This window comes from Hyposmocoma kahamanoa, unplaced genomic scaffold, assembly GCF_003589595.1.
Source record: "Hyposmocoma kahamanoa isolate Upper Pololo Valley unplaced genomic scaffold, ASM358959v1 202, whole genome shotgun sequence".
Taxonomy (NCBI): domain Eukaryota; kingdom Metazoa; phylum Arthropoda; class Insecta; order Lepidoptera; family Cosmopterigidae; genus Hyposmocoma; species Hyposmocoma kahamanoa.
In genome coordinates, this window is record NW_020653726.1 from 11,184,475 (window position 1) to 11,301,988 (window position 117,514).

The window sequence follows — 117,514 nt, forward strand, 5'->3', positions numbered from 1 at the left end:
GTGCGTGCGTGCGTGCGTGCGTGCGTGCGTGCGTGCGTGCGTGCGTGTGTGTGTAAGAATATTTTGAATAAACGGTTTTTTAAGTGGTGAGGTATGCGCGGTGCAACTGGTAATAGGTACGCGGGAAATTTTAAGGCAACCCGGTGGGAAACGAGTTACATGAACGCATCTTCTAAGCAGTCTTATACGAGCTTGGTGACCCAGCAGTTAGCATTTCGAGAGCTAGATGAGGAGGACCTAAGGCATAGTTGCCGGTAGGACCAATTTGGGACCAGAACTTTTTGAAATGGTTTCTGGTCTGGTTGCTCTGGGTGGGAAACCATAGTTCTATTCATTGCTCAGGCACTCATTAAATACAGGGAATTCCTAGTTCGGGACCAATTAAAATCTATAGCTACTGTTCAATATCATGACTATTTCAGTGGATGCTAGTTAATAAGCTCTTATTTTCCAGGTGGTGGACACGATTCCTCTCCAGCTATCAGGATCCTCGTCGACGATACAAGAGGCGGTTCTCGAACCGCCAGTCAAGCCGAGCAGGTCCACAGCCCGTCATTTCGCCGAACCCCTCGATGATCTCAATCCACGCTTGCGACTCAAACTCTGCCTTCAACCTAACCAGGATATCTGCAGTAACTACACAGAGGCTGATAGTAAGTTTTTATGTAATTCGAAGTTTACCCACCTAATACTTTAAATATGTGTGCACTGTCCTTTGAGGCATGAATACGGAGCAAAGGATTAACTATGTTCAAATTAACATATAAATTAACTGCAGAAATGTAATCATAAAATACATTCTGTTATCCCTTTGTGCAGGTTCACGAGTACTGGTCGTAATAAAGCTCGATTTCCTGTGAAATAAATTGAAATATACGGAGTTGTCCGGCTGGAATCCCACTGTGACAGTAGACTGTTAGAAAGTTTGTGACGAGAACAGTTAATTTATACCTGACAAGCTTAAAACTTTTTACATATTAATGAGTTGGCCGAAAACTCTAAAGAAAAAAATAACTTTTTTCTCTTAAAATGTTATATTGTCTGTGGTAATTTTTAAAGTATTATTTTAGCGAGCATTTTAAGAATAGACGAGAAAGTTTAATGTTTATAATTTTTGAAAAACGCCCTGAACTGGTAAATCGCAAATGTGTCGTATTTCATTATGACAATACCAAATCACATACACGCAAAATAGGCGCCTCGACGTCGAGTTGCGGAAACTAGCCCGTTGCACCAATACCAGTACCAAATCACATATACACAAGAGCTATCAAAAGCTATTGCGTTTAGGTAGAGATGTGTTACCTCATCTACCGTATTCGCCCCACATAGCCCCCTATAGGTTTTCTTTTTTTTTTTTTATAATACCAAATGACGGAACGAGCAAGTCGTCCATAACAGTTGCAGTGCCACTCAGACCTTCAAATCGTTAGTTGACAAGTCTAGAAGACAAATTGCCTGTAATTTCACTAGCACCCATAAACCCTTCAAAACCGGAGCGCAATAATGGTCACATTACTGCTTCGCGGTAGAAATAAGTAAGGTGGCAGTACTTCCCTGCATGAACTTTTTCACAAGGAGCTCTACTGCTTCCAAAATTTGTATCGGTCTTTGCAAAATTCTATGTACAGGCACGACCTTAGTAACGAAAACACCATCAAACTACATTAAGGGTCGTATTCTAGAACTCTACTCAATGCTCAAGTCAGGATTTGAGTATAATTTAAGGCAAAGAAAATCATACTCAAGTCTGCTCAAGTCCTGACTTGAGCATTAAGTAGAGTTCCGGAATACGACTCTTAGAGATGTTCATTTGTTTGCTGTGCATTTATTTATTGAGTAATAAACGTAAATAAATGGACGACGGGTCTAATACAAAAACCACGAAAAAAATGTCCCAAGTTAACCTATTCGAAATTTAAATTGTAATGTCATCGCAGTATCGCGCTTTCAGTCGAACAAATGAAGACTAAAGTGGAGTTTGGCGCTCTGTATACGATTTTAGCGCCTTACAAGTGCGGACACTTTTTAGCGCGGACCCGACTTCCATATAATTGTAAGTCAATGGTAATAAAGGGACTTTTGTGAAAGGGGAATTCAAAATTTACTCGAAAGTTGGCAAAAGAACGACGTTTTGCTATCTACAAAGATCAACATGAAAAATATATATCTTTTGGCCTACCTTATGCATTGGTGAAAGATATATATAATATACGCGTATAAGACAATAAACATGATTGTTTTGCAACTCAATAATTTAACATTTCTGATCGTTTCTGACCCACGCAAAATGTTATAAATATTAATCCAGTTTTTTTAGAGGAAATCTATTTTAAGTATTTGCTCTAAGAGTATAAGATTAGTTCTCTACGTCGTCGCGTAAATATTAATGCCTATAGCTGAAGCTGGGTGCTGCAACTAATGTAATGAATTCTTTACAGTTGGTACCTCGTACACGAAGGACGCCGCTGCTTTGACGACGGCTACTTTGATCGCGATCGTGGTTTCCTGTCTTGTGTTCTTGTTGTTCCTGAGCCTTTTGTTCATCTTCTGTCGATGCAAACGGAACGAGAATACGAAGGAAACATCTAAAGATTACGAGATGGACTCTATGCGACCTCCAATATCACCACAGAATCAGGCACCACCACCTTATTATCCCAGTACAGGGATGGAGAATAAGGCCCTAGAGCACTCAATGGATCTAGCACTTGAAGACTCGAAGAATGCCGTGTATGCGACGCAAGGAGGCTATGGGTACCATGTTGCGCCACACGCGCAAGGCCATCCCGCACAAAACATGCCTAATTCAGAATGTAAGTTGCACATTAAACCTTATTATATCTACAAATTTCAATATTACTAAGTAGTACTACTACACGTCAAAGTACAACGCCTTTGAAAGAAATCATTCGTACTTTTTTCTTCTTTTATCGTCAATTTGAGATAAAAGCGTACGACGAAGCGGGTGACGAGGGTTTTACTTCAAATAATTGCAGAACGCTTTCGTTAAAAAGTAAAAAATTTACCAGAGTGTTTCATTTATTTTTCATTGCGCAATCAGGATTGCTGGTTACAGCGGATGTATCAGGTAATTACTGGTTATTAGACACCCTGCATGTCCTTGTTTTGTCGACCCGAAAGAAATGATATACTTGTGTGTACTAGGGTTGTTGCAAATATCAGCATCCGCATCTATGGATAATCTGCATTCATCGATGCTGATTTTCATTACGGAGGTTCGAGTCGTGATATGACATAAAAGGCACGCTGAAATAATTTACAAACCTTCCAGAAACAGACTGTAAGCCGAAAAAGCATCAAGCATGTCGTTTTTAGAATATAATTTGAATAAAATTTCAGAACGATTAAGCTTTGCAAAACGATTGATTGTTTTCATGAAAATTGATTCTTTTGTTAATAAATGTTAGGAAATCATTGAAATAATATTTACAGTAATATTTACACCATTTAACAATGTACATCCTTACTGGATGTACATTATATTGTTAAATGGTGGCGGTTTATTCAATACTTAAAATTAACATCCGTTAATGTGTAGAAAACCTACATCAGCAATAACACTGGTGTGTACCTAGTCATACAGCAATGAAACACCGGGCAACAATTTTGAATATGTGCATCTTCGGTTTCATCAGAAATTTTAAATTGTGTAAAATGCACTACTACTCACCCGCTTACGTCTTGCACGATGTTTGTCACATACAAGAATCGTGTTATGTAATCCTAAAAAAAATCGTTAAATACCCACACTTTTTTTTGAAGAACTACAAAATTGGCTTGCACACTGTCGAGTTAATTATTTGTGGAAACATTCTTGTTCCTTTACAATTAGATATTCATATTTACATCTTCATATTTGTTGTTCGCAGGGGTAAACATGGGATATATAGAAAACAGCTATACGAATAGTAACAACGGGGGAAGCGTCAACTCACAGGATTCGTTGTGGCAAATGAAAATGGCTGCGGCAAATAATGCAGCGGGCATACCGGCTCACCAGATCATGGATCGTCAGAGTAATTATGGTTACGACCCTATTACGCACGGCGGTTATGGTACCATAGACGACTACGCACCGTACCCGCATTTGGCACACGCCGGGCAGCCTCCCGCGTCTGCCGATTATAATATGCGCGGCAGCCAAAACCCCTCCAGGCAAGAATACTGCTCCGACCCCTACGCCTCCGTCCACAAGCCCAAGAAACGCATGGATCAACACATTGGTGAGTTTCTCGTTTCACATTCAATCACAATTTCGAAGTCTCGAGATCAATAGGAACGGGGTTTCAGAACTTTTTACCCTTATCTCTTTCCGACATCTCTAAATTAGTTGTAAAGTATGCATCTGCTTTTATGTTTTGTTCTTTCATTTTCTGTTGAGTCAATAGTCGACATTTTGACTCTGATAACATAGTCCAAAACTCCGCTACCCAGTAAATTGCATTTGGAGAAATTTTATTTTAGACAGTTGAGTTGTTCACGCGCAAAGTTGAAAGTGGCTTTTCACATCATAACTTAAAAAGTTCCCTCGGGAGCCACTGTAAATGAGCTGTATTCAAATACATTCAACGTTATTTGCAAATATTTGCTAAAGAGGAAATTTCGGTGCCTATTTAAATGTAGAGCGCCTGGAGATTTGATACCTTTTTGATATCGTTATTTATGAGAAGCTGCAAACAGACAGAGGTTATTTATTTGCACTAATTCATAACTTGAATTGCTGATGAATGACTATAATCTTACAATTGCGATATCGGGACTATTCAGCAGGATAATAAGAAAATTGATAGTCAATGGTTATTTGATTTCCTCTCACTGCCAAGTTTTTGTTTTAAGTAGCGTAATCTAGACCGGATAACGTTGATTAACGAGCTCTTTTTAATGCAGAATAATAAACATTTCCTTAGCTTCTTAAATATTCATAAATATAGACTGCCTCCGTGGCCGAACGGTTACCATGCCGGACTGCCACGCAGAGGTCCCAGGTTCGATTCCCGGGCCGGGAGAAATATTTATATGGCCTACATTTATTTCTCTCGTGAGTTTGGGTGTAATTTGTGGTTGTCTATGTGTGTGTCCATAGCACCCGCGACACAAGGTTTCCCTAGTGCGGGGCTATGTGTGTGTGCGTTATTATTATTGTTATTATTATTATTATTATGTTTATTATAAACTCTCGCCTCTCCCAAGGCCTACAAGACTAATTTTGAATTTTTAAATGGGAGAGGCGGTATTTCCCGGCTATGGCACAATCGGCGAACAATACGTGCCGTATCGAGCAGGACCGCCTTCTGCATTTGTGCTGGAAGCGACACGCCACAGAAATCCAACCGCCTCAAGCTGTTAGAAAGGCTGACTGGAATTAACCCATTTGCGGACAAAACAATTGGGATTATTTCAGTGGAGGCCACATTCCACATGTCGGTGATCTCGTGCGCCAGGTCGAGATACTTCCGGCGTTTCTCGGAGACCCTCGTCATGCGGGATGGTCACGTCCACAAGAAATACCCTCGACTGCGATCGGTCCAATATCACAATATCACAATTCAATATTTATTTTTATTATTATTATTATTATTACATATTTTACACTCCCGGACACATAATTCGAGCCACCTCGCATTTTCAGTATTGAATGCTCTAAACATAAACAATGTTTGATTGATCAAAAACTATTAAGCAATTTTGAAACCAGTACACTAAACGTCTTTTCCACGAATCCTTGTTGCAAATTTGGATTTGCAAAACCGGGGGAAAACTTCTTCTTCGACGATAACACTACTTTTGTATTCTAGCCCTTTAAGACAAAAATGCGAGGTGGCTCGAATTATGTGTACGGAAGTATATAACTAGAGCAGTTCATTTAATTTATGAAAATCGTAATGGTCATCAATCTGTGACAACTGAAAAATTGTATATTTTCATGCTTTTATCGGACGACAGTTTTGTTTTTGCATCAATTATTCATACACGATACACTTAAATTATTAAGGCCGACACGTTCGATGTGTTTCTGTTAGTGAACTTTTGGTCAAACCTACGCACTTACAATAATACAGTTTTAGTCAGTACTGACGATAATTACTTGTTGAAATATACATTTTGTTCTTTGTGAAACAAAAAAAGTGTACCCTTCGTTTTATATGCAATATTTTTTTTACAATTTGCTTTGCTTTAGTACCGTGTGATAATATTTATTATTTAATTTTATTCTAAACAAACAGACAATTAGATTGATTGTCTGACGTGTTATTTTCTCTGATGATCAATAAAGTATAAAGGAAAGTGTTTAAACCTACAAAAACATGACAAAGGTTTTTACAGTTTAGTAGAAATTAAACAAAAGGGAAAGAAAATATTGATTTTAAATAGGATTCTGTACAGGCGTGTTTCACGAGTGAATTTTGATAGAAATGTTATTTGTCCAGAATCACCATACCATGAAGTGAGCGGGCTTCCGGAGGCGTACGGAGGAGGCAGTGAGGAAGTGGGCGGGGAGGAGAAGCCTCCGCATCTTTCCCTGAGTTACGACGAATCTCTCGAGTCGGGTTATTCCACTCCTAACTCCCGCGCACGTCGTGTTATCAGAGAAATCATCGTGTAAGAAGAACATCGTAAGTCATACGGCGGCGCCGCAGTACTTTCCAAAGTAAGTTTTTTATATAGAAACGAATATTTGTCGAACATTTTAAATTTGACTGCTGAGAGAAGCGCTCGCATTAAAATTATTTTAATGCTACATATGATATGTACTTTACCGACAAAATTTTATCAAAAGTAATTATACACGCAGAACAGACAGAGGTTAGCCAAACAAAACATGAAACATTCTAAACGTCAAGCACTGAAACGTCGAATACGCGATAGTGTTTTTAATTGCTTTTTTCTAACTAAGCAGACGTGTAAAGGACAGTGAATTAAGACAATACATATTTGCTAAAGTCATTACACTTATTTAATAACATATAAACACCAGGGAAGTGTGAATCGACGGCCTTAGACCGACGGAGTAGCAGTACTGTCTCTTAACACTAAAAATTGCGGTTTCGTATCCAAATCCAGCATTTATTTTGTGTGAGAAAAATCACATACAGGCTAAAAATTACCAAATAAAATTATAGGGAATTTTAACTTTATAATAAATCGATCGAACAAATAGATGTCTATTTGCCAAGTTTTATTGAAACCAGTTATCGGAAAGTGCACAAAACGGGAGTCATCCCCTAGTTTGCCACCCTAAGAGGAGGAATATGTTCTTCAAATTTAAATGGGACCAAAATACTGAGGTACCCTCTTTCCAACAAAAAAAAGAATCATCAAAATCGGTTCACAAATCGTAACCGTAATCGCGAGTGATAACCGTAACGAGTAATCGCGTAACATACACAAAAAAAATACAATTGAATTGAGAACCTACTCTTTATTTGAAGTTGGTTAATAGCTATAAAAGAAAAAACTATAAATACATTTCTTTTTTGTTCAACAAAAATTGTTGGAATACTAGTTAATGGTTCTTGTTATGTATGACTGTTATAAAAAATAATTTACGAATAAGATCAAGAGTAGGGTGTATTTACCTACTGAACATTTTCCTTTTTGATTTATGGCAATTTGTGCGTTTGTTGTTCTGCTTATTAGACGATAAAGGCGTATTTGACGTTTTGCAAAAGCTTTCCGAGAAGCATCCTCATAATGCGTGTTTTGATATTTTGCGTTTATGACTGTCTGTGTATCCTTTAAATGTACATTTAATTTAATATACTTGAAAATGGATCCAATGAATGAAATTTTGTATCAGAAATGTAAATTGCGTTGTTATAATTGTGGATTCAGAAAATATTAATATTGTAAATTAAATATCTTTACTTTGGAAGCACCAACAATCATCAGATTCTTATGTGAATTACAAAGCGACATCTCGCTGCTTCGTGTCGAAGGAATTTGTAATCTATCGTTGTGAATTCCCAGTTTTTACGTTTCAAGAAACTTTACAAAGATTATAAAACTTTTTTACTCTGCGATTTAACGAGATATCATTTTAAGCAATTATGATACTTGAGTTTCAGATTTTAAATTATTACTTGGTACAGAACAAATATGTGTTTTATTCTTGTTTGTTTATTGAGTCGAATTTAAATGAATTTAAAAACACATCAATTTAAGATAAAAAGCGACCGACAATTCGCATTAAACAAATATTAAGGCATACGTTTAAAGCGGTCGTCTTTGTTTTTATAACTTCGGAAGATAGAAAATGTGTCAGAGCGGCGACAAAATCGTAATGAAAGATTACGCAAAGTTGTGGTTCCGGTAATGGTTAAAAGAAGGGATAGTGTTTTCTGATACCCAAAACATCCACAACTTTTCCGGAGTTGTGACAATGATAATGACCAAATATACAGGTGCATAACACGAGGTGCGAGGGTTGTAATGTTGTTGATGACTTTGTGATTGTTATGTCAATTGTGATAGTAGGATGTGCTTTGTGGACGGAAAATAGAAGAAACGCGCGGCACATGAAACCGGGGAAATGATGTGGTGCAAAAGAACCTTACCGCCGTAATTAAGTAAAATTTAAATTGGAAAAAGTAAAATTGGAAACAGCATTTATACGACTGAGAATAAAATTACAATTATGGATAAGTATAAGTAGCAAAACATAAGATGGTTCGATACATTTACTTGACCGTCTATTCGTCCTTTAAATCGTATTATTTGAAAGGAAATGGCATTCACCGATTATCCTCATCAATCACACCTCCGTGATGGGTAAATCCCTCGCATTCCGCGCTCCCTAACCCCATGAGTCGCGTGTTCAGTACGTACTTGTTGTACTCGTTAAATATTAATGAAAAGTTGATCACAATTCGAAAATGTTATTCATATAATATTAGCTATATTTTAAATGTCTCTATTAAGACATCACATTCTATGACAGGTAGTTGGAGGTTGTATTGAGGTATTCTTTTTTACCTCCCTTTATCTGTTAGTTGTAAGTTGTAAATCTATTATACCCCCTGTTGTTCTTCTCTTTTTGGAAGAAACATGACAGGAACTCTGACTAAATTCTTTAAGTGTTAAATGTTATTTAGTGTAAGTTGAGCTAGTTTTCTATGCGTTTGGTACACGCTAGTGAACTAGCTCGATGGCATCTCAATACAAATTAAATTGTAAAATAATTAATTATTATTTAGGATGTTACGAGGACCGCACTGAGCATACTTTTTATATTACAACATTCTTTCATCGATTTTCCACCGGTTGTACAATATCACGCACAATGAGCCGTTTACGGAACTTCATTTCCCTCTTAACGATTTTAATTTCGCTCTTAATGACATTAAGACGGAAATTAGTCTGTAATTAAAATTAATTATTCGATATGACGGATAGTCCAATTGCCTAATTTGGGAACAAATTAGGAATGCCATAATGGAACGGGGTTCCGTAAATGTAGCGTTTTGAATAGGAGTAACTATTGGAAAACACTCAGTGTGGGCTCTCTAATATTACAGAGCTTACGATTGAAATCGAAGGAGCATGTTACGTATATAGGAAGACTGCCGTAGATATAATTACATTAACAGTAACTTGTCGCCTTTTTGCTTATTTTTTAGTTGAATTAATCTGTATAATTCCTCTCAAACGCTGATGAATTTTAAACAATGAATGTCTGGTTTCGCTGCTCTCGACTTGGAGATATTATTTCAGTGTTTGATCCGGATTATTCCTTTCGGTAGAATCACTTTGTGTTTTTATTATATTTTACTATACATATACCACGATAATAAGAAAATAAGATCATAGCTCTTCTGATTTTATGTAACCGCATTTAAATCTTGGACAATTTACTCATGAGAATAATGAATCTTTAGGTTATGTTATAATATTTTTGATACCTACTTATAATGCTTGTTCGATATGCGAATTTAATATTTTACGAAATGAGGCCACTTCCAAGGCAAATGCCACCGATGTAAGGGCAGATCTCTTGTTAAGCTTTTGGGACTAGTTACTTTCAGTTAGACAAATGACTGATGAATTTTATATGAACATGTGTTTTATTACGTGTATTTGATTAATTTGAGTGCACTGAACGACGAACTTGGCACACAAGAAACTCTGTATATTATAATGGTACAATATGTCAATTATAATTATTTTATGTACGTTCAGTTATGTCACAATCACATTAATTTCGTCATTTATGAATACAGCTTCATAAAAGGCTTGCTAAGAAAGTTGTGTCGTAGAAAAAAATGATTATCATAAAGAAATTATTATACGGTACAAAAGAGGTTTTAGGTAGACTTAAGGACTTTAGGAGATGATGACCGTCGCATGACCTAGTTATGCACGTACAGCTCTACATAAGGTAGTATGAACACACAACGAATATTATGTAATGATATTTAGTACACACGTAAGTAAACTGCTTACAAAAAACGAGTGCCATCAGGACAAGAGCACCTTGCAAATGTATGAGTTTGTATGAAAAACGTTGAATGGAATAAATGTAAATAAAAATTGATATTATAGGAACTTACCGAAAAATGGAGTAAGATTACTATTTTCATTCATCCATAAACGTGATGAATGGTTATTGCGTTATATTTTATTCATCGCTTGTTTCATAATAAATGTAATTTATCTACGTTTTATAGGGGGAAATTAGTTTATCATGATCTCTCTCAAAATTTTGACTTATCGTTTTTACTTATTTCATACAGATGATAAAATGTTAATAACAATTACGCAATTTATGGAGAATAATACAAAATTTGTTGGCTGTTTTGTCGATAAATGAACAGAGTAGTCGTCTACTGTTGCATTTTAGGCAAAGCGAAAATTTCATGAGTTCTCGTGCATACATTTTCTTGTCATGACCTTATTCAATTAATGGCTCTAACGATGAACAATTGGAAAATCAGATTACCTGTTTAACAATACAAAGTTAACTTATATTACGCTTTTAAACCATTTAGTTCACCGGATAAACCTACTTAAATATTTTCAAGACTTGCTTGATCTTTAATTACTACTTACCTACATTAAATATTTCATATAATTAAGTGTTGCAACACGGAAAATATGAAAACATTATGTCGAGTTTCATACTGCAATATTACGAGTGCACAATATAGAATATCACTATATATGTAACTTGATAAAACAATGGAAATTCGTAGCTCAGTATCCTTTATAACCTGTATAGGTATTTGTATTTTTCTATATATGCACTGACATGTTTATGCTTTTACTTTTGTTTTAACTATTATACATGAAATGCCGAATGGATTTTAAGGTTAGATAAAAAATTTTTTTACAATCTTGACCTTAAGCTCATATGCACTCACTAAAGTTTATTCTTAGTACATTTTCCCAAAGCTTTGACTGGGGATGAAACAGTATTTACGCAACACTTACGTACTCATTATACGTCTGTTTATTCACGTACGAAACATTAAGTCTTGCATTATTCCGTACAATAAATATACTTGTTGTTATGAAATATTTACATAAGTATCCCCCTATTTATGTCGTTTGCGACATACTTAAATAACGCACATACATCCACACACGGCTACACTACACTATAACTAAAACTACTACACTTTATAAACGATTTGGTGTGAAAACTCCTACGTTACGCCATACATTAGTAAACAGCCCACGGAATCGTTTATATGACACCCATATATGTATGTGTGATTATTTGTTTCCACGGAACTCCACTCAACTATAGCGTGGCCAAAAAATTATTAAATGTTTCAGTTTTATGTTATTTGCATTGCATTAACTACTTCCGTGTTCTTTTTCTTGATTACTTTGTGAGAGATATTATGTATATATCTCTCGGTGATAAACACACACATAAATCCTGCGAAAATCCGTGCACCTCTTTTAAAAAACTATTTAAAGTGCCAAATTATAGAGCCATGGCGCTCTTAATCATACTCTATTATGCTCATTAATAATATTTCGGATTAAAAGTTGTCATATTTCAATCACACGATTTGAAGGTACACGTCAACAACTTTGATTTCCTTTAAATATTTTAATAAGCATGACAATTTCCCTCTCTACGCCTACTTCTGTTAGTGAATTTTCATACCACCTTCTAAATTACTTTTATTAGCTACGCTTAACTTGTCTTTTACATTCCTTTATTACCATTAGGGTAAAGCGGACTCTTGATAGTTCCTCTAAAAGATTCGTGCCTCTTTAAATCTTCTAGCTTTTCATTACGTAGCATTATGAAATAAGAAATGGGCCCACCTTTATTATGTAATTGAATTGAGTATTTTTCAATAAAATCCAACGTAGGCTAAGTTTAAACGACTTTGGAAATATGAAACGTATGGGATATTATTATGGGAATGAATCTCAAAATGTATACAAAAATATGGACAAGAGTTAACATTTGTATGAAAATTTTTCCTTGAATTAGAAAATTGACTTTCAAATTAAGTTTTAAAATTTAACCGTGAAGTCTGGTATTATTAGTCGTTGTTTTACGAATAGACAAAGAGAATTATTAATAGCTTTAGCTACACTTTTTATATAAGTCACTTTGCCTTTTATTGTGGGTAAATGTACATTACTTTAGTTAGGCCAACTGTACCTCGGCCTTGGTGCCACCGCTAAGTAATTATTAGCTCGTAATTTGCGGTAAGACCGATTCCTGCCGTAGTCGATATGTTGTTGAATTCGGGATGTTCATTCCCCCGCGGTGGAATCTTGACCGATGCACTTAAATAATGAAAAATGCCCGAGACATATGACTACAAGTTGTAGCATTAACGCAAACGTTACACGAAATATCGAACTTCGGTAAATTGCCCAGCAGCATTGCGTCTATATTACTCAGCAGTTTCATCTAACTGCTGGACTACCATTTGTCATCATGTGTGTGGGGCCTGATTCTAATAAAAAATATTGTTGTGATCGCGCCGAAGTACTGAGTTTCGGAACATTTTTTCTGTGGTCTAAATTACATGTTTGCAAAAAATTGCTTTCCTTTTTACTTCGACGTATTCACAACGAATCTCTACTTAGTACTCAGTGTAGCTACTCATTACTATATTTTTTAGTTAGTTGACAGTTCATATTTTGTATATTTTTTTACACACAAATAGTAATAATTCTATGGTACTTAATCATAGTTCGTAAGAAATGAATAAGCCATATTTTAGATCGTAAGTTATCTATAGAGATGAGGTTTGTTAAAACAACTTAATTATATTTGTGGAAACAATTGTAAATAGTAAATGTATGACGATCGTAAAATAAATTGACTTTACTGTAATTTTCGTTTTATTTTCCTTCCAAACAGTACCCTTGAGAAATGAAACTATTTTTCCGGATTTAAATCGCGTATATTTGTTTTTTCAAACAAACCGACGTTTCGGGCCCTTTACAGGTCACAGGGTCACGGTTGACTGCACAGTCAACCGTTTGAAAAAACAAATATACGCGATTTAAATCCGGAAAAATAGTTTCATTTCCTATGTGTAACAATCGCGAAAACCTAAGAACTCGATAAGTACCCTTGAGATTGAAATTTGATGGAACCTTGTTAAGATGTACCCTTCACTCATGTTACTAGTGTTGTCGCGCCTTTGCAGTGTATCGCCTAGCATAGGCGACTAAACAGGTTGATCATAAATAGGTATATAGGTATAGTTAACTTGGAATTGAACAGTGCGCTGAAGAAATAGGCACACTACCTCACCTATTCTCATTAACAGACATAGGTCTTTGATAAATATACCTAATCTCAGTACAGAGTACTAAAAAACGGACCTCAAAAGTTATTCATCGTAGTTTGCCACCCCTAGAAGTGGAATATTTCCTTCAAATTTAATTGGGACCACTTCTGAGATATCCTCTTGCCAACAAAAAATAATCGTCAAAATCGGTTCACAAATGAGTTATCGCGTAACATACGTACAAAAAAACAATCGAATTGAGAACCTCCTCCTTTTTTGTAGTCGGTTAAAAAAAAGTTTAAATCATCTTTTTCGTTCTGTGTGGCGCGGGTGGATGGCTTCCATGCCATAATGCGGAAGCGCTGCGCTTCAAGCTGTTCCGTGTGCGTGCCAGCCCTGACACCATTCTGAACACGGTCGCCCACATGTGGGACAGCCCATTGGTTAAGCCAACATTAACATTAAATTAAGATGTATTACTAACACTAGTTATATAAGAGCGGTTACACACGGCAACTTTTACGAATAACTAATCATCTACCCTTACACACATACACGAGATTTTAAGCAGCGATGCAAACGCGCGACTGCATCGATACAAACGCGCGTTGGCATTGCTACACTTGTGATTTATAAATCGATTGCATCGATGTAATCACGCGTTTTACGAACGCGCATTTGCATCGCCTCTAGTCGTCGCGTGTAACCACTCTAACAATTATGATTATACTCTAACTAAATATGCATTATTTTTGATTTGAAATTTATTATTATTATTTTATTCAATACGTATAGTAGGCAGAAACGCTACAATTTAATATCTCCTGGATTTACAGCTTACGTCATCCACGGACCGAACTCGGGTATTAAATGTTCTGTACGTTTGTATTAAACGTACTATATTAGTTCCTTACGTCAGTAGAAAGAGCCACGATTCGACAAAGGGAAGGTTTTGATAAAGATACAAATTGCGGAGGGCAGTGGCAAACAGCGAGCGAGCAGATATTGCATGTTTCATTATACACAGTATAATGGACACGCGAAAATCTAATTTCCCCTTTCATTAAGTAGTTCTTGCTTTAAAAATTAAAATAATGACCTAAATGTTGAAAACGTAGTGGAATTTTTACTATATATGATTTCGCATGCAGGTACGATACTTATAATTTTTCCTTTTGCATAAACAGCCTTATTACTTCGTTATCATTATAAAAAAACGGTTAATTAAATTAGTTTCTTCGGTATGGAGTACAAACATACTATAAGAATTTTTCACGTGTCTTATTCCATTGTCACCACAATCGAATACTGTATTTAAAACGTAAGTAGTAAGGCTACTATTGAAACAAGAGTGTTTTGTTGTCCACGCTGAGATAACATTATTCCGGTGTCATCATCCTTAAATTTCTAGGACCACATTGATTGACACAGGACAAGATTGGACATGATTGTGCTCGAAAAAATCTAAATCTTTGTCTAAAGGATACAACGGTCTCAAACTAAAGAATTTCCTGATTTAAGAAGTACCAGAGCAACAGAGTTCACTCTGGGGCAATTTCCACTACACACTAACCAGAACTAATTTAAAAAAGTTCGTTTTCCAAATTCGTCGAGCGCCCACAGGGCAAACCTTTAAGCCACCGAGGTCTCCGATTAAATAGAGTTGGTATATACTGTTATATACCAACGATTGTTATAGACAGGAAATAAAATATTTTTTTCGGATTTAAATCGCGTATAATTGTTTTTCAAACAAATCTAGTGAATGAGTCTCAAGGTCACGGCTGTCGGCTGAATTCATCTGTAAAGGGTCCGAAACATTAGTTTGTTTCAAAAAAACGTATATATGCGATTTAGATCCGAAAAAATACTCTCATTTGATAGAGTTGGTATTTTTTCCAAAGATTTGCAAGGTCGTAACATTTTGAACAATCTCACAGTAAACACGTTCTAGCGGAGACTTTCCTTGGCCACAAATCCACCATTATGTATAATGACTTTTTGCTTAACTGTATCTATCAGTAAATAACTTGGATCTCCGAATGTATCTTTTGAAATTAGCGATTACGTAATTCTAGAATTTTGCGAATAGAAGCGACTAAATCACTTTTTAGGAGAAGCCAGATCGAAGCTAGATGCTGTGGACCTTAAGATTGAATTAGAAGGAAATTTTATGGTAGGTAAGTCTAATAATTTTTTATAATAATATCAAGTGATGGGACGAACAAGTCGTGCGCCTGCTGGTAAGCTACACGCCATAACAATTGCAGTGCCACTCAAAGCTTTAAATCGCAAAAATTTGAGGGGCACTGCTACTGCGCCCGTCACCCTGATATGAGTCCCATGTGCCTGTAATTTCACCAGCACCCTTGCCATCCAAAATCAGAACAGTAATTACTGCTTAGCGGCAGAAATAGATAAGGTGGCAGTACTACCCTGGACGAACTCTTCACAAGAAGCTCCTACTGCTACTAAATGATCACTGAGTGATTGAATTATTAAAGGCATTTTACATATCTTGTAATTTAGATCTAGACATACCTACACTTCGTCCTGTTGCGTCATTTCTTCTAAACACCAAAACTTTGGGAATAAGTACAAAAACGTTGTAAGTAGTTTGAAAAAGGGCTGGACGACGCTTGATTAAAAAAGTTTGTACACGAGCATGACCGGCATCTTAATTTTTAGCATTACTGTTAAACCATCGTAAAACTTGCTTCTGTTTTAGTTGCATCCAATAAAAATAAAAGTAAACACTAAACCAATTATCATAAAACCGCACAGAACTCACAGAAGGAGTAATAAAAATATAGAATACCTGCGAAGATCTTATTGAACCTTGTCAGAGCGAATGTAAGCGAAAAAGTTGTGTCTTGTGCTAAGCGACATGACAGTCCCTAGCAGTTGGAATGCTACTCAAAGCTTTACGTCGCAAAGGCTAAGGGACACGCCATTGCGCCTTTTGATAAAGATAAAAATTGAGACTTGTGATTTTCCTGTTCCAAAAACCACGAAGTGTGGCGATTTGAGGCCTTCACAAATTTGTACTAAAATTTTGCAGAAAAAGCTTACATATAAAAAAATATCACATTCTATTGGAACAAGAATTGTCAAAAATCATTTGAATCGCTGAAATACACCCTACATTACAATATTCAAAATTATCGATTACGAATCAGTTTATTTTAAAAACGCGTCAGCTTACGCTCTAGGAACCGATCTCAATAACAAAGACGGGCGGCCAGTACCTAGCCTTTGCCAACGACAGCTTAAATAAAAGCCGAGAAAAATATTATAATAAAGAAAAAATCACTAGCGATTGTCTCGACAGCGCAGCATCTAATATGCTTTCATATTATTTATATGAAAACTATAACTTAAAAAAAAATCATCTCAAACACTGCAGTCTCCTCAACAATAGTTGAAATGCATATGGAAGTCCTCGTCAAAATGAATCATTTTAGCACTAACAAAAGGTAGCTGCTGTACACTGTTGAGAAATTCCTCTCATATGTTTGCCATTTCCAACACCAGATCAGCTCCAGATATAGGAATTATATCTATTTGCCAAGTTGTATAGAAATCTGTTAACGAAAAGCAAGTGGAATCCAATAAATCGGATTCGTTCCCTAATTTGAGGTGGAATATTTTATTTTACTTGAATAGGACGACTAACTGAGGACTACCTATCCAACAAAAAAAGAATAATCAAAATTGATTCACAAAATCGCACTCCTCGTGCAAGAAGTGGAGTTACGTCAAAAATGTTTATTGTTCCATTAGATACAGAAAAATATAAACCACTTATGTCACTTATGTCATTCTTCACACACACTTCTTCACAGTGCAATTGGGAAATATTATATGGGAGCAATTTAAAGTACCTAATTTTTTTATGACAAAATCTAATGATAAAAATAATTTAAAAAAAAAAACAAATTTTATTTCTTATATGGAAAAGCTGAAACTTTCTAGTTTTCCATGTAACAAATAAAATTAGAGTAATGTTTTTTTTCTTTAAAAATTACTTTTAATCGCTTTCATGTAATATTTACCAAATGCATGTTAGATGTTTTACTTTTCCAGAGTCGTAATGAAATGCTAACTGATATTGAATCTTATTTGTAAGAGACCTATACTTGTTAGAGGCATAAAAATGCCAGTATTAGGGGTCCCCAGGATTCCGCGGAATGTAATGTTTAACCCAGTCCAAACTCAATTATTTACAAAAGTAGATACCATATTTCAAGGGAAAAATGGATTAAAATTCTTAGTATTTGATTTCGATGAACTATTTTTACGGTTTAGTAAAATAATTTAGATATTATAGTTTTTAGTAAGGGACAATGAAAATAAGAAAACTCTAACATAACATTATCATCGTTACAAAAGTTACGACCACAATCCAGCTAGTGTTCGTACATATATAATAACAAAATAACTTTAGTAAAAATAGTTTTGAATTTGCGGAAAATATTGGTTGGTCACTAAACTCACATAGGATAATGTGCACGGTCATGAAAGTCTGCGAACATGTCATGGATAAACCTAAGCATTCAAATAAATTCAGCAAACCCAAAAAAACAGAAGCAACAGAAAAAAGCAAAACCCTCGCAAAAGAAGTCCGTTGTCTACCCAGGATGTCGCAAGAGACCATTGAAATTAAAAAACATCCTAATTTCCAAAGGGAAGATGGGGAAGATGGTTTCTCCGTACCTACCACCATTTTGGGATCTAGTATTTCCTCTGATGAAAAATCCCAAGCAGACTTAAGACTGCAGTATTAATTTATTTTAATTTGCATTATTACATTAATAATGAAATTAATTAAATAAAACATTCATATTGTTAAAAATTAATAAAATCATTTGTAAAACATCAACTAGCGTAGATTGGAATTTTTTATTGAAATTAATAACTTTTGTAACTACGGTGAAAGATACTTTGCATTAATAGACGTATTAGACATAACTGGATAATGACTTACCATCTCAATCAGCCGTGACCATGGGACCTGTAAGAAGGGGCCCTAAACGTTGGTTTGTTTGAAAAAACAAATGTATAATACGCGATTTTGAACCGAAAAAATAGTTTCACTTCCTAAAATTATATTTTTCTCAGATTCAATGAAAATGCAAAGTTGAATTGACTTAGGCAAGGTAAAATAAGCAAGAACAAGGAACAATTCGATATAGGTAACATAATAATCCGAATGACAACACAATAAACATATAAAATATCAAATTCAATATTGTATAATTTATGAAAAGGTATTGAATGTGGTATTTATTTCAAGACGTAATTTTAAATTATTTCTAATGTTACTATTACAAATAATTTAAAATTATCAACGAGAGATTTCTCGTTCGACCATTTTTTTTGCGCTCTATTGATTGAAATCTTAGCGACCGGGCTAAGCCGGCCGGGCTAATATGTCGGCTACACAAACTGTTTCTGCCTGCATATAAAAAAGATCAAGTAAGGTAAGATGAACAAACTAAGTAAACTGAATAAGCGCGGTGTACCATAGGAATCTGTCCTCGCGCTGCTACTTTGTTCTTGCTTCACTCCAATGACCTGCTAATCCCAATGCCCGGTGTTTTTGGGTATATACAGACGACAGTGCAGTGGTGGAGAGTTATGCTCGTTATGCTCGTCGTCAGGTTTCTGTGTGTAACAACACACAGAAACCTGAGTTTCAAACATCTTCCCATTGCGAAGATGCGAACAAGGTCAGGTTGAATACCGCCAAAATACATGTGCCTTCACCTCACTCCGACTTTCTAAGATCCCGTGCCGACTGGTGACCACTTTGAGCTAATTGGATTGGAGTTATCATACTAGTATATAAAGTTGAGGAACTTTGATCGCTACATCGAGTTCAAAAAATTGGACATCCTTTTCAGGGTCAGGCGGTACCGCTACTAACTATTCAGACCTGAATAGTTTTTAAATCTTTATCAAGCATAAGTTAGGTTGTGTGTGGAGTATTGCTGTCACTTCTGGGACGGCTCTGCCCGATACCAGTTGGTTGCCTTGGACTCGGTGGAGCGAAAGGCAAGGAGACTAATTGGCAACGACACTCTTGTGGAGTCGAAGCCTCTAAATGTCGATTCTCGCAGAAAAGTGGCCTGCTTTTCAGTTTTTTTGTTGAATACATTTCGGATAGTGCACAGGAACTTCATAATTTAGTTTCTCCTCCAACTTTCCGCCTTCGGACTACTAGAAAATCAGGAACACGCCATAATTATGTCTTACCACCCATTCGCAAGAAGCGCTTTGCATTTGTCCAGCATGGCAACCGATCGGCCACAGAGGCAGTCAAAAGTTAAGTGTAAATAATCGTGTATGTGTAGCAATAATTCAGAAATCAAAACCTGGCATTTTGATTTCTGAGTCATCGCTTACCATATGTCATATATGTGTATGATAGTTGAAACAGCTAAGCAAGTATTTATTTTAAAGTAATAAAAAAGATGGCCTCATCGGCACTCATCACAATATGACCAGTTGTGAGCATAAACTTAAATAATGCATTTATTGTCTTGAATTGTTACTTCATTCACAGTTTTCTCTTTCCTGAAATCCTTTCCTACGGAAGGATATATTTTAGACAATTGGATGAAATTGGATAAAAGGCCGAGATTTTAACCTGCCAGTTTATTTCAGATTACAAATAGCCATTACTAAGATTTTTTTTTTTTTTTTTTTTTATGACATTAAGTAACGGGACGAACAAATCGTGTGCCTGATGGTAAGCTACACGCCTGCCCATAACAGTTACATACTAAGATAATAACTAAAGATCATAAGTCAGGTAGCATCTGGTAAAATATGGTCTGCGGAACAATCAAAATTATTCGTTACCACGAATGGATGATATAATCCACCAAATGTATGTTATATGCATTAAAATGAACACGCTTAACATTGACTTATTAAGAGCTTCTCCTTTTGCATGTAGTATGTAAGCATGCAAACACATTAGTTTAGAAAATATAATAAATCAAGAAAATACAATTAAGGCAAAATCATTATTTTTTTAAATTAGTTTCAGTTTCTCTTAATTATTTATTAAGACTTTTAGTTGAAAAGCTTATTGCCATTAACCTTCAAAGTAGTTTAATTTTAATATTAACATACTGATTTTAACTTTTCTAGTCAAGTAAAAGAAGTCCTTCGACCTTTCAAACTCCAAACAGAATTCGCTTAAAATATATGAAAATTAAACCCTCGCTCTCCACTCCTACCCAACGATCTTAAAACAAGATCATTGGTCCTATTAGTTTTTGTAACGCTTCGGCAAAATGTGTTGTTCATCTAATTAATATTTAATATAAATAATTAATATTACTAATATGTATTAGTAATATTGGCGACTCCACTAGTTTTCGTTCTGTATACATTTTTTGTTGTTTACTGTAATTATGTACGGACAGCGGCACATCAGACTACACATTTTTGTTCGAAAATCGCCTCCAGTGCAACGGAACAAGATATGTCAATCTGTAGCTTGATGTGCTTGCGTGTGTACGTAATGTGTTTAGTATAATTTCGATATGATTTAGTTTTATACGCGTAATGGTTTTTTTCAACTTTCAAATATATTTATTATAATTTACCAGTAGACATAAAACTTGTTATAAAAATTTAAATACTTGAAGAAAGTTTATTATGCGGAAAATTTCCTCGAGAGCTACATCCCGGGGGCATCGTGTCAAGAAGCAGGCAACAATAGTTACGGTTTTAATCTAATTATTACATACTATTCACACACATCCAAATGTCAAGTTATATAATGTAATAATATAATAATAATAACGCACACACTCAACATAGCCCTGCACAAGGGAAACCCTGTGTCGCGTGTGTCACACACATAAATTACACCCAAACTCACGAGAGAAATAAATGTAGACCATACAAATATTTCTCCCGACCCGGAAATCGAACCTGGGACCTCTGCGTGGCAGTCCGGCCACTGAGGCAGTAATGTTGTGAGCATGTAGGTATTTTTTAGAGTTGCAACGAATACTCGGTTTTCGCCTTATTGTGCTTATTTTTTGCTTTTTAACCGATATTCGGCGAAATACCGCCGAATATTGATTCAATATTCATAAAATTCTTCAAATTTAAATAGGACCAATACTGAGGTACCCTCTTTCCAACAAAAAAGATTCATCAAAATCGGTTCACAAGTTTTTTTGTGAACATTAGAGTTATCGCGTAACAGACATACAAAACAAAAACAGTCGAATTGAGAACCTCCTTCTCTTTTGGAAGTCGGTTAATAACAGTTGCAGTGCCACTTAGTGCTTTAAATCTCAAAAATCTGCCACTACGCCCATCATCCTGTGACATAAGTTGATAAGTTCCATGTACCTATAATTTCACCAGCATCCTTACCTTTTCAAATCGGAACGCAGTAACGCTCATACTGCTTGGCGGCAAAAATAGGTAAAGTGGCAATACTTACTTCCCTGGACGAACTCTTTCACGAGGAGCTCTACTGCTACACTTCTTCATTGGTTTTTCTAATTAATTCCCTCCATCCTCCTTCAGCACTACATCTGAAACTACACGCGATTAAGGTCCGAAAAAATTGTTTTATTTCCTATTTTAATAGATGTCTTATATTAATAAAAGCTTTTTTAGTTATTGAGATTCTTGAAACTATGCCCGAATCTGGTAAATCTGGAATCATTGGTTATCAAACTGCCTTAAGGGCAGGGTTAGACATAAGTAAAAGAAATACATTTGCTGTTGTATTATTATGCTTAGTAACTGTAGAGCTCCTTGTGAAAGAGTTCGTCCAGGGAAGTACTGCCACCTTACCTCTTAAAGTTAGCCAGATGATGTTTCTAATTATAATTAAGACCTAGTCATATCTTAAGTAATGTCATCGGAAATAAATCCAGAAGATGGAAAGCGACATTTCCCTATTTTTATTAGGTTTCACTTATATTGACACCTGCATAATGTGACACATATATTTTTTAATAATACCAAGTGACGGGACGAACAAGTTGTGCACCTGAAGGTACACGCTTTAAACTTTATATATATTATATATATATATATATATATATATATATATATATAAAGTTTAAAGCTATATATATATATATATACATGCTGCTTTTAAGAAATTCCTAAAAACGGGAAGAACAAAAAAAGGAAAAACACAGTAAATTATCGAATAACTAACATTAATGCTGAACATACATTGTTCGTTAGAGAAAGCACAGTTCTTCGCTTACATGTCTAAAAGTTCAAACGAAATGTAACATTAACAATCAAGAAAAAGGTAACAATCTAATGGAAGTATCTACTATGTGTAATTTTTTTATATAAGTGCGCTTTTGACTTCCATCTCACCTGATGGAAAGTGACGATGAGGTCGACGATGGAGCATGCACACCTAAATAATGCCTATTCACTATCGCCTTTAAAATACCCAAGTTATAACGTTCAGGGAACAAGTCTGCAGGAGGGGAATTTCATTCCATAGCCGTTCGCCATATAAATGTAGAAGCGTAACGTAAAGCGAGTCTGTCATTAGCATACGCAAAGGTACCTGGAATTAACATATCATTGATAAGCAGCAGAAAGAGAGTTGCAGACAGTACGGAACCCTGAGGAACTCCGGCTCTATCGCGATATATTCGGAAGAGTAGCCTTCTAAGACCACTCGAATCGAACGTTCGCTCAAGAAATCCGAGATCAAATTGTTTGCAATTGGATCTCGGATTTCTTGGTCAGTGGGAAGTCCATAGCACGGAAACTTACTTAAAAGGCTTCCATGCCAGACCCTGTCAAAGGCTTTAGGAATATCCGAAGACACTGCAAGTGCTTCACCTTGCTTTTCTATAGCCTCGTTCCATGTGACAGGCATACACAAAAAGATCGCCCTCGTCGGAATTCGTACTGGCGATCAATGAGGAGGTCGTTGTCTTCAAGGTACGATAGGAGACACGTACACGTTGTTGAGTCCTTTTTACGACACAGGTTTAATATTTGCAAGCTTCCACGACCTGGGAACTACACCAGTCTCAAGTGAGAGGCGGTACAGGTGTATGAGAACAGGATACAACTAAGGCGCACAGTTACGCTGGACTATTACTGGAATTCCATCTGGCCCGCTAGCTTTATCCACGTCTAGATTTCGCAGAATTCTAAGTACCTTTTTTTGGCGTATGCGAACTGGCGCCATAGTGCAGCCAGCCTGAGGTAAAGTAGGTGGTAGGTTCCCTGCGGCATCTAGACGCGAACTCTCTGACTCAACGAGTGACCGCTTTGGCCAGGGACCAAAAGGATTTGCTGCCTGCTGGATATGAGGCAAGCTTGACCCCTATGCGGCGCACATGGCCGAACTTGGCCCTACGTAACACGTCTTTGCACTTCTTGGTGGCCTTATTAAAAGCTTTCTTCAAATTCCGAGTGCTCGGAGCTTTGCGTAGTTGAGCATCTGCCCAAGCTTGGTACGCGGACTGTTTAAGTGCTTCAGCACAACGACAATCAGCGTTAAACCATGGACTTGCTGACATGGATGGAGCTTGGGGTCCATTGGGTATATCAGAGTATGGTATGTAATACTCTATACCCAAACGCAAGACCTCGACTACAGCATCAGCACAGTTCGATGAGTTTCCTGAAATAAAGTGCGCCTGGCAGTGATATGACGCAAAGAAAAGGCGCAAAGAAAGAAATACCCAGTGGGGCCTAATCAGTTGTTAACAGAAGGTCCAAGCAATCAGCCGTATGAGACTCAACATCTGGGATCCTGGCCTTGGTGGCGCTACTGACGAGCTGGGAAAGGCCTAGCGTTAACACAAGTTTACGCGTCTCTCTGCCAGCGTGATCGGTCATCTGGTATGGGAACAACCATTCTTGATAACGAGCATTAAAGTCCCCCAGAATGACTAGTTGCGCCGCTGGGTACCTGAGCTGAGCCTCATCTAACGTCTCACTCAGACGTTGGCACAACTTGGTCGCCTCCTGATCTCCACTTTGCGAAGTTTAGACATGAATAAATAAACGCTAACAAAATCAACCTAAAGTACTTAATATGTGTAACAAAAAAAATTATAAAAGTTAATCAAACTAAAGTGAAACAAACAACTGTTTTCTTTATAGATTTTAAGACTTTCGTGGTTATTCACTAAATGATTATCACTAATATCAGGTTTCTTACCACGGTATGACTTCTTTTTATTTTCCCGATATTTCGGAACGGTTGCACGCTCCATGGTCACGGGTTGACTCAAAATAAAAAGAAGTCATACCGTGGTAAGAAACCTGGTATTAGTGATAATCATTTAACTGCTTTCTTCATTAAAATATTACCCTAAAGTACCTACATGTTTTGACCACAATTTGTTAATCATTGTTTTTCTGAATTCAATTCAATTAATTTTCATAACAGTGCCGGATTTAGGTACCTATTGTGTGGGGTGTGTAGTGCACACGGGCACAGGTCTTAAGGCGGCGTTCCACGTCTCGTTTTTCCATGGGCCGCGACGCGCGAGATCACTCCAACACGCCATGGGAATGGGCGGCCCAAGCGCGCGCGTTGCGGCTCGTGGTCGTCTGTTTTTGGCCCCGCCGTGGGTCGGTAACTGCAAAGGGTCGAACTCGCGCCACTCGCAGTGGGAAGAGGACCGCCAGAGCGTGCCCGTGGTCGCCCGTGGCGGTCTTTTTGAATTCACCGAGTGTCGGTAAATTCAAGGCCGCGGTGCGAGAGTATTACGAATTTGTTCCAGAGAGACAAACTGTTAATAAAAAATTGAAATTTAACGATTAACTTACTTTTTTGTTTGTAATGAACAATTCCCTTAATTCCCGTACTTTTTACACAGAATGCACGTAAGTAACGACTTACTTTAAGATATTCTCATAGACGAAGGAAAAACTATTGTATAATTCTGGCAATCAGACCTACCTCCCGCTTTTTAGTTCTTGATTTACATGTTTTTCAGTGACAATGATGTGGAACAATGCGCCAAGATGATTTCTGAGAAATATGAATTCCGGAGCCGTACACATGTGACCCACTACCTAAGAAAAATTTATTATGCATCATATACAAAACAAAAAGCTAAATGGAGCTGAAATTATTGTAAGCTTTTAATAGTTTGTTAATGCTCCAAAAAAAATTTTTAGGTAAAAACTCAAACCAAAGTAGTTAGAACGAACGAATAGAAACGAATAGATGTTGTTTCATTATTATATGGAGCCTCGGGCATGTCGAGGTATATATAAAATGGACACATTTATATTCAAACGACGCGGAATTGGCCGACCGGCTAGCAATGTTAAATTTGTTTTTAATAAATATTTTTTATTATTCTTTTTAACTACATACAAAAGGAGTTCGAAAAAAGTGTAACAAAACTTTAGTGTTGTTATCCAAATTTTCGAAATTTAGAAAAAACAAACTTGGCCTATTTTCTAAAAACTTTGTATCTTTGTAATACATAATATATTTAAAACTTTTGACTTATTTGATGTTGCTAGCAAGTCAATAAGCCAATCCTGCTTAAAAGTCAGATTCCAATAATTTGAACTACAATTTCTGAAGGTGTATTAGCAGGATGGTGTTCATGAAACTGCTCGGGAACTCTAATTACTCGTGAATAAGCTGAGAAGTCAATCTGTTGACGAAGGTGGTGCATAATAGATATACAAAGTTCCATACAAACTTTATGAGTTCGTAGTTTAGGGTTTACTGGTGTGTTTAATTTTTAATTGCTGTACTTGACTAATGACTTGACTTGACGTTTGTTATATTCAATATTTTATTTTTATACTTCTTATATCCATCTCAAAAGGTAAACTTGTAATTTTCAAAATTCGCTTATATAAAGAATAATAATAATTTATAATTCATTAATTTATTATATATATGTATTTCTTATACATGCTGACATGTGTACATACAAAATAACTATAGTTTCACTGTGTCCAGCCGAACATTGGGTATACAAATATTGAATATATATTATTATACATTCACTCACATACACTTCGACAGACCAAACGTGTAATATGTTTTTTTAACATGTTAGGATACGGACGGAAGGAAAACTAAAAAGGAAAGGAAATATGGAATAATAAGGACTATTATCATTTAAAATATGTACGTAATAAACACAATAACAAATTTTTTACATCAATAATAATAATAAATGAAAATGATAAATTATAATAGAGACTAGGATATTAAGGAGGCATGACACACGGGTAAGTAAAGGAACATGTGAAGATAGGAATTGTTGGAGAAAGAAGGAACGATCAAATCGGGAACAAGAGAAAAAGATGTGATCTAAGGGGACCACATCATCACCACACTCGCATCAATCGCTGTGTTTTTTTTTTTTTTTTTTTTTTTTTTTTTTTTGTATGTTTCGCTAGGGAACCTCTACCATTAGCAGAGACCTTTTTTGGCGAAATATTTATTAACAATTTTTTATTATTTTTACAGAATCGATCGAGAACCGATACAATGTTGTATGGCTCTTTCGTCAATTCAGGGAGGATTTTGCATGGAGTTGGGTTGCAATTTATTTCTTTACTATAACATCGCTTACACACTAATTACTTTATATATATACATTACTTTTTTATCTTACATTCGTTCCTATTTATTACATTTCTCTTATACAATACTACAGTTCTGTTTTATCTTATTTTACTATTTTATAATTTTTACATTACAACGTTTCCTAGGGGTATATTCTTCATATAGATTTAGCATTTCTTTACAATTTTTACATTTACTTTTGTTTCTTAAAATTCTAGTTTTACATTATCTTGCGTACTATTTATTTTCTATTTGTATCCTTATTTATATTATTGTATCTGATTTATTTTGTACTTGGCTTCCTGCTTTATATATTAAAATATAAGGAGGAGGAGCCTGATGATACCTATTTATTTTTATTTACTACCTTTCTAATTATATCTTTGGAAAACTTTAGAAATTTGTCTCTACTGTCTGTGTTCATCATTATTGTATGTATTGTGCTTTCTGTAATGCTCTCTCCTATCGTCATTTCGGCGTCGAACCTATTCCTCGCATATCTCGGGCAGCACGTGATACGTGCATCACGCTTTCCTCTACTTCCTCGTTACATTCACACGATGGGCTCTCCTTACACTTAAACCGATATAAGTATGAGGAGAACCCACCGTGTCCCGTCATCAGTTGGACTAGCAGCGGATCGAGCTCCACCTTTCTAAGTAGACCATATGCTGAGATGGCATCCGGAAAGAATATTTTTGTGGTGGATGCAGTTGTTCCCTCTACGTAGCGCCTGTTCCACTCGTCAAGCGAGTCCAATCGGATTTGTCGCTTGATGAATGAGACAGGACATCTATCGTAGTCGGCCCTGGTCTTTTTGTTGAGAGCTGCATCCTTAGCTAGTTTGTCGGCTCTCTCATTCCCCTCCAACCCCGCGTGAGCTTTAATCCAAAAGAGATTAACTACATTTTTATTTTTCCTAATTTCCGTTACGTTGGCTCTGATCTTAACTGCGAGGGGGTGGAGGGAAGTTCCATCAGCAATGGTCTCTAGCGCGGATCTTGAGTCACTGTAAATGTTGCAGTGCGGCGCCTTGTGTTTTAAGGCGTAACTCGTCGCCTCGGTCAAAGCCAGCAGCTCGGCCTGGTAGACGGTGCAGCTCCGGTCCAACTTCAATTTCTTAGTACTTATCTCTGCTGCATCATCCCATATGGATAATGCAGCACCGACTTTCCCCTCGATTTTGCTTCCGTCTGTGTAGATTTTCCGACCATGGTTGTCATGCTGTTCCAGAGCTGCGCCGTCCCCCAGGCATAAGAAGTCAATACCTATTTGTTCAGCGGGGTGAGGTTGCTCGATATAAGGTATTGGTCTTTCTAGCTCCCGATCACCTATTGCTCTCCGGGAATGGCCTTTCTTCACTTCATAAAGAGAGGCTGCTTCCCGGATCCTAATATCCAGTGGAAGCAGACCGGAGAGCAACAACGCCGAGTGCAGTGACACCGTCCTATATGACTTTACAATTTTTTGTGCAAAACCTCTTTGGACCGTATCGAGCTGCTTCCTGATTCCAAGCCTGTTCGTTGTCGTGGCCCACGCACTCGCTGCGTACCCTATCGTAGACTCAACCACTGCGTTGTATATTGTCCTGATTATCTCGGAATGCAGCCCCCAATTTATTTTCGCGGCTCTGGAGAGTTGTTTATAAAGGTTTAAGGCCTTCCGGCAGACGTTTGTCACGTGGGTGTTAAATGTGAGTTTGCTGTCCACCGTAAGGCCAAGGATTTTGATCTCGCGAGACAGTTCAACGCCCACCCCGCCCATGGTCAGATGTGGGGAGTCGTACTTAATTTTGTTTGTAATAACCATCGCCTGGGTCTTGTGTGGCGCGAATTTCAACTTGTTTACGACTCCCCACCTCCGCACACGCTCGAAGGATCAATCGCTGTTTATAATATGGAGTCTAGCTAGGTGAAGAGGAGTACATGTGTGTCCAAGACGCATACTAGTAATTACAGAAGTAGAACGTTTGGCTAACGTTAATTTAAAAAAACTTTGGCTTTATAGGAATGTGAGGTTGCATAATACAGTAAAATCTATCTTTTTTTCGAGCACTCTCCTCCCAAAGCTCATTCTAGGAGTCCTAAAAATAAAATCTGGGCAGAGCAACCAAGTCATGGCAATAGTTATTGTAATGGAACATATCTCAACTGGTGGAAGCGGCTTTAGCTAACTGATCGGGCTTCTAAATACGTGGGGCGTACTATAAGTTTCCGGAATCAATGCCAAAAAAATACCTACTATAAATGGTCAGAAATGAATTTATAGTTTCTCAAAATATTCTCCGTTAGCGTTAATGCACTTTTTCACACGAATGAACCAGTTTTGAAAACATTTATATCACTCCTCCGTGACAATTTCTAAAACATATTTTTCATACCCTTCGACAGCCTCTTCAGGTGACGAAAATCGTTGATCGCGTAACTGGTTCTTAATTTTTGGAAATAAAAATAAAGTCACAATGTGCCAGGTCGGGACTGTACGCGGGATGGCTCATAAGGTCAACGTTGTTCACCTTCAAAAATTCGTTTGTCTGTCTGGCCGTGTGAGAACTGGCATTATCGTGGTGCAAGATGATACGGCGTTTACGGTCATTTTTACGGAGTTTGTCAATAACTTCCGGCAAACAAATGGTCGTGTGCCAATCACTATTCACAGTACAACGATTCTCCGGAGCAACAATAGCCACGTGTCCAGTTTTATTAAAAAAAGAAGCAATCCTTCGCTTATAGGCACTTTGTACGCACGCCACTTTGGTTGGTTTCGGCTCATCTCGAAAGACCCATACGCTCGATTGCTGCTTTGTTTTGGGATCGTAACTATAAATCCATGTTTCGTCACCTGTTACTATGTCCCACACCAAATTTGACGCCTCTTCGTTGAATCTTGTAAGATGGCATTGCACCAAGTGACGCGATACGTTTTTTGAGCCTCATTCAAATTGTGTGAGATCCACCGAGAGCACAGCTTTTTCACATCCAAATGTTTGTGTAGTATTGATTATATTTGACTCATGCCTATGCCTAAAGATGCCCGAATCGTATGGTATGTCACATGCCTGTCTGTTTTGATCATACGGCGCACAGCATCGATGTTTTTGTTGTTCACAGCAGTCGACGTGCGACTATCATGAAATTCGTCACTGAGATTCACACGACCGCGTTTGAATTCTACAAACCAGTTCTAAATAGTCGTCTTGCATGGTGCTTCTTCGCCAAAAGCAGTTTGAAGCCGATCGAAGCTCCGCTGAGCTGTTATATTACACTTAAAGTCGTACAAAATCATACTATGAAAATTTTCACGAGTTAAATCCATGGTAACGTTATAACTTGGACCTTTTCAAGGCGAGAGTGAATAGGCATTATTTGGGTGCATGCATTGCATGCTCCATTGTCGACCTCATCGTCACTTTCCATCAGGTGAGATGGAGGTCAAATGCGCACCTACATTTTATTTAAAAAAAAATCCTCATTTTCACGAAGAAAAATAAATAAAACAAACGAGAAATGATTTTCTATATACACACGCCAGCACATCAAATTACTCATTGACGTATTTTGTTCCGTTAAACTGGAGGCGATTTTCGTACAAAAATATGTAGTCTGGTGTGCCGTTGTCCGTACTGTTAAATAAAAAAATAAACAAAACATTGAAGAGATTTATGTAAATAAATAAGTTCAACTTAACTTTTAATCATTATAAATGAATATTTAGACAATAAATTCTAAAATAATATTATTTCCACTGCGTCTAAGGAACTATTTTAAGATTGTTAAATTTGACATAAGAACAATATTACTTTCATGTTAAAGTCGCGTCATAGTACGAACTGAAACTGAGTGAATGAATAGTCACAAAGCTGCAAATAAAACCACAGTTTTAACATTACAATAAGCTTAGTTTAAGCGTCATGGTACGAAAAGTCAAAGTAAGTTTAATATTATTTTAAGAGGTTGTGCTAGGCCCCCAGATCGGCCCTGCTGTCGTTTTAATTCCGTCCGACCATCTCGTTAGTGATCTGCCCACATTTCGTTTTCTTAAGCGAAGTCTTCAGAACACAACTCTCCGGCTCCAGCGGTCGTCATCTCTACGACACACGTGTCCAGCTCATTACTATTATGGACAACTACTGAAATTATTCAGACATATTGCTATATAGTTATTCAACTACTTGTTTTTTTTTACAAATCGAAACATAACCTAGTACTGAAGTTAACCGAAAACTGCCATGACACGAGGTGAAAGACAATGGAAATTTATAATAATGTCCATAATAATTAATAACAAAGGCTAAAAATAATATCAAAAAGATACACCGATATGAGTGACTAACACTAACAAAGCGCAATCGATAGCAAATAAAAATAATAACAGATGAAACTTTTATTCATTTTTCTTTTGCTTTGGATATATTTTGTAACATATTTTATTTGGTTTCCAATTGCTTTACCAACTAAGAACTATGTTTAGGCCAGTCTAGATAGTCAGATATAGCTTTAAAAAAACGTTTGTAGTGACTACAGATTTTTCAGACAATCTATGGAATTCTGCTAAGGAATTCTACGTATTTTCAACATCATTCTACAGATTTTTAAAAATTGTATCTGGCAACATTGGCCTGAGCATGCCACAGAAAAAAAGGATTTCTACTAATAAGAAAGAGCAATTTCTCAAAATATTTGCTAATTCTGAAAAAATATTTATTAAAAGTAATAAAATATTGTCACTACAAAAATACTGCTTATCTTTTTCTAATACAATTTTACTCTTAACTTTATTCTAACTTTGAGACAAATACGTTCACTTCAAGATTTTATTTCATTTCTAATCAATTAATTGGACATTACTTATATCAAGAAATTTTTACCTCTTACATCAAATTTAAATAATCTTAAGTGAATTTAAAATTTCTTGGGTGTATTTTAAGAAAATATATTCTTAAACAAAAAAAGAAGTAGTTTTCTATTCAGATTAATATTCTAAATTCTAGAGTATATTCTTAAAGCAACATTTCGTTGCGTTTTCATAGTCAATCTTGTCGTGACATGTCGCCGAAGGCGCACGCGGTAACGATTACTTTTACTTGTGCTTGTAATCATAAAAATCATAAACAGTCATTTATCCAAAGAAACAATACGTAGTATCTCTAGTTTGTTAGGGTGTTCTTTATAGTCATAATTTAAGAAATTTGGTTACAGCATGAAATCAAACTACACTTGTAACAAGTATAACATGCAATTAGTTCCATCACGCCACTGCTAGATGGCATTAGATGTATTCTGAAACGCGCTATCGTTTTGTTAACTTCAATAGTATAAAGTCATCTCATATATTTAGGATTGTTAGTGCTTTCTGCCGCTGTAGCATTTATACGGCACTGGATGGTCCTCAAGTATTTGAGAAGATTCCATATTTCCATCCTATTTCTGCTACTTTAGGGTTTGGCACTGTTGGGTCCATAACCCTGTAAATTTATCCTTTTTGATATTAGAAAACATAAATCTTCAGTCAAATAATTAAGTACCTCTCAATTTTTCATTCTTTTTTTTTTCAAATCAAAATCGGACATTTCTAATAACAAATAAATATTTTGTTGAATCTAGAGTGGCTTTGTGACTTGAAGTAAATTAATTTGCTCTTGGATTAAATATTTCTGTCTTGTAACGAAAATACACTTTTGAGACGTTTTTTTACTATTATCATGGACCAATAACTCAAGAGGACTGCTAATCGTCATACAAGATAGCGTAGCCGGGTATTTAGTACCTATTGGTACACTAGATGTCGCGACGATTACCAAATAGCTATTTTGTAACGTTATTTTACATTGACACATTGATTCTATCAAATCTGCTTCTAGTGATAACAAACACGTCAACTAGATGGCGCTATATTTTACCTCAAAATGGATATGCACCTGGAGTCGTATACAAATACATTGTAAAAAAAACAATCGCAACTCACAACGTTTCCATCCTCTAAATAATAACTAGAACACTACTTTGTCTATTCTAATGCCATTTAGACATATTGATTTGAGTTTAGCTTAAAATTATTCATATTTCAATGTTACTGGGTGTAAGAAGCGAGAAAAAACAATGGCTACGGTGATTTTAGGCTGAGAACACCGAACGTGCGAAATAATATTTTTTAATTTTATTTGTAATTCCAAGAAGTATGATATCGCAGAGATTGCATTGGTCCCAAAGGGTCATATCGGAACGCCACACAGTGGGCCCAAATTGATAATTCTTGGACATAGGAATAACTTGTGGAGTATCGAGCAAATTTTTTTTATGTGATATATAATAACATTCCTAACAACTTTTATTCTTGTATGATTTCTTGAAAAGTTGATAGATTCAGAGAAAAAAAAATTTTTGTATGGACAAATATACATTTTATTTTTTATCTCAAAATATACGAAAATCTAATGTGCGTGGGTTACTTACAGTATAGTTCCCATCATTTTCTATGTAGAAAAAAATAATCCGTCTGCATGTACTTGCGGCTTTGTAAATAAAGGTGCGGCAAAATTGCTAACTCTTCTATGTACTTTTTTAACAAACAAAGTTTAAGACAAATATACATTTTATTTTTTATCTCAAAATATACGAAAATCTAATGTGCGTGGGTTACTCACAGTATAGTTCCCATCATTTTCTATGTAGAAAAAAATAATCCGTCTGCATGTACTTGCGGCTTTGTAAATAAAGGTGCGGCAAAATTGTACATAAAAACTCTTTTATGTACTTTTTTAACAAAATACATAAGCTTCGTGTAATCTGTGTGTAATATGTCATCCATTACAAACAGTGCATAAAGTCCAACAACCCAGTATATATTAATAATTAATAATAGGTAATTAAAAATAACGGAAATAAAAAGTATAAATTTTAGGCTAAATAATTATTTAATCATGATACAATTTTAGGAATACAGAGCTGATTTTTTTCACATGATACATAATAACATTCCTGATAACTTTTATTGTTATGTAATTTCTTGGAAAGCTGATTGTTTCAGAAAAAAAAATTTAGTTTTTTTTTGTTTGGAGAAATAAACATTTTATTTTTTTATCTCAAATTGTAGAAAAATGTAATGTGTGCTTTATTTACAGTATAAGTCCAATAATTCTCTATCAAGAAAAAAACAATCCATCAGCAGGTACTTGCGGCTTTACGAGTAAAAAGATGTCAAAATGTTAGATTTGTTATTTATTAAAAAATAAAACACAATATACTAGTTTCTACTTAACTTTCGTGTTATTGTTATAACGCTCTGTGTAATTTAGCACTAAAATTAAATTTTCTTTAGTCGAAGCTCATGTATTTTGTTAAAAAAGTACATAAAAGAGTTAGCAATTTTGCCGCACCTCTACTTACAAAGCCGCAAGTACATGCAGACGGATTATTTTTTTCTACATAGAAAATTATTGGAACTATACTGTAAGTTACCCACGCACACTACATTTTCGTATATTTTGAGATAAAGAACAAAATGTATATTTCTCCACAAAAAAAAATTATATTTTTTTTCTCTGAAACTATCAATTTTTCAAGAAATCATACAAGAATAAAAGTTGTTAGGAGTGTTATTGTCTATCAAATAAAAAAATTAGCTCGATACTCCACAAGTTATTCCTATGTCCAAGAATTATCAATTTGGGCCCACTGTGCGCCACCGCAAACGGATGACAATTTAGACTTCCTTTAGGTTATACTATATTGCTCAGATTTTTATAGATACTTCCAAGTATTCTTTTATTTTGTTTAGGATTTGCGCCATCTAACTATATTCGCAAGCGTTACGTTATTAATTAGTTAACAACGAACAATGCCATCTATTGATACGCATAAATATCGAAGTTCAGAGAATAATTTTAGTTTATTACTAAATATTTGAAAAACATTACAAGAAAAATAGAATATCTACTATATTTCCTATAAAAGAGGAGTTAATCGATATCCATGGCCATTTACGTAAATATAAACTAATTCCAGGCTATCGATCAGCGCCATCTAGAAATAAGACGGAATTTTGACCTTTTTCAGAGCTACGATTTTTAATATGGAGATTAGCAGTCCTCTTGGGTTATTGGTCCATGCTATTATCAAGTAATTATTCTCTAGCGTCTATAGGGAGAAGATCGTTTTGTTGGATTTAATAAATTTGTCTTCATAAAAAGAATTTTGTCTTTTTCTAAGTAATCTGTTTTTACCGTGTGGAAGTAAAACAATCTTCTACATATTATGATTTTGAATGGGGCTTAATGTAGTAATACAATAAAAAGAAGGAGCAAAATTGGCCCCTTTGTGTCTACTTCTCGGTGTTTTCCTTGGATAATAAAAAATAATTGAAACAATTTTCCCTGGAAAATATGTTTCCATACGAGAAACCCCGAAATTGATGTCGGGAATAATTTCACACTTCACGTGTGTATACAAAAATAATACGGAAATGAGAACTCTCGACCTGCGCAAGTCGCTTGACATAATTTCTTCAACGTAATAAACATATACAGGGTATAACAAAAGGTATGGATGGACCATATTTTGTCTAGTGATCGTATTATAATAACAATCAACTTTAAAAAATAGACGCCTCGTACTTACAAAAGTTGAGTATTTGAAGGCGCAGTTGTTCCATATACATGCGCGAATATATCCCGGCAAGTTAAGTCCCTTTGCATTTCTAAAATTCTTCAATCTGGTCATCTCGTATATTTTTCCATTTATGCTTTGGAGCCTATACGTATTTTACAAGAATCAGTTTTAAGCCGTATCTTGATACGGTACTTAGAGCATGTACTTGTACATACATTTTTTATCGTACGTACTTACCACGTACACACCACGTGCAATTATTTTCATGATTTGCCTCTTTCTATCTCTATATCCCAGAAAAAAAACGGAGGTGTAGATTATAAGGGTTCTCATAGAAGTCCAAAAAAATGGTCACAACGCCATACGGCTTACATTATAAAATAGGCACCTCCAAAATAAATTTTGTGCGTATAAATGATTTACCGTATTTATGTGTACGGAACTACCCTTGCACGTGTATATAGTAAATACTGAGAGACGATTTAGAACTTATAGTTGAAGAATGTACTACACTTTGCTAATACTATTTATAAATAAAATTGGAAATACATTTTGCTATCACTCTTTTTATTTTTCCGACATTTTTTTGACAAGCTTTACTTAAACATGTCATTTAAACCCTAAGTATAATATATAATAATTCCCTAAGTACTGCTGCAGCAGGATCGAGAGGAGTGTGTGTTTACATACTGCCCTACCACTCACTTCGCTTTCAAGTTTCGGCAATGGCAGACGTCGAAATAATTACAGCGGCCGCGCTGTCTCTTTTTGCGATACATAATTATGTTCGATATTTAAAAAGATATCGAATACAAAAAAGAATGTTCGTCGTAGACGATGGTGGATGATATCTATCCATCGAAATAGAACTTTGTAAGTACCTAATTATCAACCTACCTACTTAACTAATTTTTTAATGCATATACTAATTCTAATCTCATTAAAATAATCTCATTGCTCCATTCGGACGGCATTTTCGATGATCTAAAGTATGATGATGATGATAAGTATGATCTAAACGAACGTCTTTCTCCTCCAGGCGCTTGGCGAGTACTGAGCGTCAGAGATGGGAAAAACTGCTTATTTTTTTAAACGTTTAAACGTTAAGCTTTTTTAAAAAAAAGCGTGCTTTTTTAAACGCTTTTTCACTTAAACGCTTTTCAGTTTGAAGCGAACAAAATCGTTTAAAAAACGTTTAAGCGCACAGACTTTTACGTTAAAAAAAGCTTGCAACGTTGTGTTTATAGCGAAAAGCAAAAGTAGACCATTAAAGGTTTTAAGATAAGTAAGTTTTTTGTAAAAAACGAGTTATATTTTTATTTATGACAACTATTTAAAAATATTAATATATATATAAAAAACTGGAAAATACTGCTTAAGTTTTTAACGTTAAAACGTACGTTTAAAAAGCGTGCGTGAAAAGCAGGAAAGAAGACAAAAAGGAAAACGTTTAAGCGCACAGATCAACGCTTACACTTAAAATCAAAAGCGTGCTTATGTGCTTATTTAAAAAAGCAGACTTTTTAAGTGCTTTTCGTTTAAACGCCCACTTCTACTGAGCGTCGGAGCAGAATGTAAACACGCACTGCCGCTCGCGCTGCCGGTCCTTTGACTTCCGCACAAAAAACCGCCATTTTGGGGAGCGCCGGGCAGCACGAGTGGCAATGGCAGTGGCATGAGAAGTATCGCGTTTACACACTCGAAGTGGGCAGGAGCCCACTTCCCTGCCCACTTCCCTGCTCACTACGGCTGAATGTAAATGAGGTATTACATCTTCTCTCAATGAATACCCAATCGACAGACTAATTCTTGTAGCCTGGGTCTCGGTAGAGCTTTGGTAAAAATATCCGCCAGTTGTCCTTCACTTGACACCTTCTTTACTGTAATCTCTCTCTTAGTTACCAGCTCTCTGATGAAAAAATGACGTATTCGGATTAGACATGAGCGCCGATAATAGATCAACCGGCAGCGGCGCGCCGACAAAAAAGTGTACGCGGCGGCGGCGTTTCGGCGGCGCGAGTGCGACTCTAAAACGATTTTGTATATCGGTGTTTGTTTTTACAAAAACCGTTGTACAAATAGTTTTTCAAAGGAAAAAATTAAATAACGTATTTTCTATAGTAATAAAATTTTTATCATGTTCGATCAGGTGCTCCGATCGTAAGCACGCGCACGCTTCCATATTGTGTATTATCGTAGTGAATTATTTAAAAAAATAATAATTTCTTTTTTAAACAAAATATCTTTAAATATAAATAAAAAATAAAATGCTCACGAGACAGACGCCCCGGACACATGCAAAACCGAGGCAGACAAACATGTCCGTCTCTGCAGCTAACCACAAACCCCAGCGAGTCCATACCGAAGTCCGGGTCCGCCAGAGAGGCCCGCAAAGGCGTATCACTGGCGGAGGGCTTGGCCCGGACGCCCGCTGTACCCTGGTCTTGCCGTCGAGACCGTAGTCTCTCCGGGAAACCCTGTCTCTCGGATCGGCAGACAGGAATATCTCGGGACGGTAGATAGGGATATCTCGGGTCGGTAGATAGGGACAGTTGCTTCAGCTGTACTAAGCACAAGTCCGGTCGTGCATGGAGTAATGTTGCCACCTTTAGGATGGCCCTGTTACATACCAACTGGCCACCTTTGTTTCAATAGACAACCGTGCCAAGAACCTTATAGGTGGCTCGGAATTAGTGGAGGCGAAGCTGCAGAGCCTTGAACACCGCCGTAAAGTTGCCAACGTATCGGTATTTTACAGGATATATCATGGAGAGTGTGTGATGGAATTACAGATTAATTTATTTATTACATTTATTTAATTCCGCTTTCCCCTTTCCATCACCGGGGGACTAGGCGTAGACTTGGGTTCCACCTCTATGTTGTGGATATTCCAAAGATTCGCCCGAAGCGTTCCGCTTCCTCATTTATATGGCGAACGGCTATGGGGTGGAATTCCCTGCCTGCACACTTGTTCCCTGAACGTTATAACTTGGGCCTTTTCATGGCAACAGTGAATAGGCATTCATGTATCGTCGATCTCATCGTCACTTTCCATTAGGTGAGATGGAGGTCAAATGCAAACTTACATTTTATTAACAAAAATAGGTTTTATCTTAAAAAAGTCATTTTCTGGTGTTGCCATTTTCAAATACACAATACGGTAGCGTGCGCGTGCGTATGATCGGAGCGCCTGATCGAACTGAACGGCGCGCCGTATGCATTTGCGGCGGCGGCGGCACGAGGAAAAATGCGGCGGCGGCGGCGGGCCGGCGCGGCGCTCATGTCTAATTCGGATATGCTTTGTACGCCGATGAAATTCTGGGTTTTCCGCTAGCCTTATTGCTGCCTCGTTATCAATTTGCAAAGTTGGTTTAGCTTTAACTCCAATTAGACTTGCTATAACCCGAGCTAACCAGACACACTCCCTTGCACCTTTGCTAGCAGCGACAATCTCCGCCTCTGTAGTCGAAATGGCTACACTTTGTTGTCTCTTGCTCATCCACGTAATAGCTCTCCCGGCATACATGCATAGCACTCCTGAGGTTGAGCGCCCGTATGGACGTCTCCGCCATGATCTGCATCACTGAAGCATTCCAGAACACTCTTATTTCTACCATAATAGATTCTGAAATTTGGAGTATACTGCATATATCACACAATCCGCTTCACCCTGACACAGTCATCATCAGCAGGACTATCGAGGCTTCTTGACACCACACTAACAGCATACGCTGTGTCTGGCCTTGTCCCGACCATCAAATAGGCTAGTGCTCCAACAATCTGCCTATATCTCTGTTTGATATCTGAATCGTCTCTTTGTTTAGCGTGTATTTGATCATCATTTAAACTGCCTCCGTGGCCGAACGGTTACCATGCCGGACTGCCACGCAGTGGTCCCAGGTTCGATTCCCGGGCCGGGAGAAATAGTTGTATGGCCTACAATTATTTCTCTCGTGAGTTTGGGTGTAATTTGTGGTTGCCTATGTGCGTGTCCATGGCACCCGCGACACAGGGTTACCCTAGTGCGGGGCTATGTTGAGTGTGTGCGTTATTATTATTATTTATTTATTTTATCATTCACAATAGGTGTTTGCCGGTTTGCACTGCTCCATAGAAAACCTCTTTATCAACTTCTTTGTGTAGGAAGCCTGATGTGTATCTTTAAACCGTCTTCTCTGTGTTCTATCTCTATGTCAAAAAAAGTAATTCACAGGTTTTGTTGTGATTCTAAAACCTTCACTCAATTGCTGCAACAATTCTTGCACTAACTTCTCATTTCAGCCTGCTACCAGCCCATCATCCACGTACAGTGCGACAATAAGTTTTTTTAGAATTTCTAATAAGTAAGCATGGATCCGCTTCACTTACTTTAAATCCGATTTCCTTGAAGAAATTCATTATGCGCTTATTCCAGCAGCGCGGAGCTTGCTTTAAGCCATAAAGACTTCTATTTAAAAGAAACACGCGTCCAGTACCATCATCATATCCTTCGGGTTGCTTCATGTAAATCTTTTCATCAAGATCCCCATATAAAACGCAGTTGTTACATCAAACTGTCTAATAGCCATATTTTCACTAGCAACTACGCTAAGTACCGCTCTCACTGTTCCTAGTTTAGCAACATGGCTAAAAGTTTGATCATATTTAATTCTCTTTTTTTTGTGAATAGCCTTTGACAACCAAACGCGCCTTGAACTTGTCTACTGTACCATCTGGGTTGTGCTTTACTCGATAAACCCACACATGGTATACATTTCCTTTTCTCCGGTAGGTCCACAAATATCCAAGTCTTGTTTTCTTGTAACGAATTTATTTCGCTGTCCATAGCTTTACGCCATTCATTAGTATTTCAAGATTTTATTGCTCCTTTGTAAGTTACAAAGGAGCAATAAACCTGGTTCAGAATCAGTGCCATGTTCCGTATTCACGATATAATATTTAAATTTTTCAGGTTGTTTCAAAGTTGTGCGATTCCGTAACACCATACGATGAGTTTCTTGAATTTCGTTTGAATTCATATTTTCTATCACTTCATTTCTTTCCTCCCCAAATTCATTAAATTCATTAGACGTTTCAGCATCATTAAAAACATCGTAATCATGATCATCCGAGTCTATTGGAAACATCTAATTTCTAGTACCTTTAGCACTCTTATTGTTTTCTCTGACTTCACCGTCACTGACACTACCATCTTCTTCTCTAACTTGAACGTCGTTCTCTGCATTATGTTGCATAACATTCGGGTCCTTTAGAGGTTGAAGGTCTGTTCCATTCATAAGGAATCTCGTCAATATCCTGATCACTCTCTAGATATGTGTGCCTCTGTCCTTCGAGTGGTCTTTCATTGAAAGACACGCCTCAAATTCAAATTCAAATTCAAAATAATCTTTAATTCATAAGTAAGCATTATTACACTTGAAATCGTCACAATGGTTAAACTCTACCGCTCATTCGTAAGGCAGATTCTCGTGAGGAGAATGAGCAAGAAACTCTAAAGGTTGCTCTTTGTAAATAACATTTGTGTTATGTACACATTCAACATTTACAATATATATATTTTTTAATTTGAAACATCAGAGATCGAGACTACCTCCATAAGCTAAATGGGTTACTACCACGGATTTTTGTCATCCAAGTACGTAGAAGTTGTATAATAAACTTTAGTATAAAGTGCTATATATATACACTATAGTTTTAAACCTCGTGAAAAGCAAATTTTGTATTCAGTGTCAACCGGAATCTTGTTATAGAAGCGTATACATTGCCCCTTAAATGATTTTTTGACTTTGTGAAGATGACTATCAAGAAATGTCTGTCACTATTTTTCATAAAGAAAATTACTATTCCTTTTAACATAAATTACATTTTCATAAATGTACTGTGTGGCTAGTATAAGAATGTTAATTTTCTTAAGCGTATCCTCAAAGATACTTTATCTCATCTCAGACATCTCAGGATAATTCTCAGCGGAAATAACAAAAACCGAGGTTAGAGTCGTGCTAGCATACCCACAGTTCGTACATCCTCAGGTTTTGTCATTCCAGACTTCTTCATAGGACAATGCAATTTTAAATACCCTTTTTCCTTACATATAAAGCAGCGTCTGCTCTCCTCTTTCGAAGTTTCCGAATTTTGTCTCAGTACTTTCTGAAATATTTTCTGTTTATTCATCTTCACAGTAAAAGCTTCAACTCCAGACTCTCCGTCGTTACAGTTCAACAATGCCTTCTCGTGAACACATAACTGACTTGTTAAACTTTCTTCTTTGACATTAGCATCCAACTCGCTTTAAATGAGAAATATATATCCAGCAAACTATTCAAAATCTTACAGATTACCAGAAACTCCGGTAAATTTGATTTGACTAACTCCTGCTTCAAAATGTGTCACAAATGTTACAATTTCGAAATACCAGTCACCATGTCATCTGATGGATATTTTTTCGCTTTAAAAAATGCCAAACAAGCTTCATACAAACGGTCCTCGTTCATGTTGTCGTACAGCCGATGTAACTCATCCTATACATCCTTAGGGTGACAGAATCTCATCACTTTGTCCAGGATTTCATCCGAGATGTTGTTCGTGATCAAAAGCAACGCAGTGCTTAAAGATCTCTTGTATTCTCCTAGCATCCGATTGTACTCCCCAAGAACAGAAGTGTCTCCATCACCGGCAATAGCTACTGGTTGCTCAAGTTCTCGTACTTTGCCCTCCACGATATCCATTAATCCGTCGATGCCGTTGAGCATTGGACCCAGTTATATAGTTATATAGATAGTTGAAGAATTTACTACACTTTGCTAATACTATTTATAAATGAAATTGTAAATACATTTTGCTATCACTCTTATTATTTTTCCGACATTTTTTTGACAAGCTATATTTAAACATATTTCCTCTTTTTGACTATTGAGTTTCATTGAAGATCATGCTCAAACTCTAACAAGACGAACACGTGTCTTTTATGAGTAATTTGAAAAGTATATTGTCCATTTTAGTTTATTCTTCGTAAGGCCATGATTACATTAAAATGTACATAATATGCGAAGTGATTCTGACCCAGCCAATATTATTTCTATGATCACGCAAACGCGTTTATAATAACTAGCATATTGTCTATTTTAGTTTATTCTTAAATTCGTAAGGCCACGATTACATTAAAATGTACATAATATGCGAAGTGATTCTGACCCAGACAATATTATTTCTACCTATAAAAATAGGTTTTTATACAAAAGTGAGGGCATAGTTGCTTGAGTCTAAAGCAAATAATTGTACTTACTACATTTTAACACAGAAATGTATGTATATTGCTCGTTTAGTGCTTTTCTCGTTGTAGTTTGCTAGGTCTTAGGATGTTAAGCCGTTATTCGGAATTAAATTAAAGTATTAATACGTACAACAAATAAAACAGAAAATAAGTTTAAATATGTATACAAAAAAAATAATTAAATGTCATAATATTTAGTTTTGTAAGACCCAATGTAAATGCCAAGCTACGTATTGTTCATTTTAGAATTAATTTTGAATGACGAACACCGAGTTGAAATTTTGTAGCGTAATTGATGTCATGTTCGTTTTACGAATATTGACTGAAATAACCACTGACTTGTAACGTCAAATCAAAAAGTGTTTATTGAAGTACAATAGGCATAACAAAACAGATGTTGAGATCATCCCCTTAATAATTGAATACTTGTGCTAGGAGGTTCTTTATGTAAAACATACGTTAATACAAACTTTAAATAATAAAACAAAAAAGTGTGTGTGTGTGTATGTGTGTGGTATGTTCGTGTGTGTGTGTGTGTGTGGGGGGGTGTGTGTGTTCGTGTGTGTGTGTGTGTGTGTGTGTGTGTGTGTGTGCGTGCGTGCGTGTGTGTGTGTGTGTGTGTGTGTGGTGTGTGTGTGTGTGTGTGTGTGTGTGTGTGTGTGTGTGTGTGTGTGTGTGTGTGTGTGTGTGTGTGTGTGTGTGTGTGTGTGAGAGAGAGAGAGAGAGAGAGAGAGAGAGAGAGAGAGAGAGTGGGAGAGTGCGTGCGTGTCATGAAAGAGTTCGTCCAGGAAAGTGCTGCCACCTTACCTATTTCTGCCGCCAAGCAGTGAACATTACTGCGTCCCGGTTTCGAAGGTAAGAGTGCTAGCAAAATCACAAGCAACATAGGTCTCAGGGTGACGGGCGCAGTAGCAGTGCCCTTCAGATCGTTTTGATTTAAAGTTTTGAGTGGCACTGCAACTGTTAGGGACAGGCGTGTCACTTACCACTAGGCACACAACTTATTCGTCGAGTCACTTAGTGTTATTTTAAAAAAATTATCATTTACTAGTTATGGATAAGTACAATATTTAGAGATCTCCAAAAAATACTTTTTGTTTACGTATAATATTATGATTTCATGACTGTACTTCATCTGTACTTAAATTACAACAGCTCGCCTGTCATGCCCAAACTTTTTTAATCAACACCAGCCCTCTCCAAAACTACCTACACACAATTTTACTTCTAAGCACACAAACTTTGATATTACAAAACGACGTCACTTCTCAGAACTTGTAGAACAGTGATCCACTGCTGAATTTCGATCGTAAAAAGGATTTGCGACAATAAACTTGCTCACTTAGAAAAACCGCTGCTGCTGTCCTTCTAAGTTGGTCATCGCCTTATTGTCAAAGTCAAAGTCAAAGTCAAAGATTATTTATTCCATAGGTAAAATAAATTTACACTTGAAATCGTCACATTTAAGCTACTGCTCGTTCACTACGCTGACCTCCCTGAGAAGAACGAGCAAGAAACTCTAGGGATTGCTCTTTTAAATAAACTTAAATGCTATGGAATACACTTTGAATCAAATTTGTGTGGATTCTGGGGCCATGTCGTCTTTCCATACATCTATATCTAACGCATTCAGAACAAAAGATGCATTTTACGATTATGATTATTATTAATATTCGATACTCCTCCTATTGCCATATCTTTCTGTGAATATCTTGATCTTATAATCTACTTGCTTATTTCTAATAATTACAATATTAATTAAATTTTTATTGAATTGATATTCAATTATTTTTTGTGAAATTACTCCACTAGTTTGTTATAATTATTAATACAAAGATCGAACACTCAGAAAAAATTCCTTCGATCCGGTTGGATTCGAACCGACGTCCTCTTGCATACCGTGCCAGACGCTATACCAACTAAGCCACGGAACGAACCAACGGACCTCACGAATTTTTGTATGTGCTTGCGTCGTGTCTTTGTATTTAGTTTTTCAACGACTTCGTAGTGCCATCTATGAGAAATCTGTGACAGATTTATTTTACAGATTTTATTAATTACAATATTTTCTCATACGAAAATGGTTGAAATTATGACCAAAATATCTATTCCTGAAAGATTGCCACCATTTATTTTAACCCGTCACGCATTCTAGAGACACATGGTGTCCCTAACGATATATAGTTACGGGTACCCACCTTATTATTGATTGATACCTCAACTTAATCTACAGCACCATTGTAAGTCAATGTACAGCACCAAATTTCTGTGACGATGATTCACTGAGTTCCGGCATTGCTACAGAATACTTAATTTACAGCAAATTCAAGCCCCTATGCTTGAAAAAAACCACAGAACCTACAAAATGAAACTTTTCTCAGTGCTAGTCAAATTGAATCCTTTCCGAATACCAAAATCGGTATTGTAATAAAAACCACACCCCAGATACTCCATACAACGGTCGAAACTTATTTACCTATACTACTACTACATACAGCAAGGCGCTATCAGCACACCTGCAAATGTGTGCGTGAAGTGGCAGGGTTACCCATCACTTTCTCGTACTATTACGTTACGTGGTCAGAGCGGCAACATAACGAAAATTCTAACACGAATCTGTAATATATATTTGTATTAATAGAATCCTAATTAAATCCTAATAATTACACATGTTATTTAGGTATTTACATCTGTATAATATTATTATTTTTAATTAATTCACTAACTAGAATAATACTGAAGATTTATTTAAAAAATATATTAATGAGTCCTTTGGCTCTGTGGTGAATCCCAAAAAGTCTTAAGAATATGCATGGCACATTGGATCTAAATTCTGTTATTCTCACTCCTTCACTGTTCATGCGGTCAGACTTTGGAACGTACTTCCTATTTCTGTTCACGAAAATACATCATTTGAACATGTGACAACAAACAACAAACAACAAATGAATTTGAATGACACAATTCAAAAAACACTATTTTTGAGATAAGCTCAGAATCGTCTTCTACAACACGTATTTTATGTCATACAATAAAGACCCAAGTCAAAAGGAGAAGAACAACCCATAGATGGCTCCCGTGCCACTACTGCCTAAAATAGTCAACGTGCCACAATTCAACATGTACCTATTCAAGAAAATTTAAAAGAAAATATCCTCAATCGGGTGTTCCGCAACAGTAAGTTCGTTTTTACTAATATTAGGCACGATATGTCTTTTGTGTTTAATATTTTTTTATTCTAAAATCTCGTAATTTAGTTAGTTATTATTATAGTTCATTATTAGATACCTACTTAACTAAATATAAACAATTCTGACATGTCTATTTAATGAAATATACATTTATAAAATGATTTTTACTTACCTTCAAATATAAAATACAAATACCTAGCGTCATATGAAATTGCATGCCTCTTTTGATAGTTATTGATTTGTAAAGTGTGTTTCATTATAAAAAGATATATCAAGATTGTTTACATTTATTTAAGCACCTAAACAAATAATAGTACATTTACATTGCTTACTTTGATTTCGTTATTTTCAATAATGAATATTTGCTCTAATTTCAATCTACAGCGTAGCTATATAATAGATCTTATGCCAAATGTGCTTAATTTTTTAGATACACAGAACCGAAAAATCAAAGAGAAGAAGGACCGTATGGATTTTCACTAAGAAAATCGAATTCCCCCGTAAATAAATTAAATTATTCTGAAAATCCGTCACAATGCATAGAAAACTTGGAGTCCCCAGGCAGAACAACATTTTTATACAATGACAATCTAAATAATGACCGCATCATTATAAATCTGATTACTCCATTAACTCAGAAACCAGCTGAAAAGGCTAATTGATTAAAAACTAAAGTCATGACACCTGAAAATAAAAGTCCTCCTCAACTGGTACAACAGAACAACTTAAAGATAAAACTCCACCTTCTCAATTGATCACAATTGAACACAACGAAGAAAATGAAGTTTCATGTGGCTTTTGCAGCATCGGAAGTCCATCAATATTGTCCCTTGGTTTATCGGAATTTCCTATGGGAGAGCAGAATATGAGACTTAATGACGATGATAATTTGACTGTGAGACCCCTATCAAGGAACTATATGCAATAGAGCGATCTCCATTAAAACCGATAGTGCCTTCTAATACCTCGCTCACACTCCGATTCATACGTTCAGTAACGTGCAGCTGTAGAAGGCTCACACAGTGTCAATTGTTATTTCGCAAAGAAAATACCAAGATCGATGTCTCTAGTAAGGTTTAAGTCTACATCTCATTGCCATTAGGTCTTATGAAAATCTGAAACATTGACTTTATTTTATGTAGGTTTTAAAACAAAATTGCTGAAGCCTAAATTGCTTACTATTGTTTGGTCCATAGCTTCTGTCGAAATTTATATTTTGTCTGATTTCTGTTTCAGTCTTTGTGAACGTTTTGTTAAGTGTATAAGCGTAAAACAAGAACAATTCTTCTTTTTCAAGTGTCTATTTGAGAGAAGAGTATATTATTATAAAAATTTGTTTGTCTTAGAATTGTGTTTTCCGAATCGAAAAGGGGCAATAAAAAATAGAACTCGAACTCTATGGACGAAAACAAAACTTCACCCAAGTTGAACTACTATGGCAATACAAAGGGCAACACCATCAATGCTCATTCTTAATAACACTACCTAACCATCTTCCCAAAAACTAACTACCCTTACTACCTATTTTCTGTCACGCTCTGCATAGTCGGCAGGAATCTGGCCACCGGCTGCGGCTTGTTGGTTGTCTCCTCCACAATCCCGGCGATGGCTAGCTACTGGCAAGCAACTGCTCTTAACTTTTAGCAGAATATCAAATGTACAAAATATTTCCTTTGACACTATCGACACACAACTGAGATTATTTAAAATTAGCAGACTTGAGGCACACAAAGAACAAACGAAAAGCGAGTACTGGGTTTCAGAGATCTTGCTCTCGCAATGCTTCGTGTAAGCCTATACTCGCCAATCCTTATCCTGCAGGTATTACGAATGAATTTATCGGCAAATTTTCCTCGATTTTCTAAACTTAGTCGCCATTTCATACTAGGCGTAATTTGTCTTATACCTTATATTTAATAGCTATATATAAAATTCAAATTCAAATTTTCAAATTTAGAATTATGTGCCAGTTAGGTACCTATACCTATACTCTAGCTAAATTCGATGTAGAATAAATGTCAACAAACAAAAACATATGACTTTTAGGGTTTTCATCAAAGAGTCTTCTTTTACAGTTACCACAATTCCCACGAAATTCAACTAGATTATTGATAATACTACATCTTAAAGTCATGTTTATAATGAATATTATTCAATAGAAATGTCAAATCACATAACAATGACATAAAAATGAGCAATAATTAATTATTTGTAAAATTGTGTCATCCCTAGTGACTTTTTGATTTGAAGGAAGATATTGCAAACATTCGAGTTCTGGTGGTAATTCAAGTTCAGAATCGGAAATAAATGCTGGATGATATAATATTATGTGGTAAATTAATATCAAATAAAATCTTACAATTTTGTTTTTTTTTTCATCTGCCATTACCATACAATCTAGCAGTAAATATTAATAAGATGCAAACACTTATTTTTATTCCTAAATCATATGTATCAATTGGTATTTTGTAAACTTTATAATAATTCGCTTGGTAAGTATTACTATACATACATATATATATATTATCTACATAACCCAATTACCTACCTATCTATTTAAATTTCAATTAAGGGAGCAGCCTGTGGGCAGAGCAAGCCTTAATAATGAGCATTGAAAAAATGTTCTTTTCCTATGCTATCATTGGTTACCTAGCAACGTTTTGTTATTAAACATACTACATGAAATTTGGCTAGAGTTATAGTAGTAAGTATCTTCCCCAAAAAAGCATAAATAAAACAAGAAATTTACGATTTCACATTTGTATTAAAAATTCTATCCTTCGTTGGATTAATACCAAAGGCGATGACAACAATAGTTCTTTGTTATGCAAGGCTGTAAAGTTGTTGTTTGACGCGGTGCTGTATTGAAACCTGAGAAAGCGAAGAAAGCTAAGATTTATTTTTTAGAAGACCTTCTTTTTTTGAAACTCATTATAGTTCTGTGTACAGTACTATAATAGGTACTCAATAAAGTTCTGTGTATAGAACTTAAATGCAATTTTTCAGCTCCGTGGCGAGCACCATAGACAATAAAAATTTTGATTTAGAACTAAAACGGGCACCTCTAAGATAATATCATATTATGGTTTATGAAATTATAATTGACAGATTATTTTATTTACCTCGACGTTTCGGACGTATAGCAACATCCATGGCCTCGAAAGGACCCATTAAGTTTTTAGGCATACACGATTAAGTCCCGAATTTAAAATCAAATAAGTAATGTGTGAAGATCGTGAAAGTTTAAATCAGTGTAGTGAAAAACAGAATTTTGTAGGAAAAACGCATTTCATGTTTTCGTCAAAATACGTGATAAATTGTTGGATTCTTGTCACGAGTTTTTCATAATCATTATAATCAAACGACTATTTTATTTTAGTTGTAGAAGGTATACCTACATATATTTCGTAATAAAAGAAATTAAAATAGTCGTGTAACGGCTCTGTTGTATATAGTAAATGAAGACACCCATACGGATGAGGTCAGGGCTGGTCCGCACGAAAAGCCAGATGCTTGCCGTGTTCACTCCGCCTGACCGTATACCTGGTAACTGCGTAGGATTTATCAAAACAGCATTGCATTTTATTATTACCTCTAGTACCCGACCTGTGCAAGTGGCAATCTTGCCAGTGACTAAAAGTCATTTGTACCTACCATTATACAAATTATGAAAAGTTAAATCTAAAGACTTTTGATCGAATATCGCCTCCAATGTAACGGAACAAGATCCGTCTATATGTAGCTTGATGTGCTGCCGTCTGTACTATCGCTATTGGCATGGCGCCGCCCCGCCGTGGCAAATTTTCATTCGGACGTATTGCTTTAGTTTACTAAAAAATAGAAAAAAAATATTTTAAAAAATAGTACATGCACATTATCTAGCCGAGTCCTTCGTAAATTACAAGTGTCTACACGCCACACATGTTTAAATTTCACATCGGAATCTGTGTAGTGTCGTATGTGAGTGGTACCTAAAATATGATAATTTTACATGAACAAACATCAAGTTTCACATATCATACCTCAATTAGTTGTTTCATAAATATAGTAAATATATTATTCTACTATATAAATAAAGTTTCTTTCGCAAAATAAACGAGCACATAACTTTTTTTTGCAGTACAATTAACTCTCGGCAATCTGCGTGTTCCGTTTTTCATCGGATTTCTATCAGTTGCCCTTTGCATTTGGTACAGACTGGACGCATTCAATCGACTTGGAAGTAGGTATATGGAGTAACTACTACTCTTTATTTTGGTAATATGTCTTTGAATGTCAAATAATAATGTACTGAAAATTAGTATTATGGAGAAAGTGATTACACATCGATAGTGAACACAGCTCTATGAAGTTCACATGGAAATCAAAACAAAAAAACGATAAAGTACGGAGTCCTGAATTGAAATTATTCTAGATAATTAATTAATAAATAGTCATCATAATCTAATAGACCCGTTTGGACAACTCTCATCGTAGTGTAACTGAGATACCTGTATATCGTTAACCTAATTATCTGCCCAGCGCGATTCAAAAGTTTACGATGTTGTTATCGTTTACATTATTTTTAGGTTTATTGATATTAAGTTCTAAATAGAAGAATTAACGTTTATTTAACACATTATAACGTTTAATAAAATACTAAGTATTAAGGTCAATATGATAGCAAACAAAAACAATTCAAAAGCAAAGCCTAGTCACAAAAAAGAGACACCACTGAAGTACATACAAACAGGAAGTCAACTTCCAAGATGGAAAAAGACTACGAGCGTATCGATGCGTCCTTAGGCCGAAATTAATGTAGCTAATTCTAACAATTACAAAAGAAGAAGCCTGACTTTACGGCTCTAGGTACCTATTGAGCACTTTTAATTTTCTCTATATTATTTATGTGAGCTAGTACTTTTACGTGGAATCAAATTGAGCCGGTGCAATTCAGCGATTAATTGCTATAAACACTATTTAAACAAAATTGATTGAGGATGTTTTTCAGACATTTCGTAGTAGGTAATTGCATTTAATTTCGGAATTCATGTGAAAGTAATACTTGTGTTGTATACAATATGTATAATGTGGCAATAAAATTAATATCTTTTTGAAACATAATAATTATTTGTTTATCGTTTTCTTGATTTCTTCCCACGGCTCGTGATTTCAAGTGCCACGCCCCGCGCCGCGCGACGATTTGTAGGGGCGAGCTCGCGCTACAGGCGACTCTAGGCAGCCTCGTGCCGATGCACGTGGTGGTGCGTACTCGGAAATGTGCCGAGTTCTAGGAGGTTCTAGTTTGGATTGAGCTGTCATTTCCATTCGAAAATGTCATGTGAAGAACGCAAAGCTATTTCTGCAGCCTTTTTTATATTGTACAGTGGATACAACTTATTTATAGCAATATTACGCGTAATACAGTGTGATGGTATTGCCGCCTAATTTGGAATGTTACAGAGGATAGAAGGATGTTTGTGTTAGTGTTAGTAATTATTTAATAACTTATCAGATACTGTAAAAGAATAAAATTGTGGACAATTTAAAATGAAATTGCCTAATTTATTACTCAATGCGACTACAATATTTTTATTTATTACTTGGTAATTTAGAATGTAAAATTTAACTAATGTGATGTGCCAGATGGTTCTTAATATTTCGTAACTTTTGTTTGACCCTCTCGAGTAATATGTAAGTAACTCTTGTTAATGCGATTGATTAAATCGAAGATGCGGACGCTGCACGTATTGAGAATGATTTTTCAAGTATTTGTTGATTATAAGAAGCCGTGAAATATTAATATATAGTAAAATAATACCGGAATAAGATAATTAAGTAATGTAGCGCTGGTTAGCGAAGGGGGTACGTAGAACGACGAATTAGACGCAGACGGGAAGACTTGGGACTGATACTTCGGGATATCGCTATTGTACAGGGAGAATAGGAGGGGCGAGAGGACAGCCTTGCGGGACTCCAGCACTTACGGGGTGAGGGGAGGAGAGAGCGCTTTCGACTCGGTAGCGGAAAGAGCGATTCGATAAGGAGTCTCGAATGATGTGCTCGTGCACGAGCACATGACGGTCGGGCACGCCGAGATTGTACAGCTTGTAAAGTAAGCCGTTGTGCCAGACTTTGTCGAAGGCTTTTGCCACATCGAAGAAGAGGGCGCCGGTGGGCATCAAGCGGGGGCGATCGAAACCTTAGGAAATATGCTCCACTATTCGGTGCACTTGCTGGACGCATGAGTGCCCAGTTCTAAAGCCAAACTGTTCGTCGGGCCTCCGAGAGCGTAATTGCTCTCATCAGTCTTGAGGACATAGGCCTTCGATTCGTTGGCTTGTCTCAGAATTGGAGCAGTTGTCAGCAATCTTTTCAATTCACAATATGTTACATCTTGTTCATTGCTCCATGACCATAAACTAGGATATTGGCAAGATGATTGATGACTTGCTTCAGTGTCTTACTATGTATAGCAGTAACCCCCATTTCATCATAAGTATTTTAGAGACAAATTAACCTCGTTAGTGGACGTGGAGTACGAAGACGTAAATCTGGATTTGAAGGATAGAGGCACAGAAATAGAAACAAAAGTGAAAGAATTTGCGGTCAGAAAAAGATATGCGCGGAGTCAACCATTAATGTAAGACAGAAAGTTACGTGAAAAATACGACAAAGGTGAACAAACTGTCCACGGCCTTTAAAACGAACTTAATTAATAAGAACTGGAATCACGAAGAAGTTGTAGTTGGTATAGCAACGGCCAACAATACAATCACGTAAAAAGATTGTACTACTAAAACGAGTCGAAGGAAAATGGGAAATCTGAACAGATGAGGAAAATAAGGAAGCTTTTGATACCGCTAAGAGCAACAACAACTCAAAGCATAATAAATTGTTAACGATGTAAGATATTACATGACTACTACTAAAAAGAAATTACTTGTTTTGCTTTAAAATTTATAAGTATTGTGATTACCTTAAGTTTTGATTTGTTTGTATATCAAACGCTTCGCCTAACCGCGAAGCGACCAACACTGGATTTCATTAATACTGTACTCAACCGACCTGTCGAATCAATAAGATTTTGTTCGTCCCGTTCTAGCTGGTGGATCAATAACTTTGTATTTGTCGCAAAAACTGCTCTGAAAATGCAAATTAATGAATTTCATTTTGAGCATAAAGTATTCCATTTTAAGGGTAACAATTCCATCAGAAAACTGAATAAATTATATACTGTGTGTTTTTTACCAATTTATAATTACTTATTAATTATTATTATTATTACATTTATGTTAGAATAATTTTAATTTTATTTTATTGTATTTTAAAAAATTGGCCATAAGTGCTGGTCAAATTAAATAAAACTTCATAACCATCGGGACTTCAATAATTATTGCTTCATTAAAAGTTGAAAATGGCTGTCAATTGCTGTATACACATGCGTGCACGTTCACGTGCAGAGCACGGAACTGCTCTAGTAGCTTTGACAAATATATGTAGCAACTGTTTTTTTTTTTAATAAAGAATTTGCACACCACACGATCCAATATAAATGTAAGTATTGTGTCGGTATGTACGTTGATTTCAATTTACATTATAATATAATAATTGAATGCTATTGTATGAAAAAGTTTTTATTATATTTGACAAACTCTCCTATCTAAATCTTTTTTTTATTCGATACATTGACATAATAATAACTTGAAACCGTGTTAATTTATATTTTTATTAACTTTATTCATGTTTATGGTAAACACATTTGACTGAAATAAACCATTATTAAAGAGAGTTATTCATAAAAAAGACCCAATTATACAAACATCAGGCTCTTTGTATGTTAGGTATAGTGTCAATTTCTCCGTATAGTCCCAGTAAAAAAAACGCACTGTTCACTTATCAATTACTCACTCTAGTTTCAACATAGTGAACCGAGTGAGCCATACAATTAGAGAGCTTTACCTTTCTCGTGTTTTAGACTTAGTTCTTGCATGTGACGACGTCACTGAGTTAGTATTTTATTTATAATGCTAATGTAAATTATGAAGTTAAATTTAAATTTCTGAATTTAAAACCGGAAAAATAGTTACATTTCCTATGTGTAACAGTTGCGGAAATCTAACAACTCGATATAAATGACGTTTGTTTATCATATGAGTGCTATATAACGAGTAGGCAATGTACAATTCACAAAGGTAGCCTATTTAGACTAATATGGAAAAAATATTTCTTTTGTTTTTTATGTGTTTGTGATTATGTATTGGTATTGGTATTGGTGCAACGGGCTAATTTCCGCAACTCGACGTCAAGGCGCCTATTTTGTGATTATGTATAAAAATATGAAAGAAGTCCAGTGGGCTACACTTAAAGATATTTACTATGTAAAGACACTGAACTATGTAATGGTCAATATTTAGTAAAAAAATAGTGACTTATATACGTATACTTAAATTTACAAAAAAAAAGTTTGGAGGTTTCAAAAGTGACATTTTTGGATAGTATATATTATACTGGCGAGCAGTGTACCTACTTAAATTAATAATAGGGGTTAAAGTATGAAATTGCCGATTTGTACTGAAAATCTAAATTGTTTATTTTTTAAATTTTTAACAAATTTATTTAATCAAAATAGTTGCCATTATTATCTATACATTGCTGCCATCTAATGGGAAGGTTATTAATGCCTTTGCGATAGAACTCCGACGATCTAGACTGCACAAACTGTGTGAAAGCATTTTGTACTGCCTCCTGGGAAGAAAACTTCTTGTCACGTAGATAATTGTCCAAATCACGAAAAAAATGGTAGTCCGTTGGAGCAAGGTCTGGTGAATACGGAGGATGACGAATGGTTTCTAACTGCAGTTCCTGAAGGGTCAAAATGGTTTCTCGTGCTGTGTGAGGTCTCGCGTTGTCGTGGAGCAATAATGGTGAAGATCGATTCATGAGTCGGGGCTGTTTTACTGCTAGTTTTGTCAACATGGTTCGGAGTTCGGCACAATAGACATCTGCCGTTATTGCTTGACCAGATCGGAGAAAACTATAGTGAATAACACCATGCTGAGACCACCAAACAGTTACCATTACCTTTTTATTGGTAAGTTTTGCTTTAGGACACTGTTGTGGCATTTGACCTGGGGTCAGCCATTGCATTTTTCTTTTCCGGTTATCATAAAGAATCCACTTTTCATCACATGTTACAATTCGATCCAATATTCCTTCATTTCTGTACCGGTTCAACAAGGCAACACAAGTTTCAACACGCGTTTCTTTCTGCAGATCAGTAAAATCATGAGGCACCCATTTTTCGTATTTTTTTATTTTATTGATTTGACGCAAGTGAGTCAATATTGTGGGTAAGGTAACGTTAAACCATGCCGCTAATTCCTGGGTAGTTTGACTAGGATCGGCTTCCACTATCTCTCTTAATTCATCGTTATTCACCTGTGTGGGCGGTCTTCCTCGTGGCTCGTTCTTTAAGTCGAAATTTCCATCACGAAAGCGTTTAAACCAAAATCGCACGGTGCGTTCATTAGTAGACCCCTCTCCAAACGCAGCATTGATATTGCGGGCTGTTTCTGCCGCGTTAGTTCCGCGTCGGAACTCGTATTCAAAAATCACTCGAATTTTCGCAGTATCCATCTTTCTTGTCTAAATTGAATAACAAAAGCAATTGAAAGTCGATATTCAAATGTTTCAAATTTAAAAAAAAAAATCACAGAAACCATTTGAAAAAAGTTTCATTCGAAAACCTCAAACCATGAAGATTCTATGAAAATTCAAAGAACCTATTGCAATAAAACGGCAATTTCATACTTGTTTTTCTAAGTTACAGGATTCAAAATTTATTTTGACGTGTACGTATTTTATTTATACATACTTTAAGCACTTACTTATCTACATCTAAAAAAAAGGTTTTAGGAAACTAGTGATTAATAAAGTTTTAATTTTAAGATCCAAAGTTATGGGCCTATAATATCTACTGTTTAACTGCCTCTGTGGCCTAACGGTTACCATGCCGGACTGCCACGCAGAGGTCCCAGGTTCGATTCCCGGGCCGGGAGAAATAGTTGTATGGCCTACAATTATTTCTCTCGTGAGTTTGGGTGTAATTTGTGGTTGTCTATGTGTGTGTCCATGGCACCCGCGACACAGGGTTTCCCTAGTGCGGGGCTATGTTGAGTGTGTGCGTTATTTATTTATTTATTTATTATTTACTGTACCATTAAATATTAGGCCAATATTTTAAAAGCAACAATTAAATTGTTTATGTCAAATACGTACCTAATCATTGGATGGCTCAGAAAGTGCTAATTAGATTTATGCTAATCATAATATTATTGTTTTATAGTTTACATGCGGTCAATATCAAGTTCACTTTACGTAATCAGTTGTAATTGTAAGCACGTTGCTTTAATTTGTTCTACAGTACAAGACCTAGGTTACAAAATGAAAAATATATTAGACCGTAAGTGCTAAATTTATGTATTAAGAACTTATTGAGATCATTGTAATCAATTTATTTAACCTTTTAATACCCTAGGCTTAGCAGTGGCGGTTAAGTAACTGTTCATCTACTTCTATAATTTTCCCCGGTTGCGTACCCACAGGTAGCTATGCGTAATCAACTGTTACTACATAAAATTTACAACTTTTTTATTATTATAAAAAACCGACCTCAAAAGTTCGTGGAATTACATCTAGGTACTTGTCAAGTTTTATTGAGATCAGTTACCGGAAAGTGCGCAAAACCAGATTCATCCCCTAGTTCACCACCCTTGAAGGTGGAATATTACCTTCAAATTTAAATGGGGCCAATACTGAGGTACCCTCTTTCCAACAAAAAAGAATCATCAAAATCGGTTCACAAATTCAAAAAAGGAAGAGTTATCGCGTGATATACGTACTTACAAAACAGAACCCCTTTTTTTTAAGTCGGTTAAAAGTGGAAAGACTCTAAGTTCACAGTCTAGGTGTGTTAGCGCTGAATGAGTTAAGTTAAAATATGACTGTGATCAGAGTCTATGTAAACATTTATTTACAAAATACGGGGACACACTCGTCGCCATTAAATTTAATATGAAATGAAGTTTGTATTTTGGTTTACTGATTGAAATCTTAACATACTATGTTTATAATTGTCCAGTCTCTCGTGAAACGAATATAGATGGATAATTTTAAATAAAAATGTGAAATTAAGTGAACATACCTACACTTCATAATTTCTTTTATTTAATTGACTTAATTTCGAATAATTTACTATTTTAGAGTTTTTATGGGTTACATCTATATTTATTTAAAATAGATAATTTTTTTTAAATTGATCACACTTTCATAAATTTAAGTTTAGAAAATTCCTCCACGCAGCATTCCACCAACGAATGGTGTAAGTAACTCCATCTGTCGGAAACTTCACGAAATATTTGTGTGACCTAGGAAAAACATTAAGTTTATGCGATTAGGATTTCTTTGATTCCCAACTTTTAATATTGTTAAATTATTATTTATGAATATTATAGAAAACAACTACCAAAAATATTCAACATTGAGTGGTTTATCTTTTTTAGACGTGTTCACCCAAAAATATTGATTCTGAATGCTCTACCATTGCGCATGTCTATCACATGTTTTACTTATGCCTTTGGGATGTGAATATCTTTCTCTTTAATATTGTTATTGTGAAGTTCCCGGGAAAATACATCAGACAAGAATAACAGCAATATTTATCATAAATGGAAATTTAAGTTATTCCTCTAAAGATGGGTAACAGTCAAACAAATGAAAAACAACCTAAGACTGGGAAGTCACCTGCCAAAAGTAAACATTTCATACGAAATTTGAATAGAAAAACACAAGGAAGGGATAGCAAAAAACATGGAAGGAAAAAGAACGATGCGAAACGTGATGTAATAGACAGAGAGTATGATAAAACGCCCGATTCTGACAACATAGAAGCGATAGACGCATCCGACAATGGCACGGTCGAGTGCGTGTTCAAAACATTGGCGCGGGAAGGTGAGCAGGCGGAGACGGCCAGCATGCAGTCGGAGGTAACGGTGACCAGGTGCTCTGAGTTCGAAGCGCGGTCAGCGACCCGCGACGAACCGTCCGCCACTGCCGCACCCGCGCCTGCCGCCTCGCCCTCTACCTCCGGCTCAGTGTTCACCGACCCGTTCACGCCGCTTGCCGTCGAGCTCAACCAGTGTTACTACTCCGCGGAGAGCGATAGCGCGCACGACGAGCCCCCGCGTACCCTTACGGCGACATCAGCGCGCGCGCAGTCGCTCACTGCTACCGACTTCGCGGATATGCCGCATGACGACACCGCCTCTTTGCTGTCAACAGATGACATGGAAAAAGAAGAAAAACGTGATGTTTTCGATGACAGCTGTGACAGTAACAGGGTCGAGGATGAAAAGGTTATGGGCGGTTTATTGTCGGGATTGCGCGGTGGGAACCTCAACAGGAGTACGCACGAGTGCGAACATGAATTTCGGGATAACAGGCTGAAGGCATCTCCAGGGCAAACTTCGTTCACAGTCTCAAGACATCGCAAAGTAGAGTTGCCTCCTGTCGTTGTAGACACTTCGCTCAACATAAACGACGAGGGTCAGTTCTTTGTAACAATTTTGGTGTTTTATTTAGGTACCTAGTTAAAAGTAATTGTCTTCCAAAAGCTTCTGATTCTTAGAACATTTTCAACACTGACAAGATTTTTAAATTAATAATGGCACTTCGGTCTTAGATTAATCGAAGTCTATGTAAGTATGTATATTGATAACTATGATTTTTATCGAGCACCGGTGCTTCAAAACTACAATGGGTATATCTCGTTGTTTTTTTAGAATGGCCAGGAATCCAGTTTATTGATATTTACTCTTTCCTGTGTGAACGAACTGTCTTAATAGATACTTTAGTAACGTACCAACTTTGTAAGTTAGTATGTTATTACTTTCTTAACCACCTTTCAAAAGTATACTACGGGCTCTTAACTAAGTATGCAAACAACAGTTATTATGTATTTACAGTTTTTTGAAAATTTCAATATTGAAACTTTTGCAGCACCGCAATGTTTTCTAAATTAGTGGTTTGGTTCTACTTCAATAACAATGGAACAAACGCAACGCGTGTAGAGTAGTGCTCTAGTTGTATTATTGTAATTTGCTTACTACGACATTTTTGCATTTGTCAGCGAATCCATTAATCCTGTTTATTAAATATAGTAAAGACGTTTACCCACGCGTACCTATATTAGTGAGCTCTGCGTTAGTCGGTTTATATTAAAATGGCGAATGGTCTCCTTTCTAAAGGTAGTAAACAATACCTTCATTCTCTAAAAACTTAATTTGACTTGATCATTGAAATAAGGCATTGACATACCTGCGTCTGTTTTTCACACGTTGATTTATTTTTATTCCAGCAGAGAATAGACGTCATTCAAGTTTAACCGACGCCCTTATGACAGATTCCAACGTTCTGCGGAAGGTCGCTTCGCTTACCCTCGATAGGCACGGGGAATTCAAAGTGTCCAGGCCGAAGTTTGTCCCGGAGAAACTAGATTTTCAGCTGTACGAGAAATTTGAAGGTAATATTAAAAAAATGTTCTATGCGGTGATTCTAAATTTTTAGGTACCTTGGTTACCTTACCTTACTACAGTTCCTAATACTAAATTTAGAAATATAGGCAAATATTGAAAAACAAAACTGATTTACGATTTTAGTAAAGTTTTAAAATATGTCAAGGTATGTGATGTGCCCACGAGGAAATGCTTTTTTTATATGGCGAGGGAATATCTAAGAGATATTTTAAATTATACAACTAAACAGAGCGTGTAGGTATGAAAACACTGTGCGCGTGGAAGAAGCGATAGCAAGTGCAAATAAGTTGTACTTGCAAGTAATAATACGAGTATATCTCCTACGTCAGGATTATGGCAAGTCAGTGGAGTATTGTATAAAGTATATTTTATGTATCCTATCATAAGATCGTGAAAAGTTTTTTGATGTTTTTTTTTATCAAGACAATATTACATACGTTGCTAGATCAATTACTAAAAACAATTTTACATCAGGGGCGCCAATTAACACGTGAATGGACTCCACGATAAGATTAAGAAGATTACAGTTTATCTTTCAACGAGTATATCTAACCCCTTATCTAGAATAATCATTGGCCTCAGTCTAGGTAGAAGTCCGTGGATAGTGCATACGTGACTGAAACATTTAGTTTTATGACGTAAAACATAATTATGCAGTTAGCGACAAATCGTGTGAATTTCACCACATCTTCAGTAGCGCAATTTAACTATGCGCGGTTTCTTACAAAGTCACAATCTCCACAAAAAGGAATCACAGATATTGTAACTGTTTTAGGCGTTCATAGTGATAGTTTTGCCGCGTTAGACAAAACTTTATTTCAGTGCAAAATAACCAAAAATCGCAGTCTCGTCTTGTTTGTGCCATTAAAAAATGTGGAATTCAACATTCGTAAGCCTAAAAATTGGTTTCGAATCAAATTAACCCAAGTAAGGCATTTTTCAATTGAGTGCGATTTTCAGACAGGCGAAATGATATGGATAAGTGATAATAACGTAGCGCAATGTTGTGATAATATTATTTATTATTGCATTGGGTCAAGTGAGAAAAAAATGTTTAAGAATTTATGTAAGTAAAAGCTAATTAAAAGTTAATTTTAAGCTTATTTACTGATTTTTTATTGGTTTTACGGCTCTGGGTATGTTGCCCATTTGAGCCATATATTTATCGAGTTATCCTAGAATTACCCACACCATTGGGCGGGATCGGTGTACAGTGTCAAGAGCAAGCCAAGCGTGACACTTAAGATCTAAATCCAACTCTATGCTGGTTACGATATCATAGGAACAGTCCAAAGTACGTACAAATTGTCAAGCTTGACGTGCTCTTGACTCTACATACGTTTATTTAACATATATAAAATAGCCCTCTCACACCATTGACTTACAATTATATGGACGTCGGGTCCGCGCTAAAAAGTGTCCGCACTTGTAAGGCGCTAAAATCGTATACAGAGCGCGACACTCCGCTTTACTCTTCATTTGTTCTACTGACAGCGCGATACTTTTTTTTTTTTTTTTTATAAAATATAGGTGCGCATTTGACCTCCATCTCACCTGATGGAAAGTGACGATGAGGTCGACGATGGAGCATGCACACCTAAATAATGCCTACTGCGATGACATTACAATTTAAATTTCGAATAGGTTGACTTGGGACATTTTTTTCGTGGTTTTTGTATTAGACCCGTCGTCCATTTATTTGTAAGTCAATGTCTCACACGATTAGATTGCCATATTGAATTGTCCGGAATAGAATTAAAATTCTAACATATATACTGCATCAATTGAAGAGAAAGAACTCCATACTCGTTTTGGGGTACTACCCATAGAACAGACAATAACCAGATTTTGAATAAACCTTGGAATGTGTATGTCTTATGGCCCAGTTCAAGAAATCCATAAGTCCATTTAAGAAAACTCAACATTGTCTATAGTGTAGTCTCACCATTTTGTTTTTATGTAGTTACTATACCATGTTTTGACCAATGTGTTGACTTCAAGTACAACCTAAGTCCCCCTTAGTCCATCTTTTTTTATATAAATATCACTAAGTTGATACTGGTTTGAAGCTCTTGAAATATGTGTCCATTCATTTGCTACATTTTTAGAAAATTAATACTCAAATGAAGTTAAAACAAAAGAACTGGAATAAGGCTTATTCTAGTTCTTCCGTTTCCTTTCTGTTTCATTCTACATAGGACCTACATTATTTGGTTCTGTAGTTTATGCTACCTAACGTAAGGATTTATTTTTGTTAAAATGAAGATTAATCTGAACATAGATAGGGATCGGAAGATTAAAGGCTTTTTTTGTATCTTTGAATTGATGGTTTACTCATAAAATTTCTTACCAATAATCATGACTAATCTCTTCAGAGAATTTTACCTCCTGAAAAAAAATTATTAAAATCCTTAAGTCCACAAAACAAGTTATTAAAATCTCTCAAGTCCCGTTTAAAAAGCCCTAAGTCCTAAAGATTTCGTTCTAAGTCCAATTTTTTTTTGGTCATTTTTTCTAGCAACATTCATCAATTCGTAATAACAAACGTTTTATACAAAGCCCCCAAAGTGATATTCTTTGACCACCGTTACTCTTTCGAAGATTTCGTATTATTGTTTTAAAGACAAAAAACAAAAAGATTGTGCCAATATCTCGGAATCGAGTTCTTAGGTTTTCGCGTTTCTTATTTTTAATTTTACAAAGAAACATTCCAATTTACGCTACATTGTTTTGCAAATTATTTTATTGTGACAATATGAATTTTTATTAAGTAACATTTATTATTAATTAATAATGGAAATTAGAATAAATTAAAACATATTATTTGTGATTTTTTAACAGAGGAATTCTACTGGATCCCAAACTAATGGTACGGAGAAACCATCTACTCTGTTGAAATTAGGATGTTTTTCATTTCAATGGCCTCTCGCAGCATCCTGGGTAGATAACAGACTTCTTTTGCAAGGACCTGGGATTTGTCAAATTTCATTGAATGTGTTGGTTTATCCATGACATGCTCGCAGACTGCAGCCTTGTGTTTGACATCAGCTATATGTTCTTTGACGCGGGTACAAATACTTTGCTTCGTTTGTCCAACTAAGAGAGACTACAGTATCTGGAAACTTAAAAAACGGACAAAGGAATTTCTTGAAATGGACCATTCTAAAATAAAATTCGTGTCGAGTTCTTAGGTTTTCGCGATTGTTACACATAGGAAATGAAACTATTTTTCCGGATTTAAATCGATATTAGACATAACTGGTTGAAGACTGTACCACCTCAGTCAACGGTGACCATGGGACCTGTAAAGGGCCCGAAACGTCGGTTTGTTTGAAAAAACAAATATACGCGATTTAAATCCGGAAAAATAGTTTCATTTCCTATAAAATTCGTGATCAAATCAAATCGAATCAGATCATTCTATATACAATGAATTATAATATTTGTAAACGTTTCGACCAATGTCAATTGTCATTTTGACATTTATTAATTACAAAATCGCCAGGCCAGACACGCATTCAACCATAGAAAGAAAAACAACATTAATCGAAACTGACCCTGGCCCAAGCCTAGTGGCCGCCATTAAGGAAATAGAATAGAATAGAAATATACAAAGAAAACAGAAAAGTAATAAAGCTATTGGCGAATTACTTTTTAACTCATATATTGTGTATCATAAATAAACTTCAAAAACGCGAATTACTTTTTATTCTGAAAATCGAAAAACATATAATTTACATTTCCAGGGCAGATGCTTCTCAACTGGTTTGTGTCATCAGTTGCAGACACCAATACTTTTAAGCAAACTGTAAATACTCAAGACCTCAAAAACCTTGGGATCCAGTACTGCACGGATTTACTGGCTGCTGGAGTGCTCCGACAAATATCTGATAAAAACGCACCGTTGGAGAATGTATTCAAGGTAAAAATGAATTTATGTGCTACAAAGTGTGTATATTAAATTCAGGAAGATGTCAATACCTATTAAAATTATACTCAATAATACTTTCTACACTTATACACATTTTGTACAGTTATAATTTGTATGAGATCTATAATGTTACATGTTTACGTTTTTTTATTGATTATTGGCATCATTTGCTCACAATCTCATTAGAGGGTTAGCATTGATGTAGTCCAGGGTAGCACATACTTGCCTAGAATGCCTATTCACTCCAGTCTTGAAAATGTCTATATTAAACAGGAACAGAACATAAAGTGGTTGATACATGTAGGTGGCATGTAACATAAAAGCTGGTTCCCTGAAGATGGAAGGGATGAGGGATGGGGGATGGCATAAACACTTTCGATTTGTATCTGATAAACAAACAACTTTATGCCAATGCTTGAGGCTCTGAAATTTAGCATATACCAGAGTAATATCTCTGATGAGCTTCTCTGTAGAGTCCAAGAAGACTAACTTGCAGCTAGTATAGAAGAGCTATCCAAAGGCACCAGCTGTTTTCCATGAATAATTATACTTGCGCTTGATGGATTTATAGCTGTCTTAGTGTTAAACACACCTGGATTTTGGAAAGAATAAGTGATTATGTGTGAGTGATCACTTCCAACACTTTTTAACATAAATTATGTGAATCTATATCTCTAAATTGTTAAAAGTTTTTCTCGCTACAAAATTTAACTCTGCTTCCTGACACAAATATTTTTCGATCAGTTTTTACAGCCAAGTGTCTGAATGTGCATGTTCCGTCCAATTTTTTGCAAAACTGATAAAAGTAGAGAGTTTTATTAGGCAATACAAATGTCATGCTAAATGAAATTAGATTTCCCAAAATTATACAATTTATTCTATACTAAAGGTACTTATTGATGTTTTTAAATTATTCATCATGGACACACACTTTCCATTTGTCTAAATCACTTAGAAATACTGATGACCACTCTTCTTTGGACATCTCAGAAATCTCGTTAAAGTTATAAGCACCCAAGGCATCTTCTTTCCTTTCAAACCACTTGCCTTTTAATGTTTTTTTTTTAATTTTTGGAAATAGGTGAAAATCACAATATGGTGGGTGAGGCAGAATAGATTAACTTTTTTAATAATACTAGTCGACTTTTTTGGCAGAAGTGTGCGGAGCGGTGTTGTCTTGATGCCAGAGGATTTGCCGAATTTCAGACTTCGGCTGCTTGTCACACCAAGCTGACAACACTTTTGGTGCAGAAACTGTTACATACTATTTGGGGTTAACTATTCTTTGACCCTATAGCGCTACAGTTGCAATGTGCCCCATCATGCAGAAAAATGGGCGACTATTTGTTCTGTGTGCTTCGTGCACGGCGACGTTTCGTTAGAGTCTGCTCTGATTGTTGCTTTGTTTCAGGATTATAATTATATAACCATATTTCATCACCTGTCAGTAAATCATAAACTTTTTTTTTCTAAATAGTGGCCTGTACTAAGAGGATTTTTGTTGAGATGGGAAGAAAGTGTTTGAATTGGTAGAACGATCTTAAGGTGCCAATGATCTTCTGACTAATGTAGTCAATCTGGGATTTCCAGCTTAAAGTACTATCAATGTGTAGTCCCAGATTCATAACATGCGGTGCGAATGCAATAGGTGTATCATTACAAGAAAGAGGCGCGACAGAGCTCATGTCCAACCTAGTCAAAGCATGAGAACTACCCGCGACAATACCTTGGCCCTTACTTGGGTTAACACCGATGCCAAACTTACTCGGTCAATCAGCGATACACCTCAGATCGTCATTAAGCGCTTGTATCGCAACGTCCAGGCAGTTAATCTTGGCCTGCGCATATATTTGCAGATCATCTGCATACAGATGGTGAGAATTGTGGAGGGTAGGAGAAATTAAATTGATGAAAACGGAGAACAATAGAGGAGAAAGAAGTTCACCTTGGGGGACACCTGCCTCAAGGTCTGACCAATTAGACATGGCAGTCCTTAGCGCGAACCGCTTGCTTGCGCCCTCGAAGATATGAAGAAAACCCCTCCATTTCCGGAGGAGAGATTCGCAAATAAGCAAGGATAGCAAGAAGGATATCATGGTCAACAGCATTGAATGCGTTAGAAAAATCAATGAGGACTAATACCGTTAACCGAAAATCCTTCATGCCCTCCCGAATGTCCTCCATAACTTTCAGTAACGCTGTCATGGTACTGTGGGCAGGCCGAAAACCAGAATGGTACTGGTCGAGGATGTTGTTTCTAAAAAGGAAAGATGATAGTTGGCGATGAACAATCGCTTCAATAATTTTTGAAAGGAAGGGTAGTATAGAAATTGGACTAAAGTGTTTAAGGGTTGTGGGGTTATTAATCTTAGGAAGAGGCAACACATGCGCCCTGCGCCAGTTGTTAGGGAACGTACCAGATGAGAGGGATGAGTTGATAATGTGAGTAATAATAGGCAGAGCACTATCTAAACAAAAGACTATCATTTGTAGACTAATGTCATCACATCCAACAGCTTTAGACTTTAAAGACATTATTGTTTTGCGAATATCGGACTCCGACACTAAAGAAAAGATAAAACTTTTTTGTTGGCACAAGGAAGGAACATCTTTGAGAGCATCCGCTTTGCCTGCCCATTGAGTGCTGACACTAGCCGAGAAATGCCGATTGACATCGTCAAGAGTGAAAGGATGAGGTAAAGCGTCATTCTGAGGCCTAACTAAGCCAATAGACTTCAAACATTTCCAAGTGTCAGCTGCAGTGGAGAAGGTTGTCATGAAAATAGCGACGTTTTGCAGCTCTCACCTGGTTGCAGCGATTTCTATGAGCCTTGAAAGTAGCCCAGTTTTCCTCAGACCTACGTTTAAATTTACTCCTCATTGCAATACGCACCAAAGGAGTAATCCAGAGCGCAGGTGGTCTTTTCAGTTTCATTGAGCGTAATGGTGCGTGCTTGTCGTAAAAACTTAATAAGGTGGCACTGAATGTTGTCAGCTTGCCATCTAAAGTGGGCGCTGCCATAAACCAATTTATCTATCATGAAATGCACCAATCCACACGATGTTCTTTCTGCTCATCATTAGGTCACATAAATCGCAACGTTTATGGATGGGCTGTTATCCATAAATAATAGTCTGCAATGCTGCTGACCCAATGCCCAGTTCTTAAGTCTAAACTGTACATTATAAATCGTCACTTTTTACGAATAATATTTTCGACAGCATGAACGTATTGTTGATAACCGCTGTTGACGGCCGACCCTTCATTACCTCATCTACAAAGCTTCTCTACCCTCTTTCAAATTCAGCAAACCAATTAAACATAAATGATTTGCAGATAATGATACACAGAACAAAACATGAATGTATATTATTTACTGACGACATATCTATTATCGTAACTTTTAGTAGAAAGACAACAACAATAAGACACCATGAACTAGACATAAACAATGCAATTGTTGAAGTAATCAATTGGCTACATTCAAATAATCTGAACTTAAGCAAATCAAACTATCATACGGTTCGCAAACCATGTACAATACTTAATATTAATTTAATACTAGAACACTCTTTAGCTTGGAACAGATGACAATTGTGCACAACATTGAAATGAAAGAGATTTAGTTAAATATTCTATTTAAAAATGAAAATGCACGTTTATAAAATGAAAAAAGTTTGAGCAAACCATAAATTAAAAATCTACAAAAAATGAACGCACCTAGTTTTGAGACCTCATACACGCTTTAAATGATTTTAAAGATTGGTGGAATATATCTACCTCTGTGTTAACCTTATTATTATTCCTGCACATACGAAACAACGGATCATTGTACGACACGTTGTATGTTGTTAGTGGCACATAAAAAAGTATACAATTTAATAAATCGAGACATACTAAATATAATTACAGTTTAAATATCGATGCAATTCAGGAAATATTCCATACCAAATTTCTTGGAGTAACCATAGATCAATAGCTAAACTGCAAAACTCGCGTTTAGAATGTATGTATGAGAATCCATAAGTTTGTATATCTTTAAAAAAGCTGAAAAATATAACAAATAAGGAAGCTGTCATAACCACATATCGCACTGTTAATACAATAGTGTATTAACTTAAAAAGTGGACTTTCTCAAAATCGATGAAAACAAAAACGAATTACTCACTTCCCGCAAAAAATAATTAAAATTTGTGTATATGTTATGGTTTATTAAAGACACTTAAACAATTTCCTAAATATGTTTAAAAATAAAATGGAAAAAATAATTTAATATTTTTGAATAAGGATTATTTTGGCCAGAACAAGCTCACATAAAGTGTGTCTCATTTTGAGTTAAGTAGATATCTTTTGATTGTTTCTTACAATATTCTACCGACGGTTTTTTTGACGTGTAAAGAATCAAGTTTTACGCTACGTAAAGAAATAATATTAAATTTCACATATTTTGAGTTGCAACACTTGTAATAGCAGTGCGATATAAGGCGTATGTAGAATCCATATTACTATTTTGAAACATGCCAACTCTTGTCTCAGAGCCTTGGTCTGTTGCCACTATCATCATTATTGAGATTTATTATATATATATATATATATATATATAATATATATTATATATATTATATAATATGATATATATATAATATATATTATATATATATAATATATATATGTGTAAATTTGTATCTTTGTACGAAAAACACATATTTGTCTAAGAAAGCCTGTGATGTGAAACCCGAATAGACATGTATACACCATACTTATAACTGCTAAATGCAGTAAAAGTTAACCAAATACCACTTGACATTTAACTATTACACTTCAGTTTAATTAAAACAAAGCTGTAGAAGTGGTTAAATATAAATATTTTTTTCGAACTAATTTAACTATTACACTTCAGTTTAATTAAAACAAAGCTGTAGAAGTGGTTAAATATAAATATTTTTTTCGAACTAAACGAAATATTTGACAGGAAATAAGTTGTAATCTTCAGGATCAACATTCTTTACTAAATTAATTTGTAACTTGACTTGTTTGTGACATATTTTATTGTTGTGTTAGTGCTGGACAGTACAGTATTTTACAGCACAGTACTTTAAGCTGGAAACCTCAGATTGACTGCATTAGTCAGAAGATTATTGGTACCTTAGATCGTTCTACCAATTCAAACACTTTCTTCCCATCTCAACCAAAATCCTCTTAGTACAGGCCACTATTTTTCCTATCCTTGATTACGCTGATGTGTGTTATGCTGATATCACCTAGGAACTTCTCAACAAATTGGATCGCTTTATTTATGGACTTCGAAAATTTGATCACGTGTCCGCATGTTGCAATGAGCTGAAGTGGCTTACGATTCACCAGTGACTCTTTTAATTCCTTCTCACCGTACTGGTTTTCTTTCTAACTCATTTACTCTTGAGGCAATACGACTCTGGAACGCTCTACCGCCCCATATTCAAAAAGCGCCGAATAAACTAGCTTTCAAACAATTAGTCCGTGATTTCATATTGGAGTCTCAATCTACATCCCATTAGCCTGACATTGTTATATATAAATAAATATGTATATTAAATAAATATGTGTATGTATTATATATTATGTATTTATGTGTATATAGGTTGCTTATATAAGTATATAGTTAGTCATATAATATTATGTGCTATATTTATATTGAGTTTAAACTATATATCATAATTATTTATAAACTTCTTCCTATCTGTTTTAATTATCAGGTTATGCACCTCTGTTAATTATTTTGAACCCAGCTCTCCGGTTGACTGGTAGAGAATGCCTAATGGCATTAAGTTTGCCCTTTGTACAGTTTTGTGTGCAATTAAGTTTAAATAAATAAATAAAAAAAAATATGAACTGTGGGTCATGAACAAGCTGGGCCACCAAAAATTCAAAACATTCTTGCTGTTTTAAACATTTATGTAGTCATAATAAATCATAACACGAAAATCACGTCGAGTGAGCTCCGTTGTTGCGAGCGAATTCCCGTCAGATTATCTTCGTAAAATAAAAAATAATTCGATTTAAGAGATGTTATATTTTCAAATTTATTAGCAATTAACCTGCTTTTAAAACGTTGTATAACTGACCGTATCTAACAAATGAGTAATGAGTATCTAATATTTTTTGGCATGACCCTCGTAAACTTATTGAAAGGAATACAGAAGTCAAGTTCTCAGATCTGAATACTGCATGCAGTATTGAATTTAATAATAAGACTTGACTTCCATCTTCTTAGGTATGGTGTAAGGAGTTGCTATCCGCAACTCGGTTTAGCGCCTATTTCGCGTGTGATGGGTGCAGAGTCCTACTTGTTCCTCCCGAGTTCTTCCAAAAATCTCAGCATCCTTCTAGGTTCGCTAAAGACTTGGCAGAGACTTCGGCACTTCTAGGTATTTCGCCTTGTAGTTTGACATGCTAGAGTATTGTAGTAGGGTAGGGTATGCGTGGCTATTTCCTCCTCGTCTATGCATGCTTTGCATAGAGGGTTGTCCGTGATACCTAAATTGAAAAGATGTTTATTATATGGAACATGATCCGTTAAAGCGGCAGTTAGGGCATGGAGTTGTAGCCTGTCTATAACTTTAATTCTTATTTTATAAAATGTGTTAGAAACGTTGAATGCAGGCAATCCTGTAGGATTTAAATAATTACCATTTACAATTTTTTTTTTCAGCCGAATCTAATGTATTACTGGGCTCACATGGAGCTGCCAGTATCTCAACCGCTCACTCCAGGTCGTCTGCACATGTGTGCTTGGCCACCGGATAAAGAAATTCAGCCGGAAACTAGCCACATCATAGAAAAAAACAGATTCTTCAGCCAAAACAACAATGAAGAAATTAATGACCTTGCGGAAGCAAAACGCATCATCTCACAACTTAAACAAAAGCTACAAGAACTAGAATATCAACTCGAAAAACTTAAATTAACAGCACAAATAGAATTACTCAGTAAAAATATAGATATAATAAATACGGAATCGAAATCACACCTTAAACCAGTTAAATGGGGTATAGCCAGCAAAGAGGTACAAACTTGCGATTTAGCCAGTGAACTAGATACGCTACATAACAATAAACCTGTGATAAAAATACCAGAAAATGATCCTTTAAGAACAAATGTACATAGTTTTGATATAAGTAGTGTTTATGAAAACGAAAAAGAAAATGAAATAAAAGCTGAAGTAACATCTGAAAAACTTGAGAATTATTGTAAGTTAAACAAAAGTAGAGATATTAATAACTCTTTTCAAAAAGAAGAACCACCAGAGAACATAGAAAAATTATCAAATACAACAAATAGTGAAAATTTACATGCCACATATTCAGAACTCACTACATCTGGTAGATTATACGAGAGCTCTTCAGATGCATCTTTTTGCAGTACATATACATCATCAGAGTTAATTGACACCCTTACAGATTCTGATAGAAACAAATCAACTGAGACTAATCTGCAAAATCTTATTAACAACCAAGTTTTCTATACTTCAATTACTGAAAAACATTCCAAATCTAGCCAATCTGTGCCCTCTGAAGAGACAAATACAACAAACACATCAGATTACTCAACTTCAAAGTCCCAACTTGAAGCTGCAAATGACTGTTCTGTGTCTCGTAGTTTACATGAAGAAAATGCAATAGACCAGAAAGAGAAGGAAACGTCTATCAACAATGTATCGCTGTTACAAATAAGAACCAGCTCTCCTGAAACTTTGCAACAAACAACCAATACGTCCACCTTATCTAGAACGTGTACGTCGCCAACTACGAAATATTTTCCTTCCCCTCCCTTACTGCCGCCATTGCCAGAGATGGATTCGGTATCTTTTATTACGTCTGACAAACAGGTATCCCAGCCACTGGCAAGATCCGATCAAATATCATTTCCTGCCACCGAATCACCTTTACCTCCGCCTCCGAAGTCCGAAATTGCGTCACCTCCGCCACAAACGCAAGAGGCGGGCCCACCACCCCCACCGATGCCTGTGACGGGCCCATCTGTTCCACCTATGTCAGGCATGGGCCCACCTCCCCCACCGATGCCTGGGATGGGACCACCTCCCCCTCCGATGCCTGGGATGGGACCACCTCCCCCTCCGATGCCCGGGATGTGCCCACCGCCTCCACCGATGCCTGGAATGGGTTCTTTACCGTTGCTCGTGCAGGGCACGGAATTAACGCCACCGACATCTGGTCCACCACCGCCGCCTTTGCCAGGTGGAGGGCCCCCTCCTCCTCCTGGTACACAAGCAACCGGGCCTGTTCCATTTCCGGCGCCACCCGTGGGAGGATGGAATATGCAAAAAGCTAGTGAGTTTTTGAATTTAGGTAGCAATTAATACTTGTTCTGGCTCTGCACACATACACATAGAAGAGATTCATAATGTTGTATTTTACAGCATTGAGGAAGAATCCTGTGAAGCCATCTGCACCAATGAAACCGTTGTATTGGACTAGAATATTGGCGACGCCATTGCAACAAGCAAACCACGGCGAACAAGATAACAACACATTAAAACCGTTATGGCTCGAAATAGAAGAAACAAGCTTAGATAATATTGATGAATTCACGGATCTTTTCTCGCGACAAGTAGTCAAAGCACCAGTTAAGAAAAAAGTTGAAGTTAAGACCAAAATACAGCCGGTGAAAATTTTGGATAGCAAAAGATCTCAAAATGTTGGAATTCTTGCTCAAAGTTTACATGTAGAATTTTCTGAAATAGAAAATGCTATTTATAATTTTGATATGTCAGTTGTAAGTTTGGAAGCGTTACAACAGATTTATGAGCTGGTAAGATTATTCATAACGCACTTTTACACACTGTCCATAAACACTTACCTAAGTTTTCCATGTCTTAATGTAAAATTTGTTACAGCGAGCAACAGAAGAGGAATTAGCTTCTATAAAAGAGCACTTAAAGTGTAAACCTGAAACGCCTTTGGACAGACCCGAAGCGTTCTTGCACGATTTATCTAGCATCCCACATTTCGCTGAACGTATTTCGTGTTTTATGTTCCAAGCAGAGTTCGAGGATGCTATTAGTACAACAATGCATAAGTTGGATAATTTGAAACATATTTGCGAGGTAAATGTATCCTAATAGATGATTTTGAATTCCTTTATCATGTTATGATTATAAGATTATGATTTTTAACCTTGATGCAAAAAGCGGAGAGTTATTTCCCGCCTTTAAGTTTCAAGCCGGTGTCTGTAGCATCGTAGCTCCCAAATGAATGGACTGATCTCAGTGGATTTTTTCATTTGCGGGCTAATTAAATCAGGATGGTTCTTATCTATGATAAGCAATGAATTACGAAGCTGGTAGGCTGCTAAGTTTAAAGATCGTCACCTCTTTTCCCAGTTCGTGTAGGGATCTCGTGTAGTATAGATAGACTATATTTTTATAGTCTAACTGCAATACGTGTTGCGTATTGCTTGGTTAGCAATTAAGTTTGTTTTATTTTAAATTATATATTTTGTCATTCATATTCTGGAGACCGAACAATAAACATATCTCTTTAAATAAACGTATTTCACTCTATCATCTACGTCCATCCTTTTTAAAATTCATCATTGAGCATCCAGGAAAGGTCAAGATCTCATATTAAAAAGGATGGACGTATGACAGAGTGAAATATGTTGATTTTTAAAAGACATATTTATTGTTCGGCCTCTTAGAATATGTGTGACAAAATATACAATTTAAAATAGAACATAAACTTAATTGCTAACCAAGCAATACGCACTACATGTTGCAGTTAGATTATAAATATAGTCTATCTATACTACACTCCGTCATAAAATTTGTTTTAATTAGTGCTGAAATTAGATGTACTATTAAAATCTGATTACACTACAATAATCCGCTATTTTTGATCTGATGCTGCAATTAAGTACAGTCTGCGGACTACCCATCTCCTCACCTACTAACAGCAGAATAGAAGTGTATGGTGACGAGGGTCTGTTGAAGGTGGACACAGGAACTAAACTATAGGTAGACCCTCCGAGATTGTAATCATTGTATTGGACTCGACGAGTAGTAGACAGGCAGACAGTTATTTTGTTGACTATTAGAGTACGCTGTTTTGGGTCGAGGGTTTTTAAATGTTAAGTTTCTATTTGTTACAGTTCCTTATGACAAGTGAACCTTTAAAGAAGTTATTTGCGATCATCCTAACGCTCGGCAATTACATGAATGGCGGCAATGGACAACGCGGACAAGCCGACGGGTTTGGTTTGGAGATACTTGCAAAATTGAAAGATGTCAAGGTAATTGCGTTTTTGATAACTTATCCTTGTTAACTGTGCATCTACCGTGAGTTTACAGGGATTGTTTTCGCTAGCGTCAGCGTAAAATACATGGTTGAAACACTGGACTCAAAAATACACGGCCGAGATCGATTACGTTCACACGCAGACGTGGTAATTAGTCCAATCATGGACCAACTCAAGATGACAGCTAATAGTGATACAAGACATCGTAGTCGAGTACCTGTTGCTACACCAGATGTCGCGACGAGCACTAAATGGCTATTGTAACTAATTTGTTTTACATTGACAAGCTGCAATTTTTCAGCGCTACCCTAATTTCTAGTGATAACAAACAAATCAACTAGATGGCGTTTATTGCACATTTTTATGAATAGGACTGATCTATTCTTTAATTTTGTTTCGGATTAACGCCATTTACCCGTATTAGGAAGCGTTCATTTATAATTATTTTTTAACACACAATGCCATTTATTGACACGCATATTTGTCAAAGTTCTGAAAATAAATAAAATAAAATAGCTCTTGATCAATATTTGAATATTACAAGGTAAAAAACTGATTTCTTATATTTAAGAGGAATTAATTGTGATATCCACGGCCATTTGCATAATATAAACTACTTCCAGGCTAACAGATTAGAGTGACCGTCAGGATGGCTGGTTGCCTGTGGCGTCTGGCACTGAGTGTAGATTCAAGAATTGCTACATATTTGCTACCTTTTCTAAATAATTGCTACCTTTGATATATTCGGAGAAATTTGAAAAGATAATTGACCCGCCATTCTGATATCTGGATGGCTGGTCGCCACTTTGTTCAGCATGAAGGGAGCAGATTTTCTAGAAGTATGTATTACCTACCAATAATTGGTACTTATTTGCTACTTTCACGATTTACAGGTATACGCTCCCTATCTACATTAGTTAAAAAAATATAAACAATTGAAAATTTTACGAAGAAGTGCCAACGCCTGCCCTTTATAATATGCCAATAAAGAGCACTAAAGACTTGCTTTTTTTAATTTAATCAGGCACTTCGTAAAATTTTCAATCGTTTATATTTTTTAAAATTATCTGATAGAATGGCTGGTCAATTATTTTTTTAAATTTCTCAGACTATATCAAAGCTAGCAATTATTTAGAAAAGGTAGCAAATAGGTAGCAATTCTTGAATATACACTCAGTGCCAGATGCCACAGGCGACCAGCCATCCTGACGGTCACCAGATCAGATCAGCACCATCTGGAGTTTAGACCTTTTTCAGAATTACGGTCTGTAGTGTGGTGATCAGCAGTCCTCTTTGAGATATTGGTTCAATCTAACAAATTACCTCCAAATGTAAAATGTTCCACTATCAATAGTAACTTTATGTGTCTATCTACATCTTAGAGATCTTTGAAATCAGAAAAAAAGTTTTTCAACTATGTGTTCGTAAATATACTAAGAATTATTAATAGCCAGGTTTTGTTTATTAATAAACTTGTAACGTGTTTCATTTAACAGTCGAAACAATCCAACGTGACACTACTACATTTCATAGTGCGAACATACATGCGATCCTGCGGCGGCGCGTTGGCGCCGGCCTGTGTACTGCCGATACCGGAGCCAGGCGACGTGGCGCGGGCGGCGGCCATCGACTTCGCCGACGTGGGAGCAAACCTTGCTACGCTGCAGAATCAATTAGAGTGTAGGTACACATGACATGTATAAACAGAAAAATTACAATAAATAATTTTTATGATATTTTACCCTTTAACAAATGGTCAACATAACCTTCGTCACACGGCATTGTCACACGATTATAAACGGATAGACAGCGTGGTGTTTACACGATATGTTTTCATGCTTTTAAAAGACAGATAGCCGCAGTTTTAACACAGCAATCCCCCCTGAGAACACGTCTGTGATGGGTCCACGCTTTGTTGCATACAGGACGCCAACGGCTTTGCTGCCGGAAGAACACAAGGTATGGGGTTCATCCAACGAATGAAGAAGTAGTGCGTACAAACACATATTTGAAAAGTTATATGAAAAACCGAGAAACGAAGAAACGGGCTCTTGTTCCTCTAGATATCAGTAAATCGTTGTCCACAGAAGATTCGCCGGTCATTTTGAATTAATGAAATCCTTCCAAAAGACACATCAACACAAAATGCCACTTGTTCGGTGACTAAGTATTCGATAAAAAGTATGTCTTCGCGCCATATGAAAGAGATGCATTAATACCATGCGCCACTGCACACCGAACAAGTTCATTCGATTTGCTTGACAAACCCGTTGCGTATTCGATAAACGTATAGATCTGTGTGCGTTTTTTTTTGCAGGGTAAACGCCGTATGAACGATTCTATATCAAGGTATGCGCCACTTTGTATTCGGTAAGATTTATACTGCAAAAAAATTTGCAGCACAATGCCGTGTGAACGGAGGTTAAGGCTTCTATTTGTATAAAATATTTTACGAAATTTACCATGAATTTAATATAATAATGGTGATTATTATCAACAAACACTAGATTGAATATGGCATGCATTTTGTTACACCCTATGTACAGAGTACTTCGCTAAAATTCCCATCCCACAATTTAAACGGTTTCTATTATATTTCAGCATGTAAAGAGAAGACGAAGACCGTACTAGAAACGGATGTTCAATCGCACAGCCCAGAAGAGTTTCCTAACGAAAATAAAAAGCGTCTAGAAGTATTTAAAGACAAAATGACAACGTTCATAAACGCGGCGGAGGAGAAATTAAAGACTGAACACGAAAATTTAGAAGAATGTCGATCAAAGTTTAGATCAACTGTTAAATTTTATCAATATTCGTCCAAAGTCGGCAAAGCGGACGAATGTGAGCCTCAAGAATTTTTTACTTTATGGATATCGTTTTGTAGTGACTTTAAAGACATTTTCAAGAAGGAGGAACAAATAGCTATAAAAGAAAAGTTAGTATGAAATCTCTGTGTGATGGAGTGTCATTTATTTGCAATAATATTATGTCTAAGAGTTATATTTGTGTAACGACAAATCCGAACGCCCCTACGAGACACGAAGTATGTAATACATTTTATTTCTGTTTTTTCCAGATTAAAAGAAGCCAAAAGAATGCAGGAGGAGAGAAAAACTTGTACCCAACCGAAAAAAGAAGGTGGCTTGAAGGCGCGCTTACAAAAATTATCTAATGCTAGGAAAAGCTAAGCTTCTTTTATATATGTAATGTCATAGTATTCGCACAAAGATTTAACATTTTATTATCATTCCTTTTAGTTGAATTTTGAAATGCTTTCCTCTGTAAATGTACCTGAATGCTATAGTAAACAATTAATTTTAAATATGTATAAATTATACAGAAATTACAACTATTTACGATGATTTGGAAAACCATGTCGCACACACGACACCAAATATTGTCGTAACTCAGAATTGTGCAATTGAGAAAACACGATTTGAAAATAAAAAAATAGAATGAAACCAATATAATAAATAATATCGTTACAAATACTCTCGTTTATAAATGGATAAATTAAGTATTAAATGTATAAATGAAAATAATCACATTATTCGCAATAAGACGCATTCAGTATTTTTTATTTTATTTTATCCAATTCCACAATTTCGAGTTACGACAGTATATGGTTTCATGTGCTATTTATAGAAGTGTAAGCTAGGCGAATGACGCTCAAACGTGTTGTTGATGAATCCTATGAATATTCGAAAACATTGGTCCCAATTGGTTTCAGCTTTGCAAGTCAGGGCTAATTTAATAGAACATAGCTTATGTGCAGTTTTTGTTATCCTAATGTGGATTCTGTTGTTAAAAAAATGTTGACTAAGAGACTAACCAACCCTTTTTTACTTAACTTAATGTCAATGCTCGGTGGTCGATGGAAATAAATGACAATATTCTTTTGAAAGATTTCTAGCATTATTGGCTATGTCTAGGAAGTACACCTTATTTTGAAATAAAGTACTTTTGGTTCAACATATCATATGCTGCTTAAAAGTAAAACCACATAAGTGACATTTTCCACAAAAAATCTTTAAATTATGTAAGTACCTGTTGTAAGAAAATTACCATCTTTCTGTAGATAAAACTCTAAGTTTATAGCTTTTATGTTATTGAGGTTCATGTGTAAAAAGATAGTGATTTTATTACCATGGCTATATTAATTAAAGAGTTTTTGTTTAAAATGTCACTTGTGGTTTTACCTTTAAACAGACGTTCTTGAATAAAAAATGCAATTTAACGTGTTCACAAACCAGTGTCCCACAGATAGGACCTAACGAAATAGCCCCACCAAGTTATGTCCCATTCATGGAACATTTTTAAGTAACTAGTTAAGTACTTTTATAAGCAAACAAGATTTGCACGAAACATAATTAATGCTTAACACAAATCTTATATAGTATACAATGTTTTGACACATTTTAACAAGACACGAGTTTCTCTTTTAGTCCTGGCTTAGGCAAATTAACTTATTGTAAAATCACGCATTATCGCATAACACGGCCCCGTGTTTTGCCAACATTATGTTCTTATTTAAGTAAGACATGAAATGTGGTTAAGTTTAAATACCCTGCTGTGACGAATATGTAGTCGAGGTGTGATGTATGAGGTAACGTGATAACAGCCTTGACAATTTTCTCTTGCACTGATTGAATATCATCATTCTCTCCAATTGTGTCGGGATAAAATTGTTAAATTATTTTTGTTCCATTTATCCAAGCTAGAGCCACTTAAATAAGATATATAACGCAGACCCAAAAAATATTTAAGCACTGCTGGATGTAGGGTATTTAAAAAAAATTATGGGGATGGTGAATGTGTTAATTTTGTTCAAAAATTGCGAGAATCAACGCAGTAAATTTTTTACTAAGATAATAGTTAATTTACATACATATGTATTTATGTCTGGCCAACTAATAAATGGGTATAAGAGATAAGCATTATAATTATCCCTTTATGTGGCAGCATAATTATAAAACTTTTGTACAGTAATTTGTTGATTATTTGCAAGTACCTGATGATTTGCTTTTATTGAAAAACTGCATTTTGTTTCATAATGATTATCTATGGAAATGGTGCTGTACTTATACTTATGTACATAATATTTATTTGTAAAAAAAAATATAAAAGTTTAACAATATTTGGTCATTTTATTTATAATCTAAGCATTTTTCTTTCCAAACCTTTAGGAATTTCTTTTCTATTTTCCTGTTATTAGACAAGGACCCTAGTAATGAGACTAGGGGAGTTTTTAGCGCTTGCCATTGCATAAAACTGAGATGGCTTGTCAGTGATAGGCCATTCTCTTCATTTCTCAGTTTCTCTTCTGTATTAATAAACTGTTGAAGAGTATCTTTGTTGGTTACTCTCTCAGCATAATGGTGGATTTCAACTACTGCAACAGTTGGTTTAAACAACTTTTTGAAGGCATCTCTTGATATCACCTCACCATGGTCCACGGTTTTATCTGTTGGAACTTTAAAAGATTCACTGTCATTAAGTTTTACTGTGTTTTCTTGCTCAAACTTTTCTTCAAGGCTATCATCCTTATTAACATATTCTACATATTTCATAATATTCTCAACTGTATCTCCATTATTATCTTCTATGATCAAAGACTCAAAGTTTATCGTTTTCTGCTGAGACCATTCAAACCTACCAAAGTTTTCCATATTTTTTAAATCAAGCCATTTTTCTAAATCTGTAGGGAGGTTGTAACTTTCAGGCAAAAAGGGCAAACCTTTGAATTTTAGTTGGTTACGGAAAGGGAACAGATTTGAATACCAATTACAAGAATGTTGTACTAGAACAACACTCATTGACCATATCCTGCTGACCAGAGCATAGGGCATTAAAGACATCCAATGATTTTCTCCTCGTTTGACTCTGTTCAAGTAGAAAATAGCTGCTTGTTTGGAACATATACTCACTCTAAGCATTATCTTTGTAAATGTAATCAATCTTAACAGAATATACTCCAACATCTGTCTCGTAGGTAAGTAAATTTCTTCCACATCTTTGGGCAAGACTGAAGCAAAAGTTTCAACATCTTTCAAAAAGTTTAGAACTAAGTATCTCCTCAGTGCAGTATTTACTTTCTTCAGGTTTCTATAGCCGATGTCGTTGCGAAATTTTTTGTCAAATTTGTAGAGAAACCTGGAGAGTATAGCCGCTTCTCTATGAAGCGGTGATTGTTTTGATAAAACCTTTATAATACTCTTGCTGGTATAATTTAGTTGCTTTACATCTGAAATGGATAAATCGGTTATCAACTCACAGTCGGTTTCCCGCTAGTTGACAATTAGCACATTTTTGAGAATAATAAGCAATAAAAAGTAATCTTACCAACTTTACCGTCACGGGGTGACGTGTTTATTGGAGGCGGTAATATAGAAGAGTCATTCCAAAGATCGAGCATTATTGATTTTGATACAAACCAAATCTGACCTCACAAACTTCATAAATGCACTCGTTTTTAATCTTCATGAATTTATGAATGATGATCGGCTTGCACTATAATTGTAAGTCAATGGCTTGCACCATTAGTCAATGGCTTGCAGACAATATTTGCCATATTTGCTTTTTTGCATTTTGATTTTACGGCATCGGAATAAAATACATTAAGCTAAATCTTCATAGTTCCTATCTTTTTTATATTCTGAATTCAAAATTTTTTAACTTTCGCCTCTCGCTAATTAATTATTGTAGTTGGTTTGTATTTGTGTCGCTGTAACTGTATATCTGGAGCGATATAATAATAATTCACTTTGGGAGCGATCACAAACTAATAAGAGATATGGTAGCGATTAGAGGTAGGTGATAAATAACGTCACGATGAAAAAATCACGATGATCCACCGTCAAACAGTATCACTGTGACTCGTTCCGAAGGAACGACGTTCCACAGTCACATAGGTGTTCCTCCGTTCCAATAGCTATCCCCGTCACTCACATCACGACATACGTATTTGATACAATGCGCGATCTCCGTTCCGTGGTAACTGAGCGCGCCATTCGTTGTAGTTCTCTTCAAATCGGGCCATTTCGGCCAAATCGCTACTAGCGATTTCTAAGCTCCTCTCTTGATGCGGTTCACAACACTCAAAAGGGGTAATTAAATTAAATTAAAGGAGAATTTACAATAAACTTTTTTTGTATTTTTACATTTTAATGAAAATGCATTGTATAAATATTTACGAAAATAATATGGATAAATGCCATGAAATACCAAGAGTTTATATGTATATACCATTGATTGTGGTTTGTATACTATTCTCTAAAAAAAAGCACACCTTTAAAAAAACTAGTGTCCTTTGACTTTGACTCGTGCTTAGACTATGGAAACCTTAGAGGATGGAAAAAAATAAAAGAAATGGAAACTAATGGCAGGCTTTTGAAGTTACGACTACAAAGATTATTAATTTTATTTTAACTATATTATGAAGAAAAAAACGAAAAAAAATAGCGATGAAGAAAGTTAGAACTATATTCCTTAACTGAAACCAAACTACAAAAGACTTTATCCTGAAAATTCCACTAATTACGAATTCAAAGTTTTTGTTCAAAGTGATAGAAGATAATGTGATTTATGTGAAAGTGAAAACATAAATATTGACTACCGCCGCTTAAAAGACTATGTAAAAAATCGAATAAGTGAACTAAGTTATTTAAGAGAAATTAAAAACAATCTATTAGAACTACAATGGAAAATATTACTGATTATCGCATAATTAAACGAAGACATGACTCAAAGGACTTGTATCTAAGTCAAAACCATTAATAAAAAAAAGGGGCGAATAAGTAGTGTTGCCACCTTAGACTATGGACCACCTTTTATTTTTTTCCATCCTCTAAGGTTGCCACGTTGCCCAAAGAGGAAGTAGTTAAACTTTAAGTAAAAAAGTTGCTAGATTCCAAGAAATTAATTCTGAGTAAAATTGCCTAAAGTGGCTGAACAAAAACATAATTATGGGATTGCGTTTTTAAAAACATAATTTTCTTAATTTTACAAATTATAAATCGAAAAAATAATTATCATCAATATCAATCAAATCATTATCATCTTGTGATATAGAAGGTAAAGCTTTATATTCGCGTTTTTTTTAAATTTTTTACTTTTCTTACTAAAAGAGCTAAATGATTTAACTATCAAATATTTTGTTTTGTACCTAATAATTTCGTAAATCTGAAAAATCTATATAGCTAAAAACTAGCTACAGTGGCAACACTGCGAATAACTGTTTATAATGCAAGGGCTCAGGTCATAAGGAACAATGTTATTGAAATTTGGATTATTATTTATCCACATAGCATTATTTTCAGCTATTACCATCTCATTTCCATTTCATAATTTCCATCTTTCATTGTTTAGATTTACCTATAATATACTACCTACCCTATATTCTTAATCACCATACCAAAATTCCATTTGCTTTTATTTTTATTCCGCTATTTCCTTTCCCCGTTTTTAAATTCCTATTAATATCCAAAATCCCACAAAAAAGTTCCATAACAACAACTGCGACAACAATGATATCTTGAAGTCTCAAGAAGGAAGAAAGTATTGGAAGATTTATCAAAAATTGGCAGCTCAATAGAAATTGCATTTGCATTGCATTGCACAGTGCCAGGAAATAAGAAAAAAAAGTAATTCGCGACGCTACTCGTGCCTAACTTCGCGATAGCGAAGTTACCGTTTGCACATGCGTGTCGTGCATCGCATCGCTATTCGCATCGCCTATCGCACGAATGTGACACCGCGTTTACACTATCGTCGTTTCTACCACTCGACACGAATGTTTCGTCGATTGTCGTTCATTCGTCGAAACAATCGACGATAGTGTAAACGCGGTGTTAAGAAAGAGACGCATTACTACTTTGAAGCGTTGAAGCCTCTCACTCGGCTCGTTTTATATGTAAATAACCATTTAGTATTATTATAACATATATATTTTGTTGTTGGTGTTAGGGCCATTACGATTCGATTTTCATGAAGATCGAAATTGAATACGATCTACCGATTTTTTTATCATTCGTTTCAATGCGATTATTAAGCGAATCGATTCAAAATTAAAGCAAATCGAATCGTTTTAGACCGTACTCATAATTTAAACAAAATTTTCATATTATTAATGATTTCGTCAAGTACAGAAACGGAAAATAAAGTATAGGACAATTAAGTTATATGACATTATTATAATTTTTTTAAGATAATATACAGGTAAGGTAAAAAAGACAATAAAACTTTAACTACTAGAAAGTAAAACTAGGATTTTTGAATTATATGAATCAAATTGAGTCCCCGCGGCAAGGTGCCCAAGATGCTGGCACCGTTTTCCCTTTGTATTGCTATGCTAATGCGTTGGGCAAGGTAGCTGCCGGCCCTTGGGTTTCCCCTATCAGTCAATTAATTTTTTCAATAAAATTTTGTACAGATGAAGAGCACTGGGACCCCACGAGCCAAGGGTTTCGACTCCAAAGGCTGTAAATAGGTAGTCGGAGCCGAGATCCTGGTACTTATTACTTTTTATTCTTTCCGCCAGCTCAGCTGCGGAGCCAGACCTCTTTCTGGCGTGCTGGAGATGTGATGGGGTAAGTGTGTCGGCACATGTGGCGTCCCACACCAATGCCCGGCCCATGCTCCAAGGGATGAGAGTCATTCCGTCCGGGCGTTTGCTATCTGCGATATGCCGCTTGGCTCGAGAATAGCGGGCACGTCAACTGTGGCTAAGGCCCGGCGGTTGATGTCGTTGAGGGCTGCATGACGGGAGATACGGCCGGCGCTCAGATAGCAGGAAAGACCGTGGTGACCCAGAGCACTTACGTCTTTGCCGCAAAGACGACGATGAGGGGAGCAAACTGGGACACCAAGGCGGAGGCCTGCAGCTATGTTATTATTGAAAAGTTTATTAGAATAAAGGATTAGCATTTGCGAAAAGGAAAAAAAAAGTTTACATATTATTGTGGCAATTAAATCATGTAACAAAAGATATTTCACTATTACAAACTTTGAAATGATTTTTATGAGATCAATTCAAGAATATACGATCTGATCCGCGGATCAATTAAGAGGCATTATGATCCACTACGATCCAAAAAATCGATTCAAAGCAAATAATCGTGCATCGATACGTCGTCGTCATTGGTATTTGTTTTTTTTGTACATATATAATGCATCAATGAGAAGGCAAAGGACTGCAGGACTGCAGGCCATACCGTCTAGACCGATGCAAATACTCATTGGTTTTAGGTCAATGAAGTTTTAGGTTTAATTTGATATTTATTAAGCTTGCTTATTGTCATGATTGTAATCAGCTGCGATGAAATCTTAAGCGCCCAGACACACGAAGAGAAAGTGTTCGCGCGGCCGCACCGCGGTCGAAGAGCGGAGTCCGCGGCGGCCGCCACGCGATCGAAGAGTGGAGTCCGCGGCGACTATTAAATAAATAGAGCGTATTTTGCCATGACAGTTCGATCTCTGAACACGTGCACGTGGTCGCTGGGCGGCGGCCGCCGCAGACTTTGCTCTTCGACCGTGCGGGGTGAGCGCGATGAAATTCGTGTCGTATAAACGTGACCAAAGTGTTAAATGTTCAACGATTAATTTCTTCGAGCAATGAATCGATTCTAATTCTGAATCGATTAGTGCGTATAGAAATATCTATTTATGTGGTTTAGAGTATTGATACGGTCTTCTTCATGACCAATTAATAACACAATGATATTTCACGTGAAACTATATAATTTTACTCCAGTTACATACATTTTTTAATACACCCAGTTACGTGAATGGCGCTTGGCGGTGAGAGAACGACTGGTAGCGCGCGGAGCGCGGTCGACAAGAGCACGTCAAGCTTGACAATTTGAGCTTTGGACCATTCTTATCGTAAGCGGCATAGAGTTGGATTTAAATCTTAAGTGTCAAGCTTGACGTGCTCTTGACCCTGTACCAATACGAAAACTGAAAACGCTCAAAATGCTAAAGTGGTATGTAAAATGTGCAGTAAAGGTGATCGCATACTTGTCGGTGCTGAAAGAATCGATCGCGCAGAACGAAACGAAGTTTCTTTAGACCTCGTCTCAGAACAATAACCAAGGCCTCGCACATGCACCGAAAGGATCGATAATTGTTTGCCACATAATATTCCATTGTTTATATCATATAAGCAAGCCAAGTTTAATTTAGGAATCAAAACAGGTTGGCCGTTATATACTTTGATTTTTATTTTAATCAACAAATTATATAAATTGGTCATAACAATGTTAAATATAAATATATTTAGTTATCTATCATTTATAATCGTATCTTCACACACAGATTTATATATATATATATATATATATATATATATATATATATATATATATATATATATATATATAAGGTTCTACAACTTGTAGAGCCAAGTAAAATAAAACAAAGAATAGAAAGGTGACAAGAACAATTACACCGATTGTAAAAAACTTAGTAATTTCTTATTAAAATTGTACATTTTTTGTTAGATTACTGTAACTCTTAACATCTAATTTGAAAGGCACATACTGATTTAAATAACAACATTAAACTTGTATTTAGTTTTTTGGAACTTTGCTCATGTGTTTTAAATAGATACCTATTCGTCATTAAAATTATTGTTATTTTAAGCGTTAGCAACAGCTGCTATTATTTTTTCGTAAATGTCGATTCCTCGCAGAAAGACATCGGCTTCCAAAAACTCATCATGATCGTGCAGCAAAACAGGAGTGTTATTCATTGGAGAGAAGCCTATGGCTGGAATTCCGACTTGACGGACGTACCGACTGTCGGTCCCGCCAGGGAAAATACGCCGATCCAGTTTAAGATTCCTAAAAGGAAAAGTGTTTTCGTTATCAAGTACGACGTGTAGTATATTAAGAATAATAACCATAGGTAATATTAATCGTGTGATAAACTTTGAAATTACTTACAGATTATCTACAGCCGATTTGAAGGCAACCCAGTAGGGATTGGTATTGTCTGTTTTGGTGCACTCGACTTTCTCGTTAAACTGCTCAAATTCGTACGTCACTCCATCGCCAGCCTCTTTACACCACTGTTTGATCTAAGAAGACAAAAATACCCAATACAATATAGTTTATTTCACGAGATGGAATTCTAATTTTCGAATTGAGTCTCGAATTGAATTGATCATATCTTCGAACATTTAAGTACCTACCCATATTTGGTACTTACCATACTCTCGAACTTATTATGGTCAACAGTAACAGCCAAACGAATATCAAATACGACGGTCAGTTTTTCTGGAATCACGTTCGATTGTACACCCCCCTGCAACATTTATTTTTATTTTAAACATCTGTTTATGTTGCCTCAATAGCAATTTCTGCTTCTCAAACGTGTGTTTTCATTCATAGTAGCTTCAGTTAACAACAATATTCCCACTTACCAACTAATAACACCAAGGAAAGGATAGCTTGAAAATAAAAAAACTTTTAAACAAAATTGAACAAAATAAATAAGGTTAGGGCATCCCAGTTAAACATAATAGTTAAGGTGGATTTAATTTGCTTTATCACGTTAAGGTAAAGCTACTTACGTAAATTTGTGTCAGGTTGACTGTAGTAACATCTCCAATGGTCAGTTTAGAATCACTGTCCAATATTTTCTTTTGTTGTTCTATTAAATCCATGAATTTATTTATTACGTATCTTAGCTGTAATAAAATGGCATGCTAACAATGAAAACTTTTCCTGGAAATGTTTAAATTGTCAGTCGCAAGAGTTTATCTACCTTTTCTCCTGCTGTATCCGGTAGCAACAAACTTCCGTGGCCAGGCCGACCTGGGCAGTGAACATGGATTTCTAAAAAAAAACATTTAAAAGTGTTTGTACATTTAAATGTTTTGGATTGCTACAATCAAAATATTATCAAACTGATATTAGGTATATGTGATCTTTATAGTGAATGAGTGCTTACGCCAGATGCTTCTTTCGCCGTTGAAAATAATGAACTCTTCATTCGGACTAGCCATACCCTCATCCAATGCAAATCCAACATTCAGTGCTTTAAAATCTGATGTGTGTACAAATTTCTTCATACCATCATGACCTCCAATTTCTTCATCTAAAAGCAGACACAATAATTATTTACTTATGGCTTATATCGCTTATATTATAAAAAAGAAATTAATTACATTATGGTCAGCTACATCGATAGGTACAGCGGTTTGCGCCACAGCCACGGGCACACAGTTATTCACACGTTTGTGCAGTGCGAAAAATAAAGTATTTACAAAAAAAAACAAAATTGTTTATAAAAACAATACGAATTATGTGCTTTCTAGGTGAGCTGATTTTTATATTTTGTGTTGACCTTTCACTGGTTATTCTGGCACACGTATGTATATTGTAGGGTTCAATATTGATGCATGCATCTGATTGTCATCATATTGGTTGGAACGTTTCTTTTATAATACCAAGGGACGGGACGAACAAGTCGTGGGCCTGGTGGTGGTAAGTGACACGCCTGTTCATAACAGTTGCAGTGCCACTCAGAGCTTTAAACCGCAAAGACCGGAGAGGCATTGTCACCGCTCCCGTCGCCCTGAGACGTAAGTTGACAAGTCCCATATGCCTGTAATTCAGCAGCACCCTTGCCCTTCAAAACCGAAACGCAGTAATGGTCACATTACTGCTTAGCGGCAGAAGCAGGTAGGCAGGCATGTCACAAGCTCTACTGCTACTAAACTTACGTACATAGCAACCAGCTCGCTATAAAGTTTACAAAATATCAAAGATCTATCTTTACTCTATTTTTGTGTCACTTTGCAAAAACAACCAAAAAAGTCCTTCGTTTGGTGATCTTATCATAGTTGGCGAATCTTTAGAGTAAAATAGGACAAAAGATCTCGGTAACGCACGTGGTGTCGGTCAAGATGGCTGGACCAAACGAGATATTCAAATCAAACTGTGTTCATTATTATTATTATTTTTATTATATATATTATTATTATTATTATTATTACTATTTAGTACCTTTACTGACATATTTTCTACCTTTGCGTTAACGGAAACATTAAAGAAATAAAGTGGCCAGCCATTCTGACGTCACATTCAGGTTGGCTGGACCCCTTTACGGTTTTCGTGGTTCTACCAGTATATAATTAACTTTCTTTATATAACTATTTACTACCTAATTTCTACATAAACATACTTTTTTTTCACTATTTTAGGAAGCTTCTATAAAAAGTTATGTAAACAAATAATAATAAAACGCCTTCGTAAAATGTATCTTCTAAAAAGACAGTTTATCTTCTCCGTGTAAAAAAAAAGTACCTACTGAAAAACCGTACCATAAAAAACCACCTGTTGAGTAAATAATTGAATACTAGAATACTGAAAAATAAATTAAGCGCACCCATGACTGGGTAAAATCCGTGTACGCTTTAAGTAAAAGAAGAATTAATGGTTTTATTACCCTATTGTAATAGAAAGGATAAGCCGTTCCAAGAGATAACATTCATCGATCGGTGCAAATAATATTTCTTGAACTTATACCATAATATAATAATTATAGTCACTCCATACAAACGTAGCAGCGCGTTTTGTACGTGTGCGCATCTGCCGCAATCCGTGTAGATACGGAGGACGCCGCGCCGCTGCCGCTGCGTGTGAATGGAGTTACCATACTTCTCTTGTTATGGGACTGAAATGTTTTCACCTAGCCAGTGACGCCGGCACAGGTGATATAGCGAAGCAGGAAGATGTCACTGGGATGACAAAATGTTTACACGATACTATGCTTTGCCAGCACTAGCATGCCAGTGTCCCTGGTGTCAGTCAATGTAGATCAGAGCCATAAGAGTGATGCTAAAGAATTACCAGGTACGAAGCAAATGTACACAGTTCTCTGCAGTTGGACACCACGTTGTTTTAGCTTCCGAATGGCTTCAAGGTACTGCATACCAACACATTTCATATCTTGTGAGCCACGAGCGAAAATTTTGCCATCTTCATCAATGTGTCCACTGAAAGGCGGATATGTCCAACTTTTCTATGGAAGAAATAAACGTATTCAACATAATACCACGCGTTACACGCTACGCGATATTATTTTTCACTTCAAACCATACTTACTTCAAATACCGGTACAACATCCATATGCGAATTTAGAAGTATAGAAGGGAGTTTTGGTTCTATGCCCTCCCATTTCAGGACTACTATAGGTTTGTGAGGAACAACCTCATAAACTTTGATTGGCAATGCAAGCGAGGCAGCTTGCTTCTTCAGAAAATTTACACATTCATCTAAAAACAAACAACATACAGTAAATTTCGTACACGTCTGTAGTTTCATAGTAACCAATAAAATATCATAATCGTGTTTTCTATTGTAGGGTACGATCTGAACTAAGTTGCATTAATTAATTAAATACTAAATCACTTGTTTACCTGAACATCATTATTTTCAAATTTATAAATTGTTCTATACGCATTCATAAGTAACTGACTACGAATAGTACTAGTACTTGTAGCATTAATTATTGTCTGTGCTAATTTAATAAGGAGGAGGTTACGTTCGGCTGTATGTATGTTTTCAGATATCTACATCAATTGTGGACCGATTTTGAAAATTCTTTTTTGTTTCGATTGAAAGAGTGCACTTTCGCGGTGGTCCCGTTGTCACCAAGTCAGAATCTGATGAGGGGATAAAATCAAAGGAAATTCTCAAATTTTATAGGGATGTCCGTGTAGCGTGTATTCACCAATTTCTCCATCAATTGCGGACCGATTTTGAAAATTCTTCTTTTGTTTGAAAGGGTATACACTCGAAGTGGTCCTTGATGTTGTTCTGGGTTCGTTTCGGCTGTCACAAATGACTAATTATTTTCCGTAAATAAAAGTCGACTTTTCACTTGACAATACGTGTCATCAACAAATCACCGTCACCATGACAACCAGAAAAGAAACTATAAAATGTACAAAGGAGTCCGTAACAGACCCTTTGTCACCAAGAAGTCAGAATCTGATGAGAGGATCCCATGGAAATCGAAAAAAGCCGTTAAGCAAATTCTTGAAGTAGGTTTTTGTTTTGCAATGAAAAAGTTACAATTATCCAAAATACACTCTGGGTAATATTATACCGAAATTGAACATTCGAAATTCAAATAAACAAGATGGCAGTCATACAATTACTGACGTCTTTTATCTGAGAATGTAAGAGATAGGTCGGTGCTTGAAGAAATATCATAGGAGGCGATAAGGGTCAAGTACCAGTCGCATTTCTAAATCACACATAAGGGTGAAATTTTTTACATTTTTTTTTAAGTTCATAAAAACAGCGAGTCAAATTATTAATAAAATAACTTGCAGCTTTTATACTACTAAATGTTCTACGCTTTAAGCTATTTATACAGTGGAATAGACATAATAATGTAATTGTATGTATAGATAGATGTATCACTAGAAATAAATACCTTAAATTAATTTCAACTTCTCGAGCACAAAAATGTACCCTTGCAATGCAATTCGTGCCAATTGTAAACCTAGTTCATTTCAGAAGAGCTAGCAATCTGTGCGGGGAATAAAATAATTGACTCATCGCCCTAGTCTCAATTGCATGTCCCACGTCCATAGTTGAATGTGTTATATCCTTTTTAAACTTGTTAATATACTGGCCTCTAACATTACTTCCTGTCCTGGGGCGTATGGAAACTTTACGAACTGTATATGCTTAAGTAATGTTTCATCTTTTGTCTGTTACCCAATATCCCAAGTTAGGTCTTATTGCTAATAGGGCACGTAATAAATGGGCAGCATTCGACGGTTTTTCCATACAAAAAGCACGATTAGTATGAGTTGCCTTTCGCATCCTTTCGCAATGATAGCGTTGCATCGTCTTATCTTGACAAGGCGGTAAGTCACGATCTTGTTTTGCCATAATTTACCGAGAAAAGCTCAAGTTAATCAAATTATGCGGTGATAATTAATTGCGTAATAATACTTTGTTATATTATACAATATGGCGCCCGGTAAAATGATAAGCCCGGCAAACACCATTCAATTCGAACATAAAAAAATACTTTAGATAGTGGATTTTGATAAATTATCGAATTATTTTGTGATTATCAACACTGACAGAATCTCTGTTGAACAGTAAATCTATTACAATATACATAAATGTATAAATATATAACAATCATTGTAATGTAGGTTTGTAAATGAATATTCGATTAGGTAAACCCTTGCATCGTTCTACCATTTTGGTATTATAATAATCTTATTCTGTGTCCAAAAGGTATAAGTTTTATTAATAGCTCAATTTTACTGTCAAAATTCATCGTAATATACAAACTGTAAGGGTTGATTTAACTTGAAAGTGGGCGAAAATAATCTTAAGTTTCTATTACAAGTGTTTGCTCTCAAGAAAATCGAGGCCCACATACGCTAACGACCAAGATAAATGTTAATTTGTAGAGATGAATACGTAACAAAGATCAAAGTATATCTTATTAAAAAAATATTAAATGTACACTAATTTTATGAAGTTTCTCACCGTAATTGACGTCAGGTTGGACACTTGGTATCTTCAAGTATTCAATGAAGTTTTGAATTGCTGAGTTGTTAGCGTATTTTGCCGCCATAGTGTAGCGTTCACGGGAAGCACTGCAATAAAAATGAAATGCTTCGCTTTGTAACTATCGCTAAAGTACCTAATGTACTAGTGGTTGCTACCTATAATTGAAGTCTGAGGGCGCGTTTCCATTACGTCGTGACGACAGATAGTCGTAAAGTTTAAAGTGTCGTGGCTTGTATATTAAATGAATTTGTTTACGTATAGTATAGTCAAGAGCACATCAAGCTTGACACTTTGGACTCTGGACCGTTCTCATTGCAAGCGGCATAGAAAATTATATTTAAATTATAAGTTTAAATAATAAAATATTGAATTTAATTAAACCTTTAGCGTCAAGCCTGACGTGCTCTTGACCCTGTACAACACGATTAACTGTCGTTCACGACTTTTTTGACGTTTCGACGACAGACAAAACAATGTGAAGAGCTAGAACGACAGTCATACGACGATATATAAAACTTCACGATAAAAATGTGACGACAGATAAGCGCAGCTACTATTGTGGTCTCGTTTTATTTATCGTTGTTTCATATCTGCAAACGGCAAGGCTGCTGTAAAATGATAAATTGTTGTAACGATCCAGTGGGAACAGCTGTCGTAAAACGATATAAAAAAAAACCACGCCACAGTCACGGCAGATAGTCGTGATATGAGAAGATGCGGTCTAATTTGTTCTCTGTCCGACATCCATTCGAAACAATTACTGTCAAATAAGTAAAACTTGATCAAATTAAAAAAGGCGTGACGCGAATGAAGCTTCATACTTGACATTGTCTTTTAATTTGGTCGAGTATTACTTCTTTGACAATAATTGTTTCGAACGAATGTCGGACCGCGAACGACAGTAGACCCCCAGGCTAGACGCGACAGTCGTCCAACGATAAATAAAACGTTACGACATAATGGGAACGCCCCCTGACACTGACATAATATATTTATCTAAAGCCGTGTGTGTATTTGGTGTCTGATAGAACAAATTACATAAGGAAAACTTTGTGTATCTAGGTATGTACATAAGTAGAGTACACAAGACAACATTATATTAATTATACTCCATAAAATTTTGTAGAGCGGGGCGAAGTAGCTACAACTGACGACACAAGGTAGGTAATAAGTAGTAAATTTGAAAACGTCGTAACTCCGTTTTTGGACGAAATATCATTTTGCTCGCAATATCGGACAATTAAAGTTTAAAATATAATATCTAGATCTTTTTTATTTATAAAATGAAAGTATAATACTTCGATTGCAATCTAATTATTTCTAAAAATTCTGTTATTTGTGCCTATTCAATAGTTCACATTAATGGACGTACGAGGTTTACAAATTTAGCCGACAATATCGAGCTACACATTAATGGATCTTCTTTCGTTCACTGGAGGCGATATTCGAACAAAAGTGAATAGCTTGATGTGCTTGAATCTTAGAACTAAGTCCAAAGTCATGGTACCACGATTTGGTTTAACTACGGTAAACGATTCTTTTATAGGGAACTGGGGCCTTACCATGAACTCTTATTACAGTTCAGTATAGGTTCGTAACGATAAAGAAGCGGGATGGTGATATACACTTCAAGTAGCGCTGTCTCACAACGATTTATTTTAGGTACTAAACTGAATCGTAATAAGAGTTCATGGTATACGTTGTTACTGTATACGTTTTTACATAGGACGCACTATAAGTTTCCGGAAGTTTTCACTTACATAAACAATATTTAAAAAGTAATTACAACCTTTGAAAATGAAACTCTTTGGCTGTAGAATACAGTTTGTAGTATCTGTATAATATGACTGTTACTTGTTTTTACATTGTGGCGTTATTTTAGAAATTGGTTGTCTACATTACCATGGATTTAACTCGTGAAAATTTTCGTAGTATGATTTTCTAAGTGTAATTTAACAACTCAGCGGACCTTTGCTCGGCTTCAAACTGCTTTTGGCGATGAAGCACCATGCAAGACGACTATTTATAGCTAGTTTGCAGAATTCAAACGCGGTCGTGTGAATATCAGTGACGAATTTCGTAATTGTCGCCCGTCCACTGCTGTAAACAACAAAAACATCGATGCTGTGCTCCGTATGATCAAAACAGACAGGTATGTGACATACCATGAGAATCGGGCATCTTTAGGCATAAACATGAGTCAAATACAATCAATACTACACAAACATTTGGGTGTGAAAAAGCTGTGCTCTCGGTGGATACCACACAATTTGACTGAGGCTCAAAAAACGGATAGCTCACTTGGTGCAATGCCATGCTTACCAGATTCAACGAAGGGGCGTCAAATTTGGTGTGGGACATAGTAACATTTTTTTTTAAATAACGCAAAAAAATAAACATTTTCCGCGCGCGCGGCGTTTCGTTCATTTTTTTTTACGAAAATGTTTATTTTTTTGCGTTATTACAAAAATTTTTCCCAGTATTCAATTAAACAGCACAAATTAATACGTAATTGTAAATTTTTTTATTTTCGAACAATTATTTTTTGTTCCAAAAAAATAACGAAACGCAAAAAAGGACGCCATGTTGTTTGTTGTTGTTTACTTTACTTGCTTTACTGTTTGATGTATGCATCAATTAGGATTTTGCATTTTTGCCTGGTTTTAGGTTAAATTTAGTTTCTCGTATAACCTGTACGTATAACACAGGAAGTGGGGTCAGAGGGGGTTTGGGGGTGGGTTTTTCCCGCTAGGGGTGCGGGAGGAGGGGTTTGCCCCGCTCTTTGGTGCAAAAATATGATTTTTTGAGGTTATTTTTTTCGAATTTTCAAAAATTAATATCTCGAAAACTATTATCTTCCTAACTTTGAAACTTTGCACGAAGGGTCCCCTCCCCTCTCCCCTTCCCCCCACCCCCCCTCCCAACCCTCAAATCGTGCGATGGTAATGTACAGTCCTTCCACAAAATGTTCTTTTAATAATATATTGATAATATTTCGTTATGTTGGTAAAATTCAGTGACTGTGTGAAAATGTTTATAATATTTATCAAGGTTGATCATGGAAACAAGTTAGTAAACAAAGAACATGTTAAGCACTTTCAACGAAGATTGTATAAAAAATAAAGTACAATTTACTTACCTGAGCACTCTGCCCCCAATTAATATGCAAATAAAAGAAATACATGAAATAATCAGAAAATGTAAGTTTTATAGTTCTCATATACCGTATTAGCATCACTTTTATTACAGCTGATATCATGGACTTGACAATCGTGACATTAAACAGCTGATCCATTTGACAAGTAGCGCCGCCGTAGACGACGGCGGCGCGCAGGCTTTTTATTTTCGTCTCGCTAGACATCGAAAGGGTCCGATCTGTAAAAAGGATTTCGCTGACTTCAAAGATGTACGTTTAATACATTCAACTCGACGAACTTATATTATGTATATTACGTCATTTTATGTTATTGTTTTATCTAACAGCATTAAATGATGTTAACTCCATAAGTTAGCTGTTGTTGACTGCAACAAACGCAACACGTTTTTTGTTTTTTTTTTTTATTAATGGTTTTGGCTTGGATACGAGTCCTTTGAGCCATGCCTTCGTTTAATTATCGAATACTCAGTAATATTTTCCTTTGTAGTTCTAATAGATTGTTTTCAATTTCTCTTAAATAAATTAGTTCACTTATTCAGGTTTTTTGCATAGTATTTTAAGCGGTGGGAGTCAATATTTATGTTTTCATTTTCACTTATATCACAATAATTTCTATCACTTTAAACAAAAACTTTGAATTCGTAATTAGTGGAATTTTCAGGATAAAGTCTTTTGTAATTTAGTTTAAGATAAGTAATATAGTTCTAACTTTCTTCATCACTATTTCTTTCTTGGTTTTTTCTTCATAAAACATAAAATAAAATTAATAATCTTTGTAGACTGTAGTTGCAACTTCAAAAGCACGCTATTTTTCCACATTATTTATTTATTTATAAAGCATTGGCTTCAGAGCCATCAGCATAATGGTAACAAATAATCAAGAAACGCACAACGTAATGTACATAAACTAAAAATTAATTCGTGTAAAAAATGTACTATTCGACCATTTCTCTCTTACAGGATTTTCCACACGTTGCTGTTTTTGTTCTTTCGTCTAAAAAGATAGGCTAGGTTCAAACGTTATACTGCCTCGCCTTTAGTGGCGATCTAACGTCTTTATTAAAATTCTGCAAATTGACGTTTTTAGTAGGTAATACTTTTTCTACTGTAATGGCAAGTCTATATATTTTTTACCGTCATGATAAACGTAAAATATGCGGAATTATACGAAGACGCTTTTAATTTTCCGTCGGTGATGCATGTTGTCGTTGTCATGACGTTTATAGTAAATAATTGATTGGACACACCGTTGTATTAAAAAAATTGTGAATGTACGTACGTACACATATATATATTGGTATATCGATATAGTCGTAATCGATGTAGTCCGTCAAATCGATATGGAGAGTATTATACACGTGCAACACTAAACTTCAGTAACGTTCGCGGGATTCGCTCTGGACCTTTTGGAGGGAAAAGTGTCGTTTTTATTTTGACTTTCAATTATTTTGTGAAATCTAGTTTAAAGTGGAATAGGATAGTGCTATTGTGCCTTAATCGAAGATTAAAACGCGAAATTATACGAATCTCGAACTAAAATACCCGTATCGGCCCGTTCTAAGGAATCCCGAGTCAATCCAAGCACGCCGCCACAAATTGCCTATCCTCTTTGTGGCGGCCATATTTACAGAAAAACTTATTTTTATGTTTTCGGCTGCCGGACTTTATTTCCATGGCCAGCAATAAATTAAAAAGAAAAAGTAACGTTCGCGTCGTGTCAAATACTGTCAAATATCTCCTGTCTCTGTCTGTCACTCAAATGTTTCTGTCTGTCGGTGTGTGGTGTATTACAGTTCGGAGTGGTATTCGTTACTTTTGATTTTTGTTTGGATTTTCTTCAGTTTTCTTCGACATGGATGATGAATATTACCGTTTAACTTCTGAACTGGACGCTAGAGAAATATTAAGATATTTAAACAATTTGGGCATTCATAATATTAGTGGAGAAGTTCTAAAGTATTTCATCACAGGTACGGTTTTTTATTGCTACGTTTTACCGCCTATTTACGTATAAATTTGTAGTAAAGCAGTGGTCAATTTATAATTACAGATCTAAAGAAGCTTATTAAGTACGATATAGCAAAGAGGTACAAGAAAGATACTGAAGAATATGAATCTCAAGGTGTTGAAAGATTGCATAGCGCGAGTACATTTTGTTCACGATTACGATCAATAAGTAGCAGTAACACTATTCCACAATGTTCTAAACAATGCCAGAAGGGAAGGCAGCCTTTAAAAATGAGGAATGTACATTCTGCACCAGTATTAGGACAGCAAACAAAGACTCAAGAGGAAAAGTTGCCAAGGCGAGCATGCTCTTGTATTAGGGAAGAGAAAAAAGCTGAAAAAATACCTAAAGAAACCAAGGAAACTATCCATTCCAATACTAACTGTAAGTAAAATATAATACTAGATAATAAGCAACTTAATAAAAATGTCATTAAGAGATATTAAAGTTAATTTTTTTTGTATTTTTAGTGATAAAAGTACCAAAACAGCCAGTAAAAAAGAAATGTGACCCAGTGTCACTGTACCACTACTACACATCATTATGGGATAAATACAAATCAAATGTACCAGGAGAAAATGACTGGGCAGAGCTCAGATGGAGTATACGACAAAGAATGGCTGGTAGTACAGCATCTACAGGCAATAAGGTAAGTTGAAAACAAATTGATGGCTTTCAAGAATAGTGGTTGATTTCAAAACATCTCATTCATAAGGAAGACAGTTAAATAAAGTGAGGGTTATTTAGTCCACATGGCGTAAAAGCCCAACAAACTATAGTTGCAAAGTGATTATTTTAACCAATGGAAAGTTCAGTATTTTATTCGCAACAAAAAGAACATAACATCATCGTGGAGTGAATACCTCATATGTGATTTCTATGTAATTTTTCCGGACAAAGATAAAAATGTGTAAAATGTAGTAAATGTAATGATGTTTGTGTTAGAATTTTAATTAGTTAGATTATACCTGTTTCAGATACTATATTACTTTAATAATATACTTCAACAAGAAGTTTAAAGTTAACAAAAATCAGTAAAAACAAACAATGTGAAAATGTGTATGTCAGGTTTTCACTCTTAAGGTGATGATAAGCACTTATTGAACATATCAATGGTAAAATTGCAAAAGTAACGGTTTTGCTTTGGGCCACTATTCTTAATAAGCAGCGGATTGCAGAAAATAAATTTTCAAAATCTGTACTTAACAGATCTTATTGAAAGAATTTTCTAGGTGTGAAGATTGTTTTAACTCTGTTTAATAACAGACAAAAGCAAAGTACAGTTAGTTATTATGGACAACTAAGAGTCCATCATAACATGAAAAATTTTAAACCAATTTTTATTTTATTATAAACACAAGTTACTAACTGAGACACATAGCTGTATAAATGAATGATAATTAGAAATTTTTTGATTGATTGGACACTTTTGGATTGAATTGTCATGTGTGTCTTGTATGCTTTATAGTGATAAAATAATTTGACAGACGTACCAATTACTTGGCCTCTTATTAGGGAATTCCATGTATTATATGATCACCAGAGTAATAAAATTAACTCCAGGGCAATACTTACAAACACAACACTCAACAAGGAACTCAATTTAGAAAAGCTCATTTCCCAAATTGATCCAGTCAGGAATCAAACTGGTGATCTCCTACACACACAGTGTACACTACAGTCTTTGCGATTGTCAAATAATATCATTTACTTGTTTTCAGGGCTCGGAACAAAGGCTTCGGGGAAAAGGTGATTTAAAGAAATGACAATCAATTTATTGGAGATTGTTATGGACATAATCTTCAAAGAGAAAACATGTTGCTTATGTTAATTTTGAAATAAAAACATTGACTTTTTATAACATTTATTTTATTAATATTTTTCAATATACTATTTAGTGTATTGGACAAGAACACTGATAAAATGAAAATGATAAAAAATGGTCAGGATAAAAACATAATTGCCATATTATTATATTGTGTATATATTTTAAAATACTATTTACTGCTTTCTATGTATTAGCTTTTTAATGTATCTTCTGATTTTCCTCAATAAACATTCCTCCCCATGTAATTTTGAGGGGTCAGTGTTCTTTTCACAACAGTTAAAATAAAACTACACTTGGCTTAATTTAAATGCAGCCTCTTTGTCTCTAGTAATAGAATTTAGATGATGTAAAATGCGTTCTTCAATTTTCTCTGCAGCTCTCATAGTAAGGACTAGGGTATCATGTTTCAGCATTGAGTATACATTCAGGCCATACACAGGTATAATATTGACATGCGGCAGACTATCAGTGGCTGCTATTACATTTTGTGGGGCATAGTCAGTGCTGAAATGGAAACAAAAAACAATATATTAAAACAGTCCTGGAATCGAGGAGCGTCTGAACATAATTTATCCAACTTGAACTGCTAAATCTTTCTTAAAAATACATTGCAAATGCACAAAGCGAAAAGAGATTAGAAGAAATATGAATTGAAATTTACCAGATTTATCACTGTTTGTTTTGAAGCTCCTCATTATACATAAAACGTAATGCCACACTACTGTATCACACTATCACAGTATGAGCTCATAAGTATGCTACTTACTCATCAACAAGTAACACTGAAGGTCCCCAATTCCTCTTTTCAATCAACTGTGCTAAATATTCAGGTTCATCTGATGGTAATTCTAAATCCCTCACAACATGGAGATCGTCTTGTGCTAACTTTGCAGACAGAGTTGCTGTTAATCCATATATTCTCAAATGAAATGGCAACATGAAGAAATGAGTTTTGCCCGAGCGTGGACCGTGAACTACTCCGCCGCCTCTGAATAAAGGAGATCTAATAGACCCATGTCGGGCTCTGCCTAATCCTTTCTGAGGCCAAGGCTTTCGTCCACCACCTTTCACTTCCGCTCTCGTTTTCGTATGGGCCCAAGACACCCACCTATACTTCCTCTGCCACACAATATTACGATGAATAACGTCTATCCTAGGCATAGAGGCATATACAGTTGGATGTAACTCAAACAACCCCAGTTTTTTCTCTTCGATCGTATCCAAGTTTTCAATCCACACTTCACGTGGTTTTGTGTATTGTGGTGGGAATTTCCAATCCTTTTGGGTTATAGTCAAAGAATCATTTGTGTTTGGAACAGATATAGCATTAGAGGCCACTGAAGAGAATATACGAATTTGCGGAGCCACATTGATGTGGAGCCTTTTAATTGCACTTATTAGTAGGGAAGTCATGCTTGCTTGCTTATTTATTTAATATCTAATAATATACAACTAGAATTATTTGGTAATTAAATAAAACTGCTAAATAAACCGAGACTGCTGCAGAGAATTGTCAAAATTTTTAGGTTATAATTTTATTCAAAGTGTGTTTGTTACTCATTCAGCCTCATTGAATGTCTGCTTGATTTGGTACAGATACCTATTTAAAATGAACTGTATTATTGAAAAAAATCTAGTATACTTTAGTTTTTATATTTTCCGAAAGAACGCCATGTCAAGGTGAACAGATTTTTATGCATGGCGCATTAGCACCAGCGTTGAGCGGATAGAGCTCGAATATTTAAAGTCCAATCATAATTTTAGTAGAAACATTAAGTTTTCTGTAAAACTAACTAACGGTACCAGTAGGTATGAGTTGTCGCTCCGTGTATCGTATACACGCCCGGTTTACACTTTTATGTGTAATGTAAGGCGGCAAATGCAAAATTAAAAACATTGTATGCTGTGTAAAAAAATGAAATATCCTTCTGGTGTGCTTAAAAGTGCTTCCTTGGACTGTGTATCTCCATTAAGGGTGTACTGCATCGTCATCTGATATTAAAGGGACATATGACAGTCTCTGTTGACGCGTGCAACATCCAGCACGTATCCAGGTGACTCTCAGCGCCGAAATATAATGCCAAATTCAAGTATACAAGTCATGAAGGTTTTTGTTAGGACAGGTTATTGTCGAATGTCAGTCATGGTGATAATGTCTAGTCATGGAAGATAATTATACTGTAAGGTTACATCTATGAGTCAGCAAGAGGAGAGCAAGATTAGGGTCATTGTATTCAATTACTAGATGATACTGGGTCGATGCGCAAATACCTTATTGGATCTGAGTAAATGCTTAGTGTCAGGCTTAATGGGCTCGTGTGCCAATACTACTGAGTCGATGCACCTGTATTGAAACTTAATTTTAATGTGTTATTTCTTTGCAATTGAAAGTTCCATGTATAAGGTTCAAATTAAAGCAAACGGTTATGATTACTTAAATTATTGGATGTTTTTCTTGAACGAAACCTAATCTGTAAAAAGTTAAGGTCTCTAGTTAATTTGAATTGAAAGCGTTTCCCAAAAAAGCGTCTGTTTTCGCAAAACGAGAATGACTCCGAACTTTGGACATAAAAACGTATTTGTAGTTTCACTACGTTAGGAAAGTTTTTTTTTATAAAAAAATAGGTGCGCATTTGACCTCCATCTCACACGATGGAAAGTGACGATGAGGTCGACGACGTAGCATGTACACCTAAATAATGGCTTTTTTTTTCACTCTCGCCTTGAAGATCCAAGCTATATATAGCCTTCGGAGAATATGCCCGCAGGCAGAGAATTCCATTCCTTCGCCGCTAGCCATATAAATCTGGAAAACAAGCGCTTCGTGAGAATAATATATAATAGTAGGAATAAATCCCGAGGGAGATAGAGAGTTTCGATCGACAGCTAGCAAGAACAACAAAGCGGCGGGCGATGTTGGAATCACTACACAGCTTCTGAGAGCAGGCGCCAAGCCGATACTTAAAGTCCTCTAGAAGCTTTTCATTTCTGTCATCGTCGAAGGTCAAACGCCGAAGGCATGGGGCAGAAGCGAGGTCGTCCTGTTCTTCAAAAAGGGTGATAAAACAATCTTGAAGAACTGTCGGCCAATCTCGCTTCTGAGCCATATCTATAGGTTGTATTCGAGAGTTATCACAAATCGTCTTGCTCGCAGATTTGACGATTTCCAACCTCCCGAACAAGCCGATTTCCGAAAGGGTTATAGTACCATAGACCACATCCATACGCTGCGGCAGGTTATGCAGAAAACCGGGGAGTATAACCGGCCACTTTGCTTAGCGTTTGTGGATTATGAGAAGGATTGATTCGATCGAGACCTGGGCGGTGCTGCAGTCTCTCCAAAGGTGCCAAGTAGACTATAGGTATATCGAGGTGTTAAGGTACTTATACAAAAACGCCACTATGTCAGTCTGATTACAGGATCAGAGCTCTAATCCTATCCAGTCCAGTCCAGTTACGTAAGTCTAACTTTGAGAAAGAGATCTCTCGTCGAATCCAACTAGGATGGGCAGCGTTCGGGAAACTACAAACAATTTTGCGTCCAAATTACCTCAGTGGACTTGTGTGTTATCGTGTGTATGTCGTGGAGACCGTTGCGGCAGGCCTATACCCAGCAGTGGGCGTCGTATGGCTGAATGATGAATCGTAATCGAGATGAGGGTAGTCGTCGACAGCGAAAGACGGTAGACAGACGACAGACAGAGTATCTGTTCTTCAAACTGTCATCTGCCGCTGGCCAGTCAACCTGTGACGGTGGATCGTGTAACCGTTCCGAAATATCGGGAAAATATATAAAGAAATCGTATCGTCGAAACCTGTAATTAGTGATTATCACACAATATTAAAACGCCCAGGAACAATGACTTTCGGGTGTCACATTCACTAAGTACTTAATTACACACCGCCATTGAGTCATGCTGGATTGTTTTTAATTGAATTGAAGATTGTTTTCAAACATTGTCTTCATGAGTCATAATTATAAGCCAAGACATCAAAGCAATTTAGGTAACGTGGGGGGTGCAATAAAAACAATCCAGCATGACTCAATGGCGGTGGAACCTCTACGATTTTCATTTTCGTTTATTGCTATAGGGCACTCGAACTGAGACATTAATTACAGACTTTACGGAAGTAGGCTTTTGCTCTTAAATCTTAAAGTTAGCGGAATCTTTTGACTTTACTTCTGGAAATTTCCAAATTCTGTTTTTTGAAAAATTGCGGGCAAAACTTGTGTTACATAAAATTACGCCGTTAGGCTCTTTACTTTAAAAATTATTTTCTGTTTCGTTAATTTTTTTTTTAAAGTATTCACTAAATAAGTTAAATATACCTAAGTTTCTAACTAAATAAGTTTGCAGATAGGTACTTTGATACCTACTCGTCGCCAATGAATAACAAAACAAAATATTATAGATATATAAAAATAGCTTTCATTCCATTTTTATTCCCTCAGAGATGGGTAGTGGATTAAAATCGAATCTGTTCCTCACGGTTTTTTAAATCTTGGGCGTAAACCATTGCACGTGCCAAATAATTTGGTATATTTTAGATAGAAAGAAAATACAAGTAATTGACTATCACAAATAACACCACACAGAAATAAAACAGAAAAAAAGATATTTAAAAACATAATCAAAAAAATTCTAACTTAAGACACAAATAGATTATAAAACAAAATCACAAACAAAACCAAAACTAAATTAAATTTTAATGTAGATGGGTAGCAAAAAGAATGAAAACGCTCTGCCGAAGTAATACTAATTATTTATTTTTTAATCAAATATTTGAAAATAATGGATTATTTAGGGAATGAAGTTAAATAAAAATCCTTAGATCATTATTACTTATTAGCTTAGTTGTTATAAAAATGTTCAAATCTTACTTTATCGCCTTTATGTATTTGTTTTTTAAATTAACTGTTTAAATTAATTTTTCTTTATGAAGGGAAATATAATGTAGCTATAGGTAATGCCTACATATAATTTCGTTTCGTACCTACTTCGATTATGACAATTTGGATAATATACATTTTGCGTATTTAATTTTAATGTTAATCACTTTCAAAGTCAGACATGTTTTGTCCACTGCATTCCATAAAATCAAGATTCTGGATTTGATCCAGTCATCATTTTGCATATACTTCCATGACTAGTTGGGAATTGAGATTCTTTAAATGCAAAACTGCTGCCATCATTGGATTCTTCATTACGTTTGGTTCAACCAAATTCCTATATAAATATGAAGGTTAATTTGGATGCTCTTTCACTTGTGGGTAATTTTCTGGTTAGTTTATCTACTTGCTTTAGGTGACAATTTTTATTATTTAAGTGTTCTAGAATGTTATTATGAAGTATTATTGATAAATTCGGGTGTGGTATCCTAAAATATTATTTAATACTTCACGATAATATACTCCAATACATAAATAATAAAAATTGCCACCGAAATATGCGTAGGTAGCGAATGGCGACAAGTTACCTGAAAATTACCCTTGTAAGGCTTAATATTTATTTCTTTTGTTGGTGTGGATGTTTCCATATGGGCTGTGGGAACGTTCCACGGTGCTGTTAGTAATCGCCAGGCAATTTTGTTCAAATTGGTTGAGTCACATATTCCTTCCACCAAGCAATAATAGCACTTATTTTTCTTCCAAGCAAAATGGAGCAGCCATTCTACTTACTTACTTTAAGAGCGTAGCAAACATCACTGGAAACCAAAGTATGAATGAAATTATGAAACCAATCTCAGATGTGAGTGTGACACTGTAATCAATTAAATGTATCATGGTGAGTGTTTTTATTACAATGAAAGATATGAGATCAAAATTTGATTTAATTTTACCAGAAATTTTAAAGCACCGAAGATCAGAGAACCATTATCACTGGAGTTGATCACAGAATATTTATGTGCGTAAAGCCAATCCATATAGTGGTACATTTGTTAGGCCCAGTCTCTCGAAAGTGAACTTATGAACTTATGAATGAATATGAAGAAATTGCAGTGTTTGAAGACATAAAAGACATGATCTAATATTTAACATGCTCTTGCTTTAGTCCTTGCCGAGGACAAGATTCTCGTTGTTGCTATCGGACCCATTTACTAAATACAACATGTATTGACAGTTAAATAATAATTTCCAACATATTAAATAAAGGTATACTTAAAAGTGTAATAAAATAAGCTCTTGACACGTCGGAACATTACAATTTTTCTTTCAATGAGTATGGATCACATACAGTCCAATCTCAATTTCAATTCCATCTCGCCGATTTGGCCCAGAATTAGGTGCGATTTATTTTCATTCGTTACATTCTCTCGCTCTCGAAGGTAAATGTTAAGGCTCCGCTGGATTTATGGGCCCGCAGCCAAATCTTGAGAGGTTCATTGTTAAAAGAGAACTCACTTATTCAAACTTATTTGAAATATTCCTCTTCGATTTTATTTCCCACGGCCCTCCTTCGACTTACCTACCTATTGTGAATGTAAATATAAAGGCTTACATAACTATAGCGATTGCGACCTTTTTGACGCCGGTTTGTTATGTATGACTGGCTGGCTGACGGACTGACGGAAACGGACTGGCAGACGGTGGGTTTGAGTTCTTTGGTTCAACCGATAGTGTCACTTGTTGTATACTTAACCAGACTGTCTAATAAAGGAAGACTGCCCTGAGTTGTGTTTTCCGATTCGATAATAAACAAATTTCATAATTAAAGCTTTTGCTAAAAAACTTGAATTAAAATATAATTGTAAGCATTTTAACAACGTACGTAGATAATTAAAGCAGTAGCTGTTGTAAAGAATAAAAAGAAACATCTTAATATATTTAATTTTCAATATTTTTTGAAGTGGCAGTAGAGCTCCTTGACGTCCAGAAAAGTACTAGTAAAGACGGGTTAAGGGTGCGGGTGAAATTACAGGCACGTGGAACTGTGGCAGTAGCCCTCACATTCAGCCTTATACATTAATATATCAGTACTAAAACAGCAAATTATAAAAAATAATATTATTACATACTTTACAAGTTCAATATCAATTCTTATATACACATGTAACTCACAGTATTACGTTGTATTACTACCTCCTGGCTAGAAAATGCGAATATGCGACTGTTATAAATTTTTTTCTGCAACTATACCAGACAAGCTTTGCCCCATTATTTTTGACCGCTTTAAAACATTGGTTTGATTCATTACATTATTTTAAGAAAGGAATTTAGATAATTTTAAAAATGTTGATGCTAAATTCATGTACGGAAAGGAAATCACTATAATCGTAATATATGTAATTAATAAATGTATCGTCAAGAAGAAAATTTCCTTCATTCTTTCAATTATAAAATAAGTACACAAATAGTTCTCATACTTAAAATATTACAATAATCGATATAAATACTAATGAATTATTAGTTATGCTAACATACGTATGTTGATCAATACTTGCTAGAATAAAAATTGGTAAAAGTTATTCGTTATGTCAAAGTTTTGTTGCTTGTTATTCTGATAAAGTAGATTATGAAAAAAGTACTTCGCGGAAATTGGAAAACACAATATGAATTACGTTTCTGTAATTATATATTTCAATACTTTTTTCCGTTTACAGTGCCTACAAATTTGCTCGATTGTTTGACGATGGACACGTGTCGACCTACAATAATCTCAATAATCTCAGTACTATAAAAACGACCTCAAAATTTTGTTGAATTAATTTATTTGCCAAATTTTATTGAAATCAGTTACCGGAAAGTGCGCGAAACCGGTGTCATCCCCTAGTTTGCCACTAGAGGTGGAATATTTTCTTCAAAATATTTTATTCAAATTTAAATGGGACCACCAACTATTATGTAAGGTAAACCTTCTTTACAACAAAAAAATAATCATCGAAATCGGTTCACAAATTATCGCGTAACATACATACAAAAATAAAAAAAAAAACAAAAATTGAGAACCTCACTCCTTTTTTGAAGTCAGTTAAAAATACGACGTCGTCAGCCAGCTTCTTGCAATTATACTCGATTTTGTCTGATCACACAATATGCTGAGAGACAAAAAATACGATGTCGATTGTTCGTTGCTTAAAATTTTTTTTTATCGCAATATCGATCGTCAAAAAGTCGCGCAAATCTATAGGCACAATTTACAACGTCAGAAAGGTGACTAAAAAAACAGTAAAATGTAAACGTATTCATCTTCCTATAAAGTTATTGCTAGAGATGTTTGAGATTTTAGTAGGTATATCTTGAAATTTCTGCAGTTAAGTTGTATATTTTGATGTGCACATAGCTTTTCTTTCACGGTGTGTTGCTTCTCTACCCTCCGCTAATTTTGCAAGTCATTCGCGAGCCGAATTTTAATGGCGGTGTTCATCACTACTCAGAAGCTTTCATTTCGTGTATTATTAAGTCCGTTATGTCGTGGTTTGTTCATAATTCTCATACTGAAGTTTGAATTAGTCACTTCCATTTCAAGATAGCATTTTAACTACCCAAACAACCTAGATTTTTACATAAATAATGATTGTAACTACCCCTTTTTTTATAACCTAAGTTACCACTGCTTTTTTTCTCATTTAACGTAAAATAAATGTTTTTAAATACATTTCATCTACGCCTTTTTTGATACTAAGGAGAGACAATTTATAATCACTCTGAAATTAAATGGTCATAATTAGTCATTACTGTTTAACAACTATTGAAGAAAACAAGATAATTACTAACGCATTCTTTTAAATTTTGCGATCGTTGAAGCGAGGTATGTCGTTTTGGTGCGCTAATTCTGCGAATAGTAAACAAACACAAGGCCGAGTTCTTTACTTTAAACTAAGCTTTTTTTTAACTTCCAGCCGATGATTAAGATTTCAACATCATTTGAAATCTTTTAACTACTTAAATGAACAATAATGTCAATGTCATTTCATTATTTGAAACGCCCGGGATGACTATGTTTGGATAAAATTGAAAAGTCTTGTGTTGTACGGAAAAAAACTGAACAAAAAAGTGTATTTGATTTTTAAATTGATCCCTCTGACGATGACGTAAATTGTCGACTCTACTATTATCTTTGTCTGATTTGTTAGCGCCTCATAAAAAAGGGGATTATAAGGCAAATGTGTACTTGATAATGATGACCTCGTCATGAACATGCAGTTCGGAACACAACAGCTGCTCCCAAGTTATTGGTGCTTAACTGTAATTTATATAATCAAGGTTCGGTTTATGACAAATTACCAAGTTCTACTAAGCAGGAAGGGAGCTTAGTCATAATGAGAACAAATAACAGCCATTAAGGCCTTTGTAAGGTTGTTTGCGACCGTAGCTGCGCGGCGAAATGCGTCCATGTTTCAGACGAGGATATTTCAATACAGATTTTACACATCTAGAATGCCTGGCGACTGAAAAATTTTTACATATAAATTTTGGTGAAAGATTATTTAAAATGTACTTAAAGATTGAGAACAACGACCAGACCAAAGTTAGAAATTATCAAAATATTTATTTTCCTTGATAATCATCGTGACAATTATGTGAAAAAGATCCGATATATATCTAATAATTATCCATACTGACTCGAAAACTTTGTCTCTTTAATTTTTTATTGAAATGACAAACAATGAGAAAACTAATTACGCGTAAAAATCTTTGGAAAAACGATTGTATTTGTGATTTTTTTTATTGACATTTGACACGTTTGGATAATATGTCTCTGATACAAGGCCATTGCACGATATTGCTAGCGGTAGCATTTTATTGTTCCAATTAATCTTATAGTTATCAAGATAATTATCAAGAAATATTTATCGTGATAATTATCGTATAATTATCACTTCAAACCCTGACACGGATATTATCGGTCATATGCACCAGACTCGTATTTATTGTTTATTATATTTACTAGCAGTAGAGCTTGTCCTTGTGTGAAAGAGTTCATCCAGAGAAGTACTGCCACCTTACCTATTTCTGCCGCCAAGCAGTAATGTGACCATTACTGCGTTCCGGTTTTGAAAGGTATGGGTGATGATGAAATTACAAGCCCATGGGACTTGTCAACTATTGTGTCTCAGGGTGACGGGCGCGGAGGCAGTATGCCTCAAATCTTTGCAACTTAAGGTTTCTAAGTGGCACTGCAACTGCTATGGATCTGCATGTCGCTTACCACTAGGCACACGACTTGTTCGTCCCGTGACTTGGTAACTTAAAAAAAAATTGGTAATATCTGTGCTATCTGTGCGCTTCAGAACGCGCCTGGATAGGCATCTCTACTTATTTCTTCTGCAAAAAGCACCGCTGTGTTCCGGAATAAGGTGAAGGTAGAGCTAGCCCTATTAGAGGCACAGGAAATTTACGATCTTTGTACTATAGCTGGCAACGCATTTGCGATATTAAGATACTTCCTTAAAATAAATGTCTATAGAAGGCAGTTACCACTTTCTTGGACCGCCCGATTGTGTGGCTTGATTACCTCGCTAAGAGTTTACTTAGTTGCTTTTGTTCTCGCTACGTTAATTCTTGGTATATTCAGAGTTATAAATGCAAGAAAACTACTTACGTGGTTACATAGTATATGTAGTATATTTAGCTGAGAATTAAAATTGTGGATCTACGAGAAAACGTACTCATGAAATTGTTTCTGAATAAATTAACTTAACTTTTGCTTTGGAAATGAGACTAGGTATTTGACTAATTTTTCGGATCTAAATCACGTATATTTATTTTTTCAAACAAACGAACAACGCTTTGGGCTTTACAGGTTCCGTAGTCAAACCTGGCTGAGATGGTAAAGAGCCCGAAGGATTAGTTCATTTAAAAAGACAAATGTACGCTATTTAGATTAAAAATAATTATTTATTTATTTATTATTAATAGGCGAGCAGCTTGAAGCTGGTGTGCCTATATCACACTATCACAGCTGTGTTGAATTTTTATAAAGTCCACGAATTCACAAATAGTCCTGACCCAAGACCCAGCACATGTATATCTAAATATATACTAAAGATATTTAATAGAATTTAATTCGATTGTACATTTTAAGAATTCAAATTCCCTCAAGATATCTCGAAGAAGGTTTCTAGATAATTTGAAGTAAAAGTGGGCACAACTTTATTAATACCTAGATCACAAGAGTGCTTTGGGAAATTATCTGTAGGTAGTGTTAAGTGTGATTCTTATCTTTTTTCTCAAGTAAAACTTTTAGAATGCTACAAGACCATTTGTAGAACTGGACTTAGTTTAGTAGACAGTTTTTAGATAATTTATAGTCTATGATAGTTTTCTTAGTAATGCTATTTTAAAACCAAAATAACTAAAGCGTTACAAACGGAAGACCCAATTCTTGTAATGCTAATAGATTTCAAGTTTAACGGCTTACAAAATATAAACTATCAAAATTGCATCATGGCGAAATTATACAGGGTGTCCCAAAACTCAACGTCAAGCGGTCACTGGGCGAGAGGCCAGGTTATATCAGTTCTGGTAAAAATTAAAAAAAAATCCATGTCACTTAGTTAAGTGATAATCGGCATTTATTTGAAAATGTTGAAAATCGATACCCTAAACCACATGTTTAGGTACTGTCATCACAAATTTTCAAATTTTGGAGTGATTTTTTTTAAGGTCATCATAAATAACCATGCTAATTATTGCAGTCACAAATTAAACAATAAACGTTATGAGTTTAGTAAAAAAAATAAGTTTCATTGAGTCGTAGCTTAAAAAAAATATGTCAGCTAGCTTTGACACTTCATTTTTTTTTTAAATGTATTACACTACCCTGGGCAAGTTATTTTAAAAGATGGCCCATATAATCAAGATTTCAAAATAGTACAATACTTGCCACTCTTCATTCCATAAAAAATATTATAACTTATTTTTTGCAAAAGGAGCTCGTTTAAAAAAAAACTCATTCCATGATAAATAATACTTTTGTGTGCTCAAAGATTGGCTTTAACATCGCGGAAGTGAGATGGTTATATGTGATAGAGTGAGATGGATAGTGACAACGCATTAAACAAAATAATCTACCCTAACTCATGTGAGTGTGTCAACTTAATAATTAGTCGATTGTTGTATTATAATAAATTTTAATCAAAATGAAACGAAAGGAACTATTGTAATACTTTAATGTTAAAGTAAATGCTCGAATTGTTTGCCTTCAGCACGAATACAGGCTCTGCATCGCCTCACAAAAGATCTTTTTATGCAGCCCCAGTAATAAAAAGGAAAAAGTATATGCAAAACCTATAGAAAATCTAGCCCAATTACGCCACAAAATTGTTGAAGCAGCAGAAGAAATTAGTTTGAGAAGATTTGCACGATTGATAAAAAGTCTAGGGTATCGATTTTCAACATTTTCAAAAAAATGCCTATTATCACTTAACTAAGTGACATGGATTTTTTTTAATTTTTACCAGAACTGATATAACCTGGCCTCTCGCCCAGTGACCGCTTGACGTTGAGTTTTGGGACACCCTGTACATAATATTTCTGAATTTTTCACGCAATGTTTAATCGTGCAGAAAGCGCGAATTGACGTGCGACTTTAATTGTGAAAAGTAATGAAAAACCTGTCAAAAAACTAATGCGCTCGGAGTATTTTAAATATTTATGTAACTTAATAAAAATACAGTTATCGATTTTCGGTTTTAAATATTTATAGAAACTTAAACATACAAAATAACTCACGAAACAAACCATTTCCAAGAAGTTCTAGGCTTCTTAAAGCTAATTTCAACTTAGATTTACGTTTTAAACAGAAAAGAAATTTTTCTCGGCTACTTCAAAGCTTTCATAGTCATTCTTTAGAAATGAAAATGGCGATAGAATTTAAACCTTTTTTCAAAACACTGTTGGGAGCATTTTCTCTATAGCTTTATCTATAGAAAAAGATTAGAATACGAAAATATTATTTTTACTTGCTTTATTGTAGTTGATTTTGTAGAAGAATATTCATTTCTATGAAGTTTTTACGATTGTGCAAAACGCGATATTTCTAAACCATTTTTTCTTTTGACAGTATTACAAAACCTTTTTATGGAGTTGTAGGGAATGGTGAGCATTTTATGCAACAAATAACCTTTCACACGTCACCCAAGATCAAAAAAACAATTGAAAAACTCCAATTTGTCGAAAAAAACGTTATTCTGTATAATTAGATGGAATGTGTTAAATATGACTAGAAGAGTAATTGTGGATAATGTTGTGGATTGTACGTGTACTTATATTATTTATGTACTAATACTATTTGTAAGTATAAATCGTGTACGATTGTTTTTTATCCCTTGAAAATAAATAAATAAATAAATAAATAAATAAAAAGAGTGGATAAGTTCCCTATCGGATAAGGTATATTTCAATGACATACAAAATTGAGGTTATTTCTTCACGCCAACCACATTTCACACAATGATTTCACTGTGTTCTATTGGTAGACGGCACAATACACATACACAACATTGAAGTACAGTAGTTTACGCGCTCATTTCAATTGTTTTTATCACTTCAGAACACGGAATGACTTCACAATGTTTATTCATTTGTCAACAAACAAAAATGCATTATGCCCGGCTCGCGTCGCGTCCTGTATTTCGACGCGCGTCGTCGCGCGATGACGCTCGCATTAGTGCGCCCGGATCACAGTGTGGTCGGCGTCTAACACCTCACTGCGCTCAAGTGACGCGCGTCGACGCCCGTTTCCATATTTGCATAACACAAAGTTGTACCTTAATAATGGGAAAATAGAGATGAATATAGTATAGGCGAAAAACATGACGCGTCGCGACGCTTCGACTCTGCGTCAGTGTGAGTTGAGCCTTAAAATGTCCAATAGAGTAAAAACCCTAATTATAGTATTTTTTAATTTTTTTTTAATCTACTGAAGACGCGCTATAAAGTGTTTGTCAATAAGAATAAGCACTACAGAATGTCTATAAATGAAATATATCTAAAAATATGAAATATATCTAGAATAAACTTAAGAACGCTAGTGTTTAGAGTACTAATAGACTTTACTGGATGCGTATAGAACAATTTTACTAAAAATAATCATTTGATCTACAGATAAACTTAAAATAAGGACTATAAGAGTAAATCTTAAGGGGGATCACACTTAATTAAGTAAAATTTTGACTTGAGTGAAATAAGTATATAAGAATAATTTCTTTTTTATAAAACCATTTATAGAGAACTATTATCTAAACCTATACCATATTAAGACTGTTTATAGATACAATAGTTTCAAGGCGTATTAAATGTGCTCCTTGGGAAATCTTTTTGTTCAAGTCTGCAAAACACTATAAGAACTTAAAGACCTAGAAGACACAAATTCTTCTTTTTTAACAAGCTGTCCAGCCGGTTTTTGAAAGCGTTCACTGAGCTAGCATTAACCACGTCCTCAGGCAACCCGTTCCACTTTGTAGCCACTCTGTTGCCGAGGATGTGGTGGGCAGTGTTGGTGACTGATGACCTTCGGACGATTTTCATGTTGTGACCTCTGATATTCCTGGAATGCACTGTTCTTTCGAAGCAGTTGTGAAGGTCTGGATGATCGTAGAACAATTGGATCACCCCGTACCCTTCTTTCTTCAAGAGTAGTGAGGCCCAGGAATTTTAATCTGTCCTCTTATGAATTTTTATAATAAATAAAAAAAACTGACATCAAAACCTTGTGGAATCACATGTAATTGACAAGTTTTATTGAAGTTGGTTACCGGAAAGTAAGTGAAATTCAATAAACCGGACTCGTACCTTAACTTGCCACCCTTAGAGGTACAATATTTCCTTCAAATTTGAAAGAGGCCACTAAAATACTTCTTACCAACAAAAAAATAATCTTAGAAATTGTTTCTCAAATGTCAGAGTAATCGCGTAACATACACACAAAAAAATACAGTCGAATTGAGAACCTCCTCCTTTTTTTGAAGTTGGTTAAAATCGTTTCATTTTCAATGCGTAGCGATAGCGAAAACTAACGACAGTATGTTTTTTTGTATGTATGTCACACGATAACTTCGGCATTTGTGAATCGATTTTGATGATTCTTTTTTATTGGAAATAAATCACATTTAAATTTGAAGAAAATATTCCACCTCTAAGGGTGGCAAAATAGGGGATGAATCACCTTTAAGGTTGGTTTTTTAGTACTGAGATTATTAAATTGATTTTTTGGTCGAACAGAGCTTTATTTCTATATAATGGCCGTAACAAGGGTTTAGCCACTACGATGACGGCTATAAATCGAGCGACCTCGTGCGAAATACTTACTTTTTACATAAAAAAAAACATATTTTTGAGAAAGAGTGTAGAGGATACAGAAATATATATGTATGTTTCTGTAATAATATTAATATAATAATAATAATATTATAAAATTAAGTACAAGTATAAAAATATAAGTATAAAGTTAAATATAATAATAATAATTTATACCAAGTACCAATGTAAGCTCTACAGTCCTCCAAGAATATTTATTTCCACCACCAAGACAAATAATTTTTATTTTCATAGGTAAGCAAATTTCACTTGAAATCGTTATACTGTTTAAACTCTTTCTCATTCCTTTGAGAAGAATGAGCAAGAAACTCTAGGGATTACTTTTTGTTAAAAAACACTACTACACATTTACAATATTCATTTGAAACATTAATCCAAGACAATATGCGGGAGATAAATAGATCACTGCTATGGATTTTTGTCATCCATGTAAGTTAATCCTATTTAGTATAAACTTTTTGATACAATGTTGTTTTAAATTTCGTGAATGGTAATTTGGAAAATCAATCGGAAACTTATAGAAGCGTATACATTGCACCTTAAATGAATTTGTGTCTTTGTGAAGACGAAAGTAAAGAACGTGAAGTTTATCTTTGATGGCTGTTATTATTTTCCATAAAAAATTACTGTTCTTCTTAACAAAAATTACATTTTCATAAATGTACAGTGACGCTAGTGTAATAATGTTAATTTCTTTAAATTTATCTCTCAAAGATACTCTGGCACACATATTGTAAATTGCCCTAACCGCTCAAAGATTTCATATACATCGACGGCATTACCCCAAAGAAAGACAGTAAGTAATTAGGTTTAGGTTCATTAATAAATAAAATATAATTAATTGAAATTTGAGTAACAGGTAGTGGAAAGTTATTTGAATTTATTAATGTTAGAATTTTTTCCAAAATATTTACTAGGGACACGGTCTAGTTTTGACAAAAATATTTATTGTGAGAAGATATCGTTGTTGTGAGCACAGTAATTTGCATTTTTTTTTAAATAGACGAACTCTTATTGCCAGTCTCTGACTGATAAAGCATGATTATGCCTAAAACTATTTATTCTTAGAAGATTTTCTAATTAGACAATTAATATACATAAACACAAAAATCATACATAGTACAATTAATTTCATTCTTAGTAGTAGTATTCGTGCAGATACTATTGCATTATGTTCTCGGCTTCTTTACAGAGAACTATTACAGCTACATTCACATATATTTTAAAAACAATCAAACTTACCTAACCTCGTGGATGGATAGATCATGAGATAGTATTGTTTGCTGATTAAAGTTAAAAAATTAGGAAACTCCTACGACAATGTGAATATTGTTAAATCTAAAGCAGTAGATTGGTTTGCAGTGAATATAACCTATAAAAAAAACAAATTGTGTAAAATTTACATTACCCAACGTTAGGCATATGGTCACATTGTAGTTAGGATCGGAAAATTGAACCTTGTAGATACAATTGCATTTCTAGGTATAACTTTAGATGCCAAACTGCATTGGGGTCCACATATAAAGTTATCAAAACGGGTCAGCTCTACAGTGTATACGATTACAAAAATACGAAAACTTTCAGACGTCGAAACCGCTAGATTGGTTTACTTCAGCTACTTTTACAGTTTAATGACAAACGGCATTTTGCTTTGGGGTAGTGCCGCCGATATTAATACAATCTTTGTCATGTGGAAACGTGCGGATAGGCAATTTACAATCTGGGCCCCAGAGTGTCTTTGAGATATAAGTTTAAAGAGATTAACAACCTTACACTTGCGTCACAGTACATTAATGGAAATGTAATTTATGTTAAGAAGAATAGTATTTTTTTATGAAAAATAGTGACGGGCATAACATTGTTACAAGGAATAAAAATAGACTAGATGTTTTGGACAGCCGTGTTCACAAAGTCACTAACTCACATAAGGGGCAATATATATACTTCTATAATAAGATTTCGGTTGACATTCAAAATTTGCCATTTACGAGGTTTCAAATTACACTGAAACAAAAAAATTTAACTAAAGGTTAGTAAGTAAAGGCAGATTCTGTCTACTTGGTTGAGAAAATCCGTGGTAGTGTAATTAAAACAACTTTAATTAGTTTATAGGAAACTGTAACTTTATTCATCATCACAATTATTATTCGCTAGTCACACTTAGGTAAAATCTAGTCTAAAACACGTGGACGAAGAAGAGTCGGAATTTAAACCGCCGGAAAAAAATAACATGATACCTCTGTTGCCCTTTTATATATCGAAAATATATCTAAACTAACAGAAAAATATTTAATCATGACAGTACTGACCCGATTCCTGCAGGTACTCTCAATGTAAGATATTTGAAATAAATATTGTAAATGAGAAATGTAGGCATTCAAATGTATATTTACAAAGAGCAACGGCTAGAGTTTCTTGCTCATTCTTCTCAGGGAATCTGCCTTAGGAATGAGCGGTAGGGTTTAATCAATATGACGATTTCAAGTGTAATTTGCTTACCTATGAAATTCGAAACAAAAAAGTAAATTTTACATGTCAAGAAATGGCATTACTGTTACAGCTAAGAAAATAAATAGTTGTAATAAATTTAAATAAGTCATGGTAAATACATAGTATAAAAATGTTGCATTTATGTTTTACGTCACAGATACGGGGTGGATGCCAACGAAATCTTTGTCTCCAGCGACAGCGTGGCGCCATCACGAGGCAGCCAGGCACTTTACATTACGAACGTACAACTCAGATACTTGTATACGCATTGCAGATCGTCTGTTGCCAACATCTGATAGAATTGGATCCAGTAGGATATTGACCGAAAAATTATAATAGACAAGTAGGTGCTTTAATAATATCATAGATATTGAAGAATGAACACATTTGAAAATTAATAGTCCACCATTCTTGGTTATGATTTCACTTAAAGTTTTCAAGATACCCTAGGTATGCAGACAAAATCGTCGACGTAATACCGTCTTAGGATAGATTCCTTTTTTAAAGAGTATGCAGACTGTATGACGACTGCCGTGAAAAAAAGCCGTGGTAGCCCAGTGGTTTGACCTATTGCCTCTCAAGCAGAGACCGTGAGTTCCAATTCGGACTCGGAGTTTTGAGGTTTTCGGTGAAGGAAAACATCGTGTTAAATTTGCAACCCCGAAGAAGTCCCAAAATTAAAATAAACGTAAAACCGTTTACATCGCTAACATTTTTGGCAAAAGGTTTAGTCAATTATAGTTATTATATATTTTAAAAAGTGTTCCCTAGATTTAACAAGTTTCAGAGCTTTCATATCTAACTAGAAACTATCACTTTAGTCGCTGCCTAAGCGAAGCACATTATGAGTAACTTTACGAATATAAAGAATGAAAAACAAATAAATAGGTCTGTTACAAACTTTTTAAGTGTTTTACTTGTAGTTATAATAGTACGAGCTAAATTATATATTATAGATCGAACACTCAGAAAAAATTACTTCGATCCGGCCTGATTCGAACCGACGTCGTCTAGCTTACCGTGGCAATAC

The 117,514-nt window shown here is 35.5% G+C and overlaps 7 protein-coding genes and 1 long non-coding RNA gene across 13 annotated transcripts in view; 3 read left to right on the forward strand and 5 right to left on the reverse strand.

Moving 5' to 3' along the window:
• Nucleotides 1–7,403, forward strand: part of LOC113226821 (contactin-5) — a 123,142-nt gene extending 115,739 nt beyond the window's left edge. The window contains exons 8-11 of the mRNA XM_026459590.1: nucleotides 455–653; nucleotides 2,442–2,816; nucleotides 3,894–4,247; nucleotides 6,453–7,403. Of these exons, the coding sequence (XP_026315375.1) occupies nucleotides 455–653; nucleotides 2,442–2,816; nucleotides 3,894–4,247; nucleotides 6,453–6,628 (1,104 nt within the window). The 3' untranslated portion in view covers nucleotides 6,629–7,403. The remainder of the gene's footprint in view (nucleotides 1–454; nucleotides 654–2,441; nucleotides 2,817–3,893; nucleotides 4,248–6,452) is intronic.
• Nucleotides 7,404–27,786: 20,383 nt separating this feature from the next.
• LOC113227125 lies at nucleotides 27,787–29,127 on the reverse strand. The gene has a single exon (XM_026460002.1). The coding sequence runs from the start codon at nucleotides 29,125–29,127 to the stop codon at nucleotides 27,787–27,789; it is 1,341 nt and encodes a 446-aa protein (XP_026315787.1).
• A 20,035-nt stretch (nucleotides 29,128–49,162) lies between these two features.
• On the reverse strand, nucleotides 49,163–53,787 carry LOC113226790. Its single transcript, XR_003310146.1, has 3 exons — nucleotides 53,653–53,787; nucleotides 53,344–53,509; nucleotides 49,163–49,256 (listed from the first exon to the last, which is right to left on the reverse strand). It is a non-coding gene; the product is annotated as an uncharacterized LOC113226790 (long non-coding RNA).
• Nucleotides 49,544–77,662, forward strand: LOC113226787 (protein cappuccino-like). 4 transcript variants are annotated; one of them, XM_026459536.1, is made up of 11 exons: nucleotides 49,544–49,931; nucleotides 50,506–50,607; nucleotides 59,782–59,946; nucleotides 63,706–63,881; nucleotides 70,583–72,221; nucleotides 72,311–72,702; nucleotides 72,788–72,997; nucleotides 74,041–74,181; nucleotides 75,684–75,867; nucleotides 76,789–77,122; nucleotides 77,264–77,657. In XM_026459536.1, exons 1-11 carry the CDS (start codon nucleotides 49,844–49,846, stop codon nucleotides 77,373–77,375), a joined length of 3,543 nt encoding a protein of 1,180 aa, XP_026315321.1. In that variant the 5' UTR covers nucleotides 49,544–49,843; the 3' UTR covers nucleotides 77,376–77,657. The 4 variants fall into 4 exon arrangements, with proteins under 4 accessions (XP_026315321.1, XP_026315318.1, XP_026315320.1 ...); XM_026459533.1 differs by lacking the exons at nucleotides 49,544–49,931; nucleotides 50,506–50,607 and adding an exon at nucleotides 58,121–58,970 and having other exon boundaries at nucleotides 59,785–59,946; nucleotides 77,264–77,662; XM_026459535.1 differs by lacking the exons at nucleotides 49,544–49,931; nucleotides 50,506–50,607; nucleotides 77,264–77,657 and adding exons at nucleotides 58,121–58,970; nucleotides 76,505–76,536 and having other exon boundaries at nucleotides 59,785–59,946; nucleotides 76,789–76,879.
• Nucleotides 77,663–78,767: 1,105 nt separating this feature from the next.
• LOC113226788 lies at nucleotides 78,768–80,927 on the reverse strand. Its single transcript, XM_026459537.1, has 2 exons — nucleotides 80,530–80,927; nucleotides 78,768–80,431 (listed from the first exon to the last, which is right to left on the reverse strand). Exons 1-2 carry the CDS (start codon nucleotides 80,600–80,602, stop codon nucleotides 79,335–79,337), a joined length of 1,170 nt encoding a protein of 389 aa, XP_026315322.1. The 5' UTR covers nucleotides 80,603–80,927; the 3' UTR covers nucleotides 78,768–79,334.
• A 4,631-nt stretch (nucleotides 80,928–85,558) lies between these two features.
• Nucleotides 85,559–95,175, reverse strand: LOC113226791 (aminoacylase-1-like). 3 transcript variants are annotated; one of them, XM_026459538.1, is made up of 10 exons: nucleotides 94,964–95,175; nucleotides 91,716–91,825; nucleotides 89,298–89,467; nucleotides 89,043–89,214; nucleotides 87,139–87,285; nucleotides 86,953–87,023; nucleotides 86,759–86,875; nucleotides 86,395–86,490; nucleotides 86,130–86,263; nucleotides 85,559–86,027 (listed from the first exon to the last, which is right to left on the reverse strand). In XM_026459538.1, exons 1-10 carry the CDS (start codon nucleotides 95,098–95,100, stop codon nucleotides 85,823–85,825), a joined length of 1,359 nt encoding a protein of 452 aa, XP_026315323.1. In that variant the 5' UTR covers nucleotides 95,101–95,175; the 3' UTR covers nucleotides 85,559–85,822. The 3 variants fall into 3 exon arrangements, with proteins under 3 accessions (XP_026315323.1, XP_026315325.1, XP_026315324.1); XM_026459540.1 differs by having other exon boundaries at nucleotides 94,879–95,105; XM_026459539.1 differs by lacking the exon at nucleotides 94,964–95,175 and adding an exon at nucleotides 93,709–93,754.
• LOC113226793 (hydrolethalus syndrome protein 1 homolog) lies at nucleotides 94,670–98,758 on the forward strand. The gene is made up of 5 exons (XM_026459541.1): nucleotides 94,670–94,681; nucleotides 96,738–96,866; nucleotides 96,947–97,288; nucleotides 97,375–97,553; nucleotides 98,626–98,758. The coding sequence occupies exons 2-5, from the start codon at nucleotides 96,749–96,751 to the stop codon at nucleotides 98,668–98,670; spliced, it is 684 nt and encodes a 227-aa protein (XP_026315326.1). The 5' UTR covers nucleotides 94,670–94,681; nucleotides 96,738–96,748; the 3' UTR covers nucleotides 98,671–98,758.
• Nucleotides 98,759–98,821: 63 nt separating this feature from the next.
• On the reverse strand, nucleotides 98,822–100,225 carry LOC113227019 (39S ribosomal protein L4, mitochondrial). Its single transcript, XM_026459877.1, has 2 exons — nucleotides 99,499–100,225; nucleotides 98,822–99,236 (listed from the first exon to the last, which is right to left on the reverse strand). The coding sequence occupies exons 1-2, from the start codon at nucleotides 100,143–100,145 to the stop codon at nucleotides 99,020–99,022; spliced, it is 864 nt and encodes a 287-aa protein (XP_026315662.1). The 5' UTR covers nucleotides 100,146–100,225; the 3' UTR covers nucleotides 98,822–99,019.
• Between the last annotated feature and the right edge of the window lie 17,289 nt (nucleotides 100,226–117,514).

What these genes read in the sequence shown, in the direction of transcription:
- LOC113226788 (XM_026459537.1), bottom strand. Translation starts at nt 80,602, where the DNA reads ATGCTCGATCTTTGGAATGACTCTTCTATATTACCGCCTCCAATAAAC. An exon ending in ACCCCGTGACGGTAAAGTTG is followed by an intron (nt 80,432 to 80,529) that starts GTAAGATTACTT and finishes TATCCATTTCAG; the next exon opens with ATGTAAAGCAACTAAATTAT.
- LOC113226793 (XM_026459541.1), top strand. Translation starts at nt 96,749, where the DNA reads ATGGATGATGAATATTACCGTTTAACTTCTGAACTGGACGCTAGAGAA. An exon ending in TATCCATTCCAATACTAACT is followed by an intron (nt 97,289 to 97,374) that starts GTAAGTAAAATA and finishes TTGTATTTTTAG; the next exon opens with TGATAAAAGTACCAAAACAG. An exon ending in CAGCATCTACAGGCAATAAG is followed by an intron (nt 97,554 to 98,625) that starts GTAAGTTGAAAA and finishes ACTTGTTTTCAG; the next exon opens with GGCTCGGAACAAAGGCTTCG.
- LOC113226787 (XM_026459533.1), top strand. Translation starts at nt 58,121, where the DNA reads ATGGGTAACAGTCAAACAAATGAAAAACAACCTAAGACTGGGAAGTCA. An exon ending in CAAAATTGAAAGATGTCAAG is followed by an intron (nt 74,182 to 75,683) that starts GTAATTGCGTTT and finishes TTCATTTAACAG; the next exon opens with TCGAAACAATCCAACGTGAC. An exon ending in CAAATAGCTATAAAAGAAAA is followed by an intron (nt 77,123 to 77,263) that starts GTTAGTATGAAA and finishes TGTTTTTTCCAG; the next exon opens with ATTAAAAGAAGCCAAAAGAA.
- LOC113226791 (XM_026459538.1), bottom strand. Translation starts at nt 95,100, where the DNA reads ATGTCTAGCGAGACGAAAATAAAAAGCCTGCGCGCCGCCGTCGTCTAC. An exon ending in CGGATACAGCAGGAGAAAAG is followed by an intron (nt 86,876 to 86,952) that starts GTAGATAAACTC and finishes ATTTTATTACAG; the next exon opens with CTAAGATACGTAATAAATAA. An exon ending in AAATCGGCTGTAGATAATCT is followed by an intron (nt 86,028 to 86,129) that starts GTAAGTAATTTC and finishes TTTTCCTTTTAG; the next exon opens with GAATCTTAAACTGGATCGGC.
- LOC113227125 (XM_026460002.1), bottom strand. Translation starts at nt 29,127, where the DNA reads ATGGTTATTACAAACAAAATTAAGTACGACTCCCCACATCTGACCATG.
- LOC113227019 (XM_026459877.1), bottom strand. Translation starts at nt 100,145, where the DNA reads ATGACTTCCCTACTAATAAGTGCAATTAAAAGGCTCCACATCAATGTG. An exon ending in TCAGTGTTACTTGTTGATGA is followed by an intron (nt 99,237 to 99,498) that starts GTAAGTAGCATA and finishes TTTCCATTTCAG; the next exon opens with CACTGACTATGCCCCACAAA.